Source organism: Mustela nivalis (genome assembly GCF_964662115.1).
Source record: "Mustela nivalis genome assembly, chromosome: 10".
Lineage (NCBI taxonomy): Eukaryota > Metazoa > Chordata > Mammalia > Carnivora > Mustelidae > Mustela > Mustela nivalis.
Genome location: NC_139029.1, coordinates 91010946 through 91155124, shown reverse-complemented (window position 1 = coordinate 91155124; position 144179 = coordinate 91010946).

Below are 144179 nucleotides of genomic sequence, written 5' to 3'. Positions count from 1 at the left end.
AAAACCAAAAATCAGTAGTACACGGTGTTGCGAGGCCAGTATTTCTACAGTGTCTGTGAGCACCGAACAGGGCAGATGGGCTTGACGATGCTGAAGGAGAGAAAACTGGGCGCATGAGCCTTTCTGAGAAAGGCAGGCAGGATGGGGTCCGGGGATAGTAGATCTGCCTAAAACTGCTCTTCCCCACATGAAACAATGCCCTGACACCATTTCCAAGAGTTGAAACCCCACAGGCATCTGAGGATTCGATGTGACAAATTCATACATATTGTCATGCAATTTTGTTGCATCAGGGCCCCTATGAATTGTATTTCATGTTCCCAAGAACAATGAGACGGAGACCCCATTTTTTGTGGTTTTCAGTAAGCGGACTGAAGGGAAAATGCATGAGAAGAGGCGGAAGTTGGCCAGTTATACAGCCAGGAAGTGGCAAGGCCAGTACCTGGTTCAGAGCTGATACTGAACACCAGGCTCTTGCTCACCTTGCTGTATTGCAGCATCGTGGGGGCTCAACCTCATCCCATTGCTACCTGTAGCCACAAGTCTGTGATGACCAACACAGGGCCTAGAGCTTCCTAGTCACCTTCCCTCTCACCTCGGAGCAGTGGCGGTTGGTCCCCAGAACCCATGTTGGTGCCCAGGCTCCCGATGGCAGAGGAGAGGCTGAGCCTGGCTCTGTTGTCACCACGGTCCAAATGCTGGTCCAGCTGCAGTTGCAGGGAATCAGCCACCGGGGTGCTTGGCTGTGTCTGTGCCCCGGAACTTTGCACCTGTGCTCTTGGGAAAGTCAAGTTTCCACTGGATGGCCCTTGGTGACAGGGAGACTGCATCGGAGCTGAAGCGAGAAGAGATTTCAATGGGATCCATCCCAGGGCTCCTTAGCTGAGTGCTCTCAGAACACCCATGTCTGATGCCCCCGCCCCTCTGTGAGACCACCCTGGGAGCAGGTACAAAGGCAGGCATCATGGCTATGAAGGAGATGTCCCCATTGTCTCTGAGCCTGTGGATGCTGTGTTGGCAGGTGACCAGGCTGCAGAGTCCCTGAGGTGAAAATCACCACCCTGACTCCGCAGGGCCTTCGGATGGGCCCAGTAGCTCATGCCTATCATTCTGTTCATAGTAACCTTGGTGTGAGAGCCTAGAGAGAAGTTCCTGGAGAGGTCTCAGGGCTTGGGAGAAGGAGTTGTCCATGTGTAGTGGCAACAAAGAACGGGGGAAGAAGTTCAGCCTCGAGGCTTCAGGTACCCCTAGAAGAGGGAGTTGCGGAAAGGTAGCACGGGCCAACTTATGGGGCCTTTTCCCAGCTCTGAAGCCTTTTGAAGCTTCTCATCTGCAATTTCTGTCTGCCCTTCCGTCCGTCCACTCATCTGGATTCTATTGCCCCTTGGAGAATGCTAAATAACCGTGTGTTTCATTTGTGCCTCCCAAATTGCTGTAATGCTGAGGATGCCTGGTCTCTTTGGCCCTCGGGGAGGACGGGGAAACTCGGGAGAAGGTAGTCCTAGGGCGGAAAGGCTGTTACTGTCCACGTAAGGTTGAGGGACAAAACATTTCTTAGGCAGTTTCACTGTACCGTATTGATCCAATAAGGAACATCATGGACTCCTTGCTGGCCCTAGCACATGTTTTGTTCAGCAGAGAAAGTCTCCTAACAGGGCCAATTTTTCTCCCAGAAGGGAGGTCCAGAAAATAGCCTGAGCGGGAAGAGACGGGAAGTGGATTTTGGCCTGCGCCCCTGTGTGAGCGTGGCCGGAAGGGGGTCACACTCAGCAGGCTCCACGTTTCTGAAGATCCTGGAGAGGGAAACAACTCTTTGCTTTGCCCCTGAATGATGCCCGTAGCCACGTAAGGTGCACAGGCTGCTGCTCATTTAGAGGGCATTATGCCACCAAGAGTGGACACGTGACAGAAACCGTATCCAAGCTGGGAAAATATCACTGATGCTGCACAGAGGGTGAAAAGCCCACCATCCACGGGGGAGGAAAAGCGGGACTAGAGCTTTGGATTCACTGAATCCATGGGACAGGGGACAGACAGGACTGGGTGCTCAGGATCTTCCATGTAAATGCTCCAGAGGAAGGCCAACACCCGGGGAGAATGAAATTTGAGCTCAGCAGAAACAGCACAGACGCTGCCCATTGGGAGCAGCCGCATAGCAGTGTGGAGACCAGAGAGCTTGCAAGAAGATACACAGGACGTACAAGTGGCCATAGAATTTCTTGGGTCTAAAAAGTCTCTTCTTGGAAATAAGAGGCCTGTTACCAAGATGCCTCCAGGTGAGAGAGCGGTGGCTGAGGTTTTGTCCCTTTCTCTCCATTTCTCCTCTCTCACCTTACTTGGTCCCAACAGCCTGCTGCTTGTGAGGGGGCAGGTGACACAGGAATAGTGTGGGACAGAAGGAAAGGAAACTTGTCTGACCCACATGATGCCTTTTCTTTTGAAGTAGGCTCCACATCCAGTGTGGATCAGAACGTGGGGCTTGAACTCAGAACCCTGAGAGGAGGACCTGAGCGCAGATCAAGAGCTGGAGGCTTAACCCCCGGGTGTCCCAGTGTTTTGAAAATAAAATCCAAGAGCATATTCAAACCAGTATGGGTCTACAGGGCCTGTTGGCAGGGATGCATCTCTCAGCCTATTTATGTTGTTGTATACAGAGAAGACAGGCTTCCTGGGACCCTCCCTTCCCAGGAAGTTTGTGCCCCTCACAATGGGGTTACTTACCATCTACATCCAGACCCTCGAAGGTTTCCTCCTTGTCACGTGTAGATGAGGCACTTGTACAAGGCCTCCAGGTGTCTGGCAGGTGATGGCCAATTGAAGAAGTCAAATGACATTCATCCAGAGAGTCCTGTGGGACGTCATTCTCTTCTACCACGGGCAGCTCCGTGCAGAGCCTCGAGTTACAGGGAGGACTGGAGATGCAACAGGAAGGCTGAGTCAACATGGAGTCCCAGTGGTTTAGGGCAGCGGGGAGGACGGTGTGGTCACAGAGAACAAACGGGAAGTCCCCATCAGGGGAGAGGAGCCATTCTGCCTCCCTCTGGGGAAGGGTGTGGATGAAGCAGGGATAGATCAGGGAAGGAGAGAGGGAACCAGAGCAAGAGGTGGTCAGAGCATGGCCAAAATGGGAGTTTAAAGGAAGAGAGTCTGAACCTCCCCGGTGCACCACCGTCTCAAAACAAACAGCACACTCAGAAAACAAGAAAAGCAGCACCAGCACTTTGGCCTACGTCTTGTTGAAATTTGCAGAAAGGAGCAAGACCACCCCAGGCTATGGCAGCATTGGAGATTCCTAGAATGCTTGTGTGTCCCACGAATTTTATTTTTTTTCTAAACAGTTGTCTTGCCATGAATTCCTACCCACGTCATAATGCAAAAGCAGCAGAGGTAGATGGCATCTTTGGCCTGATTTGGATCAAAGCGTGACCGTGAGAAGGCAAGAAGTCCAGTGTGCTTAATATACTTGCATCAGGGGACTGCAGACTCCAGGCTTGGGAGGGATTGAGAAAGGGGCTTATAGTAGTGCCCCAGAAAAGCAGAAACCATTGCTAATGGCCCGTTTTGTGCATGTGAGAATGGGTGAGAGAGGCATATTTAGCAATTTCTAGATTTGCCTAGATCACCAGATGTCACCATTGAATTAAAGCCCATGAATCTTCAGAGTTACCTGGGGCATATCGGGTCTTGGTCTTCTACCTCCAAAAGATCATTGTGATTTTCTACAACTAAAGAGAGACAGGGCCAGTCACATTAAACGGAATGGCATCGGTACATTAAAATAAAATATCCGCTGCAGCTAACACTCGGGCATAATTTTCCTTAATGGGGCAGAGGGTAGTGTGAGAGAAACCCTCCAGGAGGCCTCCGGGAGTGCCTTGGTAATGTGTCACGGTTTGCTTTCCTTAGGCCTCGGGCATGAGCTCCCTGATGTGGTGGGGCCACATGGAAAGAGTCTGTGTAGAGTGAAACGTGTGTTTTACCATGGATTCTGGGGGAGAGCTTGTCTGAGCTTTAAAAACGTACTGCGTTCTTCTCACCTTACCTTATCTCATGAGATGCTCTAGGTGTGATGGTTGAAAGGCATTTAGACATAGAGACCAGACTGATGGATTGAATCTGCAAACCCTCAAATCAAGAGGAATCTTGTGTGTACAATTCCTTCGAGTACACAGATGTGGGAGCCATGCATGGGGAGGGGGAATGGCCGGGCTCAGCCTTGCTCAGGGAACCATTCAAGCAAGCTGATGGCAGAGGTGTGGATGTCCTGATACGGCTGTGATGACTCACTGAATCAGAGCAGTCAAACCAGGGAAACGACAAAGCCAAAGATGCAGGTAAAGCTGACAGCATCTTTGAAAAGGGACAAAGAAAACAAGGTCCATTGTATGGGTATAAAAACGAGAGCTCTGGAGATGAGGAGAGACAGTTAATGGAAATCAGGAGTAAAGACACCTGCGGTGTTGCATCACAAATGAGTGTGGGTTGTGATATCTACCTTGACTCCAATGTCCTAACGTATATCAGAAGACATAAGCAGAGCCTGGGATGAGGAATGAAGGGCGGGTCTGTGCCTCACGTGATATCTGTGCTGTAAAGACTGGCCTAGCGCCTGACTGGGATCCCTATATCTACCCAACTCCTACACAGCAATGGCACATCTCAGCGTAAGCAGAGGTTGGAATAGCAAACATAAGGGGTCAGCGAGGGAGTCGAGTTGGAGCTTTCTCAGCTTGACAACGGAGGACTCACTAGCTACTTCCAGAGCAGAAGAACTGTCCATATCACCGAAGGAGTTTCTGTCAGCCCTCGTAGAGGTCCCATGCAGGTCAGCCAGGTCACGAAAGGCTGAGTGAGTCAAATAGAATTGATCCAGGGAGTCCCATGGGGGATCCTGCTCTTCCACCTCTGGCAGACACAGACTGGGCCTGGGAGGGTGGGGAGATCAGAACATGAAAACAAGAAAAGGAGACACCCCATAAAACTACGCTTTCAGATGGGAGGCCGAGAAGTAGAGTCATAAGAAAGGAGCACAGCCACTACTCACCGCAGAAACTACCCTGCTGTTTCAGGGACAGAGTATGGCTGCTAGGGGGAAGTACAGATAGCCAGAGAACAGAAGGATCTCAGGGTAGAGGCGACAGATCTAAGCTTCTGAGCATCAAACTCTGAACCATGGTGGAATAGAAGTCGAGGCTCAGAGTATACATCGACCATTTTAAAGGTGGCTTCGACACTTTTGCATAAATTCTGTGGCTGTTACGTTTAGGGACCTAGTGAACACAGGATGCCTTTTCAAAGGCATCCTCAGCCTGGAGCGATCTCGTGTCCTCAGTGCCTCTTTCTCTAAGTACGGTGACGTGATATGACGTGACGTGACATGTTTCCTAGGTATTCTTTTTCTACAGTGTATCCTTAATGCGGTAAGACCGCGGAGGGAGACACAGCTCTGCCCCTCTCTGTGGATTTAGTGAAAGAAGAGAAGAGGGCAATGCTGAGAATCCCACCGACTAGTCAATTCATGCAGGTCAAGTGACTGCAGGTGACTGAAATGGAGGAGTCCAAAAGGAAAGGAGACGTGTAACACAGGGAAGACACACATCATGGTTCAAGGAGAGGGTTTGTGTTTGGAGAAGGGATGAAAGTGATAGGTTTGTCAGTTTCTATTTGTTCCTTAAAATAGTCCTTCAATTCACCACTGAAGGAAGGCAAGGTTCTTCAGAATTACCTGGGGCCTAGGGGGTCTTGGTCCTCTTCCTCAAAAAGATCATTAGGACTTCCTAGAAATGCAGACAGACAGGGCCAGTCACTTTGCACAGATCACCACTTGTACATTAAAACCAAGCATCGACTACAACTACCATATGGGGAGAATAATCCTTAGCGGGGCAGAGGAAGGCATGGAAGAAGTCCTCCAGGAGGCCTCAGGGAGTGTCTTGGGAATTTGCCACAGCGTGCGTTCCGCAGCCTTTGGGCCCGAGCTCCCCGTAGTGGTCAGGCCACAGACAAAGGGTCTCTGTACAGAGTGACACATGTGTTTTCCTACAGGTACTGGGGAACAGCCTCCCTCGATTCTAAAACCTTATTGCAAACTTCTCTCATTACCTCACCCCATGAGATACTCTAGGTGTGATGGTTTAAGGACATTTAGACAGAGACCAGACTGACGGATCAAATCTGCAAACCCACAAGCCGAACGGAATCTTTTGTGTACAATCCTTTGCGCTCCACAGACATAGGAGCCGTGCACGGGGAGAGGCAAAGCCCAGGCTCCGCTTTACTCGCGGGAAGCATCTAAGCCAGCTGATGGCAGAGGTGTTGATGGCCTCATACAGCAACGTTGACTCCGTGAAGACAGCCAACACAGAGCACACAGACAGTGGGGATGAGAGCAGTCAAACCAGGGAAAGGACAAATCCCCAGACCTAGGAAAGGCTGATGGCATCTCTGGACGGGCACGACAATTCAAGGGACATTGTATGGGAATGAAAAGGAGAGCATGGCAGATGAGGAGAGACATTTAATGGAAATGAGGAACGAAGACAGACACCTCAGCTTACGCAGCCGAAGGGAGTGTGAGTTGTCACATCTGCCTTGATTGCAATGTCCTAACTTCTGTCAGAAGCCCTAAGCAGGGCCTGGGATGAGGATCAAAGGGCAGGTGCATTTCTCAGCTGAGGTCTTTGCTGAAAAGGGTATCCCAGAGCCTGACTCTGATCCCCATGTCTACCGGGCTCCTACACAGCGGTGACACCTGTCAGCATAAGTGGAGGCTGGGATAGCAAACCTAGTGGGTCGACCTGGTGGTCGATTTGGGGCTTTGTCAGCTGCACCATGGTGGACTCACTAGCTACTGCCAGAGCAGAAGAGTTGTCAATGTCATCAAACGAGTTTATGCCAGCCCTCGTAGAGGTCCCTTGCAGGTCAGCCAGGTCAGGAAGGGCCGAGTAAGTCAGATAGCCTCCATCCAGTGAGTCTCCTTGGGCGTCCTGCTCTTCCACCTCTGGAAGCTTTCTGCTGGGCCTGGGAGGGTTGGAAGATCTGACCGTGAAATCAAGGAAAGGAGACACCCCAGTATCCTACCGCTGTTAATGGGAGGCCGAGTAGTAGAGTCGTGAGAAAGGAACGCCTCCCCGCAGAAACTACCCTCCTGTTTCAGGGGCAGGGTATGACTGCTAGGGGGATGTACATATAGCCAGACAACAGAAGGGTCTCAGGGTAGAGGCTACAGATCTAAGCTTCTGAGTAACAAACTGAAGGATGGTAGAATAGAAGTCGTGGCTCAGAGTATGCATCGAGGGTTTGAAAGGTGGCTTCGACACTTTTGCATAAATTTTGTGGCTGTTACCTTCAGGGACCTAGTGAACCCAGGATGCCTTTTCAAATGCATCCTCAGCCTCGAGCGATCTCGTGACCTCAGTGCCTCTTTCTCTAACTACTGTGACGTGACGTGACGTGATATGTTTCCTAGGTATTCTTTTTCTACAGTGTATCCTCAATGTGGTAAGACCGAGGAGGGAGACACAGCTCTGCCTCTCTCTGTGGATTTAGTAAAAAAAGAGAAGAGGGCAATGCTGAGAATCCCACTGACTAGTCAATTCATGCAGGTCAAATGACTGCAGGTGTCTGAAATGGAGGAGTCCATTAATGAACGGAGACGTGTAACACAGGGAAGACACACGTCGTGGTTCAACGAGATGATTTGTGATTGGAGGAGGGATGAAAGAGATAGGTTTGTCAGTTTCTAATTGTTCCTTGAAATACAGTCCTTCAATTCACCCCTAAAAGAAGCCAAGTTTCTTCAGAGTTACCTGCGGCATAGTGGGTCTTGGCCTTCTTCCTCCTCATGATTCAGTTGATATTCTGGAAAGAAATACAGTCAGCACCAGTGAGTAATAAGATCCCCTCTTTCCATTAGTAATCCAGTGTCTGATGCAATCCAGGTATTCAGGTATGCATAATGTGGGGACAGATTTAGTGAAAGTAATATTGGAAGGTGCCCTCCCGCATTCCCTTGTGGTTACTGCCTGGATTTCGGACCTGAGCCATTGTGTACGAGATCATCATGACAGTGTCCCCCGTCGGAAATCGGTGTACACACTTTAACTTCTCTGTCCTCACAGATTCTGGGAAGTAAGCCTCCCTCTGTCCTACAAGGAGTACTGCAGTATTCAGCCTCTCTCATCAGAGGCCGAGTTGCGGAAGCCTTCGTGGCACTTTTACACTGAGCCTGAAGAGATGGAAGGCAACTACAAACCCTCAACTTCATGTGAGTCTTTGGGGCTGCACAGAATGTTGCCCCAGTTCATGTGGGGTTGGGGGGAATGCTAAGGCTCAGCTGTGCTTCTGGAAACACACGAACACGGTATCAGTGGAAGTGCTTGTGGTGGGTTTTTGGAGAACCGTTTTGGAAGGCAAGCCATCCTAAAGGACTAGAGAATGGGGCTGAGAAGAGCAAAACCAGTTAACCTTGGACAAGAATGGCAATTGACTGCTTCAGGCTTGGGTTCCTCAAGGACCTGGCTCAGAGATGAAATGGACAGGTTATTAAAGGTGAGAAAAGAAATTTCATCCAAATGAGGTCTGACAGATACCTTCTCTTGTCCTCTTGCTGAGGTGAGTTGAGTGTGTGGTGCCTGACGTGGGCCCCGGGACCCGATGGAGAAGCCAGGGAGACATGGGCATGCCCTGGGAGTAGGAAGAGAGCAACGTCCCCACACCCACCTGATGTCTGGGCTTAAAACTCAGTTCTAGAGCCCAGCTAAGGGCAGTATGTCTCTCCCAGGCCTGCCCACAGGGATGACCTCTCTGGGCACAGCAGAGGTCCGGGGTACAAAGAATAGGTGATCTGTGTGGGAGTCGTGTTCAGTTGGAGCTTTATCACCTTGACAATGGAGTACTCACTGGCCACTTGCAGAGTGGAACAGACTTGTGGGTTCTCCGGTGAGAAGATGGCGGAGCTCCTGTAAGGCCAGTAGGAGTCAGACATGTCGGGAAGCACTGAGTATGTCAGGTAGCGTTCATCCGGAGTGTCCCGTGAGGTGTCCTGCTCTAGCAGCTGTGTGGTGAGCCTGCAGGGTGGGGAAAACTGAACATTAACCTCAGAGGGATCTGAATGCTATGTCCTGTCTGGCTTTGACAGAAAGCAGAAGGGAGTGGTCTGGAAAGCAGAGAGGTTGAGCCATGAAAGAGAGAGAGAGAAATCTTCTTGTGTTTGTGCGACAAGGTGTGATTGTCACAGGGGTAGCAGATAGGAAGGACAATAAGTGCTCGCTATACAAGCCACCAAACTTGTGAAGAGACTGAATGATCTCTGTGCCGTCCAGCCATGACTCACTACGTACAGAGTCCCAGCATGGCGGCTTTCCCAACCCTTCATTCAAATGGCTTTGAGTTCGGCACGTAGTGGCCAAGCGGCGGCTGCTCCGGGGGTTAGGAGGCCGTCCCCGGGACCTCGGGCCGCAAAGGCCTCTTTCTCTCAATATTGTGGCGCGATAGAGGATGTTGTCTCGTGGCTATGATATTTTCATGCTATGCACACATGTCAGCATGCTAAATCGAACAGGCAGAAAGTAGACACGCAGGTCTGTCTAGAGCACAAAGTGGAGAATGAGTGAGGACAGTGAACCCTCTGACGTATTAGTTCTGACTTCAGGTTCCTCAACTAGAGAAGTACTTCAGAAACTGGGAGCAATCCAAGTAACACAATGAAGACCGAAAACGTGGTGAAAACGGATCATTTCTCATTGACCCAATGGGTAAGAGAGCTCTCTCTATCGAGCACTTTCTGCTTTTCCCTGGTTGCCACTTTGGAATTCATAGCCCCTAAGTATTCAGAATTACCTAGGGGCAACGGAGTCCTGGCCTTTCAGCCCCTCCTGATCCATTTGGTTGTCTGCAAATAAACAGAGAGGAGTTACAGTTAGAAGATTCCCCTTCACAGATGCCCACTCCTATGTCCCATGTAGCTCAGGGCAGAGCTACAAGCAGCGTAATTACAGGCAAGTGTGAGACAAATCATCCCACAGAGCTTAGGTAGGGCCCTGTCCACTGGGATTGCTCTCTTGAGTCATTCGACAAATGTCCCTGACGTGCCAGGCCATCCTCACAGCATCCTGTCTTGAGTCTGTGCAAACAACAAACCGATTCTTCTTCCCTGAGATTGTGGGGGAAGCAGTCCCTGGCTGCTTCCTAGAGGGTTGTTGCGGTATTTAGGCTTTTTCCACCTGAAATGCTGTAGGTCAGTGGTTTAACGGAATCAGCCATTGAGATTAAAGGAATGAATGAAATCTATCCAGCATCAAACCAGAATAATCTTCCAAGCTGCAAAGAAACGGGCTGTGTATGGGGTAGGGAAGTTTCAGGACCCTGCCTTGCTTCAGAGAAACATACACTGTACGATACTCAGTGTTGTTTCTTCTTCTCCTGCTTCTTCTTCTTCGTCATCGCTGTCGTCGTCGTCCCCCTCGTGGTCGTAATTTTCTGTAAAGAAATCCAGAATTGTCCCTTCAGCTATTTCCCACATCACTGCTCTAAGCCCTGCGGCTCCAATGGCCCGAGAGACAGAAGTGACTTTGCACAACTAGGGAGTCTTCTGAGTTGAGGGCAGTGTCATTAGGAATTGCTGTGACCTGGGTTTCTGATCCATCAGAAAGGTGTCTCTGATTTGGAGGATCAGCACCACTGAACCTGGGCAACTATTTCTACGGTCTCTTGTTGTCCATATCAGGGGATGCTCGTCCAGGGTCAATCTTGACTTCGGCAAATCGTGTCGTGCAGCATGCCCCCAGTCCCACCGCACGCACAGACTCTGTGCATTCACGGCTGTCACACGGAGCCTCTTCCTTGTCTTCATGACAGGACCACCCCCTGTCCCCCATCCCTCCACCGGGGATTTCATGGATAGCCATGTGGGCTTTGGTGTCTTCAAGGGGACTCTGTCTATGAAAAGTGTTCCAGTCTCAACTGGGTTCCCACCTCCAAGTCCTACTGCATCCAGTACCTCATCCAACTCCACACTGTCAGGGCCTTTCTTTTAGGTGTGAAGTGCGTTCAGTAATTTTCCCATCTGGTGACTACAGTGGCAACAAGTTTGTTTGAAGTACATACCAGATGAGGGAACAGCTATGGAGAAAGGAAAACTCACTCTCTCCCCTAGGCTTAATACAGACCGGGCTGAGTCTGGGAAGCTCCCACTTCTGCAGGGATCCTTGCACGCTAACAAGGATCCCTCCTGTCACATTCCCCTTTCCGGGCTCTAACACTGGCCGATGCTTCCTCCTACCCGAAAGGCTGTGTCCCCTCAGGGAGGCAGCAGACAGGTGGACCAGGGCGACGTGCCCCCCTGAGCATTGCTCCTCTCTGCTACCACCTCCCAGTCCTGGTCCTCTCAGGGCCCCACGTGCGATGGGGAACCCAGGACAGCCGCTGCCAAGAGTGTGAGGGCAGGCGGGGCGTCTCTTGGCAGCCCAGGGACTCGGAGCAGCACAGTGCAGTCAGGGGTCTGTGGCCATCTCACCTGGGCTGAGCTTTCGGGCAAGGCACTTGGCCAGCCTGCGTCCCTCAGCCAGTTGCCCTCGCAAGCCCTGCCCTTGGGGATGCTCAGCGCCATCATGGATGAGGAGGGCTTCCAGGTGCTGAACGAGCAGCTGGGAAACCTCTTCCCCTTCCCGCAGCTTCTTATATAAGCGGGTCAGTTCTTTCGCCTGATCTTGCATCAACAGATGACATACCCTAAGTTGGGAGAACACAGAGAATGTTCTAAAATGCAAAGGTGTGAACAATAGATAAGAGCTTTCATAGAGATTTCTAGCAGAATTTCCCAATGAGCCCTCAAAGCTGGATTCTGGCCTGTGTGGTGACGTGTCTGTGGCAGAGAAAGTAGAAGGTTAATCCAGCCTTCCTCTGGATCAGAGTGTGCTCCTGTTCATGCCCTGGACATCCCGTGTATCTTTCCTCCTGACCTCCAGAGCTCGCTTCAGAGACATGCCCCTTCAGCTGCTCACTCGGGGCACACGCATTTCCCTGGAAAACTCCCTAGGGGGCAGCGTGCCGTGAATGGACACAGTGCCAGACCCAGAAGCGTGGACAGTTTGGCTGGTGTTAACTGGTGTGCCAGGAGAATGGCAGCGTCCAAAAGACAGCATTTGTGGGAAGAGAGGATGGCAGACTGTCGTCAGCCAGGGCTGACCATGTGAAAGGTAAAGCAAGTGTTGGTCTCGTAAGATTGTTCATGTGCTCGCTGTGCCAAAGGTCACAAATGGTCCCTTGCCCCTTGAATTTGGTGATGTTGATATCCTTTTTTAAAAAGTTTTTAATTTTTAATTTATTCTTTAGCCTAACAGTCTTCATTATTTTTTCACCACACCCAGTGCTCCATGCAATCCGTGCCCTCTTTAATACCCACCACCTGGTACCGCAACCTCCCACCCCTTCGCCACTTCAATCCCCTCAGATTGAATTCCTTTTTTAAAAAAAAGAGAGAATGAGGCTCTGAGTCACTGGAGTCCATCGTTTACCAATCACTGTGGTCTAAATCGTCTTAGATATGTCTGTATAATGTGCCTGCCATGACGGTTTCTGCCCTTCTCTGGGCCCAGACTTGTTGCTGCCACCAGTCAGAGGGGCCCACGGCATCCCTCCAGCCTCCCACACAGGGCCCTCCTTACCTGAGCTTCTCAGGCAACGTGTCTGCCCGCTTGCCTTTCTCACACAGCACCTTCTCCCCCAGCACGGATTTGATGAGGTCGCTCGACTTTTCACGCTCTGAGAAACAGAGATGCCTGCCTCAGTGGAAAGCTGGACATGCTGCTATGCCCGCTGCTTTCAAGGGAGGAGGCAGGCTGCACCCTAGGACAAATAGAACCTGGCAACCGGGCCGTGTGCTGGGAGCTCCACGCCTCATTGCGGAGTGTCCCAACTGCTAGACACTGGATCGCTCCCCGTTTTTGAGGCCAGGAAAGAGCAGTCCCGAGATAGAGAGAGGAGTTCCACTCCATGATTAACTGGTATTTGGCAGAGTCAGAATTCGTATCCCCCGACAAGCCGCAATCTTGGCCACACTAGCAAGCCTCGCTGCCTCTTCATTGAACACTAAGGAGGGACCTTAAGTAAAGCCCCCAGGATGCCAGGACCAACGGGCATCCCCTGAGCTGGGATTTCTATACTGCAAAAGTGTCTCAATGGTAAAGCATCAGCCAGATACACCAGTGTACACTAGAAGGCAGGAACCCAGAGAGACGTGAAAGGAACATGGCCCAATCCTAATCACATTTATGGAAGTAGAAGCAGTAGAATTATGAACAGAGTTTACATGCTTCCAGGCTTTGCTATGAGTGCTGTACGAGAATTTCCTCAGTATTCATTGTGACTGAGAGAAGTAGACCGCAGGACGGTAGTAGTCTAAGAGACAGGGAAACTGAGGCACAGGAAGATTAGGCAGCAGGGATTTGAGTCCAGGCGGACTGACCCAGAGCCCATGCTCTTCATCCCTCTGCTGAGTTACCTCCACCCCAAGCCCTTGGGTGGTAACTGTTTTCATCATCTTCACAACTGGCTTCCCTCAGTTAGGTTATCAGTTAGGTTTATCAGGAAAGTTGTAGACAAAACTTGGCTTGTCCTTCCATGAAAGGTCATCATCTCTTCACTTTCCTAAAGAGCAGGTTTCAATTCATTCTTTTTGCCGCCTCAGTTGTTTTCAATTCCCTTCTGTATGGAAGGCAAAGTGTGAGCAAATGGCAAAAATTCAGCCTCAGGACTCCTTCCCGTCATTGGGTTGTGCGCGTGCCCCGATCTCTGGGTTCCTTCTGTCTCTGAAGCCCCGTCCTCATGAACAGGCAGCTGAGCTCCCCAATTCAGCCTGCCTGTGGGAGAGGGCCTAGCGCACCCAGTGGCTTGGGCGGTGTCTGGGGCTGGTGTCCCCCTCTCACCCTCATTCTCACTTGGCCAAGCATCTGGTGGCCTCGGCCTGGGCCTGCTGACTTTGGCGCGTCACTGAAGGTTCTCCAGCTCAGGGGTAGAGAGAGGAGGTCGCACAGATTGTCTTATGTTCCCTCAAATGCTGCCAGCCTTACCACCGGGCTTCAGATGTCCTGCGTGGGCTTGGAAGGGAAAAGCATAAGCACGGGTTCCCTCTCACCTGGGGAGTCCCTGTGTGGATGGCGTCCCTCATGGATAACCGCAGTTTCGGGGAAGGCAGGCCCCACTTCCTTCTCCTTGACAGCACGTAGTGTCACCCGCTGTAGTCCTCCCTCCTCCCCACGACCCCGGTGCCGCCTTGACCATCAGCATATTTCCTCAGTGCAGCCAGCTCGGTGCTTTGCCGGTGGGACACCCGAGAGCCAAGACCTGATGGAGTTCCTTAGTCCTACGGCAACTGAGATGAAGGACTGCTACAGGACAGACAGGGTCCTCACAAGACCAGTCATCTCTGGGTCTGCCCCAGGAGTCAAGAACTGGGATGGAAACTCTAAGCCACCCTATAGGTCACTGCTAACATGGGGAGGATGCTAACATACTTGTCTTTGGTTTTCCCATCCTCAGCTAACAGAGGGCAAATTCCCACTTCACCTTTCACGGACTGTGGTCAGAATGAAATTTGTGTTGTCACTGGAAATGGGGGAGAGAGCATCTGGAGAGGCTTTGCATTTCTCAGAAGGAGAACACAGAGCTATGGCTTTGGGGACCAAGACTTGGCAGGACTTACTGTATTTCCGCAGTTGGTTGGCCAGGGAGTAGGCCGTCGCTTCGGATACAAGGAATTTTTCCTTGAGGTCTAGGAAGTCCTGGGTGGATTTTTCCAGCTGTGACCGAAGCTGCCAGTTGACTTCCTGGAGGCTGCTTTCTGCCCCTGCCTCGGACAGAGGGCCAGGATGGGCTGCCATGGCGACCCGTGGCAGTAGAGATAGAACTGGGGACCAAAAAGCAGAAACCCAGACTCACGGTGGGTTAAAAACCAGTGACGCCAAGTTGGTTTAATCAGGACTGAGGGGTGAGGTTACAGGAATCCTTTACTTACTGTTGGGAACAATTGGAGCAACAGCCCACAGTACTTGAGAGACAACCAAGGTTCAAGATGCCAGAGGTGGGAGCCAAAGGCACTGCTCGTATCTCCGACTCCAACCGGAATGACCGAGGGAGCACCCAGAATGCCAGCTACTGGTCTGCACCAGCACTAACTGAATAGAATGTCCAGGGTGTCAGTGGAACCTGGGGAGCCCCTGCCTTCCAGTTGCCGAGGGGCCATGCTGATACACAAGGCTGCCTGGTCTCCCGTGAAGGTGACCGCTGATGGGGCCCACCCCTCAGTGGTCACTGTCAGTCGTTGTCTACCCTTGTGCTGATTCCACAGTTTCCCTCTCTTTCCAAAACAGTGTCTCAGCATAGTGCTCATTATTCGTTCCCTTATGTGTGTAGAATAACGTCAGGCAGAAATAGCGTCCCACGGAGTTTCCTTTGTTCTTTTTCTTTCTCTTTAATTCTTGGAGAGAGAAGGGGGGCATGGGTAGAGGGAGAGTATGTGATAAGGGGCTCGGTGTCAGAACCCGTGAGACCTTGACCCGATCCTAAACCAAGAGTCAGATGCTCAACCAAAGGAACTACTCAGGCGCCCTTCGCAACAGGTGTTCTTAGGGGCTCTCCTGAACTCATCCCACTTCTCAACAGCGGTTCAACAGATCTTAAGGCTTTTCTAGTGAGGGAAATGTCTAAAGTCAAAGCCTATCTGGATGTTCTTCTCCAGGTCTTCTCTAGGTTTTTTTCTCTAGCCATTAAAATACAAGAGAAACATGCTAGCAGTTTAGCCATCTTTAGTTGCTTTGTATTTGAAAAGGTTTTCAAAGTATTCGGCCTTCCTCCATTTACAATACTTTCTTAGCATGTATGTAGTAAATAAAGCTTTTTTTTACAGCAAAAACTAAACAAAAGAAAGCAGAAAACAAGGATGAAAGAGCCCCAGACAGATGAAAATAAAAAGCCCCCAGGAAAACAGCAAACAGAACCCAGACTTAGTGTATGCAATGAATCTTGCAAACTGTTTCTGGGGCCCCTGGGGGCTCATCTGGTTAAGCGACTGCCTTTGGCTTGGTGGTGATCCCAGAGGCCCGGGACCAAGTGAGGCATCAGGCTCCCAGCTCCATGGGGAGTCCGCTTCTCCCTCTGGCCTTCTCCCCTCTCGTGCTCTTTCTCACTGTCTGTGGCACGCTCCGCTCCCCTCCAATACATAAATAGATAAAGTCTTACAAAAGGAGGAAAAGAAAGGGAAGAAAACGGTTTCCTGTCCCAAGTCTGTCAGTATTCTTCTTACTGCAAGTCTGTGTTAGGTAGACTTGTTTTCCCATTAAGTGCACATTTCATTTCCGTTTCCTTAGCTATTTACCTAAGAGTGGGATTGCTGCGTCATACGGGACCCTGTGTTTAACTTTTTGAGCAACTGCCAGCCTCTTTTCCAAAGCAGAACAGGGACACCCTTTTACATTCCCACCAGGAATATGTAAGAATTCCATTTCTCTACAAGCTTCCCGACACATGTATTGATTGTCTCTTTGCTTGAAGTCATGGTAGTGGGGCTGACGTGGGATCTCACTGTGCTTTAGATGTGTATTTCCCTAGGGACTAATGAAATTGAGCATCTTTTCATGTGTTCATTGTTGCAATGGTATTGTCCTTTTGAGAAAGTCTACTCAAGCTCCGTTCCCCATTCCTATATTGGCTGTCTTTTTACCAACTGCTGAGTTATAGGAGGGTTCTTTACATGCATTGTAGATAGCAGACCCCACTTTTCACTTCACTTCCTCGATAGTGACCCTTGAACCAAAAAGCTTTTAAGATGATGAATTCTAGTTTATCTGTTTATTGTTGGGTTGCTGGTGTGGTTTTGCAACCAGCTTCCAACCCCAAATCATGAAGATGTAGAAGTCTGTGTTCCTCAAAACATGGCTTTTGAAAGAGAGCTTGCCTGCCTTTTAGTAGTTGCTGGACATTATTTAGTAATGCCTGTTGAGTGTTGATTGATATTTCTCTCAATGGATAGTCTTGCGCCTGTTTTCCCACCTGTGGAGCGTGCCAAGGCCTGTAACAGAGATTTTGGAAATGATATCTGTGAACATCCTGGCTTAGATTCAGGGGTGAATCCTGGTTCTGCAGTGGAGCTGGTCTTAAACTCAAGCACATTTGTACAAATTGCTCAGGCCGTTTCGAGCTGAGTCGTTGTTGATCTTTCTGAGGAACACTTGTGTGCTAGTCCAGATCGTGTAGGGCCAGAGTGGACTTTCTCAGTGGCCTCCACACGGAGAAGACTGCCAGGATTGGACCTCGTCAAGACTTTCATCTCGGGTCTACTGGAATGGAAAGTAGACCTGCTTCAGGGTTTTGGGAACGTTGTTCCATGCAAGTTGGTTCCTCTCCTTTTTTTTTTTTTTTCTTTAATGTGTACATGATTTCTTTCTGGAAAAGGGGAAAGGATATTTATTTCCAAACAGCCTGTCTGTTCTTTGTCAGTGGTCTGTCTGTGCTTTTGAAAACGTGTCAAGGAGAATTCCAGGTCAACTATCTTCTATGCAAAAAGTATAGTTCCTGTACAGTATCAGGTGATCATACTTAATATTAGGAACTATCTTGTAACTCAGATGGTATCGTTTCCTGATGAGAAAAAAAAAAATACAAAGAACACCAAGCTTCCCAAGATCTTTGTCACAGGTCCCAGGTCACAGCTGTAGTGAAGTGAGGAGCGAGCATTCGAAACCTTTTCTGGAGGCACCTGTTTGGCTCAGACAGATCAGCATGCAAGTCTTAATCCCTGTTCAAGTCTGGATTTCAGGACTGGAACCCCATGTTGGGTCCTGCTTAAAAAAAAAAAAAAAAGAAAAAAAGAAAAAGAAAAGAAAAGAAAAAAGAAACCAGTGTAGCCGGTATCCCATTGGGTTTTCCTATGCTTATGAAGCAATTACCATATGCTATGGTATCTCGTTGTATACTGATTTCTTTCCCTCACGGCTAAAGAGTTGTGTCTCTTCGTGGGCTAGTATTAGAACCAGTGGTACGTCTTGTTTTGTGAAGTTTCATTTCGAGTCTTTTGGCCATTTCTTTTATTCTTTTGATGATCTTCTCAGACTAGATGATACCCAATTCTGGAAAAAAGTCCTTTGTCAGAGAGAAACATGCTTCTATACTGGGCCTTCCATTTATATTCTCTTGAGGTTGAGATGAAGATAAATAAATTCATTTTCGTATCCCCAGAAATGATGCATTGCCTCTTTTGACCTTGCAAATCATATGGTTGATTTTGGGGGGAAATATCAAAACCACTTATTGAGTTTCAGGGTATGAAAGGTTGTTTTTGTATTTTAAAGTGTTTCTACAGGGACGCTGAGATATAATTTCCATGCAGTAAAGTGTATGTAATTAAAGTCCTACGTCTATTAAGTTTGAGCATATATATGCATCACCCCGGTAGTGGAGGCATCTATCGCCCCCACAAGTTTCCTTGTCCTTCTAGCATTTCCTCCCTCCCATTTGCACGTCAGGAAAGCATTGATTGGCTTTCTGTTACAGTAGAATTATTTGTAATTTCTAAGGTTTTCTCTTAACACCATCGTATGCTATGTAAATTATTTTGTTTTGATGTTTTCTGGCTCTGAGGTATTATCAGAGCAAAAGAACATGTCTTCCCATAGTGTTATGTAAGCGACGAGATTACTCTGCGAAACCGCATAGTATTCCATGAGCTGGATATGTCACAATTTGTGGTGGTCATTCCTCTGTGGATGGAGATGAATGACAATTAGAAATAGTCAGTAGCTTTTTGGGAATGTACCGTTTCTTTTTTCATTTGAGTGGAATGGGGGTGGTCTATGGTAGGTATAGGTTTAATATTTTGAAGAATTTCTGGACTGTTAGGGTGCCTGGGTGACTGAGTGAGTTAAGCATCTGACATGGATTCTGGCTCAAGTCATGATCTCATTGGTGGCGAGACAGAGCCCCAGGTAGGGCTCTATGGTCAGTGGGAGTCTACTTGAGCTTCTGTGCCTCTCCCTCTCTCTCTGCCCCTCCCTCCACTCACTTTTAGTCGCTCAGTCTTTAGTCAATCAAAGATACAAAAAAATAAGAATTTCCAAACTATTTCTGCAGTGGTTGTAGAATTTAAAATTCCCATGCGCAGTGTATGAGAAATCATAGCAAGGAGGTGACTTTGCTCCTTGCTATGACTCCTTGCTATGGCTCAGAATGGAGATTCCATTCATTTTTGCCATTTTCATTGACAGATAGTGGTTTAAATTTCCATTTTCCTAATAACTAATGATGTAGGTCGTGCGCTATTCTTCCATTTCTTCCATGTGTATTCTTTGCTAAAGTGTTTTTACAAATCTTTGAATCCATTTTATTGTATGTCCTTTTTGAAAGGTTTTATTTATTTATTTGCAAGAGAGGGAAGGGGAGCAAGAGCAGGGCTGTTGGGTAGGGTGAGGAGGCCAGAGGGAGAGGAGAAGCACTCACCCTGCTCAGCGGGAAGAGTGATGGAGGGGTCGGGGGTTAGACCCCACGACCCTGAGATGGTGACCTGAGCCAGAGGCAGCCACTTCACCAACTGAGGCACCCAGGCCCTTTTCTTTGACCCGTTTAAAATTGGATTGTTTGTCTTCTTCCTATTGACTTTCTTTTTTAAAAAAAATTAATTAATTTATTTTCAGCATAACCGTATTCATTATTTTTTCACCACACCCAGTGCTCCATGCTATCCGTGCCCTCTATAATACCCACCATCTTGTACCCCGACCTCCCACGCCCCCTGCCCCTTTAAACCCCTCAGATTGTTTTTTAGAGTCCGTAGTCTCTCATGATTCACCTTCCCTTCCAATTTACCCCAACTCCCTTCTCCTCTCTAACTCCCCATGTCCTCCATGCTTTTTGTTATGCTCCACAAATAAGTGAAAAACCATATGATAATTGACTCTCTTTGCTTGACTTTTTTCACTCAGACTTTTGAGCGTTCATTCAGTGTTCTCTTAGGAGACCTTCAGCAGGTATGGAAATTACACCTAGTTTCTCTCTATGTGTGACATGGCTTCGGTTCTCTCACCAATGTCTTCTGAAACACCAATGTTTTAAATTGTGATACAGTCCAGTTGATCACTTTGTTCTTTCATTAGTGAGAATTTTGGTATCATATCTAAGAAAACAATGGCCAGGGCCTCCTGGGTGACTCAGTTGGTGAAGTGTCTGCCTTTGGCTCAGGACATGATTCCAGGGTCTGGGAACCAGCCCTGCATTGGGCTCCTTGTTCAGCAGGGAGCTTGCTCTTCCCTTTCCCAGTGCTTCTACCCTGTTTGTGCTCTCTCACTCTGCTCCATAAATAAATAAAATCTTAAAAAAAAAAAAAGAAGAAAAAAGGAATAGAAATGCTTCTCAGCAACATCTGGCATTGTCTTTTGTACAGAATCACACTCATTCGTGCAAAATGGTCCCTGGTTTGGCATACATTGCCCTGCAGACTAGTCACATTGATGACCGTTTTATGGGCTTATGAACCGTGCATGTGTCTTCTTTGGGAACATGTGTATCCGAGTCTTATGCTCGCTTTGTATTAGCAGCGTGTTCCTTCTGCCCATTCAGTGAGTTCAAGGTACCCTTATGTCTTGCGTATGGGAGTCCTCATTGGGTATTTATCTGCAAATATTGTCTCTTTATCAGTGTCTTCTCTGTTCCTTTTCTCAGTGGTAATGTTGGATGCAGCAAGGTTGTTCATCTTAAGTTTTCTTGTTACATATTTTACTCTTGCTCCAGTGACAGAACTCTTCACTAAATGCAAAGTCCTGACCATTTTCTGTTGCGTAATCATCTTGAATGATTGCTATGGCTCTTCTCCTTAAGTCTGTGGCCATTTTGAGTTCATGGCTGCGAAAGGGGTGGTTTTCAACAACCACTGTAGGGGAAGTTTGTCCTGATAGGGGCAAGAGAACCGTGAGGTAACTTGTGGTCCTGAGTTAGTCTCCCCCAGGCCAGGAAAGGGGATGTCACCCTCCTGTACCTCTTCATGGGCATCTGAGTGCCTTTGGGGAGGAGAGTTAGGTGGTCCTAGTGGTCATATTCGGCACTTACACCCCATTCTCTCAGACTGGGTAACTGGGTACAAAGTAGCTCCAGGAGCCCGGGGCGTCCTAGTCAGAGGTGTCTTTAGGAGCACAGACACACTGAGAGCCAGAGAGGATTACATGGAAAGGATAAAAGAGAACCCCGGGGATGTGGTATGGTTTACTATAGGGTCTTCCTTCAGTGGGGTGGGAAATAGGACTCCCACACACCAGCAACTCAGGAAACATGCCCAGAGGAAGTAGGGCAGATGGAAGGCAATTCCCAGAGTTTGATCTATTTTTGCCAACATGAAAATCATGATATGTGCCTGGATATCAAATGTGTATGAAAGGACACATGGCGGGCTCAACTCTTCACCTCAGAGACCTCACGTTGGTGATGGAGACTAGCTAAAAAACAAAAACAAAGACACACACAGAAAAATCAAAACACAAAAAAAACAAATAAAAGAAATAAATAGGTGCGTGCATCAGGAATCCAGAAATACCCCCGTGCCCCCCTCCCCTCCCAGGAAGGAAAGGATGTGGTCAGGATGATGGGAGGCTCAGTTACTAAAGCGGCTGCCTTTAGCTCAGGTCATGATTGCAGGATCCTGGGATCAAGCCTCACATGGAGACCTTCCTTGGCAGAGAGCCTGCTTCTCTCTCGTTCCCACGGCCTGACACTCTGCTTACTTGTGCTATCTGTCTGCCAAAAAAGTAAATAAAACCTTTTAAAAAATAAAGACAGGAAGGAAGGAAGGAAGAAAGAGAGTCAGACAGACAGAAAGAAATAACAAAAGAAAGAATGAAAGAACGAAAGAACGAAAGGAAGAAAGGAAGAAAGAAAGAATGGGGAAGCTTGGTCCTTGCAGTTCAAGAGCCATTCTGAGCCTATGGGGAATCCTAATTATTGGTCTGCATTTCCCAAGAGAAACCCAGAGACCCTACCATTTTAGTATTTGCTGGGTTTTCCATGTGCACTCAGAAGTGCACTGGCTGAATAAAGTTGGCACACTAAGAACAGAAGGAGACCAAGAAACAGAATGTTCCCTGGATGCACCACATTATTGTCTGCCCTCACTGCAGTCTCACTGGAAATGGGAAAGGGCAATTGAAATCCCTGGTATTCAACACAGGTTTGGAAAAAAAAAAAAATGGAAGGTTTGGGTTCACAGTTTAAATTACTGTATTCTCAGTTTGAATCTGAAGGCAAGTGGAAACCCTGTTGAACATTTTCTGACTTCTGTGGTGGAGATAAGGGCTAACACAGAAAACAGCTCTACACATCAGAGTAACTTTGGTAACTTAGTATCTTTCCATTGACATGGTTTTCTTTCAATCTTCTGATCCCATGGTCTCCTGCTTGAGTCTAGACATATTTGTGCAACGAAGATGATGTCAATACCATACGTAAAATCTGTACCCCCGAATGTCACAGTGCTCATACCTAATGGTACATCGGGTCCATTTCTAAGTGCCTGTAGCTACGTTATGGCTGACTCCAAAGGCAGCCCATTGTACCATGTGTAGACTTCTCTCTGGCCCCACCTCCAGGGTCAGCAGTACCTCAGAGCTGTCTCCATTCCTGCGGAAGGATGTAGGTCAGGTAGAGAAATGGAGGGTGGTCTAGGCAACAGGAACAGGAAAGTAGGCCCCTAAGCTGGTTGATTCCAGAGAGGACAATTGCATTGTGGTTGGTTTTGTTTAGAAGTTTTTATTTATTTTTTCATTTCCTTTCAGTGTTCCAAAATTCATTGTTTATGTACCACACCCGGTGCTTCATGCAATACGTAGCCTCCATAATACCCACCGCCAGGCTCACCCAGTGTTTTTAAAAAGCATGTAATTTCCTTATTTGAGAGAGAGTGCTTGAGAGAGCAGGAGTGGTGGCCAGGGGGAGGGTGGGTGAGAAGGACAAGCAGAGTCACCACTGAGCAGGGAGCTCGACATGGGACCTATCCGAGGACCCTGGGATCCTGACCTGAGCCAGAGATTGAACTTAAACAAATGAGCCTCCCAGGTATCACTTGAAATAATTAAAAAAAAATTTGCTGCACTTAACATGCAGCATGTATTAGTTTCATGTCAAATGTTGGTGTTGATTTTTATGTCTTCTTTTTTAAGATCTTCTTTCCTCCTTTCTTTCTTTCTTTCTTTCTTTTTCTCTTTCTTTCTTTGCTTATTGTGTATAAGAAGGTTGCTGGGCATTGGGAGAGGGAGAAAGAAGGCAGATAGAAAGAAAGAGTAAGAGAAGGAAAGGAAGAAGGAAGGAAGGAGGGAAGGGAGGATGGAAGGAAAAAAAGAAAGGGAGAAAGAGAAGGGAGAGAGGGAGGAAGAGAGAAAATGAAAAGGTAAGAATGGAAGGAAGGAGGAAGGGAGAGGGGAAGTATGGTGGAAGGGAGAAACAGAAAGAAAAGGACAGAAAGAGAGAGAGAGAGAAAGAGAAAGAAAGAGAGAAAGAAGAAAGAGGAAGTACCCAGGTCAGTTTTCCTTGTGAACATCTAGTGAAGATCCTGTTCGGACAACCCGGAAGCTAGTGAGCCCTGGGAAGGCCCCTCTCTGGCATGCGCTCAAGAGGGTGTATCTGATGTGTGTAGAACTATTTAAGGAACCAAATTTAGAATCCATTGATTAATACGGCCGCATTTCCTAGAAGTGGTCACATCAGCTGTGCAAGCATGGCCATGGGAAATCACCCCCAAAGAGCTCCATGGTGTGCACCTGGGTGGCTCAGTGGTTAAGTGTCTGCTTTTGGTTCAGGTCAGGATCTCAGGGTCCTGGGATCGAGCCCCCACATCAGCCTCCCTGCATAGTGGAATGCCTGCTTCTCCTTCTGCCATGCCTCCTGCTTGTGTTCCCTCTCTCGCTGTGTGTCTTTTTCTGTCAAATACATAAACAAAAGTTAAAAGAAGAAAACTCAGAGATAATGCATTCTTGTCTGGGTCAGAGCGTGTCATCCTGTGGGAAGCAGGTTCCTGCAGTTAGTGTTGCCGGGATCTCAGGTGCTTTGCTGGCTGGTACCTCAGAATTTGACCCTTGAAAATGTGAGTAAACTTGATATTGCGTATGATTTATGATTTGGGGGACCGGTTTAGGAATACACCCCTTTATGTCATTCCCATATTTGTTGGATGTGTTCTTATGGAATGCTCTGAAGTTCTTGCAGTAATTTGCATCGGCCACAGTTAAAGCAGGATAATGTGTGCACAGAGTGACTGGTGGATCATGGATTTTGGGGCCGTGATGGCCAAATCTGTTGCTGAGGTAGCTTCCAAAACCATGTATCATGCCTTTGCATGTGCCTCTTTGCAACTCGAAAAGCCCCAAGGCATATTGGCCTGCTCCTTTGTGGACCTTGCCATCAATTCCCTGGAGGTTCAGGAGCATAAGAGCTCTCAATCTCTTCTTTAAGTTTTGATTTATGTAGTTGACAGTGACAGAGAGAGAGAGAATTGAAGGAGGGGAGCAGCAAGGGAGAGGGAGAAGCAGGCTCCGTGCTGAGCAGGGAGCACAATGCAGGGCTCGATCCCAGGACCCAGGGGTCATGATGTCAGCTGAGGCCAGACGCTTAACTGACTGAGCCGCACAGGCACCCCCTCAGCTCTTACTAAATCCCAAACCTCATCTTTCGTAACTCAGTATCTTGTTTGGTACAATTTCCACAGGCAGGGTCTGCAACTCGGGGGCACTTCTTGGAAAGCAGCAGAGGGAACAGGGTCTGGTGCTCTCACAGGAGAAATGACTCCTAATCAGCAGACAGATCTGTCACCTGAAAATAAGGCAGAGCGCGCACAGATGTGAGAACCACCAGATAAGGAGATGAAACCATTTATTTTAATAGTTTTCCATCACTTGAAAATGAAAAATAGATCAATGGAAAATATGAACAAGGCCCTATGTATCTTTAAGAGAGGAAAACGACGATGTGTGAAAGGCAGTGTACTGCAAGCGATTGACAGCATTAGAAGATGCAGAGTAAGACTATTGATAGGACCGTATTGACTCTGTAGGTCTCTCTGTAGTATTGCAGTAGGAACTACAGTAAATCATCCATACATGCACACAGGGGCTTTTCCCATGAGGTCTTTACTCGCCTACAGCAGTGTTTTATACTTTTCAGCAAACAAGTCTTACTTCTCCTACAATGAACTGATGCCTGAATATTTTACTGTTTTTGGTGCTACTGTAAGTGGCATTGCTTTCTTAATTTCCTGCTCAGTTTGTTCCGTGGTTGTGCATAGAAACACAAGTGGTTTTTGTATAGCTGCTACCCTGCAACCTTATGGAATGTGTGTATGGACTCTAATATGCTTGTGTGTGGATGCTTTGAAAATTTTCTGTATTTAAGCATGTCCTTTGTAAGTAGAGATGCAGGTTGACCCTTGAAGAATTGCAGGGTTAAGGGTGCTGACCCTCAAAGAGAAAAGCTCTGTGTTTAAGTTTTGACATGCCATGACTGAGGTAGTAAGAGTCACCTCTTACTACCTTACTGAAGACGTAAGGAGATGATTACGTGCTCTTGTGCAAGTCTGTGGACTCTAGACTGTATCCATCAAACAAAGTAAGCAAGAGGAAAGAAATGTTATAAGGACAATCATAAGGAAGAGAACACATTTTTAGAGTAGTATGCTTAGTTGAAAAAAAATGCACCTGTACGTGCACCTGTACTTGCGGTTCCAACCTGCGGTGTAAAAGGTCAACTGTGGTTTTGTTCCTTCCTTCCCACAAGTCTTTTTTCTCACTTTCCATTTTGAAAGATATTCTGGCCGAGTCTAGAATTCTGTCCCTCTGCCTGGGGACACGCCTGCATTTTGCCCGCAGGGAAGAGCAGCGACAGATGCGAGGTCCCCTCAGGCCTGGAGTCTTGGATCAGCACTCATAGGGATAGAAAGAGTAGCGGGAGCCCTTGCTCTTTGCACACCGACTCCTACTGGAAGGAACGCAGTGTCCCCAGAGGCCCCTGTACAGAATGCTCAGGGCTTTGGAGCTGCCCCAAGCAAGAGGCCAGAGGCCATCTCTCCCTCTCACTTTCCCAACTTCTCTTCTCTCTTGCCTTCCACACTCCATGTTGCCAACTCATCCCCCCCATCCTCCTGCTCCTTGTCAGCATTCCAAGGACATGCCTCTCCCTGCCACCAGCATCCCAGGCTGAGGCTGTGGAGCTCTTCTGGGTGGGGAGCTCAGTGCTGTTTCAAGACTTGCCCTCTCGCTGTTTCTCCCATGCTTGCTTGAATCTAAATCAGCTGCCTGTCCCAGACTTCTAAACGTTTTTGCCAACCAGAAAATAGTGGATGGGCATCTGGGTGGCTCAGTGGGTTAAGCCTCTGCCTTCGGCTCAGGTCATGATGTCCGGGTCCTGGGATCGAGTACCACATCAGGCTCTGTGCTCGGCAGGGAGCCTACTTCCTCCTCTCTCTCTCTCTCTCTCTGCCTGCCTCTCTGCCTACTTGTGATCTCTGTCTCTCAAATAAACAAATAAAATCTTTTAAAAAAAGAAGAGTAAAAAGAAAATAGTGGAGGTTGTGTGTGTGCTTGTGCGTGTGTCTGCGTGTTGCCTTGGAAATCATAAGGTGCTGGATCAGGAATCTGGAGTTCCTCCCTCAGGAATGGATAGGGGAATGATCTTGGTCCTTGCAGATCAAGAGCCATTCTGAGCCCTGAGAGAATTCTAAATGTTGGCTGACACTTCCCAAGATCAACCCAGACGGCCTATACTTTGGGCATTTGTTGGGGTTCCTGTGTGTGGTCAGAAGTCCCCTGGCCAACCAAAGGTGGCACACTAAGTACAGAAGTAGACCAAGAAGGAGAATATTCCCTGGAAGACCACATTACTCTCCTCCCTTACGGCAGTCTCTCTCTGAAAATGGGAAGGGGCACTCAAAAGACCTTGCATTCAGTAGAGGATGGGGAGAAAAAAGTGTATCGTTGGGGTAACAGTTCAAGTTACTGTATCCTTAGACTCTATGTGAGGCCATGTGGAAACGCTACTGAACAGTTTCGTGGGCTATGCCCAAGGGTAGGAGGGGTTAATGGAGACTGCGATTACACAACTCAGTGTAATTGAGCACCGTAATATCTTTTCCTCTTCACATGGTTTTTCTTCCATTTTGTCTGAGGCCAGGCATGAATCTAAACATATGTGTAAGAAGTTCATATCAGAAAAGGTGTACAAAGCCCACAAGCCTTAATTGGGCGGTACTATATCCTCATGGTGCTCTAGGCGGTCTTCAGACTGTACGTAGCCACATCATGGCTGACTGTGAATGCAGTCCCTTTCTGGGTATGTGTGTTCTTGGTGTAGGCTCTCCCCCGCCCCAGCCCACAGGTTAAGCGGTCCCTCTGAGCTGGGTGTGTCTCTGGGGGAAGCATGTTGTTCCAGTAGGTAAGAAGGGGAAATGGGGGGATGGGGATCCAGCAACAAGAAAGCATGCTCATAAGTGGGTGGGTTGTAGAAAGAAAGGAGCATGCTATTTCCTCTAACAATATGCATAGCTCTCTGTCAGAAATCTGGCCCTGATGAAAGAGCAATGCTGGGAGAAACCGGTGTACCCTTTGTCAGGAAATACTTGAATTCCTGCTGATCTATCCGCTGTGCCTAAAAACTCCCCCTAGACAACTTGGGGAAGAGAGGAGAAACTGTGTTCCTTTTAGGTGTTATGATTTCCCTTCAGCGGGGTTGGCCAGGGAAAGAAATCTATTCAGGGTGAGAATCTGGGAGAAGATACTTTCAAACGATATATCCGATGAAGGGCTAGTATCCATAATCTAGAAAGAACTTATCAAACTCAACAGCCAAAGGACAAATAATCCCATCAAGGAATGGGCAGAGGATGTGAACAGACTTTTCTCAAAGTGGACATCCAGATGGCCAACAGGCACATGCTTAAGGGCTCCACGTCACTCAGCATCAGGGAAACTCAAATCCAAGCCAGAATGTGATCCACCTCACACCAGTCAGAATGGCTAAAAAAGAAACAAGTCAGGAAATGATGGATGCTGGCCAGGATGTGGAGAACGGGGCACCCTCCCACGGGTTTGGTGAGAATGCAATCTGGTGCAGCCACTCTGGAAAACAGCATGGAGGTTCTTCAAAAAGTTGAAAATAGAGCTACCCTGTGACCTAGCAATCACACTCCTGGGTATTCACCCTAAAGATAAAAATGTCGTGATCTCAAGGGGCATGTGCACCTGAATGTTTATAGCAGCAGTCCTCACAATAGTGAAACTAGGAAAGAACCTTGATGCCCATCAACAGATGAATGGAAGAGGAAGAGTTGGTATTTGTATGTATATTTGTGTATACACACACACACAGATACACACACACACACACACACACACACACACACACACACACACACATACACATACCCGCACCATGGAATACTATGCAGCCATCAAAAGAAATGAAATCTTGCCATTTGCCAGGACATGGATGGAACTAGACGGTATTATTTTGAGCAAAATAAGTCAGTCAGAGAACGACAGTTATTATATGATCTCCCTGATAGAAGGTTCTTGAGAGGCAGTGTGGGTGGGTTTGGGGAGTAGGGAAGGAAAGAATGAAACAAGATGGGATCAGGAGGGAGTCCAACCATAAGAGACTCTTAATCTCACAAAAGAAACTGAGGGTTGCAGGGATGAGGGTTGCAGGGAGAGGGTGGTTGGGTGATGGACATAGGGGAGGGCATGTGCCATAGTGAGTGCTGTGAAGTCTGTAAACCTGGCAATCAGAGACCTGTATCTCTGGGACTAATAGTACATTGTATGTTAAAAAAAAATAAAAAATAAAAAATAAATATTAAAAATGGATAAAGGACCTGAATGGATATCTTTCCACAGGATCATGGAAATGCAAGTCAAAACCACAGTGAAATATTATTATGTCACAGTTAATATTGCTACTATAGGAGAGAAAAAAGAAAACCAGTGTTGGCAAGGTTATGGGGACCATGGAACCCTTGTGCACTGGTAGAAAGGTAAACTGATACAGCCATTTTTTTTTTCTCAAAAAAGAATGAAACTATAATTACCCTGTGATGCAGCAATCCCAGTTTGGGGTGTATATCCAAAGGAAATGAAACAGGATTTCAAAGAGACATCTGCACCCCATGTTCACTTCAGCATTGTGCACTGTTGCCAAGACACTGAAACAACCTAAGTGTTGCATGGGTGAAGATTATGTGGGTCATGGACATGAAAAGTCTAGCGAAAAGAATATAGTCAATGATATTGTAATACCACGGTATAGTGAGAGATGATGATTACACTTACTGTGTAATACTGAGTAGTGTATGTAAATGTCAAATAACTGTGCCATACACCTGAAACTAATATAAGATTGTATGTGCATTATACTTTAATGTTAGAGAAAATGTGAATGTTATTTGGTTATGGAAAAGAAGGAAATTCTGCTATTTGTGTCAACATGGATGTAACTGCAGGACATTATATTCAGTGAAAAAAGTCAGAAAGAGAAAGACAAATACTGAGTGCTATCATCTATCCATGGACTTAATAAAAATAAAGAAGTCAACTCACAGAAACAAAGAGTAGGATGATGGTTACCAGTGGCTGGGACGTGGGGCACATGGAGAGATATTGGTGTAAGGAGAAGAACATTCAGTTATAAGATGAATAAGTTATGAGGGTCTAAGGTATAGCATGGTGACTGTAGTTATAATACTGTATTATGCTCTCGAAACTTGCTAAGGAAATAGATCTTAAGCTTGCTTACCAAAAAAAAAAAAAAAAAAAAAAAAAGGAAGGGAAGAAAGAAAAATGTTCAGGTGATTGTGAGGTTATGTGCTCATTAATTTGCTTGCAGTAATCATTTTATAAGGAATATGTACTATAAGTCATCAGATTGTACACTTTCAATATATGTAGTTTTATGTGCTTATTATACCTGAAAAAATCTGGGAAAAATATTTGCAATGGTAAATACGAGGTTATGAGAATTTTGCCACCCTTCACTATAACTAATAAAAGTAATGCTTCTAGTTGGTAAAGCATGCAAGCAACCGACCAGACAGGTGCAATAGGCGGAGCCCTCCCTTGTTACCTTTTCCCTTCTCCAAGCCCTCCTCCAGGCCCACAGCTTGCCCCGCCCATCGCACCCTCCTGGCCAATAGCCAGCCGGCGGCCAGGCCGGAAGTGATGTGGACAGCCGCCAAGGTTTGGGCCTCCTGTGGCTTCTGAGGCCTCACTGGGAGCGGGGCGTGGAAAACTAGCTCTAGAAAATGAAAGCTGTAATAGTAGGAAGAAGAACAACGACCGAAAGCCTGGTGGAATAACGCGAAGGGTAGAAGCTGGGAATCAGAGCCCAAATTGTAAGAGAACAAATGGAGAAGACAGATAGCGCCCGAAGGTGTGTGTGGTAGGTCCAGGTGTGAGGAAGACGGTTTGCAGCGGCACAAGAGATGGGATGCAGGTGTCCCGCTCAGCAGGGGGACGGCGTGGGGACCAGCATCCCACGGGGTCGTGGGAAGAGGGAGGGAGCGAAGGGAGGGCCTGAAAGGAGACCCCAAGAGCCCGCGGAGTCCTGGATGCCTTGGCGGCGCCAGGCGCCATGAACCCTGGGAGCTCGGCCTTTGGCCCCGATTCCTGAGGAATGCAGTGGGGGCCCCAAACAGTTCAATAGGGCGGGGTGGTGAGCTCTTGAGACTGACTGATCCCTGAAGCAAATATAGCGTTTCCTTCTGCAGCCTGTCCTCTTGCCGCCCACTCAAGCTCCCGGTTCTATGATAGCACGTGGCTGTCGTTTGCCTGATTTGATTTTTGAGCTCAGTGTCTGCTGAGCTGATGCACTTAGACAAGGAGGAGGAGTCCAGCGTGGCAGCTTGGGGCTAGAGACGGCAGAGAGCACCAGTGCCTGCCTCTGGTTGGGTCATCAGAGAGCTCACTCTTCTTTTATGGGGAGGGCTGGAGCTCTCAGCCCAGCTGGGAGCTAATCCCAGGCCTTCTTAAGCTATACTGTGCTACACGTTCTCTCTTAGCTAGCTTCTTTCCTAACTTATCCTCAGTGGCTATTTTGTTTTTATTCTTCTGTCATGTTTAAAAGATTTTCTTCATTTACTTGAGGCAGAGAGCGAGACGGAGCCCCAGAGCAAGCCTGCAAACAGCGGGCATAGGCCAAGGGCAAGGGCAAGGGAGAGAATCTGAAGAGGTCCTTTCACTGGGCCCTGTGGGGACCCCGAGATCATGACCTGAACAGAGCCATGAGTAGGAGGCTTAACTGGATCAGCCTGCAGGGGCTGCATATTTTTAAACATTTTGTCAAGATTTTACGTTGAAGTGATCTTTGTACCCAACGTGTGGCTCCAGCTCTCAACCCTGAGATCCAGAGCAGTCTCTGTGTCAGCCAGGGCTGGGGAAATCTGCCCGAACACCGAGGTTCATGTTCGTTACTAATGGCATGGGTAGAAAGGGTCTTTTTATTATTTCATTTTATTTAAATGTATATTATATTATTTATTTTATTTTATCTCAATTTTATTACTTTTATTTTATTTCAATTTTAATTTGTTTCTGTTTTAGGATTAAAACAACTTCTGTGTTTCCAGAGCCTGGGCATCCCATAGACAGTATCACCTTTATTGCTGATGCTGGGTTTTGAGAGCTGTTCATTCCTGGGACGTGGGTGTTCATTCCTTTCTGTTGAATTTCCAGGAACACATTTCTCATTGACCTCGCTAGCTTTTTTATTCCTTGCGGACAGAAAGTGACACACCCAGTGTGTACACACTCAGAGGCCGTTTCCTAGGATCTGGAGTTTGGGGAGGTGATGTGGGGGGAGCCTGGAAAAGAGGCGGGGTTTGATCTCTACTGAACACTATTAGCACTGGCAATTCTATGATTGTAGTCAAGACGTCATAGTCATTTTCCTAGGAAGAGAGACGGTGTTTGGTTTGTGGGTTGCGTTGTGACCTTGTTTTTGTCTGTCCTGAGCAATATTGTCAGATGGCCTGGTTTTGTCTTGTTTTATCAAGGTCTCCAAGCAGCTTTGTCGGAGGTTGATATTCTGCAAGCATGATTATTTACTTACAAGCATGAGAAAATACAGAAAATACAGGCTGGGAGTGTCCGTTGCGGTGTGAGAGGCTGGCCTTGTTCGTTGTCTCTAGAAATCCCTAAAGCAGAAGAAAAAAAGAGAGAGCTCGGATCTTAACAGTTGTAGCTGTAGCTGCAAACCTGATGGGAAAGTATGACTTTGGCTGTGTCTTGAGATTCCTGTGTCTCAGTTTCTCGATTCACAATGGCTCAAAGGGACTTGTTCCTGCATGGGTTGTCCCAGGTGTGAAATCGACAGGGGAGGAAGGTTGATAAGAGCCAGAGGCCCGGATGGTGGTACACAGCGCTTTCGTGGATTCCCACCCCTCCGGGGCTATCGGGTCAAGAACGGCAGGCACAGGCATGTGCTCTCCTGTCCAGCCTGGGTCCTCCAATCACCTATGGCTTCGTTATATTTACATGGTGGTTTCAGTCCCCCAGTGGGGTCAGATTGCAATGACAGGTCCAGGAAGAACTGGGTTAGGGCCCGGCCTGCCCTTACTGACCAGTAGGTCGAGTTCCTTAGATGACTGGAGACAATGTCAGCTGAGACCACCTTAGCTATGACCCATACTCTGTGAGACAGGAAAAGAAAAGACACTGCTCAGCCCGATGCATTTGCCATCTCGAGGCCTTCCTGCTCTCCCATCTTGAGGGTGTACTTACTGTAGATCACCCGGATTGTAAGCCAACTGAGTATAACCTGTAGGGGTGTAGAATTGTGACAAAAGCATATTCCAGGGGAAATTCCTTCTGGCCATTTTTGTTTTCAGGGTGGAATCTCGATTGACCGGTGTCCCCTGATATTCAGAGGTGGGTTTCTGGAGGGGGAGTGAGGAGCCTGGACAGGGGAGTTTGCAGCCAAGGCCTGGCTGGGGGCTCTGCTGCTGTCAGCTGGTGGGGGAAATTCTCCTAATTTCTGTGGGCCTCAGTTTCCCCATGTGTAAATTACAGTTGATATTCAAATTCTCCCAAGTCCCTTCCTGCTCCAGTGTCTGCACGTGCACGAGGGACTGAGGTGCCTGTTATGGAGTCCTGGGGACTGGAGCCGGGACCTGACTTGGTCCCTTCTCTGTGTGTCTCCCACAGGAGCCTGGGCTGAGTCCACACTGAAGACAGAGAATGGAGAGAGGAGCTGGAAGACAGGATATCAGCAAGTCTGGAAGACGAGAATATCGCAAAGAAGAACAAGGCCATGGTGGTGCAGGTGGTTGCCCGAGGAGGGAAGAATAAGCCCAGGCGGAGTCCAGAAAACTGAAGGGAAACCGAGGAATGCATGAGGCAGCATGAGCTGAGGGGGATGACTCGGAGAGTCACACAGTCCACAGTGAGCCCGTGCCCCTGGGGCGGGGCCCCACAGGATGGATCGGGATTCGCTTGTACTGCTGGAGAACTGTACCAGTTCCCAGAGGAGGAGGAGGTGCCCACGAGCTTCACCCTTGGAGCCGCCCTTACGGTGGATGTTTCCAGGTAAGTGTGGGCCTAGGGGGATCAGGGGCATTTGAATTAGAGTTGCAGAGGTCCACCTTTCCTGCAGACTATTGTTGTAAGGTCAGAAACGACCACAGTAGGGGGCTCTTGCCTCTGAGACAGTGATACCAATAATATTCTTTGGAATGTATTGTGGTAAAGGGCTTTATGCACTATATATTTTGTCTATATATATGTTCAGGGTCTCATTTTTCCTTAGTCTTAGTCCTTAGTGTTAAGAGCGTGGAATTCTGACATCAAGAGGATTTCACTGGGGAGGTCAAGCAGTGAGTGGGAGAATGCAAACAAGATCTTGTAGCATGTGGGTGTCTCAGTTCCTTGAGAGTCTGCCTTCTGCTCATGTCCTAATCCCAGGTCCCCGGGATCAAGTCTCATGGTGAGGGGGCGGGACAGGGGGCTCCCTGCTCAGCAAAAGGGCGCAGGGGTAGGCCAAGCACCCGAATCCTAATGACAGGGTGGGCCTTTGAGAAGACTCCAAGAGGGCAGTCCCTTCTTCATCAGAGCGCACCGCAAGGGCATGTCACGGGACATCGAGCGTGTTGCGGCTCCTCTTTAAGGAAGGGGATTTGTTGCCTTCTGGGAGAAAGCAGAGAGCATTCCTGCAGGACATTCGGTCTAGGACTGCAGTTGAGATTTGAGATTTTCGACCACTTCTGTTGGATCGGGGAAGGGATCTTTCTGAGAGCTTCCGCAGTGCTTGGTTTGGTCCTTGGAGCCGTGAATACAGAGGTCAATACAACATCATTGCAACTGTCACAGGGCTTTCTGTCGAGTAAGCAGAAGTGATGAGAAGCGGGGGTGGGGTGAGTTCCTGGGAGGAAGTGGCCAGTGCTGTCTGGGGCATGATGTCAGTGGTTGTTCCAGTCTCTCATGGTGTTTTTGACCTACCTTGGCCCAGGGACCCTAGACTGGGACCAGATTTCCGCTCCTTGGGATACTGCCTGCCAACACCTGGGTTCCAAGGTGGCCCAAAGCAGCCGACACTTCCCAGGTCTCCGGAGGAAACTGCTGGTATCAGTACCTCCCGCCTCTGACTTGGCCAGCTGGAGAAATCGAGGCAAGTTCACAAAGTCTAATAGGGGTGTCCTTGTCCTAACGATCAGTGATGTTGTGCCTTTGTGTCTGAGAACTTCCGTGCTTTCCAGACTTCAGTATTCTCTCTCCATATAAAAATCCTGTAAATAGGGGCGCCCGGGTGGCTCAGTCGTTGAGCCTCTGCCTTCAGTTCAGGTCTTGATCCCAGGTTCCTGGGATGGAACCCCACCTCGGGCTCCCTCCTCAGTGGGGAGCCTGCTTCCCCCTCACCCACTGGCCGGGCTTGTGTTCCCTCTGTCACTGTGTCTCTCTCTGACAAATAATGTAATTGAAGGCTTCCAGAAATGTGCATAGTGGCCATATTGTAGATCAAGTAACTAAAAACAACAGAGAGGCCTGGAAACGATTGCTGGGGTAAATTAAAGGCAATCTAAATGAATAGAAAGACATCTATCCCATGCATAGATTAGGAGACTCCAGGTGATTGGAATACCAAATGAGTTTCATTCGGACTCACATGGGAGAAGACACATTGGGGGCAAATGTGCAAGCTAATCCTAAAAATGTATATGCACATCGAGGTACTGAGACTAGCAAGATGGCCATGAAGCCTTAAACTGGAGAAATCCACTCCATGTCAAAGCTCATCATGAAGCTATGGTCATTAAAGCACTACCTTATGGTATAAGTAATCACAATGTATATATATATAGGAACAAGAGGGACTATTGAGTACAAAATTTCCCCATACACATATACAATGTATAAACTTTTTTTTGGATTATTTCTAAGTCATCTCTACATCCAACATGGGGTGCAAACCCACAACTCTGCAGACAAAGGTCGCTTGCTGCACCTATTGAGCCACCCAGGAACCCTGGGTGTTTGTTTGATTTTTTTTTTAATTATTTATTTATTTTCAGAAAAACAGTATTCATTATTTTTTCACCACACCCAGTGCTCCATGCAATCCGTGCCCTCTATAATACCCACCACCTGGTACCCCCACGCCCCCGCCACTTCAAACCCCTCAGATTGTTTTTCAGAGTCCATAGTCTCTCATGATTCACCTCCCCTTCCAGTTTAGCCCAACTCCCTTCTCCTCTCTAACACCCCTTGTCCTCCATGATATTTGTTATGCTCCACAAATAAGTGAAACCATATGATAATTGACTCTCTCTGCTTGCCTTATTTCACTCAGCATAATCTCTTCCAGTCCCGTCCATGTTGCTACAAAAGTTGGGTATTCATCCTTTCTGACGGCGGCATAATACTCCATAGTTTATATGGACCCCATCTGCCTTATACATTCGTCCGCCGGAGGGCATCTTGGTTCTTTCCATAGTTTGGCGACCGTGGCCATTGCTGCTATAAACATTGTGGTACAGATGGCCCTTCTTTTCACGACATCTGTATCTTTGGGGTAAATACCCAGGAGTGCAATGGCAGGGTCATAGGGAAGTTCTATTTTTAATTTCTTGAGGAATCTCCACACTGTTCTCCAAGGAGGCTGCACCAACTTGCATTCCCACCAACAGTGGAAGAGGGTTCCCCTTTCTCCACATCCCCTCCAACACATGTTGTTTCCTGTTTTGTTAATTTTGGCCATTCTAACTGGTGTAAGGTGATATCTCAATGTGGTTTTAACTTGAATCTCCCCGAGGGCTAGTGATGATGAACATTTTTTCATGAGTCTGATAGCCATTTGTATGTCTTGATTGGAGAAGTGTCTGTTCATATCTTCTGCCCATTTTTTGATATGTTTGCCTGTTTCGTGTGTGTTGAGTTTGAGGAGTTCATTATAGATCCTAGATATCAACCTTTTGTCTGTACTGTCATTTGCAAATATCGTCTCCCATTCCGTGGGTTGCCTCTTTGATTTTTTGACTGTTTCCTTTGCTGTGCAGAAGCTTTTGATTTTTTTAAAATAAAGTCATTGGTACACTTGACGAGGATAACCAAAGACTTTTACTAAAAGTAACTGGAATGAATGAACATCTACTTAATACTATGTTAACATTAAAACCTACTTAGCACTATATATCGATGGTAGTTGAAGAAGTAAAAGTAAATGTTTTTTTTGTTAAAGATTTTATTATTTATTTGTTGGAGATAAAGAGAGAGAGCAAGCAATCACAGGCAGGGAGAGATGCAGGCAGAGGGAGAAGCAGGCTTCCCCCCTGAGCGGGGAGCCCGATATGTGACTCGATCCCAGGAACCTGGGCTCATGACCAGAGGCCACGTCTGGGCTCATGACCAGAGGCCACGTCAGATACCCAACTGCCTGAGCCACCCAGGTGCCCCAAAGTATAATTTTCAAGCACAGGGTCTCACGTCAGTAGCCAGTGTTGACAACATGATGCTCTTAGCCCATTGTGATGGAATTTTTCCCGGAGGTTTCGGGCAGGAATGAGGTCTAGGTAAAGGAAGCACCTTTGCAGAAAGGTATAGGCACGAATTGGCAAATGGGGGCGTGGGGTTTGGCGTAGAAGAGGACTCTCCCTGAGACCTGCCTCCAGCCCCCATAACAAGGGGTTCCGGGGCCAGTCACAGGGGAACTGGGTCCTCCGTGTGCCTTTGTTTCTTCATTTGTGAACCAGGAAAAAGGAAAGCTCCCATGAACAAGTGGACTGTGAAGACTAGAAGTGCTAATATGTAGGAAATCATGCGTCTCAAGAACTCTAAGGGACGTCCATGATCTCAGGGAGTTTCCAAACTGACTAAACACCGGACTTTAATAAGAAGATTCCAGACCCCACGTCAGCCCACTGAATCAGAATTGCTAGAAACCAAAAGGACGAGGTTGCATTTGTACTAACTCTCCGAGGCTGTTCTGATACAGTGATGAGTATATGAGTAGGGAACACTGAGTCGTATAACGTTCCTCTAAAACAGCAAAGTGGGAATAGCAGAACGCGGATCTTTTCTGTCGAGTCTCTCCGCCAGAGGAGTAAAGGAGGAGGACTCTGCAATGGAAGGAGACCTGGCCCACCTGACCCCATTTAATCTTCGCGCAGTTTCCATGTTTGATTAGAAACAGGCCGCCAGGTGAATGGCACGAGGTCAAGTCAAAGGAATCTATCAAGCAGTGCTCCATCTTCTGAAACTTGTTTTTACCTTTCTGAAACTTGAATTTCAGTATAGTTATCTTACAGTGTTAACATAAGTTTCAAGAGTAGAATGTGGTGATTGAACATTTCCATACATTGCTCAGTGCTCATTCGCACAAGTGCACTTGTTGACGCCCTCTGCATTCCCCGATTCCCTGGTCCCCCTCCCCTCTGGCTACCACCAGTTTGTTCTCTCTAGTTAAGAGTCTGTTTCTTGGTTTGTCTGGCGCCCTTTTCTTTTGCTCTGCTTATATATTTTGTTTCTTACGTTCCACATACGAGTGGAATCCTTTGGTATTGAGCTATCTCGGACAGACTTAATTGACTTAGTACAATATACTCTAGATGCCCCTGTCTCATTTCAAATGGCAAGATTTTATTCTTTTCTATGGCTGAGTAATATTCCGTGGTATAAATATACCGCATTGTCTTCACCGGTCATCTATGGACGGACATCTGGGCTCTTTCCAGAATTTGGTTATGCATGTATTCGTGCTTACTAGTGCTTATGTATTTCTGAGAGTAAATATCCCGTAGTAGGACTGTTGGATCGTAGGGGGGTTCTGTTGTTACGTTCTTGAGGAACCTCCATACCATCGTCCACAATGGCTCCCCCGGTTTGTGTGCCCAGCACTAGGGCAAGAGGGTTCCCTTTTCTCCGCAGCCTTGCCCACACTTGTTGTTTCTTATGTTTTGGGTTTTAGCCATTCTGACGGGGGTGAGTGCATATCTCATTGGTTCTTTCTGTTGCTTGTTTTTTGTTTGTTTGTTTAAGATTTTACCTGCTTCTTTGAGATAGAGAGTATGAATGGGGAGGAGTCGAAGAAGGGGTAGCAAGCTCCCCACTGAGCAGGGAGTCTAATGTGGGACTCGATGCCAGTGAAACGTGGTCCCTATGACATAATCAGAAGAGCAAGGAAAGCAACGTACACATAGAGGGGTCATCTAGGAGTCAGGGATGTTAAGTTCTTGAGGAACCTCCGTACTGTTTTCTAGAGTGGCTGCACCAGTTGGCATGGGCACCGAGAGTGTCAGAGGGTTCCCCTTTCGCTGTACTCTTGCCACAATCTGTTGTTTCCTGAGTTGTTACCTGTAGGCATTCTGACTGATGTGAGGTGGTATCTCACCGTGGTGTGGTTTGTATTTCCCTGGTATGGCACTCTTACTTTCAACACTCCGTAAAACTGGTGGTGCAAGTACTTTCTATTCAGTGAGGATGTCCTCGTATGCAGGCAGTAGAGAAAGAGTATTGAATATGCAACCCTCACGGAGTCCTCATTCCCTCCCTAGGAGTCCTTTGAAGTGAACTTCCCCGGATGAGAGATGACAGAGGAGACTTTGACTTTCAAACAGCTGGTCACTGTTGAATAGACTTACTGGCATTTGTACGACACAACTCTGGGAGTGGAGTAGGTGGGAAAAATAGGATGTAAATAACATGTTTCACTGGGCGGAAACAGTAGTATACCAGGTCAGGTTGATACAGAAGGAAAGGGAAAATACAATAATGTCAAAAGTTTGAGGTCGAGAGATCCCTTCACACTGACAAACTGAAGGGGAGAAGTTTGGCAAGCTCATAGGGAACCAAACATGTCCACGGACTTTCGGTGTAATGCTCAGCCCTAGGTATACGACCTTCCTAAACGGCAGACAGGCCTATAGGCGCACAGGTGCACATGCAGAAAAGAAAAGAAATACCACAGAGAGCTAAACACAGAAACATGTCCTCCCGGTAGGGTACGTAGAGCCTAAAGGTGATGGAGACTCAGTGTAACTGTGACGATGAGAACCAAGCACATGTCCATGAGCATGTGTCCCGATCCTCCAAATCACCATGATAGGGAGAGCTTAGAGCATCCAATGTCAATAACCCACAAGTTCATAGTGGTTGTCCGAACCAAAAACTTTAATGACATAGAAGGGGGACAGAATGTTCTTTTCCACAGTGCAGTGCCGTCCAATACACATTGTATAGATATCCAAACATCAGAATTCTTCCAATGTACAAACAGAGATAGGGTTAGGAGATACCACAGGGAGCAGTAAAAGATGGCAACATGTTAGAGAAAGTGGTTAAGAGGAGAGGCTCGTCACCCATCCTCAGGGTCCACCACGTACCAGATTCCCAATTTCAGAAAGCAAAGCATGTGTCTTGCTGTGAACAGATCAATCTGATAGGTACTCTATAGCAATGCAACCAAAGCTGCTCTCACAGGAGTGGTGATGGGCACACTGGACCTTCTTGGTCTCCGGGTAGGCTAGCCGGGACACATGCAGCATTAACCATGGAGTGTCCTGGCCCAAGGCACAGGCTGAATTTAATCAGGAGGAACTGATCAGACAACTTCAGAATGTAGGCCATTAAGCTAGACATGTGGCCTGTCCCCTACAAACAAGGAAATGTCACCACCACCGGAGACAGCCACCTAACGGTGAGGAGATATTTTGGGTTCTGAAGGAGTAAGAAAATACAGCAACACATTCTTGTCGTCCTTTGGAACCCAACCTATCTCTCCTCCATGTTGCCGTCTCTTATTTGTGGTGACAGGGATTTGTGAAGACAGACAGACCGGTCATCTGGTTCAATGGTCCACATCCTGAAGGTGTCTGATAACTCCCTCGTGCTCAAATTCAGGCTGAACGTCTCCAGGAAGAACACGGTGTAGTCAATGCTGTGTGCTTCTGGCATAGCCCAGTTGGTGGCCCAGAATGTCCAGTGTGACATGTGGCCTCTTCCCGTGGTGCTGCTGACTCTGGTTCTCTGCAGGATGGAATTGAGAGCAGCAAGACTGAAGGTCTCTGGAAACGGGGGTGTGATCTAGGCAGGCATTGGTCTCCTGAGGGGTTTATCACAACTGGAGCTGAAGGGCAAGAAACTCTCTCCTCCAATGGGTCTCTTGCAGTAAAAATCATCGAGAATGGCTTGGGATTGTGATGTGGATTCTCAGCAAAGTGTCTCTCCCGTGCTCTCTTTGGGCTTTAACTTGATGTGCTGCTTTAGATTTCCTTTCATCCAGTGGAAAAAGAAGGGGTTTTAGGATGAAGTTTCAGGATGGGGTTTTCATTCACAGAGGCCTCTCTTTTCTTAGTTTCTGCAGTCTTTGGCCTCTGAGAGAGGAAGAGTGAGAGAAATCAAATGTGAGTCTTGGTCAGATGCTACTGGTGGCTGAGCCTGGAGGGGTGGTGGCCAGGTGACAGAGGGCAGGAGCAAGCTGAAGGCCTCTCCAGAGGAGCAGCTGCAGGGGGAGCTGCACCCAGGCAGAGGGGGAGTTGAGAGCCCCAAGTCAGAAGTCATACCTTCACGAAACCGATAGGCAGCCTGTGTTGGAGGATGCAGGGGCCCCTGGGCTCCCCCAGCAGGGGGCTAGTGATGTCCCAGCTCAAAGCTGCTGTGAGCTTTTGCCAGATCCCAACTACCTCCTCCTCTGCAGCCACTTCCCCCTTGAGCCCCTCCATCAGAAGCCAAGTGATGGCTTGCCGACGCCTCCCGGGGAGGTGGGCACCTAGCACGCACCACGCGCGTTCCGAGACAGGCTGCTGCAGGAAGCAGGGGACCCGTGGCAGCCAAACACATCCCCTTTTCACCCTTGTCCCAGTCTTCTGAAAAGGAGGCCAGGCTTTGGAATGAGTCCTAGATTGGGAGAGCCCACAGGGGCCTATGAGTATCTCCAACTTCTTTTCTGCCCTGTGCAGAGGAGGAGCTGTGGCCCCAGGGGCTAAGGACCCCCGAAAGCCATGTGACCTGTGACTGAAAAGCCTGGGCTGAAAGCCAGGCTCAGGCCCTGTGCAAACCTGTGGTGGGGAGGGAGAGGACAGCCCCTGATCTGCAGGTGTGGGCAGGCAGTAGATACTGATGGTCACTTTTGGCCTCCCAGGAACAAGCCCAAAGGTGCTGAGGGAAGAGCCCGGGGAGGAGAAACCCCAAGGGGAATTCACAAAGGACAGCCTGGGTGTTATCAGGGACACTTCATTTTCCCTCAGGGACAACAAGGGTCTCTGAATGTTATCTCACACAGGATAGACCTTGGGGCATTTGTAGGAATAGTCTGAGTAGGTATAAGCTTCAGCAAAGTGTAAAGGGCACATGGAGAAGGATTCATGTTTGCTTTCTAGATTCTCATCCCTTCTTTCCCCAACGTTCCATAAGCGTAGAGCCTCTCATGGATTCCAGGGGTGTTCTGATGGGCCTGCAAATGGATAGATAGGAGAAGGAGTCCTGAGATTGTTTCCTGAGATGTTGTATAATGACACCATAGGATTCTTTTCTTTCAATCTGTCGTGGACCTGTGGGGGAGCTGGCAAGTCCTCGTAGTGACTTTGTGAACCATGGTTTTGATTGCCACAGGAAGCAAGAAACCTGAAATTCCTCAACCTCGATCAGGGAAGGGATCATGTTTTAGACACTGGGTTTCCAGGCAATATTCCTTCCTCATTGTATCGTGTATGATAGGGGCTGAGGAGAAGCTTGACCCACCAGCTGGGTCCCAGGTGAGGGTTCTGTGTCCACCTAGCTCAGATTTCCTGAACGTCCCAAGAGGAGAGTGCATGTGGCAGTGACTCATTGAGACCTCGGACCTGGGAGGAGGAGGCTTGGAATTGGAGAAGCAGGGAAGGAGGGCAAGGAAGCCAAGAAAGCGTGTGGTTTCTGGCAGAGCTCTAAGTGTTTGATGGGTGTAATAATGCTGCTCTGCTGAGGAGGGCCGTGGGGCCTGCTTCGCCATGGGCGTGGAGAGAGGGGAGAGGGAATCCCAGGACAGCCCCGGCAGGAACACAGCAGAGTTGAGCTGCATCCCGGTGATGGAGACCAAGGGCCGGCAGGGTGGCAGCCCCCATGCGAAACCGGGGAAGCACCAGCTGTGGGAATGGCCGAAGGAGGGAGAGCAAGTGAAGAGACAGTGTGTGTTTGGTCGGGGGTGTTGGAGGGGTGGAGCTCTAATCAGCAGGAGAACAGTAGGAGTCCATGCCCCAAGCGCCAAAGGCATGATTACCTCTGGGCCCTAAGCTTGAAGACCAGGGAATCTGCATGCCAGTCTCCACTGGCCAGACTGCAGTATTCTCTTGGGAATCTTCTGTTTCATGACACGGAGGGCTTTCATGTGGCCATGGATTTGACAGCCATGCTGTCTGTCCCTCGAGTCCTCACCAGCATCACGCTCCAGCTTGGGAGGGTTCTTCATGCACATGGAAGCATCCAAAGCCAGTTCTGCAAGGAAAAGCACATCGACAGGATCCGCTGTGATTCATGATCTTTCTGGACCTCCACCTCCATTGATGTCAAAGAAGGACAGTGGCCAGAATGAGAAAGGCCGTCTGACAGATCACAGGCCCGTGGACACAGTTTGATTACTTCCGGTTTTGGCTCTCTCTCTCATACTCAAGTAAGGCTCACTGGGCCAGGAGGCCAACAGGTTCCCAATGGACAAAAGTGAAAGCACGAGAAACGATCGGTAAAAAGAAACACTTCTGGGAAAGAGAAGTTTCCACACACAAGGAAATTGTGCTGGAAAGAGGCTGTACTCTTGTCGAGAAGAGACTGTAGAGCGCAGCAAAGTCTAGGTTGCAGGGAAGCCTTTCGGGGTCAACCAGGGAAGAGCACACTGGGGAATGCATACAACATGCATCAACATGGCCAGCGTTTCATACCTGTGCACTACGTATAATATACACACCGAATAGACAACATGTGTGTGACCTAAGATAGAAATGTCTGTGTCTGTATGTATATATGTATGTATAAGGGAGTCAGTGATTAATGAGGGATTTGCGGACAGGCCCAGAGCATTCTACCCCCGCTCTGCTCAGCTGCATCGAGTAAAAGAAAAGACACGGAATCCAAAAGAACGAGAAAAGCAGTGGTGAGAAACAGGTGACCATGGACATGTTCCATGGGGGAGTCGGTGGGAACAAGTCAGAGTAAAAGCATCTGCCCCAGCGTATAATTGTGTATTCACCCCCAGCTGGTAGGATGAAACCTAATCCCCCAGTGTGATGGTATGATGGGGTGAGCCTTTGGGAGGCAGCTCCTCCCCTAGAAGGGATTCGCGCCCTATAAAAGAGACCTCACAGGGTTCCGTCGCCTCTCTGCACTGTGAGGACAGAGCCAGAAGGCAGCCACCTCTGAGCCAGGAAGGCAGTGTCACCAGGCCCCGAATGTGTCCCTGTTTGATGGTGGTTCTGGCGCGCCTCCGGAACGGTGAGATACCGATTTCTGTTGTTAAGAAGTCAACCTGTCTGAGGCATTTTTGTTATTATAAGCAGAGCGGACCAAGGAGCTGGCATGGAGCTTTTTTTCTTGCTCAGGCCTCCATGGGACGTGAGTCACAGAGAGAGGGAGGGGGCCAGCGGGTCGGGGCAGGACGGTGGGCGCCAAGGAGAAGTGACAGGCCGCAGGGAGAAGACAGTAAGGAGGGTGAGTGCTAAGGCCCTGGTCCGCGCTGGGCTTCCCCGAGCACTCACTGAGCTCTTTCTCCAGGGCCCTCCCTGGTGCCACAGTGCTGCTACTGATGTGGCCTCCCCCTGGGAACGGCATCTCCTCAATTCTCAGGGAGGTCAGCTCCTGACCGAGGAGCCCCAAGGCACCCCAGGCTCCAGGAAGGGACTCTGAGTGCTGGTGGGGAAGGAAGACAGGATGCAGAGGAGGGTGGAAACGCTCAGTCTTCAGGACATCTGAGCAGAGGTGGATCCTGAGGAGCAGGAGGCTGGGCATGAGGCCCCGGAGATGAAGGGAGCAGATGGACTAGATGGAGGACCCGAAGAGAGAGTGACCTGTATACTTCATGGGGTAAAGTGGACCCTTCTCAGCTTAGAAAAGGAAAAAACAAAAATCAGTAGTACGCGGTGTTGCGAGGCCAGTATTTCTACAGTGTCTGTGAGCACCGAACAGGGCAGATGGGCTTGACGATGCTGAAGGAGAGAAAACTGGGCGCATGAGCCTTTCTGAGAAAGGCAGGCAGGATGGGGTCCGGGGATAGTAGATCTGCCTAAAACTGCTCTTCCCCACATGAAACAATGCCCTGACACCATTTCCAAGAGTTGAAACCCCACAGGCATCTGAGGATTCGATGTGACAAATTCATACATATTGTCATGCAATTTTGTTGCATCAGGGCCCCTATGAATTGTATTTCATGTTCCCAAGAACAATGAGACGGAGACCCCATTTTTTGTGGTTTTCAGTAAGCGGACTGAAGGGAAAATGCATGAGAAGAGGCGGAAGTTGGCCAGTTATACAGCCAGGAAGTGGCAAGGCCAGTACCTGGTTCAGAGCTGATACTGAACACCAGGCTCTTGCTCACCTTGCTGTATTGCAGCATCGTGGGGGCTCAACCTCATCTCATTGCTACCTGTAGCCACAAGTCTGTGATGACCAACACAGGGCCTAGAGCTTCCTAGTCACCTTCCCTCTCACCTCGGAGCAGTGGCGGTTGGTCCCCAGAACCCATGTTGGTGCCCAGGCTCCCGATGGCAGAGGAGAGGCTGAGCCTGGCTCTGTTGTCACCACGGTCCAAATGCTGGTCCAGCTGCAGTTGCAGGGAATCAGCCACCGGGGTGCTTGGCTGTGTCTGTGCCCCGGAACTTTGCACCTGTGCTCTTGGGAAAGTCAAGTTTCCACTGGATGGCCCTTGGTGACAGGGAGACTGCATCGGAGCTGAAGCGAGAAGAGATTTCAATGGGATCCATCCCAGGGCTCCTTAGCTGAGTGCTCTCAGAACACCCATGTCTGATGCCCCCGCCCCTCTGTGAGACCACCCTGGGAGCAGGTACAAAGGCAGGCATCATGGCTATGAAGGAGATGTCCCCATTGTCTCTGAGCCTGTGGATGCTGTGTTGGCAGGTGACCAGGCTGCAGAGTCCCTGAGGTGAAAATCACCCCCTGACTCCGCAGGGCCTTCGGATGGGCCCAGTAGCTCATGCCTATCATTCTGTTCATAGTAACCTTGGTGTGAGAGCCTAGAGCGAAGTTCCTGGAGAGGTCTCAGGGCTTGGGAGAAGGAGTTGTCCATGTGTAGTGGCAACAAAGAACGGGGGAAGAAGTTCAGCCTCGAGGCTTCAGGTACCCCTAGAAGAGGGAGTTGCGGAAAGGTAGCACGGGCCAACTTATGGGGCCTTTTCCCAGCTCTGAAGCCTTTTGAAGCTTCTCATCTGCAATTTCTGTCTGCCCTTCCGTCCGTCCACTCATCTGGATTCTATTGCCCCTTGGAGAATGCTAAATAACCGTGTGTTTCATTTGTGCCTCCCAAATTGCTGTAATGCTGAGGATGCCTGGTCTCTTTGGCCCTCGGGGAGGACGGGGAAACTCGGGAGAAGGTAGTCCTAGGGCGGAAAGGCTGTTACTATCCACGTAAGGTTGAGGGACAAAACATTTCTTAGGCAGTTTCACTGTACCATATTGATCCAATAAGGAACATCATGGACTCCTTGCTGGCCCTAGCACATGTTTTGTTCAGCAGAGAAAGTCTCCTAACAGGGCCAATTTTTCTCCCAGAAGGGAGGTCCAGAAAATAGCCTGAGCGGGAAGAGACGGGAAGTGGATTTTGGCCTGCGCCCCTGTGTGAGCGTGGCCGGAAGGGGGTCACACTCAGCAGGCTCCACGTTTCTGAAGATCCTGGAGAGGGAAACAACTCTTTGCTTTGCCCCTGAATGATGCCCGTAGCCACGTAAGGTGCACAGGCTGCTGCTCATTTAGAGGGCATTATGCCACCAAGAGTGGACACGTGACAGAAACCGTATCCAAGCTGGGAAAATATCACTGATGCTGCACAGAGGGTGAAAAGCCCACCATCCACGGGGGAGGAAAAGCGGGACTAGAGCTTTGGCTTCACTGAATCCATGGGACAGGGGACAGACAGGACTGGGTGCTCAGGATCTTCCATGTAAATGCTCCAGAGGAAGGCCAACACCCGGGGAGAATGAAATTTGAGCTCAGCAGAAACAGCACAGACGCTGCCCATAGGGAGCAGCCGCATAGCAGTGTGGAGACCAGAGAGCTTGCAAGAAGATACACAGGACGTACAAGTGGCCATAGAATTTCTTGGGTCTAAAAAGTCTCTTCTTGGAAATAAGAGGCCTGTTACCAAGATGCCTCCAGGTGAGAGAGCGGTGGCTGAGGTTTTGTCCCTTTCTCTCCATTTCTCCTCTCTCACCTTACTTGGTCCCAACAGCCTGCTGCTTGTGAGGGGGCAGGTGACACAGGAATAGTGTGGGACAGAAGGAAAGGAAACTTGTCTGACCCACATGATGCCTTTTCTTTTGAAGTAGGCTCCACATCCAGTGTGGATCAGAACGTGGGGCTTGAACTCAGAACCCTGAGAGGAGGACCTGAGCGCAGATCAAGAGCTGGAGGCTTAACCCCTGGGTGTCCCAGTGTTTTGAAAATAAAATCCAAGAGCATATTCAAACCAGCATGGGTCTACAGGGCCTGTTGGCAGGGCTGCATCTCTCAGCCTATTTATGTTGTTATATACTGAGAAGACAGGCTTCCTGGGACCCTCCCTTCCCAGGAAGTTTGTGCCCCTCACAATGGGGTTACTTACCATCTACATCCAGACCCTCGAAGGTTTCCTCCTTGTCACGTGTAGATGAGGCACTTGTACAAGGCCTCCAGGTGTCTGTCAGGTGGTGGCCAATTGAAGAAGTCAAATGACATTCATCCAGAGAGTCCTGTGGGACGTCATTCTCTTCTACCACGGGCAGCTCCATGCAGAGCCTCGGGTTACAGGAAGACTATGGCAGCATTGGGGATTCCTTGAATGCTTATGTGTCCCACGAATTTTATTTTTTTTTCTAAACCGTTGTCTTGCCATGAATTCCTACCCACGTCATAATGCAAAAGCAGCAGAGGTAGATGGCCTCTTTGGCCTGATTTGGATCAAAGCGTGACCGTGAGATGGTAAGAAGTCCTGTGTGCTTAATATACTTGCATCAGGGGACTGCAGACTCCAGGCTTGGGAGGGATTGAGAAAGGGGCTTATAGTCGTGCCCCAGAAAAGCAGAAACCATTGCTAATGGCCCGTTTTGTGCATGTGAGAATGGGTGAGAGAGGCATATTTAGCAATTTCTAGATTTGCCTAGATCACCAGATGTCACCATTGAATTAAAGCCCATGAATCTTCAGAGTTACCTGGGGCATATCGGGTCTTGGTCTTCTACCTCCAAAAGATCATTGTGATTTTCTACAACTAAAGAGAGACAGGGCCAGTCACATTAAACGGAATGGCATCGGTACGTTAAAATAAAATATCCGCTGCAGCTAACACTCGGGCATAATTTTCCTTAATGGGGCAGAGGGTAGTGTGAGAGAAACCCTCCAGGAGGCCTCCGGGAGTGCCTTGGTAATGTGTCACGGTTTGCTTTCCTTAGGCCTCGGGCACGAGCTCCCTGATGTGGTAGGGCCACATGGAAAGAGTCTGTGTAGAGTGAAACGTTTGTTTTACCATGGATTCTGGGGGAGAGCTTGTCTGAGTTTTAAAAACGTACTGCGTCCTTCTCACCTTACCTTATCTCATGAGATGCTCTAGGTGTGATGGTTGAAAGGCATTTAGACATAGAGACCAGACTGATGGATTGAATCTGCAAACCCTCAAATCAAGAGGAATCTTGTGTGTACAATTCCTTCGAGTACACAGACGTGGGAGCCATGCATGGGGAGGGGGAATGGCCGGGCTCAGCCTTGCTCAGGGAACCATTCAAGCAAGCTGATGGCAGAGGTGTGGATGTCCTGATACGGCTGTGAAGACTCACTGAATCAGAGCAGTCAAACCAGGGAAACGACAAAGCCAAAGATGCAGGTAAAGCTGACAGCATCTTTGAAAAGGGACAAAGAAAACAAGGTCCATTGTATGGGTATAAAAACGAGAGCCCTGGAGATGAGGAGAGACAGTTAATGGAAATCAGGAGCAAAGACACCTGCGGCATTGCATCAAAAATGAGTGTGGGTTGTGACATCTACCTTGATTCCAATGTCCTAACGTATATCAGAAGACATAAGCAGAGCCTGGGATGAGGAATGAAGGGTGGGTCTGTGCCTCACGTGATATCTGTGCTGTAAAGACTGGCCTAGAGCCTGACAGGAATCCCTATATCTACCCAACTCCTACACAGCAATGGCACATCTCAGCGTAAGCAGAGGTTGGAATAGCAAACATAAGGGGTCAGCGAGGGAGTCGAGTTGGAGCTTTCTCAGCTTGACAACGGAGGACTCACTAGCTACTTCCAGAGCAGAAGAACTGTCCATATCATCGAAGGAGTTTCTGTCAGCCCTCGTAGAGGTCCCATGCAGGTCAGCCAGGTCACGAAAGGCTGAGTGAGTCAAAGAGCATTGATCCAGGGAGTCCCATGGGGGATCCTGCTCTTCCACCTCTGGCAGACACAGACTGGGCCTGGGAGGGTGGGGAGATCAGAACATGAAAACAAGAAAAGGAGTCACCCCATAAAACTACGCTTTCAGATGGGAGGCCGAGAAGTAGAGTCATAAGAAAGTAGCACAGCCACTACTCACCGCAGAAACTACCCTGCTGTTTCAGGGACAGAGTATGGCTGCTAGGGGGAAGTACAGATAGCCAGAGAACAGAAGGATCTCAGGGTAGAGGCGACAGATCTAAGCTTCTGAGCATCAAACTCTGAACCATGGTGGAATAGAAGTCGAGGCTCAAAGTATACATCGACCATTTTAAAGGTGGCTTCGACACTTTTGCATAAACTCTGTGGCTGTTACCTTCAGGGACCTAGTGAACACAGGATGCCTTTTCAAAGGCATCCTCAGCCTGGAGCGATCTCGTGTCCTCAGTGCCTCTTTCTCTAAGTACGGTGACATGACGTGACATGTTTCCTAGGTATTCTTATTCTACAGTGTATCTTCAGTTCCGTAAGACCGAGATGGGAGATACAGCTCTGCCTCTCTCTGAGGATTTAGTAAAAGAAGAGAAGAGTGTAATGCTGAGAATCCCACTGACTAGTCAATTCATGCAGGTCAAATGACTGCAGGTGACTGAAATGGAGGAGTCCATTAAAGGAATGGAGACGTGTAACACAGGGAAGACACACATCATGGTTCAAGGAGAGGGTTTGTGTTTGGAGAAGGGATGAAAGTGATAGCTTTGTCAGTTTCTATTTGTTCCCTGAAATAGTCCTTCAAGTCACCACTGAAAGAAGACAAGGTTCTTCAGATTTATCTGGGGCCTAGGGCGTCTTGGTCCTCTTCCTCAAAAAGATCATTAGGACTTCCTAGAAATAAAGAGAGACAGGGCCAGTCACTTTGCACAGATCACCACTTGTACATTAAAACCGAGGGTCTACTACAACTACCATGTGTGGAGAATAATCCTTACCGGGGCAGAGGAAAGCGTGGAAAATGTCCTCCAGGAGGCCTCAGGGAGTGTCTTGGGAATTTGCCACAGTGCTTTCCGCAGCCTTCGGGCCCGAGCTCCCCGTTGTGGTCAGGCCACAGACAAAGGGTTTCCATAGACAGTGACACATGTGTTTTCCCACAGGTACTGGGTAATAGCTTCCCTCGATTCTAAAACCTTATTGCAACCTTCTCTCATTACCTCACCCCATGAGATACTCTAGGTGTGATGGTTTAAGGTCATTTAGACAGAGACCAGACTGGCGGATCAAATCTGCAAACCCACAAGCTGATCGAAATCTTTTGTGTACAATCCTTTGCGCTCCACAGATATAGGAGGCATCCACGGGGAGAGGCAAAGCCCAGACTCCGCTTTACTTCCGGGAAGCATCTAAGTCAGCTGATGGCAGAGGTGTTGATGGCCTCATACAGCGACGTTGACTCCGTGAAGACGGCCAACACAGAGCACACAGACAGTGGGGATGAGAGCAGTCAAACCAGGGAAAGGACAAATCCCAAGACCTAGGCAAGGCTGACGTCATCTCAGGACGGGCACGACAATTCAAGGGACATTGTATGGGAATGAAAAGGAGAGCGTTGCAGATGAGGAGAGACATTTAATGGAAATGAGAAATGAAGACAGACACATCAGCCTACGCAGCAGAAGGGAGTGTGAGTTGTCACATCTGCCTTGATTGCAATGTCCTAACTTCTGTCAGAAGCCCTTAGCAGGGCCTGGGATGAGGATCAAAGGGCAGGTGCACATCTCAGCTGAGGTCTTTGCTGAAAAGGGTATCCCAGAGCCTGACTCTGATCACCATATCTACCGGGCTTCTACACAGCGGTGACACCTGTCAGCATAAGGGAAGGCTGGGATAGCAAACCTAGTGGGTCGGCCTGGGGGTCGATTTGGAGCTTTGTCAGCTGGACCATGGAGGATTCACTAGCTACTGCCAGAGCAGAAGATTTGTCCATGTCATCAAATGAGTTTATGCCAGCCCTCGTAGAGGTCCCTTGCAGGTCAGCCAGGTCAGGAAGGGCCAAGTAAGTCAGATAGCATTCATCCAGCGAGTCTTCTTGGGCGTCCTGCTCTTCCACCTCTGGAAGCTTTGTGCTGGGCCTGGGAGGGTGGGGAGATCTGACCGTGAAAACAAGGAAAGGATGACACACCAGCATCCTACCGCTGTTAATGGGAGACCGAGTAGTAGAGTCGTGAGAAAGGAACGCAACCATTACTCACCACAGAAACTACTCTCCTGTTTCCAGGGCAGGGTATGGCTGCTAGGGGGTTGTACAGATAGCCAGACAACAGAAGGGTCTCAGGGTAGAGGCTACAGATCTAAGCTTCTGAGTAACAAACTGAAGGATGGTAGAATAGAAGTCGTGGCTCAGAGTATGCTTCGAGCGTTTGAAAGGTGGCTTCGACACTTTTGCATAAATTCGGTGGCTGTTACCTTCAGGGACCTAGTGAACACAGGATGCCTTTTCAAAGGCATCCTCAGCCTGGAGCGATCTCGTGTCCTCAGTGCCTCTTTCTCTAAGTACGGTGACGTGATATGACATGACGTGACATGTTTCCTAGGTATTCTTATTCTACAGTGTATCCTCAGTGCCGTAAGACCGAGATGGGAGACACAGCTCTGCCTCTCTCTGTGTATTTAGTGAAAGAAGAGAAGAGGGCAATGCTGAGAATCCCACTGACTAGTCAATTCATGCAGGTCAAGTGACTGCAGGTGACTGAAATGGAGGAGTCCATTAAAGGAATGGAGACGTGTAACACAGGGAAGACACACATCATGGTTCAAGGAGAGGGTTTGTGTTTTGAGAAGGGATGAAAGTGATAGCTTTGTCAGTTTCTATTTGTTCCTTGAAATAGTCCTTCAATTCACCACTGAACGAAGCCAGGGTTTTTCAGAATTACCTGGTGTTTAGGGGGTCTTGGTCCTCTTCCTCAAAAAGATCATTAGGACTTCCTAGAAATGCAGACAGACAGGGCCAGTCACTTTGCACAGATCACCACTTGTACATTAAAACCGAAGGTCTACTACAACTACCATGTGGAGAGAATAATCCTTAGCAGCGCAGAGGAAGGCATGGAAGAAGTCTTCCAGGAGGCCTCAGGGAGTGTCTTGGTAATTTGCCACAGCATGCTTTCCAAAGCCTTCGAGCCCGAGCTCCCCGTTGATGTCAGGCCACAGACAAAAGGTCTCCGTACAGAGTGACACATGTGTTTACCACAGGCACTGGGGAACAGCTTCCCCCGATTCTAAAACCTTATTGCAATCTTCTCTCATTACCTCACCCCATGAAATACTCTTGGGCTGATGGTTTCAGTTCATTATGACAGAGACCAGACTGAAGGATCAAATCTGCAAACCCACAAGCCGAACGGAATCTTTTGTGTACAATCCTTTGCGCCCCACAGACATAGGAGCCATGCACGGGCAGAGGCAAAGCCCAGGCTCCGCTTTACTCCTGGGAAGCATCTAAGCTAGCTGATGGCAGAGGTGTTGATGGCCTCTTACAGCGACGTTGACTCCGTGAAGACAGCCAACACAGAGCACACAGACAGTGGGGATGAGAGCAGTCAAACCAGGGAAAGGACAAATCCCCAGACCTAGGAAAGGCTGATGGCATCTCTGGACAGGCACGACAATTCAAGGGACATTGTATGGGAATGAAAAGGAGAGTGTAGCAGATGGGGAGAGACATTTAATGGAAATGAGGAATGAAGACAGACACATCAGCCTACGCAGCAGAAGGGAGTGTGAGTTGTCACATCTGCCTTGATTGCAATGTCCTAACTTCTGTCAGAAGCCCTTAGCAGGGCCTGGGATGAGGATCAAAGGGCAGGTGCACATCTCAGCTGAGGTCTTTGCTGAAAAGGGTATCCCAGAGCCTGACTCTGATCCCCATGTCTACCGCCCTCTGACACAGCGGTGACACCTGTCAGCATAAGCGGAGGCTGGGATAGCAAACCTAGTGGGTCGGCCTGGGGGTTGAGTTGGAGCTTTGTCAGCTGGACCATGGAGGATTCACTAGCTACTGCCAGAGCAGAAGAGTTGTCCATGTCATCAAATGAGTTTATGCCAGCCCTCGTAGAGGTCCCTTGCAGGTCAGCCAGGTCAGGAAGGGCCGAGTAAGTCAGATAGCCTTTATCCAGTGAGTCTTCTTGGGCGTCCTGCTCTTCCACCTCTGGAAGCTTTGTGTTGGGCCTGGGAGGGTGGGGAGATCTGACCGTGAAAACAAGGAATGGATGACACAACAGCATCCTACCGCTGTTAATGGGAGGCCGAGTAGTAGAGTCGTGAGAAAGGAACACAGCCATTACTCACCACAGAAACTACTCTCCTGTTTCCAGGGCAGGGTATGGCTGCTAGGGGGTTGTACAGATAGCCAGACAACAGAAGGGTCTCAGGATACAGGCTACAGATCTAAGCTTCTGAGTAACAAACTGAAGGATGGTAGAATAGAAGTCGTGGCTCAGAGTATGCTTCGAGCGTTTGAAAGGTGGCTTCGACACTTTTGCATAAATTCGGTGGCTGTTACCTTCAGGGACCTAGTGAACACAGGATGCCTTTTCAAAGGCATCCTCAGCCTGGAGCGATCTCGTGTCCTCAGTGCCTCTTTCTCTTAAGTACGGTGACGTGATATGACGTGACGTGACATGTTTCCTAGGAATTCTTTTTCTACAGTGTATCCTCAGTGCCGTAAGACCGAGATGGGAGATACAGCTCTGCCTCTCTCTGTGGATTTAGTGAAAGAAGAGAAGAGGGCAATGCTGAGAATCCCACTGACTAGTCAATTCATGCAGGTCAAGTGACTGCAGGTGACTGAAATGGAGGAGTCCATTAAAGGAATGGAGACGTGTAACACAGGGAAGACACACATCATGGTTCAAGGAGAGGGTTTGTGTTTGGAGAAGGGATGAAAGTGATAGCTTTGTCAGTTTCTATTTGTTCCTTGAAATAGTCCTTCAATTCACCACTGAACGAAGCCAGGGTTCTTCAGAATTACCTGGGGTTTAGGGGGTCTTGGTCCTCTTCCTCAAAAAGATCATTAGTTCTTCATAGAAATACAGAGAGACAGGGCCAGTCACTTTGCACAGATCACCACTTGTACATTAAAACCGAAGGTCTACTACAACTACCATGTGGAGAGAATAATCCTTAGCAGCGCAGAGGAAGGCATGGAAGAAGTCCTCCAGGAGGCCTCAGGGAGTGTCTTGGGAATTTGCCACAGCGTGCTTTCCGCAGCCTTCGGGCCCGAGCTCCCCGTAGTGGTCAGGCCACAGACAAAGGGTCTCTGTACAGAGTGACACATGTGATTTCCTACAGGTACTGGGGAGCAGCCTCCCTCTGATTCTAAAACCTTATTGCAAACTTCTCTCATTACCTCACCCCATGAGATACTCTGGGTGTGATGGCTTAAGGTCATTTAGACAGAGACCAGACTGACGGATCAAATCTGCAAACCCACAAGCCGAACGGAGTCTTTTGTGTACAATCCTTTGCGCCCCACAGACATAGGAGCCCTGCACAGGGAGAGGCAAAGCCCAGGCTCCGCTTTACTTCCGGGAAGCATCTAAGTCAGCTGATGGCAGAGGTGTTGATGGCCTCATACAGCGATATTGACTCTGTGAAGACAGCCAACACAGAGGACACAGACAGCGGGGATGAGAGCTGTCAAACCAGGGAAACGACAAATCCCAAGATCTAGCCAAGGCTGACGGCATCTCAGGACGGGCACGACAATTCAAGGGACATTGTATGGGAATGAAAAAGAGAGTGTGGCAGATGGGGAGAGACATTTAATGGAAATGAGGAACGAAGACAGACACCTCAGCCTATGCAGCAGAAGGGAGTGTGAGTTGTCACATCTGCCTTGATTGTAATGTCCTAACTTCTGTCAGAAGCCCTAAGCAGGGCGTGGGATGATGAACAAAGGGCAGGTGCACATCTCAGCTGAGGTCTGTGCTGACAAGTTTATTCCAGAGCCTTACTCTGATCCCCATGTCTACCGGGCTCCTACACAGCGGTGACACCTCTCAGCATAAGCAGAGGCTGGGATAGCAAACCTAGTGGGTCGGCCTGGGGGTTGAGTTGGAGCTTTGTCAGCTGCATCATAGAGGACTCACTAGCTACTGCCAGCGCAGAAGAGATGTCCATGTCATCAAATGAGTTGATGCCAGCCCTCGTAGAGGTCCCTTGCAGGTCATCCAGGTCAGGAACGGCCGAGTAAGTCAGATAGCATTCATTCAGTGAGTCTCCTTGGGCATCCTGCTCTTCCACCTCCGGAAGCTTTGTGCTGGGCCTGGGAGGGTGGGGAGATCTGACCGTGAAATCAAGGAAAGGAGACACCCCAACATCCTACCGCTCTTAATGGGAGGCCGAGTACTAGAGTCGTGAGAAAGGAACAGAGCCATTACACACCGCAGAAACTACCCTCCTGTTTCAGGGGCAGGGTATGGCTGCTAGGGGGTTGTACAGATAGCCAGACAACAGAAGGGTCTCAGGGTAGAGGCTACAGATCTAAGCTTCTGAGTAACAAACTGAAGGATGGTAGAATAGAAGTTGTGGCTCAGAGTATGCATCGAGCGTTTGAAAGGTGGCTTTGACACTTTTGCATAAATTTTGTGGCTGTTACCTTCAGGGACCTAGTGAACCCAGGATGCATTTTCAAAGGCATCCTCAGCCTGGAGCGATCTCGTGTCCTCAGTGCCTCTAACTAGGGTGACGTGATGTGACGTGACATGTTACCTAGGTATTCTTTTTCCACAGTGTATCCTCAATGTGGTAAGACCGTGGAGGGAAACACAGCTCTGCCTCTCTCTGTGGATTTAGTGAAAGAAGAGAAGAGGGCAATGCTGAGAATCCCACTGACTAGTCAATTCATGCAGGTCAGGTGACTGCAGGTGTCTGAAATGGAGGAGTCCATTAAAGGAACGGAGACGTGTAACACAGGGAAGACCCACATCGTGGATCAAGGAGATGGTTTGTCTGGAGAAGGGTTGAAAGAGATAGGTTTGTCAGTTTTTATTTGTTCCTTGAAATACAGTGCTTCAATTCACCACTGAAAGAAGCCAAGTTTTTTCAGAGTTACCTGGGGCTTAGTAGGTCTTGGCCTTCTTCCTCCTCATGATTCAATTGATATTCTGTAAAGAAATACAGTCAGCACCAGTGAGTAAGAAGATCCCTCTCTGTCCTTTTGTGTCCAGTTTCTGGTGCAATCCAGGTAGTCAGAGATGCATAATGTGGGTACAGATTTAGTTAAAGTAATATTGGAAGGTGCCTCCCGTATTCCCTTATGGTTACTGCCTGGATTTCCCAGACTGAGCCATTGTGTACAAGATCATCATGACAGTGTCCCCCGTCGGAAATCGGTGTACACACTTGAACTTCTCTGTCCTCACAGATTCTGGGAAGTAAGCCTCCCTCTGTCCTACAAGGAGTACTGCAGTAGTCAGCCTCTCATCAGAGGCTCAGTTGCAGAAGCCTTAGTGGCACTTATACACTGAGCCTGAAGAGATGGAAGGCAACTACAAACCATCAACTGTATGTGAGTCTTTGGGGCTGCAAAGAATGTTGCCCCAGTTCATGTGGGGTTGAGGGGAATGCTAAGGCTCAGCTGTGCTTCTGGAAACACCCAAACGAGGTATCAGTGGAAGTGCTTGTGGTAGGTTTTCAGAGAACCGTTTTAAAGGCAAGCCATTCTAAAGGAGCAGGAGAATGGGGCTGAGGAGAGCAAAACTAGTTAACCTTGGACAAGAATGGCATTTGACTGCTTCAGGCTTGGGTTCCTCAAGGACCTGGCTTAGAGATGAAATGGACAGGTTATTAAAGGTGAGAAAAGAAATTTCATCCAAATGAGGTCTGACAGATACCTCCTCTTGTCCTCTTGCTAACGTGAGTTGAGTGTGTGGTGCCTGACGTGGGCCCCGGGACCTGATGGAGAAGACAGGGAGACATGGGCATGCCCAGGGAGTAGGAAGTGAGCAATGTCCCCAGACCCACCTGATGTCTGGGCTTAAAACTCAGTTCTAGAGCCCAGCTAAGGGCAGTATGTCTCTGCGGGGCCTGCCCACAGGGATGACCTCGCTGGGCACAGCAGAGGTCCGGAGTACAAAGAATAGGTGATCTGTGTGTGTATCATGTCCAGTTGGAGCTTTATCACCTTGACAATGGAGTACTCACTGGCCACTTGCAGAGAGGAACAGACTTGTGGGTTCTCCAGTGAGAAGATGGCGGAGCTCCTGTAAGGCCAGTAGGAGTCAGACGTGTCGGGAAGCACTGAGTATGTCAGGTAGTGTTCATCCGGAGTGTCCCGTGAGGTGTCCTGCTCTAGCAGCTGTGTGGTGAGCCTGCAGGGTGGGGAAAACTGAACATTAACCTCAGAGGGATCTGAATGCTATGTCCTGTCTGGCTTTGACAGAAAGCAGAAGGGAGTGGTCCGGAAGCAGAGAGGTTGAGCCATGAAAGAGAGAAAGAAATCTTCTTGTGTTTGTGCGACAAGGTGTCATTGTCACACGGGTAGCAGATAGGAAGGACAATAAGTGCTCGTTATACAAGCCACCAAGCTTGTGAAGAAAGAGACTGAATGATCTCTGTGCCGTCCAGCCACGACTCACTATGTACAGAGTTGCAGCATGGCGGCTTTCCCAACCCTTCATTCAAATGGCTTTGAGTTCAGCATGTAGTGGCCAAGCGGCGGCTGCTCCGGGGGTTAGGAGGCCGTCCCCGGAACCTCGGGCCGCAAAGGCCTCTTTCTCTCAATATTGTGGCGTGATAGTGGATATTGTCTCATGGCTATGATATTTGCATGCTATGCACACATGTCGGCATGCTAGATCCAACAGGCAGAAAGTAAACATACAGGTCTGTCTAAAGCACAAAGTGGAGAATGAGCGAGGACAGTGAACCCTCTGACGTATTAGTTTGGCTGGGTCAGCTGACTATGGGTTCCTCAACTAGAGAAGTACTTCAGAAATGGGGAGCAATCCAAATATCACAATGAAGACCGAAAACGTGGTGAAAACGGATCATTTCTCATTGACCCAATGGGTAAAAGAGCTCTCTCTCTCGAGCACTTTTTGCTTTCCCTGGTTGCCACTTTGGAATTCATAGCCCCTAAGTATTCAGAATTACCTAGGGGCAACGGAGTCCTGGCCTTTCAGCCCCTCCTGATCCATTTGGTTGTCTGCAAATAAACAGAGAGGAGATACAGTTAGAAGATTCCCCTTAACAGATGCCCACTCCTATGTCCCATGTAGCCCAGGGCAGAACTACAAGCAGCGTAATTACAGGCAAGTGTAAGACAAATCATCCCACAGAGCTTAGGTAGGGCCCTGTCACTGGGATTGCTCTCTTGAGTCATTCGACAAATGTCCCTGACGTGCCAGGCCATCCTCACAGCATCCTGTCTTGAGTCTGTGCAAACAACAAACCGATTCTTCTTCCCTGAGATTGTGGGGGAAGCAGTCCCTGGCTGCTTCCTAGAGGGTTGTTGCGGTATTTAGGCTTTTTCCACCTGAAATGCTGTAGGTCAGTGGTTTAACGGAATCAGCCATTGAGATTAAAGGAATGAATGAAATCTATCCAGCATCAAACCAGAATAATCTTCCAAGCTGCAAAGAAACGGGCTGTGTATGGGGTAGGGAAGTTTCAGGATCCTGCCTTGCTTCAGAGAAACATACACTGTACGATACTCAGTGTTGTTTCTTCTTCTCCTGCTTCTTCTTCTTCGTCATCGTTGTCGTCGTCGTCCCCATCGTGGTCATAATTTTCTGTAAAGAAATCCAGAATTGTCCCTTCAGCTATTTCCCACATCACTGCTCTAAGCCCTGCGGCTCCAATAGCCCGAGAGACAGAAGTGACTTTGCACAACTAGAGAGTCTTCTGAGTTGAGGGCAGTGTCATTAGGAATTGCTGTGACCTGGGTTTCTGATCCATCAGAAAGGTGTCTCTGATTTGGAGGATCAGCACCACTGAACCTGGGCAACTATTTCTACGGTCTCTTGTTGTCCATATCAGGGGATGCTCGTCCAGGGTCAATCTTGACCGGCAAATTGTGTCATGCAATGTGCCCCCAGTCCCACTGCACGCACAGACTCTGTGCGTTCACGGCTGTCACACGGAGCCTCTTCCTTGTCTTCATGACAGGACCACCCCCTGTCCCCCATCCCTCCACCGGGGATTTCATGGATAGCCATGTGGGCTTTGGTGTCTTCAAGGGGACTCTGTCTATGAAAAGTGTTCCAGTCTCAACTGGGTTCCCACCTCCAAGTCCTACTGCATCCAGTACCTCATCCAACTCCACACTGTCAGGGCCTTTCTTTTAGGTGTGAAGTGCGTTCAGTAATTTTCCCATCTGGTGACTACAGTGGCAACAAGTTTGTTTGAAGTACATACCAGATGAGGGAACAGCTATGGAGAAAGGAAAACTCACTCTCTCCCCTAGGCTTAATACAGACCGGGCTGAGTCTGGGAAGCTCCCACTTCTGCAGGGATCCTTGCAGGCTAACAAGGATCCCTCCTGTCACATTCCCCTTTCCAGGCTCTAACACTGGCCGATGCTTCCTCCTACCCGAAAGGCTGTGTCCCCTCAGGGAGGCAGCAGACAGGTGGACCAGGGCGACGTGCCCCCCCGAGCATTGCTCCTCTCTGCTACCACCTCCCAGTCCTGGTCCTCTCATGGCCCCTCGTGGGGTGGGGAACGCAGGACAGCCGCTGCCAAGAGTGTGAGGGCTGGGGGGAGTCTCTTGGCAGCCCAGGGACTCGGAGCAGCACAGGGCAGTCAGAGGTACGTGACCGTCTCACCTGGGCTGAGCTTTCGGGCAAGGCACTTGGCCAGCCTACGTCCCTCAGCCAGTTGCCCTCGCAAGCCCTGCCCTTGGGGATGCTCAGCGCCATCATGGATGAGGAGGGCTTCCAGGTGCTGAATGAGCAGCTGGGAAACCTCTTCCCCTTTCCGCAGCTTCTTATATAAGCAGGTCAGTTCTTTCGCTTGGTCTTGAATCAGCAGATGACATAGCCTAAGTTGGGAGAACAGAGAGAATGTTCTAAAATGCAAAGGTGTGAACAATAGATAAGAGCTTTCATAGAGATTTCTAGCAGAATTTCCCAATGAGCCCTCAAAGCTGGATTCTGGCCTGTGTGGTGACGTGTCTGTGGCAGAGAAAGTAGAAGGTTAATCCAGCCTTCCTCTGGATCAGAGTGTGCTCCGGTTCATGCCCTGGACATCCCGTGTATCTTTCCTCCTGACCTCCAGAGCTCGCTTCAGAGACATGCCCCTTCAGCTGCTCACTTGGGGCACACACATTTCCCTGGAAAACTCCCTAGGGGGCAGCGTGCCGTGAATGGACACAGTGCCAGACCCAGAAGTGTGGACAGTTTGGCTGGTGTTAACTGGTGTGCCAGGAGAATGGCAGCATCCAAAAGACAGCATTTGTGGGAAGAGAGGATGGCAGGCTGTCGTCAGCCAGGGCTGACCATGTGAAAGGTAAAGCAAGTATTGGTCTCGTAAGATTGTTCATGTGCTCGCTGTGCCAAAGGTCACAAATGGTCCCTTGCCCCTTGAATTTGGTGATGTTGATATCCTTTTTTAAAAAGTTTTTAATTTTTAATTTATTTTTTAGCCTAACAGTCTTCATTATTTTTTCACCACACCCAGTGCTCCATGCAATCTGTGCCCTCTTTAATACCCACCACCTGATACCCCAACCTCTCACCCCTTCGCCACTTCAATTCCCTCAGATTGAATTCCTTTTTAAAAAAAAGAGAGAATGAGGCTCTGAGTCACTGGAGTCCATCGTTTACCAATCACTGTGGTCTAAATCGTCTTAGATATGTCTGTATAATGTGCCTGCCATGACGGTTTCTGCCCTTCTCTGGGCCCAGACTTGTTGCTGCCACCAGTCAGAGGGGCCCACGGCATCCCTCCAGCCTCCCACACAGGGCCCTCCTTACCTGAGCTTCTCAGGCAACGTGTCTGCCCGCTTGCCTTTCTCACATAGCACCTTCTCCCCCAGCACGGATTTGATGAGGTCGCTCGACTTTTCACACTCTGAGAAACAGAGATGCCTGCCTCAGTGGAAAGCTGGACATGCTGCTATGCCCGCTGCTTTCAAGGGAGGAGGCAGGCTGCACCCTAGGACAAATAGAACCTGGCAACCGGGCCGTGTGCTGGGAGCTCCACGCCTCATTGCGGAGTGTCCCAACTGCTAGACACTGGATCACTCCCCGTTTCTGAGGCCAGATAAGTGCAGTCCCGAGATAGAGAGAGGAGTTCCACTCCATGATTAACTGGTATTTGGCAGAGTCAGAATTCGTATCCCCCGAAAAGCCACAATCTTGGCCACGCTAGCAAGCCTCACTGCCTCTTCATTGAACACTAAGGGGGGACTTTAAGTAAAGCCCCCAGGATGACAGGACCAACATGCATCACCTGAGCTGGGATTTCTATACTACACAAGTGTCTCAACGGTAAAGCGTCAGCCAGATACACCACTGTACACTAGAAGGCAGGGACCCAGAGAGACGTGAAAGGAACATGGCCAAATCCTAATCACGTTTATGGAAGTAGAAGCAGTAGAATTATAAACAGAGTTTACATGCTTCCAGGCTTTGCTATGAGAGCTGTACGAGAATATCCTCAGTATTTATTGTGACTGAGAGAAGTAGACCGCAGGACGGTAGTAGTCTAAGAGACAGGGAAACTGAGGCACAGGAAGATTAGGCAGCAGGGATTTGAGTCCAGGCGGACTGACCCAGAGCCCATGCTCTTCATCCCTCTGCTGAGTTACCTCCACCCCAAGCCCTTGGGTGGTAACTGTTTTCATCATCTTCACAACTGGCTTCCCTCAGTTAGGTGATGATTATCAGGAAAGTTGTAGACAAAACTTGGCTTGTCCTTCCATGAAAGGTCATCATCTCTTCACTTTCCTAAAGAGCAGGTTTCAATTCATCCCTTTTGCCACCTCAGTTGTTTTCAATTCCCTTCTGTATGGAAGGCAAAGTGTGAGCAAATGGCAAAAATTCAGCCTCAGGACTCCTTCCCGTCATTGGGTTGTGCGCATGCCTCGATCTCTGGTTTCCTTCTGTCTCTGAAGCCCCGTCCTCATGAACAGGCAGCTGAGCTCCCCAATTCAGCCTGCCTGTGGGGAGGGCGTAGCGCACCCAGTGGCTTGGGCGGTGTCTGGGCCTGCTGTCCCCCTCTCACCCTCATTCTCACTTGGCCAAGCATCTGGTGGCCTCGGCCTGGGCCTGCTGACTTTGCTGCGTCACTGAAGGTTCTCCAGCTCAGGGGTAGAGAGAGGAGGTTGCACAGATTGTCTTATGTTCCCCCAAATGCTGCCAGCCTTACCACCGGGCTTCAGATGGCCTCCGTGGGCTTGGAAGGGAAAAGCATAAGCACGGGTTCCCTCTCACCTGGGGAGTCCCTGTGTGGATGGCGTCCCTCATGGATACCGCAGTTTCGGGGAAGGCAGACCCCACTTTCTTCTCCTTGAAAGCACGTAGTGTCACCCGCTGTAGTCCTCCCTCCTCCCCACGACCCCGGTGTCGCCTTGACCATCAGCATATTTCCTCAGTGCAGCCAGCTCGGTGCTTTTCCGGTGGGATATCCGAGAGCCGAGACCTGATGGAGTTCTTTAGTCCTACGGCAACTGAGATGAAGGACTGCTACAGGACAGACAGGGTCCTCACAAGACCAGTCATCTCTGGGTCTGCCCCAGGAGTCAGGCACTGGGATGGAAACTCTAAGCCACCCTATAGGTCACTGCTACCCTGGGGAGGATGCTAACATACTTGTCTTTGGTTTTCCCATCCTCAGCTAACAGAGGGCAAATTCCCACTTCACCTTTCACGGACTGTGGTCAGAATGAAATTTGTGTTGTCACTGGAAATGGAGGAGAGAGCATCTGGAGAGGCTTTGCATTTCTCAGAAGGAGAACACAGAGCTATGGCTTTGGGGACCAAGACTTGGCAGGACTTACTGTATTTCCGCAGTTGGTTGGCCAGGGAGTAGGCTGTCGCAACAGATACAAGGCATTTTTCCTTGAGGTCTAGGAAGTCCTGGCTGGTTTTCTCCAGCTGTGACCGAAGCTGCCAGTTGACTTCCTGGAGGCCGCTTTCAGCCCCTGCATCGGACAGAGGGCCAGGATGGGCTGCCATGCCGCCTTGTGGCAGAAGAGGTAGAACTGGAGACTGAAAACACGAAACCGGTGGGTTAAAAACCAGTGACATCAAGTAGGTTTAATCAGGACTGAGGGGTGAGGTTACAGGAATCCTTTACTTACTGTTGGGAACAATTGGAGCAACAGCCCACAGTACTTGAGAGACAACCAAGGTTCAAGATGCCAGAGGTGGGAGCCAAAGGCACTGCTCGTATCTCCGACTCCAACTGGAATGACCGAGGGAGCACCCCGAATGCCAGCTACTGGTCTGCACCAGCACTAACTGAATAGAATGTCCAGGGTGTCAGTGGAACCTGGGGAGCCCCTGCCTTCCAGTTACTGAGGGGCCATGCTGATACACAAGGCTGCCTGGTCTCCCGTGAAGGTGACCGCTGATGGGGCCCACCCCTCAGTGGCCACTGTCAGTCGTTTTCTACCCTTGTGCTGATTCCACAGTTTCCCTCTCTTTCCAAAACAGTGTCTCAGCATGGGGATCATTATTCTTTCTCTTATGTGTGTAGAATAACGTCAGGCAGAAATAGCGTCCAACAGAGTTTCTTTGTTCTATTTCTTTCTCTTTAATTCTTGGAGAGAGAAGGGGGGCATGGGTAGAGGGAGAGGATGTGATAAGGGGCTCGGTGTCAGAACCCGTGAGACCTTGACCGGATCCTAAACCAAGAGTCAGATGCTCAACCAAAGGAACTACTCAGGCGCCCTTCGCAACAGGTGTTCTTAGGGGCTCTCCTGAACTCATCCCACTTCTCAACAGCGGTTCAACAGATCTTAAGGCTTTTCTAGTGAGGGAAATGTCTAAAGTCAAAGCCTATCTGGATGTTCTTCTCCAGGTCTTCTCTAGGTTTTTTTTCTCTAGCCATTAAAATACAAGAGAAACATGCTAGCAGTTTAGCCATCTTTAGTTGCTTTGTATTTGAAAAGGTTTTCAAAGTATTCGGCCTTCCTCCATTTACAATACTTTCTTAGCATGTATGTAGTAAATAAAGCTTTCTTTACAGCAAAAACTAAACAAAAGAAAGCAGAAAACAATGATGAAAGAGCCCCAGACAGATGAAAATAAAAAGCCCCCAGGAAAACAGAAAACAGAACCCAGACTTAGTGTATGCAATGAATCTTGCAAACTGTTTCTGGGGCCCCTGGGGGCTCATCTGGTTAAGCGACTGCCTTTGGCTCTGGTGGTGATCCCAGAGGCCCGGGACCAAGTGAGGCATCAGGCTCCCAGCTCCATGGGGAGTCCGCTTCTCCCTCTGGCCTTCTCCCCTCTCCTGCTCTTTCTCACTGTCTGTGGCACGCTCCGCTCCCCTCCAATACATAAATAGATAAAGTCTTACAAAAGGAGGAAAAGAAAGGGAAGAAAACGGTTTCCTGTCCCAAGTCTGTCAGTATTCTTCTTACTGCAAGTCTGTGTTAGGTAGACTTGTTTTCCCATTAAGTGCACATTTCATTTCCGTTTCCTTAGCTATTTACCTAAGAGTGGGATTGCTGCGTCATACGGGACCCTGTGTTTAACTTTTTGAGCAACTGCCAGCCTCTTTTCCAAAGCAGAACAGGGACACCCTTTTACATTCCCACCAGGAATATGTAAGAATTCCATTTCTCTACAAGCTGCCCGTCACATGTATTGATTGTCTCTTTGCTTGAAGTCATGGTAGTGGGGCTGACGTGGGATCTCACTGTGCTTTAGATGTATATTTCCCTAGGGACTAATGGAATTGAGCATCTTTTCATGTGTTCATTGTTGCAATGGTATTGTCCTTTCGAGAAAGTCTACTCAAGCTCCGTTCCCCATTCCTATATTGGCTGTCTTTTTTTTTTTTTTTTTTATCAGAGAAAGAGAGGGGGAGAGAGCAAGCACAGGCAGACAGAATGGCAGGCAGAGGCAGAGGGAGAAGGAGGCTCCCTGCCAAGCAAGGAGCCCGATGTGGGACTCGATCCCAGGACGCTGGGATCATGACCTGAGCCGAAGAAGGCAGCTGCTTAACCAACTGAGCCACCCAGGCATCCCAATATTGGCTGTCTTTTTACCGACTGCTTAGTTATAGTTGGGTTCTTTACATGCATTGTAGATAGCTGACCTCACTTTTCACTTTACTTCCTCGATAGTGATCCTTGAAACAAAAAGGTTTTAAGATGATGAGTTCTAGTTTATCTGTTTATACTTGGGTTGCTGGTGTGGTTTTGCAACCAGCTTCCAACCCCAAATCATGAAGATGTAGAAGTCTGTGTTCCTCAAAACATGGCTTTTGAAAGAGAACTTGCCTGAATTTTATTAGTTGCTGGACATTATTTAGTAATGCATGTTGAGTGTTGATTGATATTTCTCTCAATGGATATTCTTGTGCCTGTTTTTCCACCTGTGGAGTGTGCCAAGGCCTGTAACAGAGATTTTGGAAATGATATCTGTGAATATCCTGGCTTAGATTCAGGGGTGAATCCTGGTTCTGCAGTGGAGCTGGTCTTAAACTCAAGCACATTTGTACAAATTGCTCAGGCCGTTTCGAGCTGAGTCGTTGTTGATCTTTCTGAGGAACACTTGTGTGCTAGTCCAGATCGTGTAGGGCCAGAGTGGACTTTCTCAGTGGCCTCCACACGGAGAAGACTGCCAGGATTGGACCTCGTCAAGACTTTCATCTCGGGTCTACTGGAATGGAAAGTAGACCTGCTTCAGAGTTTTGGGAACGTTGTTCCATGCAAGTTGGTTCCTCTCCTTTTTTTTTTTTTTTTCTTTAATGTGTACATGATTTCTTTCTGGAAAAGGGGAAAGGATATTTATTTCCAAACAGCCTGTCTGTTCTTTGTCAGTGGTCTGTCTGTGCTTTTGAAAACGTGTCAAGGAGAATTCCAGGTCAACTATCTTCTATGCAAAAAGTATAGTTCCTGTACAGTATCAGGTGATCATACTTAATATTAGGAACTATCTTGTAACTCAGATGGTATCGTTTCCTGATGAGAAAAAAAAAATACAAAGAACACCAAGCTTCCCAAGATCCTTGTCACAGGTCCCAGGTCACAGCTGTAGTGAAGTGAGGAGCGAGCATTGGAAACCTTTTCTGGAGGCACCTGTTTGGCTCAGACAGATCAGCATGCAAGTCTTAATCCCTGTTCAGGACTGGAACCCCATGTTGGGTCCTGCTTAAAAAAAAAAAAGAAAAAAAGAAAAAGAAAAGAAAAGAAAAAAGAAACCAGTGTAGCAGGTATCCCATTGCGTTTTCATATGCTTATGAAGCAATTACCATTTGCTATGGTATCTCCTTGTATACTGATTTCTTTCCCTCACTACTAAAGATTTGTGTCTCTTCCTGGGCTAGTATTAGAACCAGTGATACATCTTGTTTTGTGAAGTTTCATTTCGAGTCTTTTGGCCATTTCTTTTATTCTTTTGATGATCTTCTCAGACTAGATGATACCCAATTCTGGAAAAAAGTCCTTTGTCAGAGAGAAACATGCTTCTATACTGTGCCTTCTGTTTATATTCTCTTGAGATTGAGATGAAGATAGATGAATTCATTTTTGTATCCCAAGAAATGATGCATTGCCTTATTTGAGCTTGCAAATCATATGGTTGATTTTTTGGGGACATATCAAAACCACTTATTGAGTTTCAGGGTATGAAAGGTTGTTTTTGTATTTTAAAGCATTTCTGCAGGGACGCTGAGATATAATTTCCATGCAGTAAAGTGTATGTAATTAAAGTCCTACGTCTATTAAGTTTGAGCATATAGATGCATCACCCCGGTAGTGGAGGCATCTATCACCCCCACAAGTTTCCTTGTCCTTCTAGCATTTCCTCCCTCCCATTTGCACGTCAGGAAAGCATTGATTGGCTTTCTGTTACAGTAGAATTATTTGCAATTTCTAAGGTTTTCTCTTAACACCATCGTATGCTATGTAAATTATTTTGTTTTGATGTTTTCTGGCTCTGAGGTATTATCAGAGCAAAAGAACATGTCTTCCCATAGTGTTATGTAAGCGACGAGATTACTCTGCGAAACCGCATAGTATTCCATGAGCTGGATATGTCACAATTTGTGGTGGTCATTCCTCTGTGGATGGAGATGAATGACAATTAGAAATAGTCAGTAGCTTTTTGGGAATGTACCGTTTCTTTTTTCATTTGAGTGGAATGGGGGTGGTCTATGGTAGGTATAGGTTTAATATTTTGAAGAATTTCTGGACTGTTAGGGTGCCTGGGTGACTGAGTGAGTTAAGCATCTGACATTGATTCTGGCTCAAGTCATGATCTCATTGGTGGCGAGACAGAGCCCCAGGTAGGGCTCTATGGTCAGTGGGAGTCTACTTGAGCTTCTGTGCCTCTCCCTCTCTCTCTGCCCCTCCCTCCACTCACTTTTAGTCGCTCAGTCTTTAGTCAATCAAAGATTAAAAAAAAAAAAAAGAATTTCCAAAATATTTCTGCAGTGGTTGTAGAATTTAAAATTCCCATGCGCAGTGTATGAGAAATCATAGCAAGGAGGTGACTTTGCTCCTTGCTATGAATCCTTGCTATGGCTCAGAATGGAGATTCCATTCGTTTTTGCCATTTTCATTGACAGATAGTGGTTCAAATTTCCATTTTCCTAATAACTAATGATGTAGGTCGTGTGCTATTCTTCCATTTCTTCCATGTGTATTCTTTGCTAAAGTGTTTTTACAAATCTTTGAATCCATTTTATTGTATGTCCTTTTTGAAAGGTTTTATTTATTTATTTGCAAGAGAGGGAAGGGGAGCAAGAGCTGGGCTGTGGGGTAGGGTGAGGAGGCCAGAGGGAGAGGAGAAGCACAGTCCCTGCTCAGCGGGAAGAGTGATGGAGGGGTCGGGGGTTAGACCCCATGACCCTGAGATGGTGACCTGAGCCAGAGGCAGCCACTTCACCAACTGAGGCACCCAGGCCCTTTTCTTTGACCCTTTTAAGATTGGATTGTTTGTCTTTTCCTATTGACTTTTTTTAAAAAAAATTAATTAATTTATTTTCAGCATAACAGTATTCATTATTTTTTCACCACACCCAGTGCTCCATTAAATCCGTGCCCTCTATAATACCCACCATCTTGTACCCCGACCTCCCACACCCCCTGCCCCTTCAAACCCCTCAGATTATTTTTCAGAGTCCGTAGTCTCTCATGATTCACTTTCCCTTCCAATTTACCCCAACTCCCTTCTCCTCTCTAACTCCCCATGTCCTCCATGCTTTTTGTTATGCTCCACAAATATGTGAAAAACCATATGATAATTGACTCTCTCTGCTTGATTTATTTCACTCAGACTTTTAAGCGTACATTCAGTGCTCTCTTAGGAGACCTTCAGCAGGTATGGAAATTACACCTAGTTTCTCTCTATGTGTGACATGGCTTTACGTTCTCTCACCAATGTCCTCTGAAACACCAATATTTTAAATGGTGTTACACTCCAGTTGATCAATTTGTTCTTTCATTAGTGAGAATTTTGGTATCATATCTAAGAAATCAATGGCCAGTGCCTCCTAGGTGACTCAGTTGGTGAAGTGTCTGCCTTTGGCTCAGGACATGATTCCAGGGTCTGGGAACCAGCCCTGCATTGGGCTCCTTGTTCAGCAGGGAGCCTGCTCCTCCCTTTCCCAGTGCTTCTACCCTGTTTGTGCTCTCTCACTCTGCTCCATAAATAAATAAAATCTTTTTAAAAAGAGGAAAAAAAGAATACAAATGCTTCTCAGCAACATTTGGCATAGTCTTTTGAACAGAATCACACTCATTCGTGCAAAATGGTCCCTGGTTTGGCATACATTGCCCTGCAGACTAGTCACATTGATGACCGTTTTATGGGCTTATGAACCGTGCATGTGTCTTCTTTGGGAACATGTGTATCCGAGTCTTATGCTCGCTTTGTATTAGCAGCGTGTTTTTTCTGCCCATTCAGTGAGTTCAAAGTACCCTTATGTCTTGCGTATGGGAGTCCTCATTGGGTATTTATCTGCAAATATTGTCTCTTTATCAGTGTCTTCTCTGTTCCTTTTCTCAGTGGTAATGTTGGATGCAGCAAGGTTGTTCATCTTAAGTTTTCTTGTTACATATTTTACTCTTGCTCCAGTGACAGAACTCTTCACTAAATGCAAAGTCCTGACCATTTTCTGTTGCGTAATCATCTTGAATGATTGCTATGGCTCTTCTCCTTAAGTCTGTGGCCATTTTGAGTTCATGGCTGTGAAAGGGGTGGTTTTCGACAACCACTGTAGGGGAAGTTTGTCCTGACAGGGGCAAGAGAACCGTGAGGTAGCTTGTGGTCCTGAGTTAGTCTCCCCCAGGCCAGGAAAGGGGATGTCACCCTCCTGTACCTCTTCATGGGCATCTGAGTGCCTTTGGGGAGGGGAGTTCAGTGGGCCTAGTGGCCATATTCGGCACTTACACCCCATTCTCTCAGACTGGGTAACTGGGTACAAAGTAGCTCCAGGAGCCCAGGGCGTCCTAGTCAGAGGTGTCTTTAGGAGCACAGACACACTGAGAGCCAGAGAGGATTACACGGAAAGGATCAGAGATCCCAGGGGATGTGGTATGGTTTCCTATAGGGTCTTCCTTCAGTGGGGTGGGAAATAGGACTCCCACACACCAGCAACTCAGGAAACATGCCCAGAGGAAGTAGGGCAGATGGAAGGCAATTCCCAGAGTTTGATCTATTTTTGCCAACATGAAAATCATGATATGTGCCTGGATATCAAATGTGTATGAAAGGACACATGGCGGGCTCAACTCTTCACCTCAGAGACCTCACGTTGGTGATGGAGACTAGCTAAAAAACAAAAACAAAGACAAACACTGAAAAATCAATACACACCAAAAAAAAAAAAAAAAAAAAAAATAGGTGCGTGCATCAGGAATCCAGAAATACCCCCATGCCCCTCCCCCCCCTTCCAAGGAAGGAAAGGATGTGGTCAGGATGATGGGAGGCTCAGTTACTAAAGCAGCTGCCTCTAGCTCAGGTCATGATTGCAGGATCCTGGGATCAAGCCTCACATGGAGACCTTCCTTGGCAGAGAGCCTGCTTCCCTCTCTCTCCCTCGGCCTGACACTCTGCTGACTTGTGCTTTCTGTCTCTCAAAAATCTAAATAAAAACTTTTAAAAAATCAAAGACAGGAAGGAAGGAAGGAAGAAAGACAGACAGAAAGAATCAAAGAAAGGACGAAAGAAAGAACGAAAAAGGAAACAAAGAAGGAATGGGGAAGCTTGGTCCTTGCAGATCAAGAGCCATTCTGAGCCTGTGGGGAATCCTAATTATTGCTCTGCATTTCCAAAGAGAAACCCAGAGACCCTACCCTTTTAGTATTTGCTGGGTTTTCCATGTGCACTCAGAAGTGTACTGGCTGAATAAAGTTGGCACACTAAGAACAGAAGGAGACCACGAAACAGAATGTTCCCTGGATGCACCACATTATTGTCTGCCCTCACTGGAGTCTCACTGGAAATGGGAAAGGGCAATTGAAATCCCTGGTATTCAACACAGGTTAGGAGAAAAAATGGAAGGTTTGGGTTCACAGTTTAAATTACTATATTCTCGGGGCACCTGGGTGGCTCAGTGGTTAAGACGCTGCCTTCGGCTCAGGTCGTGATCTTGGGGTCCTGGGATCGAACCCCACATCGGGCTCTCTGCTCAGCGGGGAGCCTGCTTCCTCCTCTCTCTCTGCCTGCCTCACTGCCTTCTTGTGATCTTTGTCTGTCAAATAAATAAATAGAATCTTTAAAAAATAAATAAATAAATAAATAAATAAATAAATAAATAAATAAATTACTGTATTCTCAGATTGAATTTGAAGGCAAGTGGAAACCCTGTTGAACAATTTCTGACTTCTGTGGTGGAGATAAGGGCTAACACACAAAACAGCTCTACACATCAGAGTAACTTTGGTAACTTAGTATCTTTCCATTGACATGGTTTTCTTTCAATCTTCTAATCCCATGGTCTCCTGCTTGAGTCTACACATATTTGTGCAACGAAGATAATGTCAATACCATACGTAAAATCTGTACCCCCGAATGTCACAGTGCTCATACCTAATGGTACATCGGGTCCATTTCTAAGTGCCTCTAGCTATGTTATGGCTGACTCCAAAGGCAGCCCATTGTACCATGTGTAGACTTCTCTCTGGCCCCACCTCCAGGGTCAGCAGTACCTCAGAGCTGTCTCCATTCCTGCGGAAGGATGTAGGTCAGGTAGAGAAATGGAGGCTGGTCTAGGCAACAGGAACAGGAAAGTAGGCCCCTAAGCTGGTTGATTCCAGAGAGGACAATTGCATTGTTGTTGGTTTTGTTTAGAAGTTTTTATTTATTTTTTCATTTCCTTTCAGTGTTCCAAAATTCATTGTTTATGTACCACACCGGGTGCTTCATGCAATACGTAGCCTCCATAATACCCACCGCCAGGCTCACCCAGTGTTTTTAAAAAGCATGTAATTTCCTTATTTGAGAGAGAGTGCTTGAGAGAGCAGGAGTGGTGGCCAGGGGGAGGGTGGGTGAGAAGGATAAGCAGAGTCACCACTGAGCAGGGAGCTCGACATGGGACCTATCCGAGGACCCTGGGATCCTGACCTGAGCCAGAGATTGAACTTAAACAAATGAGCCTCCTGGGTATCCCTTGAAATAATTTTAAAAAATAAAATTCTGCTGCACTTAACATGCAGCATGTATTCGTTTCATGTCAAATCTTGGTGTTGATTTTTATGACTTCTTTTTTAAGATCTTCTTTCCTTCTTTCTTTCTTTCATTCTTTCTTTCTTTCTTTCTTTCTTTGCTTATTGTGTATAAGAAGGTTGCAGGGCATTGGGAGAGGGAGAAAGAAAGCAGATAGAAAGAAAGAGGAAGAGAAAGAAAGGAAGAAGGAAAGAAGGAGGGAAGGGAAGATGGAAGGAAGAAAAGGGAGAAAGAGAAGGAAGAGAGGGAGGAAGAGAGAAAATGAAAAGGTAAGAATGGTAGGAAGGAGGAAGGGAGAGGGGAAGTATGGTGGAAGGGAGAAACAGAAAGAAAAGACAGAAAGAGAGTGAGAGAGAGAAAAAGAAGAAAGAGGAAGTACCCAGGTCAGTTTTCCTTGTGAACATCTAGTGACGATCCTGTTTGGACAACCCGAAAGCTAGTGAGCCCTGGGAAGGCCCCTCTCTGGCATGCTCTCAAGAGGGTGTATCTGATGTGTGTAGAACTATTTAAGGAACCAAATTTAGAATCCATTGATTAATACGGCCGCATTTCCTAGAAGTGGTCACATTAGCTATGTAAGCATGGCCATGGGAAATCACCCCAAAGAGCTCCATGCTGTTCACCTGGGTGGCTCAGTGGTTAAGTGTCTGCTTTTGGTTCAGGTCAGGATCTCAGGGTCCTGGGATCCAGCCCCCACATCAGCCTCCCTGCTTAGTGGGATGCCTGCTTCTCCTTCTGCCATGCCTCCTGCTTGTGTTCCCTCTCTCGCTGTGTGTCTCTCTCTGTCAAATACATAAACAAAAGGTAAAAGAAGAGGGGCGCCTGGGTGCCTCAGTGGTTTGGGCTGCTGCCTTCGGCTCGGGTATGATCTCAGGGTCCTGGGATCGAGCCCCCATCAGGCTCCCTGCTCCGCAGGAAGCCTGCTTCCCTCTCTCTCTCTCTCTCTGCCTGCCTCTCTGCCTACTTGTGATCTCTGTCTGTCAAATAAATAAATAAAATCTTAAAAAAAAAAAAGTTAAAAGAAGAAAACTCAGAGATAATACATTCTTGTGTAGGTCAGAATGTGACATCCTGTGGAAAGCAGGTTCCTGCAGTTAGTGTAGCCAGGATCTCAGGTGCTTTGCTGGTACCACAGAATTTGACCCTTGAAAATGTGAGTAAACTTGATATTGCATATGATTTATGATTTGGGGGACCGGTTTAGGAATACACCCCTTTATGTCATTTCCATATTTGTTGGATATGTTCTTATGAAATGCTTTAATGTTTCTTGTAGTAATTTGCATCGGCCACAGTTAAAGCAGGATAATGTGTGCACAGAGTGACTGGTGGATGGATTTTGGGGCCGTGATGGCCAAATCTGTTGCTGAGGTAGCTTCCAAAACCATGTATCATGCCTTTGCATGTGCCTCTTTGCAACTCGAAAAGCCACAAGGCATATTGGCCTGCTCCTTTGTGGACCTTGCCATCAATTCCCTGGAGGTTCAGGAGCATAAGAGCTCTCAATCTCTTCTTTAAGTTTTGATTTATGTAGTTGACAGTGACAGAGAGAGAGAGAATCGAAGGAGGGGAGCAGCAAGGGAGAGGGAGAAGCAGGCTCCGTGCTGAGCAGGGAGCACAATGCAGGGCTCGATCCCAGGACCCAGGGGTCATGATGTCAGCTGAGGCCAGACGCTTAACTGACTGAGCCACCCAGGCACACCCTCAGCTCTTACTAAATCCCAAACCTCATCTTTCGTAACTCAGTATCTTGTTTGGCACAATTTCCACAGGCAGGGTCTGAAACTCAGGGGCACTTCTTGGAAAGCAGCAGAGGGAACAGGGTCTGGTGCTCTCACAGGAGAAATGACCCCCAATCAGCAGACAGATGGCAGAGCTCACACAGATGTGAGAACCACCAGATAAGGAGATGAAACCATTTATTGTAATAGTTTTCCATCACTTGAAAATGAAAAATAGATCAATGGAAAATATGAACAAGGCCCTATGTATCTTTAAGAGAGGAAAACGACGATGTGTGAAAGGCAGTGTACTGCAAGCGATTGACAGCATTAGAAGATGCAGAGTAAGACTATTGATAGGACCGTATTGACTCTGTAGGTCTCTCTGTAGTATTGCGGGAGGAACTACAGTAAATCATCCATACATGCACACAGGGGCTTTTCCCATGAGGTCTTTACTCGCCTACAGCAGTGTTTTATACTTTTCAGCGAACAAGTCTTACTTATCCTACAATGAACTGATGCCTGAATATTTTACTGTTTTTGGTGCTACTGTAAGTGGCTTTGCTTTCTTAATTTCCTGCTCAGTTTTTTTCAGGGTAGTGCATAGAAACACAAGTGATGTCAGGGTCATGGGATCGAGTACCGCATCAGGCTCTGTGCTCGCCAGGGAGCCTACTTCCACCTCTCTCTCTCTCTCTCTCTCTCTCTCTCTCTCTCTCTGCCTACTTGTGATCTCTCAAATAAAATCATTTAAAAAAAAAGAGGAAAAAGAAAATAGAGGAGGTTGTGTGTGTGCTCCTGCGTGTATCTGTGTGTTGACTTGGAAATTATAAGGTGCTGGATCAGGAAATCGGAGTTCCTCCCTCAGGAATGGATAGGGGAATGATTTTGGTCCCTGCAGATCAAGAGCCTTTCTGAGCCCTGAGAGAATTCTAAATGTTGGCCAACACTTCCCAAGATCAACCCGGATACTCTTCACTTTGAGATTTGTTCAGGTTCCTGTGTGTGGTCAGAAGTCCCCTTGCCAACAAAAGGTGGCACACTAAGTACAGAAGTAGACCAAGAAGGAGAATATTCCCTGGATGACCACATTATTCTCTGCCCTCACGGCAGTCTCTCTCTGAAAATGGGAAGGGGCACTCAAAAGACCTTGCATTCAGTAGAGGATGGGGAGAAAAAAGTGTATCGTTGGGGTAACAGTTCAAGTTACTGTATCCTTAGACTCTATGTGAGGCCATGTGGAAACGCTACTGAACAGTTTCGTGGGCTATGCCCAAGGGTAGGAGGGGTTAATGGAGACTGCGATTACACAACTCAGTGTAATTGAGCACCGTAATATCTTTTCCTCTTCACATGGTTTTTCTTCCATTTTGTCTGAAGCCAGGCATGAATCTAAACATATGTGTAAGAAGTTCATATCAGAAAAGGTGTACAAAACCCACACACCTTAATTGGGTGGTACTATATCCTCATGGTGCTCTAGGCGGTCTTCAGACTGTACGTAGCCACGTCATGACTGACTATGAATGCAGTCCCTTTCTGGGTATGTGTGTTCTTGGTGTAGGCTCTCCCCCGCCCCAGCCAACAGGTTAAACAGTCCCTCTGAGCTAGGTGTGTCTCTGGGGGAAGCATTTGGTCATATACGTAAGAAGGGGAAATGGGGGGATGGGGATCCAGCAACAAGAAAGCATGCTCATAAGTGGGTTGGTTGCAGAGAGGAGCATGCATGATTTCTCTGTCAGAAATCTGGCCCTGATGAAAGAGCAATGCTGGGAGAAACCGGTGTACCCTTTGTCAGGAAATACTTGAATTCCTGCTGATCTATCCGCTGTGCCTAAAAACTCCCCCTAGACAACTTGGGGAAGAGAGGAGAAACTGTGTTCCTTTTAGGTGTTATGAGTTCCCTTCAGCGGGGCTGGCCAGGGAAAGAAATCTATTCAGGGTGAGAATCTGGGAGAAGATACTTTCAAACGATATATCCGATGAAGGGCTAGTATCCATAATCTAAAGAACTTATCAAACTCAACTGCCAAAGACTAATAATCCCATCAAGGAATGGGCAGAGGATGTGAACAGACTTTTCTCAAAGTGGACATCCAGATGGCCATCAGGCACATGCAAAAGGGCTCCACGTCACTCAGCATCAGGGAAACTCAAATCCAAGCCAGAATGTGATCCACCTCACGCCAGTCAGAATGGCTAAAAGAAACATGTCAGGAAATAATGCATGTTGGCCAGGATGTGGAGAAAGGGGAACCCTCCCACGGGTTTGGTGAGAATGCAATCTGGTGCAGCCACTCTGGAAAATAGCAGGAGTTGAAAATAGAGCTACCCTGTGACCCAGCAATTGCACTCCTGGGTATTTACCCTAAGGATAAAAATGTGATCTGAATGGGCATGTTGAAAATAGAGCTACCCTGTGACCCAGCAATTGCACTCCTGGGTAATTACCCTAACACTAAAAATGTCGTGATCTGAATGGGCATGTGCACCCGAATGTTTATAGCAGCAGTGCTCACAATAGTGAAACTATGGAAAGAACCTTGATGCCCATCAACAGATGAATGGGAAGAGGAAGAGTTGGAATTTGTATGTATATTTGTGTATACACACACACACACACACACACACACACGCACCCTGGAATACTATGCAGTCATCAAAAGAAATGAAATCTTGCCATTTGCCAGGACATGGATGGAACTAGACGGTATTATGTTGAGCAAAATAAGTCAGTCAGAGAACGACAGGTATCATATGATCTCCCTGATAGAAGGCATTTGAGGTAGTGTGGGTGGGTTTGGGGAGTAGGGAAGGAAAGAATGAAACAAGATGGGATCAGGAGGGAGTCCAACCATAAGAGACTCTTAATCTCACAAAAGAAACTGAGGGTTGCGGGGATGAGGGTTGCAGGGAGAGGGTGGTTGGGTGATGGACATAGGGGAGGGCATGTGCCATGGTGAGTGCTGTGAAGTCTGTAAACCTGGCGATTCAGAGACCTGTATCCCTTGGGCTAATAGTACATTGTATGTTAATAAAAAATAAAAAATATTTAAAAATGGATAAAGGACCTGAATGGATATCTTTCCACAGGATCATGGAAATGCAAGTCAAAACCACAGTGAAATATTATTATGTCACAGTTAAGATTGCTACTATAGGAGAGAAAAAAAGAAAACCAGTGTTGGCAAGGTTATGGGGACCATGGAACCCTTGTGCACTGGTAGAAAGGTAAACTGATACAGCCATTTTTTTTTTTTTTTCCAAAAAAGAATGAAACTAAAATTACCCTGTGATGCAGCAATCCCAGTTTGGGGTGTATATCCAAAGGAAATGAAACAGGATTTCAAAGAGACATCTGCACCCCATGTTCACTTCAGCATTGCGCCCTGTTGCGAAGACACTGAAACAACCTAAGTGTTGCATGGGTGAAGAATGTGTGGGTCATGGATATGAAAGGTCTAGCAAAAAGAATATAGTCAATGATATTGTAATACCATGGTATAGTGAGAGATGATGATTACACTTACTGTGTAATACTGAGTAGTGTATGTAATTGTCAAATAACTGTGCCGTACACCTGAAACTAATATAAGATTGTATGTGCATTGTACTTTAATGTTAGAGAAAATGTGAATGTTATTTGGTTATGGAAAAGAAGGAAATTCTGCTATTTGTGTCAACATGGATGTAACTGCAGGACTTTATATTCAGTGAAAAAAGCCAGAAAGAGAAAGACAAATACTGAGTGCTATCATCTATCCATGGATTTAATAGAAATAAAGAAGTCAACTCACAGAAACAAATAGTAGGATGATGGTTACCAGTGGCTGGGACGTGGGGCACATGGAGAGATATTGGTGTAAGGAGAAGAACATTCAGTTATAAAATGAATAAGTTATGAGGGTCTAAGGTATAGCACGGTGACTGTAGTTATAATACTGTATTATGCTCTCGAAACTTGCTAAGGAAATAGATCTTAAGCTTGCTTACCAAAAAAAAAAAAAAAGGAAAGGAAGAAAGAAAAATTTTCAGGTGATTGTGAGGTGATGTGCTCATTAATTTGCTTGCAGTAATCATTTTATAAGGAATATGTACTATAAGTCATCAGATTGTACACTTTCAATATATGTAGTTTTATGTGCTTATTATACCTGAAAAAATCTGGGAAAAATATTTGCAATGGTAAATACGAGGTTATGAGAATTTTGCCACTCTTCACTATAACTAATACAAGTAATGCTTCTAGTTGGTAAAGCATGCAAGCAACCGACCAGACAGGTGCAATAGGCGGAGCCCTCCCTTGTTACCTTTTCCCTTCTCCAAGCCCTCCTCCAGGCCCACAGCTTGCCCCGCCCATCGCACCCTCCTGGCCAATAGCCAGCCGGCGGCCAGGCCGGAAGTGATGTGGACAGCCGCCAAGGTTTGGGCCTCCTGTGGCTTCTGAGGCCTCACCGGGAGCGGGGCGTGGAAAACTAGCTCTAGAAAATGAAAGCTGTAATAGTAGGAAGAAGAACAACGACCGAAAGCCTGGTGGAATAACGCGAAGGGTAGAAGCTGGGAATCAGAGCCCAAATTGTAAGAGAACAAATGGAGAAGACAGATAGCGCCCGAAGGTGTGTGTGGTAGGTCCAGGTGTGAGGAAGACGGTTTGCAGCGGCACAAGAGATGGGATGCAGGTGTCCCGCTCAGCAGGGGGACGGCGTGGGGACCAGCATCCCACGGGGTCGTGGGAAGAGGGAGGGAGCGAAGGGAGGGCCTGAAAGGAGACCCCAAGAGCCCGCGGAGTCCTGGATGCCTTGGCGGCGCCAGGCGCCATGAACCCTGGGAGCTCGGCCTTTGGCCCCGATTCCTGAGGAATGCAGTGGGGGCCCCATACAGTTCAATAGGGCGGGGTGGTGAGCTCTTGAGACTGACTGATCCCTGAAGCAAATATAGCGTTTCCTTCTGCAGCCTGTCCTCTTGCCGCCCACTCAAGCTCCCGGTTCTATGATAGCACGTGGCTGTCGTTTGCCTGATTTGATTTTTGAGCTCAGTGTCTGCTGAGCTGATGCACTTAGACAAGGAGGAGGAGTCCAGCGTGGCAGCTTGGGGCTAGAGACGGCAGAGAGCACCAGTGCCTGCCTCTGGTTGGGTCATCAGAGAGCTCACTCTTCTTTTATGGGGAGGGCTGGAGCTCTCAGCCCAGCTGGGAGCTAATCCCAGACCTTCTTAAGCTATACTGTGCTACACGTTCTCTCTTAGCTAGCTTCTTTCCTAACTTATCCTCAGTGGCTATTTTGTTTTTATTCTTCTGTCATGTTTAAAAGATTTTCTTCATTTACTTGAGGCAGAGAGCGAGACGGAGCCCCAGAGCAAGCCTGCAAACAGCGGGCATAGGCCAAGGGCAAGGGCAAGGGAGAGAATCTGAAGAGGTCCTTTCACTGGGCCCTGTGGGGACCCCGAGATCATGACCTGAACAGAACCATGAGTAGGAGGCTTAACTGGATCAGCCTGCAGGGGCTGCATATTTTTAAACATTTTTTCAAGATTTTACGTTGAAGTGATCGCTGTACACAACGTGTGGCTCCAGCTCTCAACCCTGAAATCCAGAGCAGTCTCTGTGTCAGCCAGGGCTGGGAAAATCTGCCTGAACACCGAGGTTCATGTTCGTTACTAATGGCATGTGTAGAAAGGGTCTTTTTATTATTTCATTTTATTTAAATGTATATTATATTATTTATTTTATTTTATCTCAATTTTATTACTTTTATTTTATTTCAATTTTAATTTGTTTCTGTTTAAGGATTAAAACAACTTCTGTGTTTCTAGAGCCTGGGCATCTCATAGACAGTATCACCTTTATTGCTGATGCTGGGTTTTGAGAGCTGTTCATTCCTGGGACGTGGGTGTTCATTCCTTTCTGTCGAATTTCCAGGAACTCATTTCTCATTGACCTCGCTAGCTTTTTTATTCCTTGTGGAAGGAAAGTAACACACCCCACGGTCTCAGTTAGAGGCTGTTTCCTAGGATTTGGACTTTGGGGAGGTGATGTGGGGGGAGCCTGGAAAAGAGGCGGGGTTTGATCTGTACTGAACACTATTAGCACTGGCAATTATGATTGTAGTCAAGAAGTCAGAGTCATTTCCCTAGGAAGAGAGACGGTGTTTGGGATGTAGGTTGCACTGTGACTTTGTTTTTGTCTGTCCTGATGGCCTTGTTTTGTCTTGTTTTATCAAGGTCTCCAAGCTGCTTTGTCGGAGGTTGATATTCAGCAAGCATGACTATTTATTTCCAAACATGAGAAAATACAGAAAATATAGGCTGGAAGTGTCTGTTGCAGGCATCAGATACTGGCCTTGTTGATTGTCCCTAGAAATCCCTAAAACAGAAGAAAAAAGGGAGAGCTCGGATCTTAACAGTTGTAGCTGTAGCTGCAAACTTGATGGGAAAGTGTGACTTTGACTAAGTGTCTTGAGTTTCCCGCATCTCAGTTTCTCGATTCACCATTGCTCAAAAGGACTTGTTCCTGCATGGGTTTTCCCAGGTGCGAAATCGATATTGGAGGAAGGTTGATAAGAGCCAGAGGCCCGGATGGTGGTACACAGCGCTTTCGTGGATTTCCACCCATCCTGGGCTATCGGGTCAAGAATGGCAGGCACAGGCATGTGCTCTCCTGTCCAGCCTGGGTCCTCCAATCACCTATAGCTTTGTTATATTTACATGGTGGTTTCAGTCCCCCAGTGAGGTCAGATTGCAATGACAGGTCCAGGAAGAACTGGGTTAGGGCCCGGCCTGCCCTTACTGACCAGTAGGTTGAATTCCTTAGATGACTAGGTACAACCTCATTTGAGACCTCCTTAGCTATGACCCATAATCTGTGAGACAGGAAAAGAAAAGACACTGCCCGATGCATTTGCCATCTCGAGGCCTTCCTGCTCTCCCATCTTGAGGGTGTACTTACTGTAGATCACCCAGATTGTAAGCCAACTGAGTATAACCTGTTGGACTGTAGAATTGTGACAAAAGCATATTCCAGAGGAAATTCCTTCTGGCCATTTTTGTTTTAGGGCAGAATCTTGATTGACCAGTGTACCATGATATTCATAGGTGGGTTTCTGGAGGGGGAGTGAGGAGCCTGGACAGGGGAGTTTGCAGCCAAGGCCTGGGTAGGGGCTCTGCTGCTGTCAGCTGGTGGGGGAAATTCTCCTAATTTCTGTGGGCCTCAGTTTCCCCATGTGTAAGGTACAGTTGATATTCAAATTCTCCCAAGTCCCTTCCTGCTCAGTGTCTGCGCGTGCACAAGGGACTGAAGTGCCTGTTATGGAGCCCTGGGGACTAGAGCCGAGACCTGACTTGGTCCATTCTCTGCGTGTCTCCCACAGGAGCCTGGGCTGAGTCCACACTGAAGACAGAGAATGGAGAGAGGAGCTGGAAGACAGGATATCAGCAAGTTTGGAAGATGAGAATATCGCAAAGAAGAACAAGGCCATGGTGGAGCAGGTGGTGTCCCAAGGAGGGGATAATAAGCACAAGTGGAGTCCAGAAAACTGAAGGGAAACCCAGGAATGCAAGCGGAAGCAGCGTGAGCTGAGCGGGGAGGACCTGGAGAGTCACTTAGTCCACAGTGAGCCTGTGCCCCTGCCAGAGAGCCCCACAAGATAGATCGGGATTCATTTGTACTGCTGGAGAATTGTACCAGTTCCCAGAGAAGGAGGAGGTGTCAACGAGGCTGTGCCCCAGATCCTGAGCTTCAACCTTGGAGCTGCCTTACGGTGGATGTCTTCAAAGTAAGTGTGGGCTTAGGGGGATCAGGAGCATTTGAATTAGAGTTGCAGAGGTCCACCCTTACTGAAGACTATTGTTGTAAGGTCAGAAACGACCACAGTAGGGGGCTCTTGCCTCTGAGACAGTGATACCAATAATATTCTTTGGGGGCGCCTGGGTGGCTCAGTGGGTTAAAACCTCTGCCTTCAGCTCAGGTCATGATCCCGGGGTCCTGGGATCGAGCTCCACATCGGGCTCTCTGCTCCGCAGGGAGCCTGCTTCCTCCCCTCTCTCTCTGCCTGCCTCTCTGCCTGCTTGTGATCTCTGTCTGTCAAATAAATAAATAAAATCTTAAAAAAAAAATATTCTTTGGAATGTATGGTGATAAAGGGCTTTATGCACAATATATTTTGTCTATATGTTCAGGGTCTTTTCCTTAGTTTTAGTCCTTAGTGTTAAGAACGTGGAATTCTGACATCAGGAGGATTTCACTGGGGAGGTCAAGCAGTGAGTGGTAGAAAGCAAACAAAATCTTGTAGCACATGGGTATCTCAGTCCCTTGAGAGTCTGCCTTCCACTCATGTCCTAATCCCAGGTCCCCGGGATCAAGTCCCATAGCGAGGGGGTGGGGCAATTGGCTCCCTGCTCAGTAAAAGGGCATGGGGGCTAGTCCAAGTACCTCGAATCCTAATAACAGGGTGGGCCTTTGAGAAGACTCCAAGAGGACAGTCCCTTCTTCATCAGAGCGCACCACCATGGCATGTCACGGGACATCGAGTGTGTTTTGCGGCTCTTCTTTAAGAAAGGGGATTTGTTGCCTCCTGGGAGAAAGCAGAGAACATTCCTGAGGGCATTCGGTCCAGGACTGCAGTTGAGAGTCGAAATTTTCGACCACTTCTGTTGGATCAGGGAAGGGATGTCTCTGAGAGCTTCCTCAGTGCTTGGCTTGGTCCTTGGAGCTGTGAATACAGAGGTCAATACAACATCATCACAACTGTCACAGGGCTTTCAGTCTAGTAAGCAGAAGTGATTAGAAGTGGGGGTGTGGTGAGTTCCTAGGAGGAAGTGGCCAGTGCTGTCTGGGGCATGACGTCAGTGGTTGTTCTAGTCTCTCACGGTGTTTTTGACCTATCTTGGCAAAGGGACCCTAGACTGTGACCAGATTTCCACTCCTTGGGACACTGCCTGCCAACACCTGGGTTCCAAGGTGGCCCAAAGCAGCCGACACTTCCCAGGTCTCCGGAGGAAACTGCTAGTATCGGTAGCTCCCACCTCTGTCTTGGCCAGATGGAGAAATCGAGGCTAGTTCACAAATACTAATAGGGACGTCCTTGCCCTAACGGTCAGTGATGTTGTGCCTTTGTGTCTGAGAACTTCAGTGCTTTCCAAACTTCAGTATCCTCTCTCCATATAAAAATCCTGTAAATAGGGGTGCCTGGGTGGCTCAGCCGTTGAGCTTCTGCCTTTACTTCAGGTCTTGATCCCAGGTTCCTGGGATGGAACCCCACCTCGGGCTCCCTGCTCATTGGGGAGCCAGCTTCCCCCTCACCCACTGGCCCTGCTTGTGTTCCCTCTGTCACTGTGTCTCTCTCTGACAAATAATATAATTGAAGTCTTCTAGAAATGTACATAGTGGCCATATTGTAGATCAAGTAACTAAAAACAACAGAGAGGCCTGGAAATGATTGCTAGGGTAAATTAAAGGCAATCTAAATGAATAGAAAGACATCTATCCCATGCATAGATTACGAGACTCCAGGTGATTGGTATACCAAATGAGTTTCATTCGGACTCACATGGGAGAAGACACATTGGGGGCAAATGTGCAAGCTAATCCTAAAAATGTATATGCACATCGAGGTACTGAGACTAGCAAGATGGCCATGAAGCCTTAAACTGGAGAAATCCACTCCATGTCAAAGCTCATCATGAAGCTATGGTCATTAAAGCACTACGTTATGGTGTAAGTAATCACAATGTATATATATATATGAACAAGAGAGAGTATTGAGTAAAAAATTTCCCCATACACATATACAATGTTTAAACTTTTTTTTTGGATTATTTTTAAGTCATCTCTACATCCAACATAGGGCTCAAACCCACAACTCTGCAGACAAAGGTCGCTTGCTGCACCTATTGAGCCACCCAGGAACCCTGGGTGTTTGTTTGATTTTTTTAAAAATTTATTTATTTATTTTCAGAAAAACAGTATTCATTATTTTTTCACCACACTCAGTGCTCCATGCAATCCATGCCCTCTATAATACTCAGCACCTGGTACCCCAACCACCCATGCCTCCGCCACTTCAATCCCCTCAGATTGTTTTTCAGAGTCCATAGTCTCTCATGATTCACCTCCCCTTCCAGTTTACCCCAACTCCCTTCTCCTCTCTAACACCCCTTGTCCTCCATGATATTTGTTATGCTCCACAAATAAGTGAAACCATATGATAATTGACTCTCTCTGCTTGACTTATTTCACTCAGCATAATCAATTATTTGTGGAGCATAACAAAAAGCATGGAGGACACGGGGAGTTAGAGAGAAAGGGGTTGGGGTAAATTGGAAGGGGAGGTGTATCATGAGAGACTATGGACTCTGAAAAACCAGAGGGGTTTGAAGTGGCGGGGGGGTGGGAGGTCGGGATACAAGGTGGTGGGAATTATAGAGGGCACGGATGCATGGAGCACTGGGTGTGGTGAAAAAATAATGATAATGTTATGCTGAAAATAAATAAATGAAAAAAAATGAATTTGTTTGAAGCAATGTGGGGTGGGAGGTTGTGGGAACCAGGTGGTGGGTTTTAGAGAGGGCATGGATTGCATGGAGCCCTGGTGTGGTGCAAAAATAATGAATACTCTTATGCTGAAAATAAATAAATAATTAAAATGGAAAAAAAAATGTATATGCACATCGTGCTACTGAGACTAGCAACATGGCCATGAAGCCTTAAATTGGAGAAATTCACTCCATGTCAAAACTCACCATGAAGCTATGGTCATTAAAGCATGACGTTATGGTGTGAGTAATCGCAATGTATATATATATGAAGTAGAGAGTATTGAGTAAAAAATTTCCCCATACACATATACAATGTTTAAACTTTTTTTTTATTGTTTTTCAATCCTAACTATATCCAACATGGGGCTCAAACCCACAACTCTGCAAACAAATGTTGCTTGATCCACCTTTTAAGTCACCCAGGAACCCTGGGTGTTTGTTTGATTTTTAAAATAAAGTAACTGGTACACTTGACCAGGATAACCAAAGACTTTCACTAAAAGTAACTGGAATGAATGAACATCTACTTAACAATAAGTTAACATTAAAACCCAATTAGCACTATATATCGATGTTAGTTGGAGAAGTAAAAGTTGTTTTTTTTTTTTTTTAAGGATTGTATCATTCGTTGGAGAAAAAGAGAGCGAGCGAGCGATCACAGGCAGGGAGAGAGGCAGGCAGAGGGAGAAGCAGGCTTCCCTCTGAGCGGGGAGCCTGATATGTGACCTGATCCCAGGACCGTGGGCTCATGACCCAAGGCGATGGCAGATAGCCAACTGCCTGAGCCACCCAGGTGCCCCAAAGTATATTTTTCAAGCACAGTGTCTCACGTCAGTAGCCAGTGTTGACCACATGATGCTCTTAGCATGTTGTGATGGAATTTTTCCCGGAGGTTTCGGGCAGGAATGAGGTCTAGGTAAAGAAAGCACCTTTGCAGAAAGGTATAGGCACGAATTGGCAAATGGGGGCGTGGGATTTGACGTAGAAGAGGACTCTCCCTGAGACCTGCCTCCAGCCCCCGTAGCAAGGGGTTCCGGGGCCAGTCACAGGGGAACTGGGTACTCCGTGTGTCTTCGTTTCTTCATCTGCGAACCAGGAAAAAGGAAAGCTCCCATGAACAAGTGGACTGTGAAGACTAGAAGTGCTAATATGTGGGAAATCATGAGTCTCAAGAACTCTAAGGGACATCCATGATCTCAGGGAATTTCCAAACTGACTAAACACTGGACTTTAATAAGAAGATTCCAGACCCCACGTCAGCCCACTGAATCAGAATTGCTAGAAACCAAAAGGAGGAGTTTGCATTTGTACTAACTCTCCGAGGCTGTTCTGATATAGTGATGAGTTTATGAGTAGGGAACACTGAGTCGTATAATGTTCCACTAAAACAGCAAAGTGGGAATAGCAGAAAGAGGATCTTTTCAATCGAGTCTCTCTGACAGAGGAGAAAAGGAGGAGGACTCTGCAATGGAAGGAGACCTGGCCCATCTGACCCCATTTAATCTTCGTGCAGTTTCCAAGTTTGGTTAGAGGAATACGACGCCAGGTGAATGGCATGAGGTCAAGTCAAAGGAATCTATCAAGCAGTGCTTCATCTTCTGAAACTTTTTACCTCTCTGAAACTTGAATTTCAGTATAGTTATCTTACAGTGTTAACATAAGTTTCAAGAGTAGAATGTGGTGATTGAACATTTCCATACATTGCTCAGTGCTCATTCGCACAAGTGCACCTCTTGACCCCCACCGTGTTCCCCGATTCCCTGGTCCCCCTCCCCTCTAGCTACCACCACTGTGTTCTCTCTAGTTAAGAGTCTGTTTCTTGGTTTGTCTGGTGCCCTTTTCTTTTGCTCTGCTTATATATTTTGTTTCTTACGTTCCACATACGAGTGGAATCCTACGGTATTCCACTCTGTCCGAGCTATCTCGGACAGACTTAATTGATTTAGTACAATATACTCTAGATGCCGATGTCTCATTTCAAATGGCAAGATTTTATTCTTTTTTATGGCTGAGTAATATTCCATGGTATAAATATACCACATTGTCTTCAACGGTCATCTGTGGATGGACATCTGGGCTCTTTCCGTAATTTGGTTATGCATGTATTCGTGCTTATTAGTGCTTATGTATTTCTGAGATAAATATCCCGTAGTAGGACTGTTGGATTGTAGGGGAATTCTGTTTTTACATTCTTGAGGAACCTCCATACCGTCATCCACAATGGCTCCCCCGGTTTGTGTGCCCAGCACTAGGGCAAGAAGGTTCCCTTACTCCCCAGCCTTGCCCACACTTGCTGTTTCTTATTGTTTGGGGTTTTAGCCATTCTGACGGGTGTGAGTGGATATCTCATTGGTTCTTTCTGTTGCTTGGTTTTTGTTTGTTTGCTTTACGATTTTACCTGCTTCTTTGAGATAGAGAGTATAAATCAGGAGGAGTCGAAGAAAGGAAAGCAAGCTCCCCACTGAGCAGGGAGTCTGATGTGGGACTCGATGCCAGTGAAACGTGGTCCCTATGACATAATCAGAACAGCAAGGAAAGCAACGTACACATAGAGGGGTCACCTAGGAGTCAGGGATGTTAAGTTCTTGAGGAACCTCCGTACTGTTTTCTAGAGTGGCTGCACCAGTTTGCATGGGCACCGAGAGTGTCAGAGGGTTCCCCTTTTGCTGTACTCTTGCCACAATCTGTTGTTTCCTGAGTTGTTACCTGTAGGCATTCTGACTGATGTGAGGTGGTATCTCACTGTGGTTTGGTTTGTATTTCCCTGATATGGCACTCTTACTTTCAACACTCCGTAAAACTGGTGGTGCAAGTACTTTCTATTCAGTGAGGATGTCCTCGTATGCAGGCAGTAGAGAAAGAGTATTGAATATGAAACCCTCACAGAGTCCTCATTCCCTCACTAGGAGTCCTTTGAAGGTGAACTTCCCCAGATGAGAGATGTCAGAGGAAACTTTGACTTTCAAACAGCTGGTCAGTGTTGAATAGACTTAATGGCAGTTGTATGACAAAACTCTGGGAGTGGAGTAGGTGGGAAAATAGGATGTAAATAACATCTGTTTCACTGGGAGGAAACAATAGTATACCAGGTCAGGTTGATACAGAAGGAAAGGGAAAATGTAATAATGTCAAAAGTTTGAGGTCGAGAGATCCCTTCACACTTAGAAACTGAATGGGAGAAGTTTGGCAAGCTCATAGGGAACCAAACATGTCCACGGAGTTTCGGTGCAATGCTCAGCCCCACGTATACGACCATTCTAAACAGCAGACTGGCATATAGGCGCACAGGTGCACATGCAGAAAAGAAAACAAATACCACAGAGAGACAAACACAGAAACATGTCCTCCTGGTAGGGTACGTAGATCCTGAAGGTGATGCAGTCTCAGTATAACTCTGACGATGAGAACCAAGCACATTTCCATGACCCTATGTCCAGATCCTCCAAATCACCATGATAGTGAGAGATTAGAGCATCCAATGTCAATAACCCACAAATTCATACTGGTTGTCCGAACCAAGAACTTTAATGACATAGAAGGAGGACGGAATGTTCTTTTCCACAGTGCAGTGCCATCCAATGCACATTGTATAGATATCGAAACGTTAGAATTCTTCCGATGTACAAACACAGATAGGGTTAGGAGGTACCACAGGGAGCAGTAAAAGATGGCAACATGTTAGAAAAAGAGGTTAAGAGAAGAGGTTCGTCACCCATCCTCAGGGTCCACCACGTACCAGATTCCTAATTTCAGAAAGCAAAGTATGTGTCTTGCTGTAAACAGATCTATCTGATAAGCGCTCCATAGCAAAGGAACCAAAGCTGCTCTCACCAGAATGGTGATGGGCAAACTGGACCCTCTTAGTCTCTGGGTTGGCTGGGCTGGGACACATGCAGCATTAACCATGGAGTGTCCTGGCCCAAGGCACAGGCTGAATTTAATCAGGAGGAACTGATCAGACAACTTCAGAATGTAGGCCATTAAGCTAGACATGTGGCCTGTCCCCTACAAACAAGGAAATGTCACCACCAATGGAGACAGCCACATAACAGTGAGGAGATATTTTGGGTTCCGTAGGAATAAGAAAATACAGCAACACATTCTTGTCGTCCTTTGGAACCCAACCTATCTCTCCTCCATGTTGCTGTCTCTTATTTGTGGTGACAGGGTTTGTGAAGAAGGACAGACCGGTCATCTGGTTCAGTGGTCCACATCCTGAAGGTGTCTGATAACTCCCTCGTGCTCAAATTCAGGCTGAACGTCTCCAGGAAGAACACGGCATAGTTAATGCTGTGTGCTTCTGGCACAGTCCAGTTTTTGGCCCAGAATGTCCAGTGTGACATGTGGCCTCTTCCCGTGGTACTGCTGACTCCAGTTCTCTGCAGGATGGAATTGAGAGCAGCAAGACTGAAGGTCTCTGGAAACGGGGGTGTGATCTAGGCAGGCATTGGTCTCCTGAGAGGTTTATCACAACTGGAGCTGAAGGGCAAGAAACTCTCTCCTCCAATGGGTCTCTTGCAGTAAAAATCATCGAGAATGGCTTGGGATTGTGATGTGGATTCTCAACAAAGGGTCCCTCCTGTGCTCTCTTTGGGCTTTAACTTGATGTGCTGCTTTAGATTTCCTTTCATCCAGTGGAAAAAGAAGGGGTTTTAGGATGAAGTTTCAGGATGGGGTTTTCATTCACACAGGCCTCTCTTTTCTTAGTTTCTGCAGTCTTTGGCCTCTGAGAGAGGAAGAGTGAGAGAAATCAAATGTGAGTCTTGGTCAGATGCTACTGGTGGCTGAGCCTGGAGGGGTGGCGGCCTGGTGACAGAGGCCAGGAGTAAGCTGAGGGCCTCTCCAGAGGAGCAGCTGCAGGGGGAGCTGCACCCAGGCAGAGGGGGAGTTGAGAGCCCCAAGTCAGAAGTCATACCTTCACGAAACTCATAGGCAGCCTGTGTTGGAGGATGCAGGGGCCCCTGGGCTCCCCCAGCAGGGGGCTAGTGATGTCCCAGCTCAAAGCTGCTATGAGCTTTTGCCAGATCCCAGCTACCTCCTCCTCTGCAGCCACTTCCCCCTTGAGCCCCTCCATCAGAAGCCAAGTGAAGGCTTGCCGACGCGTCCCGGGGAGGTGGGCACCTAGCACGCACCACGCGCGTTCCGAGACAGGCTGCTGCAGGAAGCAGGGGACCCGTGGCAGCCAAACACATCCCCTTTTCACCCTTGTCCCAGTCTTCTGAAAAGGAGGCCAGGCTTTGGAATGAGTCCTAGATTGGGAGAGCCCACAGGGGCCTATGAGTATCTCCAACTTCTTTTCTGCCCTGTGCAGAGGAGGAGCTGTGGCCCCAGGGGCTAAGGACCCCCGAAAGCCATGTGACCTGTGACTGAAAAGCCTGGGCTGAAAGCCAGGCTCAGGCCCTGTGCAAACCTGTGGTGGGGAGGGAGAGGACAGCCCCTGATCTGCAGGTGTGGGCAGGCAGTAGATACTGATGGTCACATTTGGCCTCCCAGGAACAAGCCCAAAGGTGCTGAGGGAAGAGCCCGGGGAGGAGAAACCCCAAGGGGAATTCACAAAGGACAGCCTGGGTGTTATCAGGGACACTTCATTTTCCCTCAGGGACAACAAGGGTCTCTGAATGTTATCTCACACAGGATAGACCTTGGGGCATTTGTAGGAATAGTCTGAGTAGGTATAAGCTTCAGCAAAGTGTAAAGGGCACATGGAGAAGGATTCATGTTTGCTTTCTAGATTCTCATCCCTTCTTTCCCCAACTTTCCATAAGCGTAGAGCCTCTCATGGATTCCAGGGGTGTTCTGATGGGCCTGCAAATGGATAGATAGGAGAAGGAGTCCTGAGATTGTTTCCTGAGATGTTGTATAACGACACCATAGGATTCTTTTCTTTCAATCTGTCGTGGACCTGTCGGGGAGCTGGCAAGTCCTCGTAGTGACTTTGTGAACCATGGTTTTGATTGCCACAGGAAGCAAGAAACCTGAAATTCCTCAACCTCGATCAGGGAAGGGATCATGTTTTAGACACTGGGTTTCCAGGCAATATTCCTTCCTCATTGTATCGTGTATGATAGGGGCTGAGGAGAAGCTTGACCCACCAGCTGGGTCCCAGGTGAGGGTTCTGTGTCCACCTAGCTCAGATTTCCTGAACGTCCCAAGAGGAGAGTGCATGTGGCAGTGACTCATTGAGACCTCGGACCTGGGAGGAGGAGGCTTGGAATTGGAGAAGCAGGGAAGGAGGGCAAGGAAGCCAAGAAAGCGTGTGGTTTCTGGCAGAGCTCTAAGTGTTTGATGGGTGTAATAATGCTGCTCTGCTGAGGAGGGCCGTGGGGCCTGCTTCGCCATGGGCGTGGAGAGAGGGGAGAGGGAATCCCAGGACAGCCCCGGCAGGAACACAGCAGAGTTGAGCTGCATCCCGGTGATGGAGACCAAGGGCCGGCAGGGTGGCAGCCCCCATGCGAAACCGGGGAAGCACCAGCTGTGGGAATGGCCGAAGGAGGGAGAGCAAGTGAAGAGACAGTGTGTGTTTGGTCGGGGGTGTTGGAGGGGTGGAGCTCTAATCAGCAGGAGAACAGTAGGAGTCCATGCCCCAAGCGCCAAAGGCATGATTACCTCTGGGCCCTAAGCTTGAAGACCAGGGAATCTGCATGCCAGTCTCCACTGGCCAGACTGCAGTATTCTCTTGGGAATCTTCTGTTTCATGACACGGAGGGCTTTCATGTGGCCATGGATTTGACAGCCATGCTGTCTGTCCCTCGAGTCCTCACCAGCATCACGCTCCAGCTTGGGAGGGTTCTTCATGCACATGGAAGCATCCAAAGCCAGTTCTGCAAGGAAAAGCACATCGACAGGATCCGCTGTGATTCATGATCCTTCTGGACCTCCACCTCCATTGATGTCAAAGAAGGACAGTGGCCAGAATGAGAAAGGCCGTCTGACAGATCACAGGCCCGTGGACACAGTTTGATTACTTCCGGTTTTGGCTCTCTCTCTCATACTCAAGTAAGGCTCACTGGGCCAGGAGGCCAACAGGTTCCCAATGGACAAAAGTGAAAGCACGAGAAACGATCGGTAAAAAGAAACAGTTCTGGGAAAGAGAAGTTTCCACACACAAGGAAATTGTGCTGGAAAGAGGCTGTACTCTTGTCGAGAAGAGACTGTAGAGCGAAGCAAAGTCTAGGTTGCAGGGAAGCCTTTCGGGGTCAACCAGGGAAGAGCACACTGGGGAATGCATACAACATGCATCAACATGGCCAGCGTTTCATACCTGTGCACTACGTATAATATACACACCGAATAGACAACATGTGTGTGACCTAAGATAGAAATGTCTGTGTCTGTATGTATATATGTATGTATAAGGGAGTCAGTGATTAATGAGGGATTTGCGGACAGGCCCAGAGCATTCTACCCCCGCTCTGCTCAGCTGCATCGAGTAAAAGGAAAGACACGGAATCCAAAAGAACGAGAAAAGCAGTGGTGAGAAACAGGTGACCATGGACATGTTCCATGGGGGAGTCGGTGGGAACAAGTCAGAGTAAAGGCATCTGCCCCAGCGTGTAATTGTGTATTCACCCCCAGCTGATAGGATGAAACCTAATCCCCCAGTGTGATGGTATGATGGGGTGAGCCTTTGGGAGGCAGCTCCTCCCCTAGAAGGGATTCGCGCCCTATAAAAGAGACCTCACAGGGTTCCGTCGCCTCTCTGCACTGTGAGGACAGAGCCAGAAGGCAGCCACCTCTGAGCCAGGAAGGCAGTGTCACCAGGCCCCGAATGTGTCCCTGTTTGATGGTGGTTCTGGCGCGCCTCCGGAACGGTGAGATACCGATTTCTGTTGTTAAGAAGTCAGCCTGTCTGAGCCATTTTTGTTATTATAAGCAGAGCAGACCAAGGAGCTGGCATGGAGCTTTTTTTCTTGCTCAGGCCTCCATGGGACGTGAGTCACAGAGAGAGGGAGGGGGCCAGCGGGTCGGGGCAGGACGGTGGGCGCCAAGGAGAAGTGACAGGCCGCAGGGAGAAGACAGTAAGGAGGGTGAGTGCTAAGGCCCTGGTCCGCGCTGGGCTTCCCCGAGCACTCACTGAGCTCTTTCTCCAGGGCCCTCCCTGGTGCCACAGTGCTGCTACTGATGTGGCCTCCCCCTGGGAACGGCATCTCCTCAATTCTCAGGGAGGTCAGCTCCTGACCGAGGAGCCCCAAGGCACCCCAGGCTCCAGGAAGGGACTCTGAGTGCTGGTGGGGAAGGAAGACAGGATGCAGAGGAGGGTGGAAACGCTCAGTCTTCAGGACATCTGAGCAGAGGTGGATCCTGAGGAGCAGGAGGCTGGGCATGAGGCCCCGGAGATGAAGGGAGCAGATGGACGAGATGGAGGACCCGAAGAGAGAGTGACCTGTATACTTCATGGGGTAAAGTGGACCCTTCTCAGCTTAGAAAAGGAAAAAACAAAAATCAGTAGTACGCGGTGTTGCGAGGCCAGTATTTCTACAGTGTCTGTGAGCACCGAACAGGGCAGATGGGCTTGACGATGCTGAAGGAGAGAAAACTGGGCGCATGAGCCTTTCTGAGAAAGGCAGGCAGGATGGGGTCCGGGGATAGTAGATCTGCCTAAAACTGCTCTTCCCCACATGAAACAATGCCCTGACACCATTTCCAAGAGTTGAAACCCCACAGGCATCTGAGGATTCGATGTGACAAATTCATACATATTGTCATGCAATTTTGTTGCATCAGGGCCCCTATGAATTGTATTTCATGTTCCCAAGAACAATGAGACGGAGACCCCATTTTTTGTGGTTTTCAGTAAGCGGACTGAAGGGAAAATGCATGAGAAGAGGCGGAAGTTGGCCAGTTATACAGCCAGGAAGTGGCAAGGCCAGCACCTGGTTCAGAGCTGATACTGAACACCAGGTTCTTGCTCACCTTGCTGTATTGCAGCATCGTGGGGGCTCAACCCCATCCCATTGCTACCTGTAGCCACAAGTCTGTGATGACCAACACAGGGTCTAGAGCTTCCTAGTCGCCTTCCCTCTCACCTCGGAGCAGTGGCGGTTGGTCCCCAGAACCCATGTTAGTGCCCAGGCTCCCGATGGCAGAGGAGAGGCTGAGCCTGGCTCTGTTGTCACCACGGTCCAAATGCTGGTCCAGCTGCAGTTGCAGAGAATCAGCCACTGGGGTGCTTGGCTGTGTCTGTGCCCCGGAACTTTGCACCTGTGCTCTTGGGAAAGTCAAGTTTCCACTGGATGGCCCTTGGTGACAGGGAGACTGCATGAGGTAAAGCTAGAAGAGATTTCAATGGGATCCATCCCAGGGCTCCTTAGCTGAGTGCTCTCAGAACACCCATGTCTGATGCCCCTGCCCCTCTGTGAGACCACCCTGGGAGCAGGTACAAAGGCAGGCATCATGGCTATGAAGGAGTTGTCCCCATTGTCTCTGAGCCTGTGGATGCTGTGTTGGCAGGTGACCAGGCTGCAGAGTCCCTGAGGTGAAAATCACCACCCTGACTCCGCAGGGCCTTCGGATGGGCCCAGTAGCTCATGCCTATCATTCTGTTCATAGTAACCTTGGTGTGAGAGCCTAGAGAGAAGTTCCTGGAGAGTTCTCAGGGCTTGGGAGAAGGAGTTGTCCATGTGTAGTGGCAACAAAGAACGGGGGAAGAAGTTCAGCCTCGAGGCTTCAGGTACCCCTTGAAGAGGGAGTTGCGGAAAGGTAGCACGGGCCAACTTATGGGGCCTTTTCCCAGCTCTGAAGCCTTTTGAAGCTTCTCATCTGCAATTTCTGTCTGCCCTTCTGTCCGTCCACTCATCTGGATTCTATTGCCCCTTGGAGAATGCTAAATAACCGTGTGTTTCATTTGTGCCTCCCAAATTGCTGTAATGCTGATGATGCCTGGTTTCTTTGGCCCTCGCGGAGGACGGGGAAACTCGGGAGAAGGTAGTCCTAGGGCAGAAAGGCTGTTACTGTCCACGTAAGGTTGAGGGACAAAACATTTCTTAGGCAGTTTCACTGTACCATATTGATCCAATAAGGAACATCATGGACTCCTTGCTGGCCCTAGCATGTGTTTTGTTCAGCAGAGAAAGTCTCCTAACAGGGCCAATTTTTCTCCCAGAAGGGAGGTCCAGAAAATAGCCTGAGCAGAAAGAGACGGGAAGTGGATTTTGGCCTGCGCCCCTGTGTGAGCGTGGCCGGAAGGGGGTCACACTCAGCAGGCTCCACGTTTCTGAAGATCCTGGAGAGGGAAACAACTGTTTGCTTTGCTCCTGAATGATGCCCGTAGCCACATAAGGTATCCCTTGAAATAATTAAAAAATAAAATAAAAATCTGCTGCTCTTAACATGCAGCATGTATTAGTTTTATGTCAAAACTTGGTGTCGATTTTTATGCCTTTTTTAAGATCTTTCTTTCTTTCTTTCTTTGCTTATTGTGTATAAGAAGGTTGCTGGGCATTGGGAAAGGGAGAATGAAGGCAGATAGAAAGAAAGAAAGAGGAAGAGAAGGAAAGGAAGAAGGAAAGAAGGAGGGAAGGGAGGATGGAAGGAAGAAAAGATAGGGAGAAATAGAAGGGAGAGAGGAAGGAAGAGAGAAAATGAAAAGGTAAGAATGGAAGGAAGGAGGAAGGGAGAGGGGAAGTATGGTAGAAGGGAGAAACAGAAAGAAAAAGACAGAAAGAGAGAGAGAGAGAAAGAGAAAGAAAGAGAGAAAGAAAAGAGGAAGTACCCAGGTCAGTTTTCCTTGTGAACATCTAGTGAAGATCCTGTTCGGACAACCCGGAAGCTAGTGAGCCCTGGGAAGGCCCCTCTCTGGCATGCGCTCAAGAGGGTGTATCTGATGTGTGTAGAACTATTTAAGGAACCAAATTTAGAATCCATTGATTAATACGGGCGCATTTCCTAGAAGTGGTCACATCACCTGTGCAAGCATGGCCATGGGAAATCACCCCAAAGAGCTCCATGGTGTGCACTTGGGTGGCTCAGTGGTTAAGTGTCTGCCTTTCATTCAGGTCAGGATCTCAGGGTCCTGGGATCGAGCCCCACATCAGCCTCCCTGCTTAGCGGGATACCTGCTTCTCCTTCTGCCATGCCTCCTGCTTGTGTTCCCTCTCTCGCTGTGTGTCTCTCTCTGTCAAATACATAAACAAAAGTTAACAATCCAGCTAAAAAATGGGCAGAACACATAAACATTTTTCCAAAGATGACAGCTAGTTGGCCAACAGACCTCTAAAAATATGCTCAACATCACTCATGAACAGGAAAATGCATAACAAAACCACAGTGAGATGTCACCTCACCCCTGTTAGAAGGACTAAAAACAAAAACCAAGGAACAATATGTGCTGCTCACAATATGGAAGAAAGGAAACTTGGTACACTGTTGGTAGGAATGTGAAGTACTGCAGCCACTGTGGAAAAGAGTGTGGATTTTCCCTACAAAGTTAAAGACAGAACTACCTTATGATCTAGTAATCACACTATTGGGTATTTACCCCCAGAATACAAAAACACTAATTCAAAAGGATACATGCACTCCTATGTTTATTGTAGCATTATTTATAATAGCCAAGTTATGGAAGCATCCAGTGTCCACAGATAGATGAATAGATTAAAAAAAAAAAAAAGCTGTGTGTGTGTGCTTGTATGTGTGTGTACATACTACACACAATGGATTATTATTAATCCATAAAAAGAATGAAATCTTGCCATGTGCACAGCATGGATGGAGCTAGAGAATATAATGCTAAGTGAAAGAAGTTGGAGAGAGATCAATACCATATACCAAATACCAAAGATCAGTAACCATATAGTTACTGATGGGTAGAATTTATGATTTAGATTGTTTTTTAAATATTTTATTCATTTTTCAGAGAGAGAGAAAACATGCACAAGCTGGGTGGGGGAGCGTCAGGCAGAGGGAAAAGCAGCTCCCTGCTGAGCAAGTAGCCCAGTGCAGGACTCAGTCACAGGACTCAGGCAACACAAGCTGAGCTGAAGGCAGATGCTTAACTGACTGAGTCATCCAGATGTCCCACAAGTAGAATTTGCTTTTTAAAGATTTTATTTATTTATTTGACAGGGATCACAAGTAGACAGAGAGGCAGGCCAAGAGAGGGGGCAGAATAAGCAGGCTCCCTGCAGAGCAGAGAGCCTGATGTGGGGCTCCATCCCCGAACCCTGAGATCCTTATCTGAGCCAAAGGCAGAGGCTGAACCCACTGAGCCCCCCAGGCACGCTCTCACAGGTAGAATTTTAAAACAAAATGAACTAGGGGGAAAAATAGAGAGAGAGAGAGAGACAAACCAAGAAACAAACTATATAGAGCCAACTGATGATTACCAGAGTGGACGTGGGTCAGGGAGAAGGGGAGACATAGGTGATGGGATTAAAAGGTGCACTTACCACTATGAGCTCTGAGTAAGGTATAGAGTTGTTGTACTGCTCACTGTATTGTACACCTGAAACTAATCTAACATTGTGTGAACTATGCTAAAATTAAAATAAAGACTTAAAAAAAAAAAAGGTGGGTCATTAACAATCAATTTTGGAACACTGAAAAAAAGTAAGAGAAAATCTGGAAGACTCTACAATGACTCAGCTTACAAACCTTAAAAAGAAAATATATTAAAAATAGACAACAGGGAAATTGGCAAGGAGATGGGTAATATAACCATTAGAATTTCTGTAAGTTAAAATGTAGCTCTTGTAAGTTACAAATTCAGCAGAATACTTAGAAAAAAGGGAAAACTGAAAAATATCTTTATAATGTCTGGAAAGTAAGTAGCACTGGACTAACTGACCTCAGCACAGCCCATAGGGATTCCCCCAGATTCATTTACATTTATTCAACATACAACATTGCAGAAGTTTAAGGTGTATATATATTTATTTTATCCATTAATATATTTCAACACAGTTACAACTGTATTATTAGCTAGTGGTTCCATCACATCTAATAAGTATCATTTCCAAAAACTATAAAAAATAGGAAAAAAGGGTAAGAGACACCAAAATAGAATGGAAAACTATAGTATAAATTCAACAGAACGGAATAAATTTTTGAGAAGCAGTATTAAAAAAATAATAATATTCTAGAACTTTTGAAAAATATCAATCCTCACATTAAGAAAGCTTAAGTTATTCTCACCACAAATATATACATATGGAGATACATGTGTCTCTTTCTCTCTCTCCATTCACATGTATACACACACAGGTGAACTCCTTATATGTGTACATTATAGTAAAAAAAGGAGAAAATTAAAGCAAATAATATTAAGGCAGAGAGAAAGGGTAGTAATTCTAAACACAACATGATAAAAATTTAGATCAATGTCAGGATTCACATTTACAATACAGACCAGACCCTAGAGAACATTTCCCATGTGCTCAGTGAAAACAACTTAGGTGTTCATATGCCACTCAGGTATCACTCAAGACTAAGGAAAAAAAGCATTTTCAGACAAAAGAATGCAAAAGCAAGTTGACTACTGGAGAATATGGTAGAAAGTATTATGCACAGTTTTTTGTCTTGACAGTTTATGTCAAGACAAAACCAAGCCTAGAATGAAAAGAAGAGATTTAAGAAGAAATAGTAACAAAACAAGTAATACAATTTTTTTAAAAAATTATTTAATTGAAAATTACTGTGTTATTTCTAAATAGGCAGTTGCTTCAAAATAATAAGTTTCATTGCCAAGAACCATAAGATACCTGGGAATAAACCTAACCAAAGAGGTAAAGGATCTGTACTCGAGGAACTACAGAACACTCACAAAAGAACTTGAAGAAGACACAAAAAGATGGAAGATTATTCCATGCTCTTGGATAGGAAGAATAAACATTGTTAAAATGTCTATATTGCCTCCCTCAGAAAGGATGAATACCCAACTTTTGTAGCAACATGGACGGGACTGGAAGAGATTATGCTGAGTGAAATAAGTCAAGCAGTTATCATATGGTTTCACTTATTTGCAGAGCATAACAAGTAGCATGGAGGACATGGGAAGTTAGAGAGAAGGGAGTTGGGGGAAATTGGAAAGGGAGGTGAACCATGAGGGACTATGGACTCTGAAAAAAAAAATCTGAGGGGTTTGAAGTGGCAGGGGGATGGGAGGTTGGGGTACCAGGTAGTGGGTATTAGAGAGGGCACGGATTGCATGGAGCACTGGGTGTGCTGAAAAAATAATGAATACTGTTATGCTGAAAATAAATAAAAAATAAATTTTAAAAAGTATGTCTATATTGCCTAGAGCAATCTATACTTTTAATGCCACTCCAATAAAAATTCCACTGGTATTTTTCAAAGAGCTGTAGCAAATAATCCTAAAATATGTATGGAATCAGAAGAGACCCCGAATTGCTAAGGATATATTGAAAAACAAAAATAAAACTGGTGGCATCACGTTATCTGATTTCAAGCTTTACTACAAAGCAGTGATCACCAAGACAGCATGGTACTGGCATAAAAACAGACACATAGACCACTGGAACAGAGTAGAGAGCCCAGATATGGTTCCTCAACTCTATGGTCAAATAATCTTTGACAAAACAGGAAAAAATATACACTGGAAAAAAGACAGTCTCTTCAATAAATGGTGCTGGGAAAACTGGACAGCTATATGTAGAAGAAGGAAACTCAAACATTCTCTTACACCATACACAAAGATTATCTCAAAATGGATAAAAGATCTCAACATGAGACAGGAATTTATCAGAATCCTAGAGGAGAACATAGGTAGTAACCTCTTTGACATCAGCCACAGCAACTTCTTTCAAGATATCTCCAAAGGCAAAGGAAACAAAAGCAAAAATGAATTTTTGGGACTTCATCAAGATCAAAAGCTTCTGCACAGCAAAGGAAACAGTCAACAAAACAAAGAGGCAACCCACGGAATGGGAGACGATATTTGCAAATGACAGTACAGACAAAAGGTTGATATCCAGGATCTATAAGGAACTTTTCAAACACCACACACACAAAACAGATAATCATATCAAAAAATGGACAGAAGATATGAACAGACACTTCTCCAATGAAGATGTACAAATGGCTATCAGACAAAGGAAAAAAACAAATGTTCATCATCACTAGCCATCAGGGAGATTCAAATTAAAACCACATGGAGATACCACCTTTCACCAGTTGGAATGGCCAAAATTAGCAAGACAGGAAAAAACATGTGTTGGAGGGAATGTGGAGAAAGGGGAACCCTCTTCCACTGTTGGTGGGAATGCAAGTTGGTGCAGCCACTTTGGAGAGCAGTGTGGAGATTCCTCAAGAAATTAGAAATAGAACTTCCCTATGACCCTGCCATTGCACTCCTGGGTATTTACCCCAAAGATACAGATGTAGTGAAAAGAAGGGCCATCTGTACCCCAATGTTTATAGCAGCAGGTTGTCGAACTGTGGAAAGAACCAAGATGCCCTTCAAAGGACGAATGGATCAGGAAGATGTGGTCCTTATACACTATGGAGTATTATGCCCTCATCAGAAAGGATGAATACCCAACTTTTGTAGCAACATGCATGGGACTGGAAGAGATTATGCAGAGTGAAATAAGTCAAGCAGAGAGAGTCAATTATCATATGGTTTCACTTATTTGTGGAGCATAACAAATATCATGGAGGACAAGGGGTCTTAGAGAGGAGAAGGGAGTTGGGGTAAATTGGAAGGGGAGGTGAATCATGAGAGACTATGGACTCTGAAAAACAATCGAGGGGTTTGAAGTGGTGGGGGTGTGGGAGGTTGGGATACCAGGTGGTGGGTATTATAGAGGGCACAGATTGCATGGAGCACTGGGTGTGGTGAAAAAATAATGAATACTGTTTTTCTGAAAATAAATAAATTGAAAAAATTTAAAAAAATAAAAGAAAAAAAGAAAAACAACCAATTAGATACCAAAAAGATATGTATGGAATAACTAGTCCAGGCTAAGGAAATCTCACTACTTCAGTCAATAAGGACCAGCATAAAGGTGAAATAGAAATTCTGGAAAAAGACAAACAAAAAAACCTGATTTGAATATAAAATAACTGTAACAAACCACTTTTGAGACCTTGATGATGAGTAAGAAGACAATCCATTTCAACAAGATGTGAGTTCCATTCTTGGGCAGCTCAGAGCTAGGACACTGACCCACAGAGAAACAGGTTTGGCATCAGGACACTGGTGCCTATGCAAGTAGCATGGTTCTAAGTCATAGCATTTAACATTTATTGTTTTTCATCTTGTCTGGAAACTTCAATATTCAGCAGTGTACATTTTAATCAACTTAGACAACATGAAAGCAAAGATTATAACTGCCAGAAAAGGATTGATGGGAAGGAGAAAGAACTGTAGACAAAGGAATTTTCTTCATCTTAGAGGCAAATCAAGAGGCAACATGTAAACCAGTAAGGACAAAAAATAGAAGTTACCATGTATCCTTTAAATATCACAGAAGTAAAAAATTTAAAATGATATGAATAGTGACAGGATGGTGAATTTGATCTGCACTCTTAGCCATCCTAGCAGCAAGTCCTGAGAAAATTTCTAAAGATAAACAACATGGACCATGTTACTCAGTGATATGGAGGTAACAGATTTGTGAGAATTAGCACTGGACTTGGCTAGGACTCTGGCTTTCAATTATGATCCCTCATTTTTTGTGTGCCATGCATATCCCCTTCATATATTAAATACAAAAAAAAACAACAAATCAATGCACTGTATACATGTCTGTTTTTGAAATTTTAATTATGAAATTAATGACTTATTATAGATATACATCAAATATAGGTGAAATTTATTATGGGCCATAAAGGGATAATTTTCCCGTGTTAATTTATAATAAATGTATCATTTTCAGTAGTGACCTTTACTCACTCTCAATTTACTCACATGTTCTGCCTGTACTCAAATTTAACAGTTTGCATATAAATACTATAGTGTTCATTTCTTTATTACATTTAATTGTCTCAATTTGTCAGTGAGTATTTAACAAAACTTAGTCCACATTGCAGTGATATTAGATAAAATACTATCTTCAGTGCAATAGACAAGAGATAAATGATTTTATCTAAATAAATCAATTATAGAGCAACCTACATCAGTTCAACTAGGAAGTTCATCATTGACTTTACTTAAGCCAGTATTTATAAGGAATTAACCAAGGATAATTTTCTTAAATATATCTGCCAACCAATAAACTCACTAAATGTATTATAACATTATTCTTCTTTCACATCAAAAATTGAAAACACGTTTAGTGTTTTTAATCAGTATTTGTCTGCTTTCTAATATGAGCTAGTGTGGTTTTAAAATGGAAGAAGGCAAAGAACTGACAAGTGATTTTACAATCAGAAGCAATTATGTGGAAAATACCTAAGTAGTAGGTTTCATGGGTGTGCGACTTAGTCTCACAGAACCCCAAATGAGGAGAACCTCACACTTGGTTTATTGCTCTGTACTAGTTGTCTTGTACATGTTAGTCATTTAACAAAAGGCCCTTCATTTTCATTTTCTGTTGGGTCCTGCAAATTATGCAGTTGCGACTTCAAGAAATGGTGTGCTTAGAGAAAGAACACAAGTATGACTTTCTGAAAGAAAAATCTGAATTACTCTATTTTTATTCTCCTATAGTCTTGACTTTTTCTCTTTAATTTTTTTTCTACAGTTTTTATTTCTTGGGTCCCTAGGGACCAAAAGCAAAATTAATATGAATAGTGACTGAGTTTAATACTTAAAATACACAGTTTAGAAAAGGGAAGATTATATAGGGATGAATTTTTTTTCTAGAGTTTTAAATATTTTTTCTTTTTTATTTTAATAAGTCATATTCAACATTTTCTTTAGCCCAGGTATGGTTGTGAAGTCTAGAAGATATGTACATAAAAATAGTTTCCTCTGACATTAAAAATGGGGACATTCTTGTGTTTGTGTCACGTTTTAGCTCTGTTAAGACTTTTGAAAACCAATGTTGAAGAGGCATCTGTGTGGCTCAGTGGGTTAAAGCCTCTGCCTTTGGCTCAGGTCATGCATGAATGATCCCAGGGCCCTGCCTGGGCAGGGGAGACCAGTTTCCCACTAATCTTTCCTGGAAGGGGTGGGATTTGAGGCACCTTGACCATACTTGCCCAGGGTGGCCATGAGTTTGGGGCTGTCAATGGAACTTTCTGAACTTTGGCAGATGTCAGAGTTCTAATCCTGGCTCTGCCACTTCCTCTTGGTGACTCTGCTCAGCAGGGAGCCTGCTTGATTCTCTGCCTCTCTGTCTACTTGTGATCTCTGTCTGTTGGGTAAAAAAAATTTTTTTTTATTTAAACATAGATTATATCATACCTCTGGCCATGTAGGCTTTAGAACTAATGTATTAAAATTAATCTGCTTTATTATTTCTTTGCTCTTAGGAAACAAGAATCTTAGCTTTATAGACTATAATTATTTTTCTAAACTAATTTAGTCCTAGTGTTCCAAGATCAAAGGCTAGGTATGTACATGAGGTAATTTGCTATCTCTCCCAATGGATAGGAGAGAGAAAATTATCCACCTGTAGCCTCCATCTTTCAAAAATGCTTGTTTTTTTAAAAAGCAGATTCATCACTAAAATAACACTATTTTTAACACTAAAAATAGTTCATCAAAAGTAGTTAATTAGTTGATCATGGTATCCACTGAAAAATTACCAACACCAAAGTTCATGTTTTAATTATATTCAATGTCCACAATAGCCAAACTATGGGAAGAACCCAGATGTCCATCAACAGATAGATGGATAAAGAAGAGGTGGTATATATACACATTGGAATACTATGCAGCCATCAAAAGAAATGAAATCTTGCCATTTGCAATGACATGGATGGAACTAGAGGATATTATGCTTAGCGAAATAAATGAATCAGAGAAAGACAACTATCATATGATCTCCCTGATATGAGGAAGTGGTGATGCAATGTGGGGGTTTGGGGAGTAGGAAAAGACTAAATAAAACAAGATGGGATTGGGAGGGAGACAAACCATAAGTGTCTCTTAATCTCACAAAACAAACTGAGGGTTGCTGGGGGTAGGGGGGTAGGGAGAGGGGGGTGGTGTTATGGACATTGGGGAGGGTATGTGCTATGGTGAGTGCTGTGAAGTGTGTAAACCTGGTGATTCACAGAGCTGTACCCCTGGGGATAAAAATACATTATATGTTTATTAAAAAAAAAAGAAGAGTTGAATCCCTATATTGTACACCTGCAACTAATATTACACTGTATGTTAGCTAGCTGGAATTCAAATAAAAACTTAAATTCATTTTTAAGTTACTTTTTTAAGTTCATAGTAGAACACAAATTCATGAAATTCAAGTAAAAACTCATAAGGAAAGAAAAGAGAGGAAAAGAACATCAGATAAAAAAGAAGTGAGTGAATAAAGCAAAATTTAAATTATTTAGTAATAAGATGATGTATGCATTAATGTAGTTATCGTAAATGAGGCAGAAATTGAGCTTTAAAAAATCAAAAAGACACTAACCATTGAAAATAGTGAGGAAGAAAAACATGGCTGTTAAGGTGGTAATATTTCCAGAATAAGAGTTTTTTCAATGACAGATGACAGAACAATTGGAATAGACAAATGTAAATCATAATTTTGACATGAATGTAACATTTTAAGACAGTTTTTGATTTTTTTGTAGTAATAGTCTTACTGTATTTTAGACCATTTTTAACAACCACAGAAAGAATAAAGTAAGAATTATTCTTATCATGCAGAAATAATCATGGTTGTCAAGTGCAAAATTCCACAAAATTGTCACTGTATCAAATTTATATTTCCAAGTAGAAATTACTCTAATTTTATAATCAACATAATAAAGACTATTGTGTTCACTATTCAGAACCTAAAGCAATAGCTTCGATATAGTAGTTGTTACTAAACATTTATAAGTGAAGAAACTTTGTGTTTGAAAAGCTATCATTTATAAAAGCAAAAAAGGAAAACACATCTGTAATCACACTACGGCTATACTCAGTGTTAATTTTTGATCTATAGCTTCCCAGACTTTTATCATAAATGTGTATGTATATTTAGAATGACACTATATCTACACTAAAATGTGTATTTAGTATTATTTGAATATATTCCTCAATCCTTCTTACACAGTATTTCTGAGATTCTCAAAGCCCAAGCTGGGTTGAAAGATGGGATGTTTAGCTCCAAACTGTAGTAGAGTCCAAAGATTTGAGAAGCTAAACAAAAACCATTGAATGGGCTTACCCATCTTCCTCTGATCTTGCACATACTTGAAAATGAAATCTCTTGTTTCACTAATATCAAATCTTCCCCCCGCCCAAGGAAAACATGAATATGAGTGTCCTCCAGCATCTCTGAGTTACATATAAAAATGTTTATTTTCTGTCTTTCTTTTGTTTATTTGCTTTCTTTCAAAGTTCACTTCTTTGAAAAAAAAGCCTTGCTTTCTACTTAGCCCACCTGGTGTCATAAGAAAACTCACTTTTGGGGTGCCTGGGTGGCTCAGTGGGTTAAGCCTCTGCCTTCAGGCCAGGTCATGATCTCAGGGTCCTGGGATCAAGCCCTGCATTGGGCTCTCTGCTCAGCAGGGAGCTTGTTTCCCCCCCACACACCTTCTTCTCTGCCTACTTGTGATCTCTCTCTCTCTGTCAAATAAATAAATTTAAAAATCCTAAATAAGATAAAAAAGAAAAGTCACTTTTTTAGATAACAATATTTACCTTGCCTATTTTATAAAAGTGTAGAAGAATATGGTAAAATGCCCTATTTAAAAATAAGTTAGAATGTAATTCATTTTAGAATAATGATTATCGGTTCCAAGGAAGAATCCTCCTAAGATTCTCCATAAAATATGACATATACAGCTTCATCAGGAAGAGAGACCCATTTTAATGCCTTCCTAGTGAAATTATCTGTATAGCATTCATAAAATATTATACTAAATATTCTTTATGCTAAAAATGATTCTTAAGCTCCTGATCCATATAATATGTGAAACATCTAATGATAACATAGTGCCTGAGTTAATCTGATTTGAGTCATAGCATTATGATCCAACATAGTGTGCATCTCTGACAGGTGCACTAAAAACGGCATTGCAATCTGACGCCAGTTGACATATTAAATCTTTGATTTACCAATCTACATTTTACAGTTAAAGGGTTCATATCTCAACTCTGCTTAAATGAAAGTAGCCATATTGGTAGTAGTAAGAAATGTTTCTATTTTAATATAATTTTTATTTTTTATAAACATATATTTTTATCCCCAGGGGTACAGGTCTGTGAATCACCAGGTTTACACACTTCACAGCACTCACCAAAACACATACCCTCCCCAATGTCCATAATACCACCCCCTTCTACCAAACCCCCTCCCCCCAGCAACCCTCAGTTTGTTTTGTGAGATTAAGAGTCACTTATGGTTTGTCTCCCTCCCAATCACATGGGGGCTTAAGTGGGTACGAGAAGAATAAATGTAAGAAATGTTTCTTACTGAAGTATAAATCAAAACAGGAGGTAAAATGAAGTGGTAATCATTTGAGCTCTTTTCTCACCATATTGTCTCTCAAGGTGATGGAAAAATGTTTTGCAGGAAATACTGGAACGGTCTAATATGTAGTTTATCTCCATGTGGATTTGTTTAATCCTAGGTGGTTGAACTGATGAATGCATGCAGTACAATACAGTCAACACCAACATGTATCTTTCTTTGTGAATCTCTACAGTAAGACAGTGACCGAAAAGATCCGATTAGGAAAGTATCAAGTTCCATTAATGAATATTTTGAGGGGAATCTGGGTAGCTCAGTGGGTTAAAGCCTCTGCCTTCGGCTCAGGTCATGATTCCCAGAGTCCTGGAATCAAGCCCCACATTGGGCTCTCTGCTTGGTGGGGAGTCTGCTTCCCCCTCTCCCTGCCTGCTTCTCTGTCTACTTGTGATCTCTGTCTTTCAAATAAATAAACAAACAAACAAACAAACAAATAAACAGAAATCAGAAATATATGTTTCTTTATAAGAACATAAGAATTTACAAGAGTGTTTTTAATGTGTGCAAGTCCAAATATATGCAAATGTGTATAATAGTGTCTGTGTGTGAGTATATGGATATGGGTAAGAGTGTGTTGGATGGGATAACATGCATGCATGTGTAATTTTTTCTCTGGGGAAAGTCTACATCTTTTTTCAAATGTTTGAAAATCCAAGGCTCAAAAGATATTAATGACATCATGCAAATATTTCTGAATTCTGAAAGTCAAGAATTCCCTGATAAGCTTTTATCTTGACACATTCCCTTTCCAACATAAAAATAAGTCATTGCATTTTAAATAATTTTAATATTCTGGTTCTCCTTTTCACCTAAATGTGGGCAAGGAAGGGAGAGCAGGTGGGAGAGAAGTGAAAGGCACTTGGACAAGAAAAGATGAGAAACTATTTTTGGATAATTTTAAAGCCATGCCATGCCATTTAAAGAACTTAAGGTCAATTTATTGAACAAAATTCTTGTCTCTCACTAATTTAAACTGCTAATTTTAACCTCCTATCAGCAAAACCACATACTTGATGTTCAACTTGTGATGCAGAGTTCAAACCACCAATCTGGACTGACTATTATTTTCACCATTAATTGTGGCTCCAAAAAAAAAAAAATTGTGCAACCAAAGCCTCATCTTTTGTTTCTTTCTCTTTTTTTAAAATTTTTTTATTTTTTATAAACATATTTTTTATCCCCAGGGGTACAGATCTGTGAATCACCAGGTTTACACACTTCACAGCACTCACCAAAGCACATACCCTCCCCAATGTCCATAACCCCACCCCCCTTCTCCCAACCCCCCTCCCCCCCAGCAACCCTCAGTTTGTTTTGTGAGATTAAGAGTCACTTATGGTTTGTCTCCCTCCCAATCCCATCTTGTTTCATTGATTCTTCTCCTACCCCCTTAAGTCCCCATGTTGCATCACCACTTCCTCATATCAGGGAGATCATATGGTAGTTGTCTTTCTCTGCTTGACTTATTTCGCTAAGCATGATACGCTCTAGTTCCATCCATGTTGTCGCAAATGGCAAGATTTCATTTCTTTTGATGGCTGCATAGTATTCCATTGTGTATATATACCACATCTTCTTCATCCATTCATCTGTTGATGGACATCTAGGTTCTTTCCATAGTTTGGCTATTGTGGACATTGCTGCTATAAACATTCGGGTGCACGTGCCCCTTTGGATCACTACGTTTGTATCTTTAGGGTAAATACCCAGTAGTGCAATTGCTGGGTCATAGGGCAGTTCTATTTTCAACATTTTGAGGAATCTCCATGCTGTTTTCCAGAGTGGCTGCACCAGTTTGCATTCCCACCAACAGTGGAGGAGGGTTCCCCTTTCTCCGCATCTTCGCCAGCATCTGTCATTTCCTGACTTGTTGATTTTAGCCATTCTGACTGGTGTGAGGTGATATCTCATTGTGGTTTTGATTTGTATTTCCCTTTTTCATGTGTCCGTTGGCCATCTGGATGTCTTCTTTGCAGAAATGTCTGTTCATGTCCTCTGCCCATTTCTTGATTGGATTATTTGTTCTTTGGGTGTTGAGTTTGCTAAGTTCTTTATAGATTTTGGACACTAGTCCTTTATCTGATATGTCATTTGCAAATATCTTCTCCCATTCTGTCAGTTGTCTTTTGATTTTGTTAACTGTTTCCTTTGCTGTGCAAAAGCTTTTGATCTTGATGAAATCCCAATAGATCATTTTTGCCCTTGCTTCCCTTGCCTTTGGCAATGTTCCTAGGAAGACATTGCTGCGGCTGAAGTCAAAGAGGTTGCTGCCTGTGTTTTCCTCAAGGATTTTGATGGATTCCTTTCACACATTGAGGTCCTTCATCCATTTTGGGTCTATTTTAGTGTGTGGTGTAAGGAAATGGTCCAATTTCATTTTTCTGCATGTAGCTGTCCAATTTTCCGAGCACCATTTATTGAAGAGGCTGTCTTTTTTCCATTGGACATTCTTTCCTGCTTTGTCAAAGATTAGTTGACCATAGAGTTGAGGGTCTATTTCTGGGCTCTCTATTCTGTTCCATTGATCTATGTGTCTGTTTTTGTGCCAGTACCATGCTGTCTTGATGATGACAGCTTTGTAATAGAGCTTGAAGTCCGGAATTGTGATGCCACTAACTTTGGCTTTCTTTTTCAATATCCCTTTGGCTATTCGAGGTCTTTTCTGGTTCCATATAAATTTTAGAATTATTTGTTCCATTTCTTTGAAAAAGATGGATGGTACTTTGATAGGAATTGCATTAAATGTGTAGATTGCTTTAGGTAGCATAGACATTTTCACAATATTTATTCTTCCAATCCAGGAGCATGGAACATTTTTCCATTTCTTTGTGTCTTCCTCAATTTCTTTCATGAGTACTTTATAATTTTCTGAGTATAGATTCTGTGCCTCTTTGGTTAGGTTTATTCCTAGGTATCTTATGGTTTTGGGTGCAATTGAAAATGGGATGGACTCCTTAATTTCTCTTTGTTCTGTCTTGTTGTTGGTGTAGAGAAATGCAACTGATTTCTGTGCATTGATTTTCTATCCTGACACTTTACTGAATTCCTGTACAAGTTCTAGCAGTTTTGGAGTGGAGTCTTTTGGGTTTTCCACATATACTATCATATCATCTGCGAAGGGTGACAATTTGACTTCTTCTTTGCCGATTTGGATGCCTTTAATTTCCTTTTGTTGTCTGATTGCTGAGGCTAGGACTTCTAGTACTATGTTGAATAGCAGTGGTGATAATGGACATCCCTGCTGTGTTCCTGACCTTAGCGGAAAAGCTTTCAGTTTTTCTCCATTGAGAATGATATTTGCGGTGGGTTTTTCATAGATGGCTTTGATGATATTGAGGTATGTGCCCTCTATCCCTACACTTTGAAGAGTTTTGATCAGGAAGGAATGCTGTACTTTGTCAAATTCTTTTTTAGCATCTATTGAGAGTATCATATGGTTCTTGTTCTTTTATTGATGTGTTGTATCACATTGACTGATTTGCGGTTTAACCAACCTTGCAGCCCTGGAATAAATCCCACTTCATCGTGGGATTTAATGTACTGTTGAATCCTATTGGATAGTATTTTGGTGAGAATTTTTGCATCTGTGTTCATCAAGGATATTGGTCTATAGCTCTCTTTTTTTGATGGGATCCTTGTCTGGTTTGGGGATCAAGGTGATGCTGGCCTCATAAAATGAGTTTGGAAGTTTTCCTTCCATTTCTATTTTTTAGAACAGTTTCAGGAGAATAGGAATTAGTTCTTCTTTAAATGTTTGGTAGAATTCCCCTGGGAAGCCATGTGGCCCTGGGCTTTTGTTTGTTTGGAGATTTTTAATGACTGTTTCAATCTCCTTACTGATTATGGGTCTGTTCAGGCTTTCTCTTTCTTCCTGGTTCAGTTGTGGTAGTTTATATGTTTCTAGGAATGCATCCATTTCTTCCAGATTGTCAAATTTGTTGGTGTAGAGTTGCTCATAGTATGTTCTTATAATAGTTTGTATTTCTTTGGTGTTAGTTGTGATCTCTCCTCTTTAATTCATGATTTTATTTATTTGGGTCCTTTCTCTTTTCTTTTTGGTAAGTCTGGCCAGGGGTTTATCAATTTTATTAATTCTTTCAAAGAACCAGCTCCTAGTTTCGTTGATTTGTTCTATTGTTTTTTTTTTGTTTGTTTGTTTCTATTTCATTGATTTCTGCTCTGATCTTTATGATTTCTCTTCTCCTGCTGCGTTTAGGGTTTCTTTCTTGTTCTTTCTCCAGCTCCTTTAGGTGTAGGGTTAGGTTGTGTACCTGAGACCTTTCTTGCTTCTTGAGAAAGGCTTGTACCGCTATATATTTTCCTCTCAGGACTGCCTTTGTTGTGTCCCACAGATTTTGAACTGTGGTATTTTCAAAGCCTCATCTTTTGAATGCAAAACATGCTTCTCTTTATTTTTTCCTTCCTTCTTTCCTTCCTTCCTTCATTCCTTCTTTGCTCTCTTTCTTTCTCTCTCTCCCTCTTTCTTTTTCACTTGGGCTAAGATAGATCTAGTAAATGCAGGTGTTTATTTCTGACTTTTATCCAAAGTTTCTGTGTAAGGTGGTTGAATTGGGTAGGTCATCACTGGCAGGTGCTTTTTGCTTAAGTTGATTCTTACAGAAAAAAAGTAAATGAAGTGGGGTGCCTGGGTGGCTCAATGGGTTAAAGTCTCTGCCTTTGGCTCAGGTCATGGTCCCTGGGTCCTGGGCTGAAGCCCCTCATTGGGCTCTCTGCTCAGCAGGGAGCCTGCTTCACCCTCTCTCTGTCTCTGCCTACCTCTCTGCCTATTTGTGATCTCTGTATGTCAAATAAATAAATAAACAAAATCTTTAAAGAAAAAAGTAAATGAAGAATGTTCTCATATATTTTTTCTGAGCCTCTTATGTGTCTATCTACTTAGAAATATTAAACTAGGGATGCCTGGGTGGCTCAGTGAGTGAAGCCTCTGCCTTCTGCTCATCTTATGTTCTCAGGGTGCTGGGATCAAGCCCCCCCCCCCCACCGCATGGGACTCTCTGATCAGCAGGTAGCCTGCTACCCCCACCCCTGCCTGCCTCTCTACTTGTTATTGCTCTCTCTGTCAAATAAATAAATAATATCTTTTAAAAAAAAGAAATATTAAACTAATATTGAGTATAATATAAAAATATGTATTGATAAGGTTTAAAAATCCAACTTGAGCTGTCTGACAGTCAAAATTAAGTTATATGTCATAATGTGAATATTAACTTTTTAGACAAAAATGAAATTTATTCTTAGAACAGTAAATTTCAGGAACATATCTTAAAGTTTAATAATAACCAAGTATAATGTTTATACATAATAGGCCATTTATTTTCTTCCTACACATTAAAAAAATTAATTCTAAAATTCTTGATCCTCTAATTTCACATAGTGGTCCTTCTAGAGTAATTACACCCAAGTTGTTTATTTTTTTGTTTTGTTCTTATCATCACTGAAAAAAAACAGTATACATATTTTAAAAATACATACTTACAGGGGCACTGTGTGGCACAGTTGGTTAAACATCTAACTCTCGGTTTTGGCTCAGGTTGTGATCTCAGCCTCATGAGATTAAACTCAGCATTGGGCTCCTTGCTTAGCAAGGAGTCTGCTTCAGATTCTCTCTGTCCCTTTCCCTTTGCTCCTCCCCCTTGAACTCCCTCTCCCTCCCCCTAAAACAAGTAAACCTTAAAAAAATACACATTTATAAATATCTATAAATATCTATTTATACATTTGTATATATGTTTATATGTGTGTACGTATGTGTGTGTGTGACACACACACACACATTTATCAATTACTAAATGCAATTGGACTGTGTGGACAAAGACTAAACAATCACCTGCTAATGATGATGTAGTTTTATTTATAGGGAGGAAAATCACAATTGACTAATATTAATCCCTCATAAATTTCTTCCATTTCAGGCAGCTGTGAAACACATTTTTTTCTTTCTTTTTTAAATTGCGTTATGTCATTCACCATAAAATACATAATCAATTTTTGATACAGTGTTCCAAGATTCATTATTTACGTATAACACCCAGTGCTCTGTGCAATCCATGCCCTCCTTAATACCTACCACCAGGCATAACCCTCACCTCACCACTCTCCCCTCTAAAACCCCCAGTTTGTTTCTCAGAGTCCACAATCTCTCATAGTTTGTCTCCACCTCTGATTTCCCCCAACTGACTTTTCCTTTCCTTTTCCTAGGTCCTCCATGTTATTCCTTATGTTCCACAAGTAAGTGAAACCATATGATAATTGACCTCTGCTTGACTTATTTCACTCTGCATAATCTCCTCCATTCCCATCCATGTGGATGCAGAAGCTGAGTATTCATCCTTTCTGATGGCCGAGTCATTTTTTTCTTTCTATGCACTGTCACCCAGCCAATGTTGTCTGATCACCATCTTCAAATTCATACACCCCAAATAAGAATTCTATATTTATGTTTTACTTTTAAAGCTGGATGTATTTTTCTATTTAGGTAAATTTGAAAACCTGTCATATTAGCCATTTAAGGGTCCAGATTAAAGCCATGCTTTAAGAAGTGGTTCTGGGAGGGAAAGCTGAAAGGAAATAAGTCTTGGAAAAAATGGAAATGTTTAACCACAATCCCATATTCTTGTTCCTCTGTTCACCTAATAATTAATTCATCCTGATAAATGTTTATTTATTATTTATGCAGTGCTAGACTCTATTCCAGAAGTAAAGATTAATAAAGGGAACAGAACAGACAAAAGTCTCTACCATTTTGGAGCTTATATTCTAGTGGAAGAACTCAAGAAAGTCCTTCAGAACATGCACAATATAGTCATATGGTCATGAATGCTGGGGAACAATACAAATCAGGAAGGAGAATAAGGACTTTGTGCAGGGAGGGACAGAGGAGACAGAAGAACTCTATGGGTATTAGAACAAAGGCAGTGAAGAATGTTATGTATTTGAGTTTCTTTGTGATAAACTACAGAAACAGGACTAAGGAGCACAACAAAGGCCTGATGGTCTCAAGGTTAATAATCATGTCCAAGACACAAGGAATCCCTTTTTGTGAACAGTTGCTTGTCTGTTTATTCTCTTATCTTTTCCAGTAACTTGTGAGCGCTCATTTTTTTCTTCTATTCAACACTGCTTTAGTAGAATTTTTATGTCAATTCTTGACCAGTAGAGACCCCATTGCACTACTTACTGGGAGCAGTACTTTCCGTTCCTGACCTTTTCTGTGTAATACACTGCTGTGAAGATTAGAAGGGTGTGAGATTTTACACTAGACACTAGCAATTTAGCCTGCCATAATTTTACAGATGGTGGCAGAACATATAAGACTCCTGGGCCAGAGACAAAGAACTTTATTACTCCTGGCCTAGCAGGAAACGACATGGGTAGGATAGGAGAGCTGGCAAACCTGCTTTACCTTTTCCTCAAAAGGAGACATTATCTTGAATAACCCGCAGAGAAATGTATCTGCCTCTACCCTGGAAAAAGACACTGTCTCTTTCTTCTAAGGCTGTTTTCGATATAAAACTTGGAAAAGAGAGTTGAGAACAAAGTTGAGAACAGCTGCTCTTCACAAGATGTGTAGAATCACAAAAGACCTGTGGAGAATTGTTTCCCCACCAGCTTCTTAACTGAACAGCAACAATCCAAGTGCCAAGACTTGCATGCTACCCTTGAGATTTGTCATCCTGGCTATCATGTCTTAATCTCTGACCACTTCCCTGATTCTGTAGAGCTTCCAAATCCAGGATTCTGTACCTGTTATTCTACAATAGAATGTAATTAAAATTATATTAAGATACAATTGACCCACATCTTAGAGAAATTTGATGAAGCAGAAGTTTGTTTTAAATAGTCAAAGCTTCTCCTATAATATTTTGGGGTAGAATATGTTTTATCTATTTTCTTGCCATAAGGAAGGGTTGTGAACAGTAATTTATTTTAGTGTGTTAATAATTGATAATGGATTGAATTAATTATCCCTGCAAGGACATTTGTGTTTTAACAAGTCTATAGTCATAACCAAAGGAACTGTCATTTGTACTAGTCATAAAGGTTAATGGAAAACTTGTTATCATTTCAGAAAGATAGATAAGATGGGTAGATAGATGGATCAGAAAGAGCATTTTGTGACCTATGGGACTCCATCTAATTTAGAAAAGGACTTCATCATGTGAGTTGAGTGCATGACCTTAGCTGCCTAAAGCAGGCCCGGTGACCCAGATCTGCTTTATCCAGAGGAGCTCAGCTTTCTTTGTTGTGTGGTGGGTCCCCACTACAGATTTCTTTGAATTAAGAGCTTTCCAGGTCATGAAAGGACAACTGCAGCAGCAGCAACAAAAATCATGAGAAGGTCACTGGTCTAATTTGTTGATGATTTGGAGCTGCCCATACCTGAGTTCTTGGCTCTTCTAGTAAGGAGACAGTATTCAGAGCAGATTATTTCTATAATCAGAGCAGATTGTTTCCTATTAACAAAAGGACTAGTTTTTAAACCAAACCTATCTCATTAGTATCTGGAAAAAATACATTAGGTCATGGTAATGCAGTCGCTCTATATTCTAGAGAACAAATGTTGATGGGATGTGTAAAAACACTTAAAAATATTCAGATCACCTGGGGAAAGCATGTCTTTCAATTTACTTTAGGGGGATTTACTGCTAATTTCTACTATACATATTCATAGAAGACACATTTTCTTTCTGTTATATTTGGTGGGACAGAATCAGTGTCCATGAGTACTGGAAACTTGCAACAATCTAAGAATGTGACTTTGCAATTATAGAGTCAAGCCAAGCAGGATGTGCATAATTTGCATTATGACTTTCCAGAAGAATTGGTTCTCCCTTCTATGATTTTATTCCCAGGATATCCAATTATTTCAACTCAACGAGGTATACCAAAGACCTCTGTTCCAGTAACTCAATCATTAAAACTGCATGACAGAAAGATAATCGATTATAAGATCCAGTAGAATTACTATTTCTCAGAATTTAAAAAAATGCCGTTTTTTTCCTTGAGATATTATTTTTCTTGTGGGGAAAAAAAATTTAAAAAAGCACAGGCTTTCCTTTTCTTTCTCCCTTCCCCCAAGTAATCATTTTTAAAGTTTAAAGCTAATTTTTATTTCAAGTTGGTTATTACCCTTAAAGAGAAAGGAACTTAATAATTCTTTAAATAGTGTCCATGTTTTTAATGTCTATAGAAACAGAAGCAAAGTACTCCTAGTCCATTGTAAATTCTTCCTGGCCAGGCTCACTCCACTGCCCCTCCACCTAGGGGCATGTTTGCCTTTAGTCTGCATGATCATTTGCTGAACACGGAGTGATAATCTATCTGTCTGCTTTGGTTGACAGCATTGAGTCCTGTCTAGGGCAAGGCTGCCTCCCTCCAGGAATTACATAAGTAAATTCTTGTCACTTCTTCTACTGCTTATTAAACCTAGGAAATCAATATGCTTCTCTGTGCATGTGGGCTTCCAGGAAAACTTCTCCTAAGAATTGTCAAATAAATGCTGCTTGACAACTGAGCTAGTTCCAGTTTCAAGCATGTGAACTTGCTGTTCTGGACCACACCGTAAATGCAAAATGTTACTACAAATTTAATGTGGGTGTTTTTAAAAACTGCATACTCACAGGAATTCTTATAGAAGGGCTCCATTCTCCAAAATGTAAATACCATTTTGCTTTTGTCTCATTGAGTTTCCTGACAATTTACTCTGCATATCTCTGCAATTGCTCTTCAAATAGTTGTAGTGAATTTATTTTAATTTTTTATTTCCTTTTATTGTCTGTATTTCAGCCTTATATAGTATTGAAGCTATAAACTTTGCAACTCTTCGGTCAGTTTTGGCATTTATATCTATCTAAAACTGTCTTTTACATCTCTACTTTCAAATTTACTAGTCTAAAATTAATATATAAAAATATGTTCATTCAAGAGGCGCCTGGGTAGCTCAGTGGGTTAAAGCCTCTGCCTTCAGCTCAGGTCATGATCCCAGGGTCCTGGAGTTGGGCTCACATTGGCCTCTCTGCTCAGTGGGGAGCCTGCTTCCTCCTCTCTCTCTCTCTGTCTGCCTGCCTCTCTGCCTACTTGTGATCTCTATCTGTCAAATAAATAAATAAAATCTTTAAAAAATTTCTTTTAAATATGTTCATTCAAAAAAATACTTCTCAGTTTATAATGTTCATTTGGGTTTCCTATTTTTTATCAGCACTTTGAGAAAGAGTTAACTGTTTTACTTTTTTAAAATAAATACTATGGTTGATTGCTTTTTCCTAGTTTATATGTTTGTTTGTTTGTTTTTATTTTTCACTAAATAATTAATTTAAAAACTGTGAAATAATCCAGACTTGGAAGAAATTCATATGTTAGAAAAAATACTGAACTAAGTTAGATATCTATTTTATAAAGAAAGAATGCAAACTGAAAAATTAAAGAGAAAGATGGCAGTTAATGATATTGGAAAAAAAAGAATGCACAAGTCAATTAAAAAGTGATTTTTTAAAATGACTAATAAAATTGAGAAAAACAAAACTACCTATCACACATTAAGAAAATTCATAAATAACTTCCTGCTGAGAACTAAAAAAATGGGCCATATATCAACAACTTCTAGGAAAATAGAGCTTATCAAAACTACGTGAAGAAAATTTGAAATCTAATATTCCTATAACTATGAAAGAAGCAGCCATAATTTCAAAATCTCCCTCAAAGGAAACTCTGGATTAAGGCAACTATTGTGAATAAATAAATGAGTAAGTAATACCAATGTTTCATAGACTATTTCAGAGAATAAAACTTTAACACAAACTTATCAGGTCAACGCAAACCTGAAAACTAAATATAATTCAAACTAGAAAGATATAAATACTCCCCATGCTACTCCATATATTCAATGTAATGACAGCATTCCAAACTGTATTACAGTCTTATTGTAGAATTTGACAAGTAATTTTAACTTTATATGAAACTTTGAAGGTCAAAGATAGACATGGGACAAATAGAAGATAAAAAAGGTATGTTTTACTGCATATTCAAAGTTTTGAGAAAGTAGGATTTGGGGTCCTAAAAAAGAGAAATAAACTAGTGGAACTCAAAAGAGAGTTTAGATGAAGGCCAGGACTTGATTTAAAGGGAAAAAAAATAAATGGTATTACAAAACGTTGGGAAAGGACTGTCCTTAGTAAATAGTGCTAGACCAATTGCATAACCTTATGGAAGAAAATAAAGCTTGGTGTTCACCTTACATCACACAGAAAATTCAATCACAACAGAAATCAATAGGTAAAATGCAAAACAATTAAATTCCAGAAGTTAATATAGGCGAGTATCTTATGGTCTGGTGATAGGCCAAGATTTAGTCAATAGGACATTCAAAAATAAGCATTAAACATGTAAAAACTGATAAATGAATATGTGTCAGAGAGATATGCCAAGCCATTTAGAACTGCATTATTTATTAATCAAAAAGTAGAAACAACCCAAATTCCCCTTAGCAGCAGGAATGCATACATAAACTGTTTTATTTAATAGGATGGAATACAATGCATCAATAAATATCAACAAACTGCAGCTCTGTACAATAGAAATGAATCTCATGGATAAAAATTTGAATGCAAGAAGCCAGACCCAAATGTATACATCTTGTATGACTTCATTTACATAAAACAAAACGAAAACCTTGGAGCACCTGGGTGGCTCAGTGGGTTAAAGCCTCCGCCTTTGGCTCAGGACATGGTCTCAAGGTCCTGGGATCAAGCCCTGCATCAGGATCTCTGCTCAGCAGGGAGCCTGCTTCCTTCCTCTCTCTCTGCCTCTCTGCCTGCTTGTGATCTTGGTCTATGAATAAATAAATAAATAAAATCTTTTTTTAAAAAATGAAAAATTAAACAGTGGTGTTTAGAAAACTTAAAGCTCTAAATAAATTCAAATGAATAAATGTCACAATATAGGTACCAATTACATGAGAGTTTGAGAGGGGCTGTAGTACACAGGCTACATTCAGCCTCTTAACCTAAGTGTCTCTGTTAACCACACGTTTACTTTGATATATGTCATTAGGCTGTAGAATTCTGTGTTCTTCATACATTTTATTATGTGAAACTCATAATGAGTTAAGAAAAGAGAGGAGAAATAATGAAGAGAGAGAGGACAGAGTGGGAAGAGGGGAGAGTCTCCCTCCATGTTGCATGTTGCACTCAGGGTATCAGATAGTATTTCTGAAAAACTTCTCTGAAATACATATGGTGTATTAATTTTGGTATTTCAAATTTGGGTTTCCAGTTCCTAACTAAACCCTAGTCCATCTTTACCAGTGTTCAGAAAACTCTAAAATCTGGATTACTAATGTTATCTGTTACCAACTGAAGTCACAAAAAGGACACAGATCATCAACATCAAACATGGTATTTGCAGTTTCGTCTGGCTAGTAGCCTTTTTCACGCCAGAGAATTCCACATTCCATTATTTGTTTCCCGAGGAACTCTTTTCAAAAGAGTCCTGGAGATATGACTTAAAATGTCACCAAGAAGCCCCCTGTGTACAAGAAGCACACTGTGTCATCTTTGTTAAGTATAACAAAGGAAAATTCTGTCCAATCTGTCCCTGTCTCTGAACACAAATGAAATCAATTGATGACTACTTGATAGTATTTTAAGTGTTAATATTTGACTTCATTATAATATTGTTATAGAATCCACAACAATTACTTGAGATTTATGCTTAATGACTATTAATATTGTATTCTATTTATTTTAAAGCCCATTTTAGATGAAAATCCTTCCTCCAAGGAAGTAACATTGAAATGGAAGTCTTTTATATAAATGGATAAAAATTATGCTATTCCGGGATTCATGTTGGAGGGCATGGGCAATAGCCAGAATCTCGAGCTTGCCCTCCAGGATACGGAACACATTCTGACAATTCCATTCATGTGTTCCATATGTTAGTAGAAATTCCAGTGTTTAAAAAAAATTATATGATAGAGTCAGTATAGGGTAATAATTCACTTGGAAATAAAAATTTACACTTTTTCATGACCCAATCAGTTTTCTGATCATGGTAAATGACTTATTCAGCTTCACATTCATCAGGTGACCCTCATGGCTTTTCAACAGTTTTTAAGAAGGCCAAGTTAGCAGCTTCATCGAAGAAGAAAAAGTGACTTTTAAAATTGGAAAACCTACAAATAAATAAATAAATAAATAAAAATTTTTTGAAAATTTGGAAAACCTGAGCTTTCTAAAATTTAATAATAAGAGGAAAGATCTTCCCTGAAAGGGGAAGTTTAATAGTCAGTTATTTGATTAAGGTGCATCCCAAACTAGCAAAACATACTAATCTGTATTCAGTTCTCATGTTACCACAGCAAACAAATTCTGGTGGAGAGTTTCTAAGATCATAAAAATCTTGCATTGCATTGATAACTACTTTTTGTCTTTACCTTTACTATGTTCCTATTTCCGCTCTCCCAGCCCTGCTCTCCCACCTAATTTAGAGCAATACTTTCTCTAGCATCCGTGGAAAAATGTTGAAAGGTCAAGTAAAGCATATGAAACCTAACTGTAATTTCACACTAGCATTTTGAACGTATTTAGAGATGCTTAAAAATGGTTCTGTCTACACGGCGATCATAGTCTTATCTCTTCTGACCTAATGAAACTAATTTGGCAGAAACAAGGGAGCTGGTTGATACTTTTTGTGTTCATACTGTTTGAAGAGTAAAGGGTGGCTGGAATTCTCTCAGAATTTCTCTCAGTCTTTCCAACTGTAGAGGAAGAAGAAAAGAAGATAATTGTTCTATTTCTGAATTTGTATTAATCTCTTTAATCCAAATACACAGATCAATGATGGTGAATATGTTTGTCTTTGAGAGCACGTGATCATTCTGCTAATCAGCTTTTTGATAGACTTGTTCTAATTAATTCTAATTCTAATTAATTTCACTAATTAGTAGTAGACTAATAGACTTGTTCTACTATTTAATTCTCCAAACCTACTAGATTGTTCCACTGATCACCTTGTAACATTTGTGCAAAATGCATATTCCTGTGACAGGTATGAGTTTCTATATCCCATCAATTCCATCTTCATATGCTACCTCTCACAGTCTCATTAGAATCTTCAGGAAACTTTCATGAAAGAATTTCAGAAAGGCCTATCATCATGTAGCTTACTTTTTTCCTCTTGGTAATGTGCTGAAAACCATTGTGCTACTCTCGGTGTCTGTGAGTACTTAATACCATTAGCCATTTTTTGAAGCTTTATTTTTCCTGCTTTTAAAATGCAAATGTGGGAAAGCCCACTCTGTGGCATATCAAATATATTACAAAGATATAAAGACATATTTATTCCAAAGTAATAGTTTTTTTCTTTTTCTTATAATTCTATTTCAATATTAGCTATTTTAAAACACTTATCCTTGAGCTCACACTCTTAAATTTCAGAATTTCATTCTGCATGTATGGATGGGAATTCCTAATGGGAAGAACCTTAAAACAAAACAACAGAAATATCATCAAACAAAAGTCTGCAATTAAGTCAGCTAACACCATGGGTCTGAGGCGTCACATGCAGAGGAGCCAGAACAAGCCTGAGCAAGAACACCAGCCATTCACCCAGCGATGATCCTGCAAAAGATGGAGATATTAAGGTCTATGGGTGCTAATGTGTGGCCTTTAAAAATGCAGTTAAATGCATGCATCACTCTTCTTTTTAATATGAGAATTACATGGAAGCAGCCTTTTTCATTTATTATTTTGCTCTTCAAAAAGCTTAACGAAAGTAAAACACCTTTTTTTAAATTCCTCCTTAGATGGAAACCATTCTCATCTGCGGGGTGATACTTAAGCTTCACATCACCTACGTAAATGTTTCTTACTTCTCTTTTATCTGTTTCAGTATGCTTCTCTGACATTTATAGGCCAACAAATAAACTTCCTGTTGCTAATTTAACATCTGCAGATTGTGTTCCTTAGGAGCATAAAATCTGAATTAACTTAGATGTCCTAAAATTCCTTATGCTGGTTCAGAAAGCTTGGCCTAGCTCTGAGACCTCTCTCCTAGCCAGGAACACACAGAGTAAATTTGGAACTGAATGAGTAAAATAGAGTGACTGTGTGCATGTGACAATTCCCAGGGATGAGCTCCCTAATAATTTACTGCTCTCTTTCTAGAATTAAAGACATTTCACATGTAAAGCATTCCTCCCTTCTTCTACTTTAATCTCCCTGACTCAGTGTAGATTCATTAAGCACTATAAATGAGCACTTACGAAAGTCTTTTGTGTGAATGGGAGCTCACAAGGTCTTAAGAGAAATAAAATGAACAGAATATTCCAGAAAGTTGGTAATCTGATAGAAGTCATAAAACGTATATGCTAAACCACCATTAAAAAGTTCTATGTAAGCAAGTACATCCTATCAAAGTACAAGTATCTGAGTACTTCATTCAGGGTAAAGGAACATTCAAAGTGAAAGAGAATTACTCAAATAAATCTTCTTAGAGAAATCCATTCTTAAACCAAGCATGAGAAGAAAGTGATTGGCAGAGATTGGGGAAGGAAACTGGCTACCTTCTAGTCAGCACTGATTTCATAAGGTAAAACACCTCATTAAATAGCCTCATTTATTTTATTTATTTTGCCTTTTAATAATCGGCACATTTAGTTTCTTTTGTTTATTAAATGATTAAACTGCCATCTCCATTAAAACTTAAATTTTTTTACACAAAACCGTCATTATTTGCATAGGATTGAATTCTCAGAAATTAGCATTGCCTATATCCGGATTGGCTAATTGGTAGACATTTGTTGAATCATTTAATAACAGAGATGGAAAAAAGTCATAAACAAGGTTCACTTTATCAGGAAAAACTGCCCTCTCATTGCAGGAATGTCATTATCTCCCAAATTTGTACTCACGAATGAAACTTGTTCTCCAATTCAGATATATTAATGCTTCCTCCTCCCTGAGAAATTCGGGTGTAAACCAGCTGAAGTTTCGTTATGTTGATACAAATTGTTTTTATCATAGAAGTGAACTCAGAGAAACATCAGTGAGGCCTTGGCTAAACTTTGAAAGAAATCAGTAATCGCATTGCTGGGGCTTATCATTCCCAGTGAATCACCAACAACTCAGAAACATTCCAGTTCTGATAGATAAATCAGCAGACAGACTGGGTTTAAAGAAGGCAGGTGACCAGCAAAAGGAAGCAAGACTGCAGAATAGGGAATCCTACTTTCTGGTAGAAGAAGAGAGAAAACAATAGTCAAAATATTTCTAAATTAACAATTGCTATCACATTTAAATGCAGCTCTTGGATAATGAGAGGTGTTAATAAAACCTATTTTTGCTTTTTAAAGATATGGATGTTACTACACTTAGAGAGAACATATTCTTTTTTTACCTGGGACTTGAAACTTTTACATTCGATGTGATACAGCAGAGGTAAGCACAGGGTCATCTCTGGACCTGGATGGTCACTTCGGTATTCACAGAGGTGCTGACAATTGAACTGAGTTTTAGGAAGGTGTAAGACTTAGAATAAGGTGTAGGTGAGGTCATCCAGACAAAAGAAACGTCATGAGCGACACATATGTTTTAAGCAGGTTATTGACTTGATCTGGTTGAGTTATAAATGGTTTGCTTTGACAGCAGTGGTGAGTATGAAGAGGTAAGGCAGAGAAATTAAGATGTATTTTTATAAACTAATTATATCTGTATAAATAGCACCAAAATGAAGAGAGTAGTAGAATACTGTCCATATCTCCTAATTACCTCTCGTGTTCCCTTCCAGTCACTGACACATGAAAAGATAACCATAGTCCTGACTTCTAAGATACCTCTTTTTTTTTTTTCCACTATATATGAATGAAATAAACAGTGTACTTTTTGTTTGGGTCCTTTTTCATTCAGTTTCATAACATTTATGGGTTTTGGCTATGATGTTACATGATTTAGATATCTCATCATATTGCCATGTAATCGGTGTGACTATAGCACCATTTATTTAACCCTTTTTTTGCTGGAAGGTTTTGATTAGTTTCTAAGGTCTTGACTCCTTTAAACAGTGCTATTACTAGGGCGCCTGGATGGCTCTGTTGGTTAGGTGTCCAACTCTTGATTTCAGCTTAGGTCATGATCTCGTGGTTCGGCTGACTTCCCACTCACGGGGCATCTGCTTGAGATTGTCTCTCTCTCCTCTCTCTCCCTCTGCCACCACCCCCCGCTTGTGCACTCTTGCTCTCTCTCTCAAATAAATAAACCTTTAAAAAAAAAAAACAAAAACAAATATTACTATTACAACGAACATTCTAGTACATATTTTTGGATGGAATTTTGTGTGCATTTCTTTTAGGCATAACTATAGAAGTAGAAATCCAAGAGCCTAAGAAATGCATTTGGGGTTTTAGAGGTGATAGCAAAAACATATTTTCTTTTTTTTTTTTTTTTTCCGAAAACCTATTTCCAAAGATGTACCAGTTTACACTGTCTTCAGCAATACAAGAGAGTTACCATTTTCTGTATTTTCTCTAAAACATAGTATTTTTGTCATTATTGATCTTCACAAATCTGGTGGATTTGTGGTTAGTACATCATCATGGTTTTAACTGACATTTATCAAATGATCAAAAAAACCTCGGCGGTTTTTGTTTGTGTGTTTATACATAGTCTCTTGCACATTCTCTTTATATGTTTTTCCTCAGAAATACTGGGAATATACTTCTCCACTTTATCCATTGACTTTTTACTCTCTTAATAGTCGATAAACAAAAGTTCTTACTTCTACTATAATCCCTTAATGGTTAACACATTTTGCGTCCAATACAGAAATTTTGATATTTTCTAGTGTCATCGAAGTGCAACTTTTGTCTCTGAAAGTTGCATTTCATCCATGCACAACATATATTTAAAATACATGGTGTTAACCTTGAAGTTCACTATGTTGTCTTAACATCCCTGGGTACACAGTTTAGGAACTACAGAGACAGTGCGAATGCATGTTTCTTCTCTCTGCTTTAGCCAGTGTTACTTTGAAGGAGTTTGCTAATAAATCAATTAGCAAATAAAGATATTGATTTCTTCATCTGATCTCCTCTTCAGACCTGTCATCATAGTCCCTATTTAATCTTGATAGTTACAGTTTGTTATTTTTCCTTTGTATCTTTTATTTTTCTTGAACAAATGATTAAGGGGCTTATTTAATTAGTACATTGTAGTATTTAAAAATTAAGGTTTTGTTTAAATTTCATATTATACCTTTGTTTTTTATTTAATTTAAAAAAATACTCAGCCTTTTATTTTTATTTATTTATTTATTTTTATTATGTTCAATTAGCCAACATATAGGACATCATTAGTTTTTGATACAGTGTTCAATGATTCATTAGTTACCTATAACACCCAGTCCTCAATGCCACATGCAACTTTTAAAATTACTTTTATCTGTTTATGAGTGTGAAACTAAGTCAGATTTTAATTGTATGTAAAGTATTACTTTGCTCTTTCCTCTGTGATAACTTCATACGGTGTTTGACCTCTACATTGAATTGTTCATTTGGTATGAGATTAGTTGTCTGAAAGCCTTAAGAATGAGAGAGAAATTGGGATGGTATCTGTACATCAACAAAGTAATGGAATAAAGATGTTTATAATAGTCTTCTAATGACTTAGGAAAGTTAGAAAACATTCTTCGGTGAAGAGAGCTGGAGGAGAAAGTAAAATTTCAATTAAAGCAAAGAATTAAACTATTGTTTATAAAAATAATCAATGATGTAAGAAAAGATATTTTTTTGAAGATTTTATTTATTTATTTGACAGAGAGAAAGATCACAAGTAGGTAGAGAGGCAGACAGATGTGGGGGGAAGCAGGCTTCCCACTGAGCAGAGACCCCGATCTAGGGCTCAATCCCAGGACCCTGAGATCATGACCTGAGCCAAAGGCAGAGGCTTAACCCACTGAGCCACTCAGGCACCCCCAGAAAAGCTATTTTAATAGCATACTTTTACAGTAGGCTCTTTGGAAAAGCCCAGGGATAACTATGAAGATGGGCATACTGAGGTGGGCAATTTAATGAAATAATGGTACAAAACCTAATGTGGTTTCAGGGAGGTGGAGTTTTCCTACAGTAAATGAGACGAAGAAAGCAAATATACAGTTACAAATTCATAGTGGCATGGAATTAATAATAGCATGGAAAAGAAAGTGAACAATAAACAGGAACTGTGTTCATTAGAGTCTTGGAGGGGTGAACAAACTCAGACTGTAAAGGTTCCGGTTTCTGTGTGGCCAGATTGCTAAGAACTTGCAATAAGGTATCTTAAATTCTAAGTCATGAGATCTGTCATATATGAAGCCTTGTTTTAGGAATAATCAGAAGCATCTATGTTGTGATTAGTGCTGCCTCATTCATTAATTTGCTTTTGTAAATGAAGGGCTAATGAATTAAACGGAGGCAGCACTATCAATTTTTCTTAAATGATACATTTTATTTTTTCAGACACAGAATTTATGCCAATATTTAATAAATACTTCAATTACTGTCCACTGATTAAACCACGAAAATCTTTATTCAACAAGTTAAAAGTAAATTCAGGATGACTATGTATAAATGGAACAACAGGGTGATCTCTAAACCTGCAAAAACTGAAAAATTGGTAAAAGAAACACACAATACCCCTGACACATGCAAAATACAAAGTACATGACATACACAAGAGGAAATCCGGCAAGATCCATTGCTTAAATTATTCTCTAGACTCTGAGGCACCAAGGTGAAATTTGGGTTTCCAAAAGTTCTAAATGGAAAGCCCAGTAACCTAGAAGATGGTTTCTAAGAGTCACAGACAACTCTTATTTTCCATTTCTTTCATTTTAGTCCAGTTGGGGATTTCTCCTCTGCCCCTTTTTTCATTCAAGTTGTTCTCATCTCTTTCAACTTTATCCCTTATATAATATTTTCCGTTTAGAAATGCTCTAAGAGATTCCTTCTTGAGTTCCACAATTTCACTAGAAATAAGAATGTCATTTTCCTCCCATTTTACAGATGAAAACAAAGTATTGCATGATGAGTTTACACTGTTGGTTCCTATAAACTAATGGAGCCAAAATAAGAAAATAAGCTTTCTAATTTATGATATTACATATAAACTTTTTACTTCTCTCTTTGATCTCTCCCACAGACAAAATGTAGTATCATCTTCAAACTGAAATCACTCTCTACCTTAGATGTAAAATACTTCTTTTTTTTCAGGCCAACTTTTCACTGACTTTCTCAGTATGGCTTTCATTGACATTTTTTCCTAGGTGAACATCGTTAGCATGTCAAATGAAATTATTCCTCAGCCTTAATTGTATATAACATGCTATAATTACTTCATCCTAGAATTATAAGATCAAATGAAATTATAGGTTCTGCTCAGAAACTGAAGATTTTTCCCAATTCAAGGACTTGTCACAAATCTGCTTTCCCTTACTGTTAACAATGCAATAAAGTAGCATCACTTACCACACTTAAACCACACTAAAGCAGAATATAAAATAGTTCCTTAAGATAGACATCACTATATTTCCTCTGTTTTTGAAATTTCCATTAAATTGTAATGGATTTTATGTACTTCATTGACAAAAAGAGAACCATTGCTTATCTTTCTCTAGAAGACAAGTGGAAAGAAGGCAACAGAGCACAGTGATCTAAGAGCCAAGAGATAAAGACGTTAATTTTTTTTTCTTTGCCATTATTCTTTTTTAATTAATTTTTACATTTATTTTTTATTTATTTTCAGTATAACAGTATTCATTCTTTTTGCACCACACCCAGTGCTCCATGCAATCCGTGCCCTCTATAATACCCACCACCTGGTACCCCGACCTCCCAAACCCCGCCCCTTCAAAACCCTCATATTGTTTTTCAGAGTCCATAGTCTCTCATGGTTCATCTCCCCTTCCAGTTTCCCTCAACTCCCTTCTCCTCTCTAACTCCCCATGTCCTCCATGCTATTTGTTATGCTCCACAAATAAGTTAATTTCTATTCTGGTGCTCGCTTCCTTAATAACCGTGAGATACCATATAAGTCTCCGTTTCCTCAACAGCAAAAGAGTGTAACTGGAACAGCACCACTTACTTTGACACTGTTCAAGGGGTCAAAGGACAGGACTTATTTGACAAATCTTTGAAAACTACAGAGCACTTTGGAGAAGCATCATATTAATAAAATCACATCTCTGCTGTATTTTAGCTCTCACTATCTGTGACAAAAAACTAACAAAAGAAACAACAAAGTGAACACTCTCAAACTTGCTTCAATTTAAATTTAAATGTAAATGCTTTAAATTCTTCACTTACCTCTTGACGGCCTTACATGCCATTATCTTTATCCAAGAGATTTGCCCATTTGGTGTCCTGCTCTCCGTCGCCGTCTATAAATGACTTTGTGGAAGCCTCCCTTTCTGTTACCCTTCCCCTGGTCAGCTTAACCCAGCTCCTGTTCCTGCTGCTGTTGCCTCTATGGCTTTTCACACAGACTTAAAACTGTATGAGGTAATTATATATGTATTTTTTATATTCCTCAAGATTGAAAGTTCTGAGAGCTGGAATGTTATCTGTCTTATTCACTGCTGTTTTCCCTTGCCCCATCACATAGTAGAGCTTCCTAAAAATGCACAAATAACTACAACAGATTATGAATCCATAGAATTTTCTTTATCACTTTAAAGTGGTAGCCAAATAAATTTAGAAAGCAGAGCTTACAAGAGGAGGCGCCTCTAATTTTTTCCATAGCATATATTCTTTCTTTAAAAAAGATTTTATTTATTTATTTGAGAGAGAGAGAGAGCATGCGCTGGCAGGGGAGGGAAAGAAGGAGAGGTAGAAGCAGACTCCCTTCCCCCTGCTGGGCAGGGAGCCTGAATTGGGGCTCTATGTGGGGGTTGATCTGAAGGCAGACCCTGAACCATCTGAGCCCCCCAGGTGCCCTCCAGAGCATATATTCTGAAAACTAGAGATTCACTCTTCTTTTGGCATGAACTATTACTTTATTACTTTATCTATTACTAATTATTTAATAGCTTATTGAGGAATAATTTATATACAAAAATACTGCACATAGACATTCACTCTTAAACGTACAGCAACAACCAAAAAGGACTGACCAAAAGAGGAGCCTTGAGTCCATCACAAATATAATACTTTATATATCAGTTACTGAGTAAAGTTATCAGAATTTTTTCTTGGGCTCATGAGCCACATTCAGAACTCCACTTTACCTTATGATCTTTTTATGAAGAGTCCAGTACACTCCCTGTAAGTCCATCCACATTTTCTCAGAGTACTTTCAAAATGCATTTCATGAGCCTCTATATTCTTTATGAAATTGCTTTGTTGAATGGAAAATAGTTATCACATCCGTGATTAAAGTTTGTCCAAGAGAACTTACTTTTCTAGGTCCAGATAACAAACAGAGTCCTATTCAAGGATAAGACCACCCAAAATTCTTTGCCTCAATCAAATCCTAGCATCCCTGTAGTCGAGGTTCATTTGGAGGTGTTACTGGTGTGGTACATGGAACATCCTGATCCTCACAACCACTTTATCACCTTTCCTATTTTCTGAGCCATCGAGGTGTTCTTTCTCCTGGGCACAGTCATTTTTAATCATGTTCTTGATGTGCTATTTTCTGCTGTGCTCTCAATTATCATGTATACAAGCCCTCGCTGCTTTATTCCCTTGAGTCTGTTTGGAAATACAGAGTCTCCTGGCCTAGATTTTTTGTTTTTTTCTTTTTTAATTTTTATATACTTATTTATTTTACCTTGTGCCAAGTACTTCACCACCTGGATATCTCACAAACTGACATCTGTCGAACTGAGGTCTCAAATTCAACATTCCTGTTCTGAGACATGCGGTGTTTTTTAGGAAGAAGTAAGAGACGAGGCACAGGAATTACCATACGTTTTTCTTAGTTCCTGACCATTTGAATTCTAAATCAGCATTTCCCCCTGATTTTTGTAAGCATTGTGCAGTTAACTATTTTATGGCATCGAGGTGGGAAGAAGATTTACCAGGTTCTATAAGACCGGCTATCTGTGTACTGGCTAGCTTCCCTTCGTGATGATTACATGTGCTCCTCGGCATTGCATGAAAGTGAAAACATTCATTGTTCATGTCTGTGAACTTCCATTCTTGTCAAATTAATCTATATAATTAAAAGTTTTTACCCACTCACTTACCTCTATGACTGCACAAGAAATCAGGAATATGTTTCTCTGGTCTTTTAATAAAGTCATAATATAATAGTGGTATTTTTTAGAAGTTAAAGGAATTTTAGAATCTGGAAATGTAAACTCTCTACACAGTCAAACCAACTTCCACATATGCTTTTTTGACTGAAAATAATTAAGAAGCCAAGTATATTTTTGTACTCCCCCTTTCTAGTGCCCTTGCCCCTAATATGTGTATGCACGCACACACGCACTTTGTTGCTTTTGTTCCTCAGAGCCCAAGGATGATAGGCTCCTGCTGCTTCAAACCCTTCTCTGTGCACAGCAGATAAAAACTGCATTGAGACTGCTAACACTATAGATCTCCACAGTGTTGAGTGAAATGTATGTGGGTTTAGGTCTTGACAGGAGTAGAAATTCAACACTGCCACTCAGTGATACGAGACCGTCTTTACAAGTATTACCTGCAAGGCCAAACCATCCTGTCCTCAAATTTCTACTTAATATGTGAAATTAATCAGGGTGATTATCAGTTGGTTATCACAGCTTTTGAAAGGCATATATAGGCCTACCCAACAAGGGATCTATGGGATAGTGCTCACTCAGTATTTAGGAAGACATACTTAATTCTTCAGTGTGTCCCACTTCCTATGGCCCATTGTCCTCTGCTGTGCTGAGGCAGAGCTGCTGTTCTGCATTATCAGCTGTATTTCCTACGCTGTCACCATCTGGAGGAGGAGAAAGAAAAAGGAAGCACTAATCTAATTTTTTCTTATCCAATACATGCCCTGTTTCCAGATAACACTAAGGCTTTAAAGTATAAGGGATATATAAAGGTCGGAAAACCTAGATTCTTCTGTTTGATGCTGGAATCCGCTCTGACAGTTTTAACTAATTAGCTAATTTATCCACCAATGATTTCAGCCAAACAGGATTCATGAGATTCATGCTTTATCCATCTTTTCTTTGAATATTTATTTCATACTGTGCTCTGAGGATACAATCGAGAAATAGCAAAAATCCCAGCTCTCGTGAATTTTATATTCTTATAGGAAAAGAAAGACCAAAAACCAAAAATAATTAGTAAAAAGGTATGACACCAGGTATCATTAAGAGTCATAGATGAAATAGGCAAAGGAACTGCTAAAGAGAATGATGGAGCTCAATTTCAAATCAGATGATTAGGAAACCCCTCACTGAAGAAGTGTCTGAGGACAGAAGCTTCGGGAATTAAGCATGAGTGTTATCCATAGACGATCTTTCTAGGGAAAGCCAAAACCCTAACCCAAACACTTATGGATATAAAATCTCTTAGGTATATAATGCCTAGTGTGTTTGAAGAGCAAAGGTCCAGTGTGGCTAACACACAAGAAATAAGGGAGATGATAATAATAGGACATGTGGTCAGAGAGGTAATGTGGTTAGAGGAGAATGATAGGAAGATCTCCTGGGACATTGTAGGCTACTGTAATGATTTTTGCTTTCTCTCTGACTAGAAGGTCAAGTCATTGATAGGTTTTGAAGGATGGAGTGACTTTATATGATTGACATTCTAAAAGACAAATGTCTATATTTTTATATATTGGCGTCAATATAAATAGAGATATGGATAATTTTCCCCAGCTGCAGTACAGACAATAAGTAATTGCATCAAAATCAGAATCAGGGAACAAATGAGGAGGCTATCACAATTATCTAGGCTAGAAGCGCCGATGGCATGGATCATGTCATCATGGTGGATGTAGTAAGCGACAGAATTTTAAACATATTTTGAAAGTAGAGTTGATAGGATGGGTGGCCAAAGTGAATGCTGGCTATAAAAGAAGAAGAGTTAGGGATGACACCAAGATTTTTAGCTTAGGCAGCTGAAAAACAATGTAGTTATAATCCAGATGGAGATGATGTCAGGGGAAGCAGGTTTTGGGAGATAGGACAAGTCTGCTTTGGAAATGTTGAGTTCAAGCTGTCTTTGACTACTTAGGTAAAGACAGTAGGTGATACTGTCAGTAAATATCTGTATTTACTGTAAAGACAGTAGGTGGAATTCAGGGATTTAGGAGAAATCCAAGCTGGAGAATACTTTTAGAGTTCATTCATATTTAGATAATATTGAAAGCTATGATAATCAAGGAGTGATTTATGTAAGGGAGAAATATCCAAATATTTTGTTTAAAGGTTCTATGATGTTAAGATAATGGGAAGCTAAAAGGAATAACCACTGATACAGAAGGGGGAAGGGCCCCTGAACACCGCTGAGGAAGGATTTTTAGAAAATGGCTATGCCTAAAACTACTTTAATTTTATATGTCAATTCTCTCAAGTAAGAAAAGTGGGAGTGAATAATATGTAAAATTCTGCGGATAAGTAAGGGATGGCAAAAGCTGAGGACTCCTGCATTTAACAATGTGTTTCTAGGTGATTTTGATAGAAGTACTTGCGGCATCAAAGTCTCACTGGAATATTCATGAGGAGAACAGGTTGCAGAGAGTAAGTCTAACCGATTGCTTTGAGAAGACTGTTAAATAGAGCAGAGCAAGAGTGATGCTTAGCGAGAAATGGGACATGTGTGTGTGTGTGTATGTGTGTGTGTGTGTGTGTAGACAGCACATATCACAAGCAGATTTTATTCTCTCGGAGTAGTACCATATGAAAGTCAACTCATTCCATCTTTGACCTGTATAACTTTTACACTTTATTTTAATCATCCACTAACCTCTCTCACCACCATCTCTGTTAAAACCTTCTTGAATTAGTGACCTTACTGAGTTATTTTTTACTCATCTAGCCAAGCCATCAATAAAGGTTTGGGTTGCAAACTCCAGTTTCATTAGCGTATGGGAGCGTCTTAACATCAATACAAATGTCTTTCTGAACAGGAAATGCAGAGATCTAAACTCCCTTTTTCTACATCTCAAAAAATAAACACTACAGGGAGTACAAGACAGGGATCTCTCTATTTTAGTCAGTAGTTTAACTTCCTTTTTACCAGTAAGTCCTACTTTGGGGGGCATAGTGGGAGTGTTGCTGTTGAGGCTCCTATGACTAAAAATGTGAATCCATAATTATTTTAAACAAGCAATTTGTAATTCTCTTCGTATTATGCCACAAAAGAAATGTTTGTGAGGTAATGACTTCTTACTCTGAAGATCAGAATACACCAAGAAATTTTCTAAACTACGGAAGGGACTTGGCAGTAACTACAGTTTTTGTCAATTGTTGTCACAAACAACACTACATAATAAACCACTTACTAACCTATGTACCCAGCATCCATGAGGTGGAGAAATGCTGTAGATTCTACGTAGACAGGACTGCAAAGTTACTTGGCAGACAAAAATGGAAAGGTGTGAAAAATAATGCAATTCATTTTTTATCGTGCTGTTGCAATTTGCTGTGTTTTTCTAAGAGCCTCAGGATATATCCTAAGTAGTGACTATTAAAAGAAAAATTATGGAATGAGAAGTAAAATAATATAATTCTAATTATTAAATATGGAACAGTGTTGTGGTTGTGGAAAGTTCTTAAACAGAGAGTTCAATATCTCAAGCCCTTCACTCAGTTAACTGTGTGTCTGTAGACAAATGTATCATTTTTTCATTGAATTTTTGATAAAGTTTATATATTATATACACTTTTTTGGTCTAGTCCTCCTATTGAACAAAAACTCCTCAAAGACCTAAACCATATTAATTTTGATTCCCAGAGTATCACTAGCCCTGAGCACATCATAGTATGCAGTAAGCACATATTGAAGGAAAGAGGGAAGAAGAGAAATGTTGAGTAAGCAAGAGCCAAATGAAAGGAAGAGAGAGACTAATAGGCAGAGGGGAAAGCAGAGTAGTGGGCTATGAGGTGAGAAGGATGTGGTATGCAGACCTGGAAGCAGTCTGTCCAGTCCAGTATAACTGGCTGACAGGAAAAGGGCAGAAAAGATTTAGAAAGATTTAGAAATAATCCATACTCTGAGGGCACAAAGATGCAAAGGTCATTTTCAAAAGTTTTAATGGCAGTGAGATTCTACTATGTTTTATAAGAGCAAGTTGTGTGGTGAGATTTCTGTTAAAAAAAAAAAATAGTACTCTGGTGTCTCTGACAGAAGCTCTGGGAAGACATGGCACTGAACACATACTCACCCAGCTGTACACACATTTCTCCGTCACTTCTCCTGAGCCAACCACCTCAGGGAGTGGCGCAGGCATGGAGCTCCGGGCGGGTTCCAGGGAAGAGCTGGTGCTGGTCTTTCCCTCCAGAAGAGCCTGGATAGTGCTGTTTAAGGGAGCTTGACTGGACTGTTTTGTAGGATCTTGACAGGCCCTCTGGGAGATAAGGAATTAACATCTGCCTGGGCTGGGTCTTGTGGCTGCTTCCAGCGGTTTGGGGGAGCTCTGAGCAATCCCCTCCCCATACTCCCACTGCCCAGCCAGGCCTCAGGGGAAAGGTCTTTGTCATCCTTGTAGAAAATGAAGCACATCACATCCCACCAAGCACATTGTGGTAACTGAAAAATGTCTTCTGGAATAACAAATACAAGTCCATAAATGGTGGGACAAAACATCTTGTTTCATAAAATCAAGTGGAAATAGATTTTTAAAGTATCAAGAGTGATATAAAACACATGAAGGAAAAGATGAGATTTGGAGAAAGAAAAAATCTGAAAACCAAATAGGATGATACCCAGATTCTCAGGAAGAAAAAAGAATTGAGCAGGCTATCAGAGTTAGCTAAAAAATGATAATTTTCATGAACTCAAGGGAAAACAGGCACACTCAAAGATCAAGAATGTATGTCCCAAGAGAAGTCTGCCTGCCTTGTTCTCCACTGAATCCCCAGAGCAAGAAAATTACCTGGCACATAGTAGGTCCTAAAGGGAATTTTGCTTTCAGAATTAATAAACTTGAAATTTGCTTCTGGCTAAATTTGGTGAAATGCTTTGAAGGCACGATGTTAAATGACATACAATCTACTTAGGGCAAAGGGGATCAAGATGGAGAAAAAAGTACAACTGCAGTTAAAAATGAAACCAAAATGGAACATTGGAGTCTTCAATATGCTTCAACATTTGACTCTTAACCAAAAGGTAGTAAATTATTATTGATTACTCATACAGGCCATAAATATCAGTCAGTCATGGTGATGCCATAACAAACTACCAGAGTCAAAAATGATTGGAAGGTATATTTAGACTAAATAGAGAAGGCTTAAACAAAAACTTCATAAGACACATATACTTGGCATGTGATTGTATAAATAAATGTGTGTTATTTTTAGCAAAGAAGTTCATATTTAATAGAATACTTCATTTCCTTTTATAATCTCCAAATACTTGTTAAATGTCCAGTAACAGACTTTATGTCAGCATATAGCCATTAATGCCATGGGGGCGGAGAGGTTGTCAAGGAAAAAAATGCATCCCTGTTGTTTTACCTTGAGTAGAATATCTCATGTCCCTTGTTGAGTGAGAGAAGCCACATGCTAACAGGAGTAGAAAACTGAATTTCATGATCTCTGGGTGACTTTCTGTACATACAATGGTATGATTTTCTATTGATGGCTGTGGTATGTAAGGATGATTGCTACTTCTTAAATTCTTAGAAATTTTACAGAGCAGATTCTTCTCATTCTTTGGGATTTTAATAACATTTACACTAGTCAAAAAACCATAGATCCCTATCTAAATATATTTAAATGAATTATGTTTAGAAAATCCCCAAACACATACTGCAAACTGTATAAAGAGGTATTACATTCTCTTTCTCTGAATACGTTTGCCAATAATTTCAAAAAATTTTGTACACCTCCCATTTTCCTTTGGTATATAGGAAAGTATTAAAAAACAAATAACAGCAATTTTTCAAAGGTCTCTCAGGACAATGAACATCTCCTTTATGGCTTTTATGGGACAGAATCACTCCTATCATATTTTTAACGTGGTTCTAATAGTAAACGTTTATTGACATTTTACTTTTGCCAATTTTGTCTCTATCACCCATCACGTTGTATGATGCTAATTCATTCCAGATGATGAACTGTCCTACTGGAAGTATGAGTGTGCAGTGCTGCCAAACTCAGGGAGGCCAAAAGAACATTTTATTGGTACCATGTACTCATCTGGGGAAGGGTGGCTACATTGTTCTCTAAAAAAATCTCTAAGACAATTTATCACATTGCTTGGAGCACAGACTGTATCTTTGAAGTTTGCCTGTGAAAACATGCCATGCAGTATCATTAGGCAGAATGAGAGAACAATTAAATGGAAAACAAAATGAAAACTCTCTTGTTTCTGACCCTTTGGAATCATATTCCACTATTGATGAGGGAACAGAAGGAAGCTGAGTACAAAGCACAAGCTGACACCAGCATGCTCCTCCCAGCCCCCCACTCATGGGTGGGACATGGGTGACACTCTTCCAGGAATCTCCCCCATATAGCTTGATGTTAATACCTTGCTAGAAAGAAAAACCTTGTAAATGGCAAGGCCTCTGCTGTCTGGTTTCTTGTACGTCCTGTTAAGCATATGAAAGTTCTTTAGAATCCTCCCTTTTCCCTTACCCACCCCCCCAATCAGCCACCGGTCATAACCCCAGTGCAGCAGCTCTTTCTGTCCACGGGTCCTGTCCCTGTGCTTTAATAAACCACCGTTTTGCACCAAAGACATCTCAAGAATTTTTTCTTGGCTGTAGGCTCCTGACCCCACCCCACCAACCCTCACTTATATTCTAAAACTTCATCATTTGGCACCTAAACATGGGGCTTTGAGTCTTTACACCTAGATGCTGAGCTTTGCCAAATTGGTGAGTAATTTCTCTCCTCTTGTTTACTCTCATTTCAGGGGCTTTTAAGGAGCACGGTCTTATTGGTGTAAGGTTTTAAAGGTGAGATAAACACGACACCGTGTGAGATAGGCGCAAGGCAAGATTTGTTAAAGGTGCCCTCGGACAAGGTTCCGAGATTCTGGAGAGGGGAGTCAAGGAAGTCGCACACGGGAGGAGTCGAGTGGGTCTTCTTTCTGGGTTAAGACAGGGCATAGGTTCACAGCCACATAAGTAACATATTCAGTGATTGGAGGGTTGGGGGAGTCCTGATGTTCCTGTTTCCTGCATAGGTATCGGTTTACTTATGGTGATGTGTCCTTGGTATACATCCTTCCCACAGGAGAGTCATGGGTGAAGGCAGATGGAAGATGAGGGCCCGGTGGCCAATTTTATTATTCCTCCTGCATTCCCGGAGCCACCGACCTAACAATTGGAACACTTGCATGTCCATAGCTCAGGCTGTAAGCCTCTAGCCCATGGCTGCTCTGTGGGGAGAGAAAGCCTGCCTTTTGGCTGGAAGTTAGTATACTGACCAGAATGGTAATAAGACCCAGAAACTTGATGCCCTCTCGTTACCCCTGTTCCTTCCTTCCTTCCTTTCTTTCATTCTTTTTGACAGAGAGAGACACAGCGAGAGAGAGAACACAAGCAGGGGGAGTGGGAAAAGGAGAAGCAGTCTTTCTGCTGAGCAAGGAGCCCAATGCTGGTCTCCATCCCAGGACCTTAGAATCATGACCTGAGCCGAAGGCAGACGCTTAACGACTGAGCCACCCAGGCACCCCTTTATACAAAGTTGGCTGTCTTGGGGTCAGGACAGCCACTTAAGTAAGTCATCAGGAAGGCTGCCAATCTTAAGACTCCTGTGTACGGTTTCTCCCTGATTAGTCTAATGTGATGCCCTCCACATCCCTGGTCTGGCCTCTTCTGGCTACAGGACCTCCACTGGGGATGAAGTTTTAGAATATAGGTGAGGTTCAGTGGGGTGGAGACCAGAGCCAATGATTAAGAAAGAATTCTTGAGATGTCTTTGGTGCAAAATGGTGATTTATTAAAGCATAGGGACAGGACCCATGGGCAGAAAGAGCTGCTTCCCTGGGGTTGTGAGGTGTGCCAGGTTCTGTACAGTCCATCCGCTTCGGGAAGGTAAAATAAAACGGAGGTTTCAATGAACTTCCATATGCTAAAGAGGACCTGTAAGATACCGGATAGCAGAGGCCTTGCCCTTCTAAACAAGGTATTAACATTAAGAGAGTTGGGAGATTGCTAAAAAAATGTCACATATGTCCCACCCAGGAGTGGGGGTGGGAAGTTTGCGGGATGTCAGCCTTTTTGCTTTGTTCTCCCCCAGCCTTCTGTTCCCTCATCCCTGGGAGCCGGCTGAAACCCATGCACGATTGATTGAATTAAAATCCAACTGGGATAAAAATATATGTTTATAAAAAATAAAAAGTTAAAAAAAAAAATAAAAAAAATAAAATAAAATCCAACTGGGACCGTTTCTTAGGGAAGTTGGCTGTCAGGACCATGTGTGTGGGAATGTCACTTAAATCATGATGGGTTTCAATCTATACTATTTCTTCTCAGTATCCTCTACTAAATACTTAAAGCTACAAAATTTGGTAATTTCCCCTTATAAAACTTTTCTAGTATTTTCCATGGGTTAAAATGACAGGGAAGTACACAACCTTCAGGACAGTACACAACCTTCAGGACAGATGGTGGTGTGGCCTGTGACGGCATTTCAGCCCATTCACCAGGCATCCGTCTGTAGCCTGGGATGCGATGGGGAAAGGGAAGGGCACCCGCACCCCTCCAGGGCCTTTGATGGCAGGAATGCCTTCATGGGGAAGGCAGGATCATGGTCAATAGTGATGTCTTATTTGAGGGACACCTGCATTCACCTTTGACACAGGGGAACCTCTGATGTATCCTGCGTGGGACACCAGCCAGGAGTTGGGGGATTTGCTAATGGGCTTTCTTTCCTTTTCTGGGAGCATGGCCTCAGTAGGCTTCTTCAGTTCCCAAGGACTCTACCTCAGGGTGGCTTTTAATCCACTGGAAGCAAACTGCATTTCAAAACTTAGGAAAGGATTGTGCTCCTGGAACACTGCATGGCCTCTGTGGGATCTCTCAGTTAGATCTCCTCCACAGCAAATGGGGTGAATGGACCTAGGGGACCTTCATGGCTCATACCTAGGCCTTCACTGCTTTACACCAGGGCCTCTAGCAGAAAGTGTTTGCTGAATATGTCTGGCTAATCACACCCTCCCGACATATTGGATGATAGTTATATGTAATTAAGCTGCCTCCTGGTAAACCCAGGTTGCTGGCAGATACACAGGCCATCCCCAGCAAAGGGGATTCTGACTTTTTCTCTGTGCTCCTCCTAACAGATGTGGGAGCTTCTCCCTCTTTCATTTCCCAGGTTGATGGCTATAACTGGAGCCAGCTGGGGTTAATCTCCCTCGGGACAGACACTAAGGAATATTCCCAAGCAGCTGCCAAAACTCACTTTGTTCCAAGGAATTTCCCTGTCTTCTCTGGCCTGATGTGGCCTGCTTAAGCCCTCCCCGCCTTGTTGGAAAACATGGTGTTTGCTCCTCTAGTGGAGATGATGAGCTCTGAAACTGGGAACCCCTTCTTTGCCTTCCGGCAGCACTTTGTCGCTTCTGTCTCCCCTTGCCCATTTTTTACACCAACGTGGGTGTGGCCCGTATGTCTGGCCTCTAGACCATCCTTGGTGCCTCCTGCACCATGGCTCTTCCTCTCTTATGGTCAGGGAGCTAGAAGAGCACCCCTGGACCTCACAACTCCCACTCCAGATCCCTGATCCATGTCTCAGGTAAACATTAGAAGTGGGGTGGGCCCAGGTGGAAAGTCAATCAGTATTTAAACTAAGTTAAGTTTGTTGTTTAATTAAGATAGACATGTCTTGAAAGTTATCAGCACTGAATATGAAACTTACTCTGTTGAGGTTTGCTGAAAGTCAAATAAGCTAATATGATCTCTGTTGCAATTTGTAGCAAAAGGATGACTAAACTGATGGTTCGTTGTCTGTCTCAGAGTTTTCATGGGTAATTGTTCAGAGAGCTTTCAAAGTCATTGATTTTGGATGTTAAATGGAATTAAATTCATTGGACATCTAGGTTTTTTTCCAAATAGGATAAAATGCTAAGTCGTTAATTATTGGACATAGGTTGGTGCTATTGAATTCTTATTGCAAAGAAATGATAGATACTTAAATCTGTTGGTAAATATGTTTTGTGCTTAATGAAATCACAAATTTGCCATCTAAACAATTCTGATGTAACAGTTCACTGTTGGTTACTCCTTTGTTTTCTCCAGTGAAAACTGGAGGTTTCTAAAGAATGCAAAATTCTAAATGACTGATGGGAATGCATTTTTGTTAAAGGTAAAAGGTAATTTTGTCCTAAATAAGATGGTTGTTTGGAAAGATGCTTTGGGACAAAATCTGAATGCAAAGGAAAGTTGTAGAAGGTTTGTGAAGGGATATTTTTGGATCAGAATTTCAGGTGTGGTCAGGGTGGACTAAGATAAAAAAACAGATTTTAATGTAAACTGGCATAAGTTGAAAGTCTGCTTTCTCTCTGTTCAAATTTTGCACCAAAGATGTGTCAAGAATTCTTTCTTGGTCATTGGCTACCAGGGAGCCTCACTTACATTCTAAGACTTCATTAGTCTTCACTAAGACTAAATAGAAGGGCAAAAGTAGTACCTTTGGGGGCACCTGGGTGGCTCAGTGGATTAAGCCGCTGCCTTCGGCTCAGGTCATGATCTCAGGGTCCTGGGATCGAGTCCCGCATCGGGCTCTCTGCTCAGCAGGGAGCCTGCTTCCCTCTCTCTCTCTGCCCGCCTCTCCGTCTACTTGTGATTTCTCTCTGTCAAATAAATAAATAAAATCTTAAAAAAAAAAAAAAGTAGTACCTTTGGCAAGAATGGAAGCACTTATAACACTGGGTATAAGAGCACACAAATGGAAGATCCCACAGGGAACTTTTGCAAAAAGCTAACACAGCTTATTCTGATTAAATATTAGGGGTTTTTTGGGTAGGAAATATTCATTGAGAATGTTCTTTTCATAAGCATAATGAAATTGAGTGCTTTTCTCGCACTAACAAGTTTCTTTTTTCTTTTTTTTCTTTTCTTTTCTTTCTTTCTTTTTTTTTTTTTTTAACATTGCCATCTAGTTTCATTTTCTGGTTCAATGATGAAGAGCTCCCTAGATCACCCCCATTTCAGCACCTGCAAGCTGATCTCCAGTGGATCTTATTTAATCCAAGCAGCGTGAAACTTTAAGATATATAAACACATTCGGGAAGGGATTTCCCGATAATTTCATGCTTTATTTACTTTTATTTAATTCTCTTTCATTGAAACACTGTACCAACTAACCAAGATTCCTGTTTTATAACTCAAACCAATGCATCCCTTCCAAAAATCAAACTCTGGACTACTTTTCTCCGAGTGTTTCTAGAAAATTCCAGTTGTTGCTATTCCTTTCATGGATCTTTTTAAGTTTTCCACTTCAGGTCCCTGGGCAAATGCTAGCGCCCCAGGCAAGCTTGAAATTAATCACTCCTACTGTTCAGATCCCTTTCCTCTTGTCATAGGATGTTTTTTTTTAAGATTGACATTTATGAAGCCTGCATACCCCTGTCCTACCCATGCCCCTGCACCGCCAGTTAGATGGGACACACTCTACAACTTCCTTTATGAGCAGCAAAAAAAACTAGTGATTGCCGCTCTAGTGAATATCCCAGATCAAATTAGACTATCCTCTTAATCTAACCTAAGAAAGCACTTGTTTGCATTTGGGAGGATGTGAAGTGCCTAAGGTAACTGTGTGTCTTCCTAAAATGGGTGTTCATTCACTTTAATACCTTTTTTTTTTTTTTTTTCTCAAAATGTGACCTTGGATGGGACTAGTTAGAGCAAGATAATTTAAAACCATTTAGACTTTGTGCCATAATTTAGATCACAATACGAATGTAGCCATCATCTCTGCCTCATTATAAGGGTGTTTCTGATATTTTCGCCTGCTATCTGAAAGGTGAATAAAAAGACAAATCAACAAGAGTGGAGGAAAGTTGACAAAGAAGGAGAGAATGGTGGTCTGAGTCTCATGAAAACAAATTCTTACCTTTCTTGGTGCCACAGTAAGGATCCACCATAGAGCAGGACGAGGTACTCTTGAGGTTAATGGGAAGCAGGAAATCAGCAGCAATACCTGGCTTGCTAAAACGTAACACAGAGGGTGCTGGGGGCAATGGAAGGTTTGGGAGGAGGGTGGAGGCCTTTGGAATGCCCTGGCCTGCTCCCCACTCTGCTGTTGGAATGCCAAGGGAGGGGCCTTCCCCAAAGCTTTGTTAGCCCCAACAGCTGCCCAGTGACCTAAGAGATGGATGCATTGTCCCCTAGGCTATGTTTGGCAGAACTGGTAGAACAGAAGATTAGCATATTGTATCTTTCCTGGAAATAGCTCCTCCTAGTTTCAGTAAGACCCCTTGTTGAGAAACAGTGGTAGGGATTTGTGATTATCCCAAAGGACCCATAAACCAGGAGCAAAGAAGGGCAAAGGGTCTCCAGGCATTGAACCCCTTGCCTTGCCTCTCTGTGACAGCAAAGTTTGGAGTAATCTTTCATCCGTCAGTACAAGGATCACTGTCCACTCCTGGCAAGGTACTACTATTCTGAAATCATGTGTTTTCATGAATTTTTTGAAGTATAGTTAATATACAGTCTTATATTCGTTTCTGGGGTACAATATAATGATTCATCAGTTCTGTACATTACTCAGTGCTCATAAGAGAAGTGAACTCTTCCTCTTTTATCTATTTCAACAACTCCCCCCACCCCAACTTCCCTCTGGGAACCACCAGTCTTTTCTGTTTAAGAGTGTTTTCTATTTATAATTTGATTTTTAAATTTTACATATGAATAAAGTCATATATTTGTCTTTCTCTACCTTATTTCACCTAGCGTTATTCCCTCTGGGTCCGTCATGCTTTTGCAAATGGGACGATCTCATTCCTTTTTATGGCTAACGAATATTACATTGTACATATATGTCCCATCTTCTTGATTCATTCATCCAGTGGTGGACACTTGGGTTACTCATCAACAAAACAAAAAGGTAAATGGGAAAAGATATTTTCCTAAATGGGAAAAGATATTTTCCTAAATGGGAAAAGATATTTACAAGTGATCTATCCGATAAGGGGTTAATATAAAGCGGAAAATGACCCAGAGCAGGTCCAGGCCAGAAGGCCCCAGAAAATGGTGAGCTACTAACAATAAGCTAGAGATAAGCAGAAGCCCTACTGGCAGCAAGAGCAAACCAGCCCTTTCTGCCTCTGTAAACAGGCTTCTTGCCACAGACCCCCTGCACTCCTGTTCCCACCCAAAGGGGCCCCTGTTCCCCTAGTTTAAACCCACCTCCCAGCAGTCAGCATAGCCCTGGGGACCTGACTGCCTGCAGTCTCCTGTGAAAGCCTTGTGACCCACTTCCCCAGGGCCCAGAGTTTTGAGCATGAACTCATCTGGATCCAACCGCATGAAATAAATTCGGTACTCCTACTTCTCCGAGTGTCTCTTGATCTCTTGCCGGTCTGATTTTCAGTTGTCTGCAACAAATATCCAAAATGTATAAAGAACAGATACAATTCAGCACCAAGTAAAAAAAATGCAGTTACAAATGGACAGAGGAGCTGAATAGAAGTTTTTCCAAAGACAACACACATAAGGCCAAGAGAAACATGAAAAGATGCTTAACATCACTCATCATCAGGGAATGCAAATAAAAACCACAGTGAGCTGTCACCTCATGCCTATCAGAATGGATAAAACAAATAACACAAGACACAGTGAGTGTTGGCAAAGATGTGGAGGAAAAGAGTCTTGTGCACCACGTGGGAATACAAACTGGGGCAGCTACTAGGCAAAAAAGTACGGAGTCTCCTCATAAAAATTAAAAATTGAAATACCATATTTCCCACTAGATAATATTTATCCAAAGAAAACAAAAAACCTTATTTGAAAAGATGCAGGTTCTCATGAATTTTTGCCAAATAAGTTACTCTCTAAGAAGGGCTCAGGTGTATTAGGATTCATCAAGCTAGAAATCCACAGAGTTGTCAATGAATGAGGAGACTCATTGATTGCACAGAACTTTGTGGATATGGAGTTCCCGTGTATCTACTGATGAATAAGACAGTAACTAAGTGTTGCATATGTACACACATGCATCTGCTTATGATTTAGGATACAGACATTTTCAGTGACATGGTTTTCTTCTATTAACACTTTTTTATTAATAAATATCAATTGTAATGAGTTTTTGTTTCCAAAATTTGTAATCCATAAAAAGTGATGTACCTAGTAAACACAGATACTATCTACAAAGTCAACTTGTAATTCTCTTAGATTACTTCGATATTTTTTTCTTGACAGTCATCATCGTGTCTAAAAATAATACATTTATATTTCTAATTCTTGATTTTTCTTTTTTTTAAGATTTTATTTATTTATTTGACAGAGAGAGATCACAAGTAGGCAGAGAGGCAGGCAGAGAGAGAAGGCGAACTCCCCACCGAGCAGAGAGCCTGATGCAGGGCTCAATCCCAGGAACCTGAGATCATGACCTGAGCCTAAAGCAGAGGCTTTAACCTACTGAGCCACCCAGGTGCCCCTCTATATTCTTGATTTTTCTATTGGAATGTCTTTTCTTTCATTTCTTAGGTTGCATCTACTGTTTGCTTATTACTTCTTGGCTTAACTTTTAAATTTGTCAGAGCACAACTTGAAGCAACCTCCCTAAGAAAGCAGTGTAAAAGAGGTAAATTTTCTTTTTTTGTTCTGTTTGATATGGTTTTTATTCTATTTTTTATGAGTTTTTTATTTATTTGACAGACAGAGATCAGAAGTCGGCAGAGAGGTAGGCAAGGTGGGGGGAAAGCAGGCTCCGTGCTGGCAGAGAGCCTTATGTGGGGCTCCATCCCAGGACCCTGAGATCATGACCTGAGTCGAAGGCAGAGGCTTAACCCACTGAGCCATACAGACGCCCCTGTAAATGTTTTTATTCTATGCCTGTATGGTTAACAGTTTGCTGGCTGATGAAAGTACACGTTGAATCCTTTTTTATTGGTCTCTAGGTAATTGATACTACTTTTTGAATATTATTTATATTATATTGAAAATGTCTTTTATTATCTCTACTTTTAAATTCTTCATTTTATTTCAATCCTTCTGAAATTTCATGATGATGTGTCTGTGTATGAGTCTCTCTAGAAAGTATTAGATTCGCCATTGAGCCTTTTTCTTTTTGTTGTCACTGTCTCTCATACATCTGTATTCTGAAATATTTAGTTAACTCTTCAACCTTATTTTTTATTTGAAAATTTTT